Source organism: Sciurus vulgaris, assembly GCF_902686455.1.
Source record: "Sciurus vulgaris genome assembly, chromosome: 17".
Classification (NCBI taxonomy): Eukaryota; Metazoa; Chordata; class Mammalia; order Rodentia; family Sciuridae; genus Sciurus; species Sciurus vulgaris.
This window is the reverse complement of record NC_136478.1, coordinates 151,051-288,678: the sequence shown is the minus strand read 5'-3', so window position 1 is coordinate 288,678 and position 137,628 is coordinate 151,051. Positions and strand designations below refer to the sequence as shown.

The 137,628-nt window shown below is 49.7% G+C and overlaps 7 protein-coding genes, 2 long non-coding RNA genes and 2 pseudogenes across 29 annotated transcripts in view; 6 read left to right on the top strand and 5 right to left on the bottom strand.

Moving 5' to 3' along the window:
- MC1R (melanocortin 1 receptor) overlaps window positions 1-4,679 on the top strand; it is a 6,975-nt gene extending 2,296 nt beyond the window's left edge. Inside the window, exons 1-2 of the mRNA XM_079119169.1 lie at window positions 1-1,715; window positions 3,354-4,679. The exon at window positions 1-1,715 is cut by the window's left edge and continues 2,296 nt beyond it. Of these exons, the coding sequence (XP_078975295.1) occupies window positions 775-1,715; window position 3,354 (942 nt within the window). The 5' untranslated portion in view covers window positions 1-774 and the 3' untranslated portion in view covers window positions 3,355-4,679. The remainder of the gene's footprint in view (window positions 1,716-3,353) is intronic.
- A 227-nt stretch (window positions 4,680-4,906) lies between these two features.
- On the top strand, window positions 4,907-13,762 carry TUBB3 (tubulin beta 3 class III). The gene is made up of 4 exons (XM_079118473.1): window positions 4,907-5,061; window positions 11,267-11,375; window positions 11,817-11,927; window positions 12,668-13,762. Exons 1-4 carry the CDS (start codon window positions 5,005-5,007, stop codon window positions 13,741-13,743), a joined length of 1,353 nt encoding a protein of 450 aa, XP_078974599.1. The 5' UTR covers window positions 4,907-5,004; the 3' UTR covers window positions 13,744-13,762.
- Window positions 13,763-21,884: 8,122 nt separating this feature from the next.
- DEF8 (differentially expressed in FDCP 8 homolog) lies at window positions 21,885-42,256 on the top strand. 7 transcript variants are annotated; one of them, XR_013760546.1, is made up of 14 exons: window positions 21,885-22,159; window positions 26,216-26,349; window positions 27,149-27,246; window positions 28,912-29,061; window positions 30,368-30,509; window positions 31,690-31,854; window positions 32,311-32,438; window positions 32,569-32,682; window positions 32,831-32,914; window positions 33,818-33,898; window positions 34,842-34,982; window positions 35,167-35,276; window positions 36,147-36,375; window positions 36,540-38,762. XR_013760546.1 is itself a non-coding variant. In XM_079119572.1 (13 exons), exons 1-13 carry the CDS (start codon window positions 21,945-21,947, stop codon window positions 36,640-36,642), a joined length of 1,665 nt encoding a protein of 554 aa, XP_078975698.1. In that variant the 5' UTR covers window positions 21,893-21,944; the 3' UTR covers window positions 36,643-38,762. The 7 variants fall into 7 exon arrangements, 6 of the variants coding, with proteins under 6 accessions (XP_078975698.1, XP_078975700.1, XP_078975699.1 ...); XM_079119572.1 differs by lacking the exon at window positions 36,147-36,375 and having other exon boundaries at window positions 21,893-22,159; XM_079119575.1 differs by lacking the exons at window positions 21,885-22,159; window positions 36,147-36,375 and adding an exon at window positions 22,404-22,797.
- On the bottom strand, window positions 30,072-32,304 carry LOC306649006. The gene is made up of 3 exons (XR_013760547.1): window positions 32,139-32,304; window positions 30,337-30,417; window positions 30,072-30,193 (listed from the first exon to the last, which is right to left on the bottom strand). It is a non-coding gene; the product is annotated as an uncharacterized lncRNA (long non-coding RNA).
- A 1,718-nt stretch (window positions 42,257-43,974) lies between the features above and the next one.
- LOC306648808 (mitochondrial inner membrane m-AAA protease component AFG3L1-like) lies at window positions 43,975-78,281 on the top strand. 4 transcript variants are annotated; one of them, XM_079119160.1, is made up of 17 exons: window positions 43,975-44,536; window positions 45,933-46,023; window positions 46,622-46,690; window positions 47,767-47,861; window positions 48,976-49,125; window positions 50,483-50,551; window positions 51,117-51,241; window positions 53,083-53,353; window positions 65,585-65,722; window positions 65,924-66,077; window positions 68,036-68,143; window positions 68,792-68,917; window positions 73,395-73,505; window positions 74,601-74,716; window positions 75,220-75,420; window positions 75,501-75,695; window positions 75,772-78,281. In XM_079119160.1, the coding sequence occupies exons 1-17, from the start codon at window positions 44,231-44,233 to the stop codon at window positions 75,988-75,990; spliced, it is 2,544 nt and encodes an 847-aa protein (XP_078975286.1). In that variant the 5' UTR covers window positions 43,975-44,230; the 3' UTR covers window positions 75,991-78,281. The 4 variants fall into 4 exon arrangements, with proteins under 4 accessions (XP_078975286.1, XP_078975287.1, XP_078975289.1 ...); XM_079119161.1 differs by lacking the exon at window positions 46,622-46,690; XM_079119163.1 differs by lacking the exon at window positions 65,585-65,722.
- Window positions 60,626-63,305, bottom strand: LOC306648819. Its single transcript, XR_013760502.1, has 3 exons — window positions 62,624-63,305; window positions 60,858-61,014; window positions 60,626-60,749 (listed from the first exon to the last, which is right to left on the bottom strand). It is a non-coding gene; the product is annotated as an uncharacterized lncRNA (long non-coding RNA).
- On the bottom strand, window positions 61,653-62,554 carry LOC306649146 (dnaJ homolog subfamily B member 6-like; annotated as a pseudogene). Its single transcript, XR_013766936.1, has 2 exons — window positions 62,536-62,554; window positions 61,653-62,439 (listed from the first exon to the last, which is right to left on the bottom strand). The product of XR_013766936.1 is annotated as a dnaJ homolog subfamily B member 6-like (transcript).
- On the top strand, window positions 71,471-72,573 carry LOC306648816 (peptidyl-prolyl cis-trans isomerase A-like; annotated as a pseudogene). The gene has a single exon. The product of its transcript is annotated as a peptidyl-prolyl cis-trans isomerase A-like (transcript).
- Window positions 78,282-78,760: 479 nt separating the features above from the next.
- Window positions 78,761-89,906, bottom strand: DBNDD1 (dysbindin domain containing 1). Of its 6 annotated transcripts, none has more exons than XM_079119172.1 (4): window positions 89,572-89,906; window positions 82,013-82,159; window positions 81,486-81,641; window positions 78,761-80,022 (listed from the first exon to the last, which is right to left on the bottom strand). In XM_079119172.1, the coding sequence occupies exons 1-4, from the start codon at window positions 89,600-89,602 to the stop codon at window positions 79,865-79,867; spliced, it is 492 nt and encodes a 163-aa protein (XP_078975298.1). In that variant the 5' UTR covers window positions 89,603-89,906; the 3' UTR covers window positions 78,761-79,864. The 6 variants fall into 6 exon arrangements, with proteins under 6 accessions (XP_078975298.1, XP_078975300.1, XP_078975296.1 ...); XM_079119174.1 differs by having other exon boundaries at window positions 81,501-81,641; window positions 89,572-89,898; XM_079119170.1 differs by lacking the exon at window positions 89,572-89,906 and adding an exon at window positions 83,105-83,254.
- A 320-nt stretch (window positions 89,907-90,226) lies between these two features.
- DRC4 (dynein regulatory complex subunit 4) lies at window positions 90,227-110,706 on the top strand. Of its 4 annotated transcripts, XM_079119166.1 has the most exons (12): window positions 90,228-90,420; window positions 93,857-93,933; window positions 96,117-96,203; window positions 98,485-98,682; window positions 99,080-99,286; window positions 101,620-101,674; window positions 102,343-102,548; window positions 103,301-103,468; window positions 103,791-103,877; window positions 106,687-106,896; window positions 108,802-108,867; window positions 110,434-110,706. In XM_079119166.1, exons 1-12 carry the CDS (start codon window positions 90,324-90,326, stop codon window positions 110,581-110,583), a joined length of 1,608 nt encoding a protein of 535 aa, XP_078975292.1. In that variant the 5' UTR covers window positions 90,228-90,323; the 3' UTR covers window positions 110,584-110,706. The 4 variants fall into 4 exon arrangements, 3 of the variants coding, with proteins under 3 accessions (XP_078975292.1, XP_078975293.1, XP_078975294.1); XR_013760500.1 differs by lacking the exon at window positions 110,434-110,706 and having other exon boundaries at window positions 90,227-90,420; window positions 106,673-106,896; XM_079119167.1 differs by lacking the exons at window positions 90,228-90,420; window positions 93,857-93,933; window positions 96,117-96,203; window positions 98,485-98,682; window positions 101,620-101,674 and having other exon boundaries at window positions 99,148-99,286.
- Window positions 110,707-110,986: 280 nt separating this feature from the next.
- On the bottom strand, window positions 110,987-114,101 carry LOC306648817 (5-hydroxyisourate hydrolase-like). Of its 2 annotated transcripts, none has more exons than XM_079119177.1 (4): window positions 113,944-114,101; window positions 113,277-113,416; window positions 111,740-111,875; window positions 110,987-111,211 (listed from the first exon to the last, which is right to left on the bottom strand). In XM_079119177.1, exons 2-4 carry the CDS (start codon window positions 113,405-113,407, stop codon window positions 111,122-111,124), a joined length of 357 nt encoding a protein of 118 aa, XP_078975303.1. In that variant the 5' UTR covers window positions 113,408-113,416; window positions 113,944-114,101; the 3' UTR covers window positions 110,987-111,121. The 2 variants fall into 2 exon arrangements, with proteins under 2 accessions (XP_078975303.1, XP_078975304.1); XM_079119178.1 differs by lacking the exon at window positions 113,944-114,101 and adding an exon at window positions 113,753-113,885.
- Between the last annotated feature and the right edge of the window lie 23,527 nt (window positions 114,102-137,628).

The following is a 137,628-nucleotide window of genomic DNA, read 5'->3' as shown; positions in this document are numbered from 1 at the left end:
AAAAGAAAAAAAAAAATTCCCAGAGGTGTTGGTGCCACTTGGCACACACCATGGAGCAGAGCCAAGCAGCACAGGGAGTGCAGAGGAAGCCGAGATGAAGCTGCAGGAGAATCAGAAGTTTCGCAGAAGGGGGTGCAGAGGCAGGACTGTGGCGAGGGGCAGGAGCACGGGAAGGTCAGCAGGGTTTTGACGTGGCACTGTGCGCAGGAGTCTTCGGGCTCTGGCGCCTGCTGGGTGCCACTCGCGCCCCTGGCGGTTGGTTCCTGGGGCGCTCACGCATCCCAGGCGCACGCCCATCATGTGCCACCCTCTGGAGGAGGGGCTCCGCAGACAACTTAAAAGATGCAGAGAAAGGCTCCATTCTTCCTCAGCCCGCCTCTGGCCCAGGGAGGCAGGCGGCCAGGCAGAGTTATCAGAGGCAGGTGACCTAGAGTATGGGAGAAGACGAGAAGCATAGAAATGTCCCAACCCGAGCAGCCTCCAGAAAAGAGGCAGGGAGGCCAGTGGAGGACTAGGTTTGCTGGCACTGTGAACTGAGGCTCCATTAGCAGAGGGTCCACACCGCAGAACTCAGGATCGGATCCTGGCCAGGAAGTGTCTGGACTCTGCCCAGGCCATGCCTATGCCAACTTTGTCCAGCCAGTGAGTATGAGCAGGACGTGTGTGAGTGACACCTGAACCCTCCTGATGCACAGTGAGTGGAGCAGGATGCCTGGAAACTGACAGCTGGAGCAAGCTCCCCCATCCACCCACCACTGCTCTGAGGACAGGACTATGCCTGTACAGAGGAGGCTCCTGGGCTGTCTCAACTCCACCCCCATGGCCACCCCTCAGTTCCGGCTGGCTACCAACCAGACAGGCCCCCAGTGCCTGCTGGTGTCCATTCCTGATGGGCTCTTCCTTGGCCTGGGGCTGGTGAGCTTGGTGGAGAACATGCTGGTGGTGGTTGCCATCGCCAAGAACCGCAACCTGCACTCTCCCATGTACTGCTTCATTTGCTGCCTGGCCCTGTCTGACTTGCTGGTGAGCACCAGCAACGCACTGGAGACTACCATCTTCCTGCTGCTGGAGGTGGGTGCCCTGGCAATGCCAGCCGCCGTGGTGCAGCAGCTGAACAATGTCATCGACGTGCTCACCTGTGGCTCCATGGTGTCCAGTCTCTGCTTTTTGGGTGCCATTGCTGTGGACCGCTACATCTCTATCTTCTACGCACTACGCTATCACAGCATTGTGACGCTGCCCCGAGTGCGGTGGGCCATCGTGGTAATCTGGATGGCCAGCATCCTCTCCAGCACCCTCTTCATCACCTACTACAACCACGTGGCCGTCCTGCTCTGTCTCGTCACCTTCTTTCTGGCCATGCTGGCACTCATGGCAGCTCTCTACATCCACATGCTTGCCCGGGCATGCCAGCATGCCCGGGGCATCGCCCGGCTCCACAAGAGGCAGCGCCCAGTGCACCAGGGCTTCTGCCTGAAGGGCGCTGTGACCCTCACTACTCTCCTGGGTGTTTTCTTCCTGTGCTGGGGCCCCTTCTTCCTGCACCTCACCCTCATCATCCTCTGCCCCCAGCACCCTGCCTGCAGCTGCGTCTTTAAGAACTTCAACCTCTTCCTGGCCCTCATCATCTGCAACTCCATCGTCGACCCTCTCATCTACGCCTTTCGTAGCCGTGAGCTCCGCCTGACACTCAAGGAGGTGCTGCTGTGCTCCTGGTGAGCAGGGAGGGTGGATTCTGGTCTAAAGCGCAGGGTGCTGGGCAGAGTAAGATAGTGGTATCCAGCGGCCCGAGTGCTGTGTGCCCTTGGATAGGCTCTTCCTTTCCAGGTCCTATTTATCAAGGGACAGACTAGACGATCTCTAAAGGTGCGGAACCACAGACCTGGCCCAGGGAGAGGGGAAGTCTGACCTCCAGGACCATCCCTCTAAAGCAGTTGTGGGGAGTGGAGGAAGCTGGGGAGAGGACAGCCTCGGGCCCTGGGCAGCAGGGGCAGACAAGGCTCCTGAGGAGACAGCCTCTGTCCTAGGGTGGTCCGCCTCCACCCGTGAATAGGCAACTCCACCATCACTTGGCTTTCACCGCCAGCTCCTGGGGCCTGCGCCCTCAGCAGCTGGCACAGGAAGTCTCTGGGTTAGAAGAGCAATGGGAGCCATGGAGAAGGGACACTGCTCCTGTCCAGAGTCTGAAGAAAAAGGGCTTTGTGACCAGAAAGATCCAGCCGCAGTCGTGCAGCAGGCTGCTCTAAAAAGTGAGCTGTGGGGACTGGATTTGCAGGATGGGCCTAATTGCATGGGGGAGGGAAAGTCCACAGAGTGGGGCTGACCATCTGAAGGCCAGTTTGCAGGCTCAGTGGAGACCCGAAAGTGTGAGTCTGGCACCACACTCACCCCAGGCATGGGGCTCCAGCGAAAGCATGCTCTGGCTGCAGAAGAGACTGCTGGCCTGAATCAGCAGCCAGTGCCTGGCCTCAGGACCAGGAAAGAGTCTGGTAATAATGTTGTGCTCAGGTTCAGCCTGACCACTATCTGTCTGGCTTCTTCCAGAAGTTGCTTGAAATCTGGGTCAGGGGAAGGCAGGGACAGGAGTTATGATGGGGAAAAGGGAATCCCAGAAACCATGCTGCCTACCCAGGGGAAGAGACCACAGTCCCAGCGGCCTCCAGTGTCCAGGGAAGAGCGTGTGGACCTCAGACCCTCAACTCCTTCTTGGCTGTCTGTCTCTCTGTGGCTGCAAACCCCGATACAGAGCCAAGGACACATGCTCAGCAGCCCCCTCCCCCAGTCACCCCCATGGTGATACGACTCATACCACACAGGCTGCCTCTGACCCAACTACACACTGGTAGTATCAGGATCACCAGTCCCAGCCCCCGAGGTGCACATACTTGACCCCAACCAGAGCATGCCCCTTTCCTGTCCCCATCCCTGCAACCCCCAGCTATGGCACACAGTGAATAGGATCATCTCATCTACTATGAGATGCCCAGAGGGGCCTGTGGTCCAGGGTGGAACAGGGGCTAGGATCTGTTCTCTGCTAGGCACTGCCCTCCTGGGAGCTGGGTCAGTGCTCGGCCAGCCCTGGGAAATATTTAGACAAGGCCTCTGATGATGGGATGAGTCTGCCTGGGGACTCAGGATGTCCAAGAGCAAGCTCAGGGCTGTAGGCGAATTGGGGTGAATTATACTGCTTGGTGTTAGGGAGTGGTCGACCCCCTGGGCCCCTCCTCTGAGGCGACCTAGGCTTCTCACTGAGACAGCAACCTCATTTTCCTGCATAGACGGTGGACGTCAGTAGACCTACTCCCTGGGGCAGGATCTGTGGGAGCTATTGTGTACTGCTAACCTTCTCTCAGACAGGTCTAGTAAGCAGCCCCCACCATGCCATCAGCTCCAGCGCTGACTGCTTGTTCCCGGCAAGGCCCATCTCTGCTGGGAGACAGAACAGTGAGTCAGCCTTCAGCCTGGCATCAGAACCCTCTGGGGACAGAGGGGGAGCTGGCTTGGTCTGATGCCATCCCAGCAGAGAGGTAGTCCAGGCCTATGGATGGTTCCAAGCTTCTTCCCTTGTTCAGACAAGGAGGCACAGCCAAATGCTCACCCAGGACTCCTTGAATGGGGACAGCTGGAATCCAACCACAGAAAGCCACATCATGGACACACCATGGGGGAGGGGCACATCTTGAGAACAAAAGACCCATTTCTATGCTTGCCAAAGTGCAGAGCTTCTCCTGAGAGGGCAGAGAAACGCGACCTCACCACAGAGCACTCCTGCAAGACTGGAGGGCTTGTTCTCAGCTGCTGGCTTGTGAAGTGGATGCTGCTTGGGGCACTACCCACTGTGGTGCTGCCGGAGACCCTTCCTAAGGGATTTCTGTCATCAAAATGTCAGGAGGACCTCATTATAAGATGCCACTGTAATGTCTGGCCCTAGATGAGTACTAAACCAGTGCAGTAAGTATGTATAGGGTGGGGCACGGCCACTCACCCTCTCCCTCCTCTTCTGACCATTGGACTTCTCTACCAGATGTTCCCGACTCCATGCACACAGCTTCCCTAGGTAGGCAGTTCCCGATGGCTCCAGGCCTGCTCCTTGCCCTCACTTGTAGCAAAAGTCCAAGGATATAGGTGACATCAGGGAACAAGTCAGTCAGAAACTGCTGCCCACTACCTTCTGCCCTGGGGGGGGGGTGGTCCACTGTCTGGCTTATGTACCTTTAGGACGATTCCTGAGGTGGATATTCATAGAGCAGGGGCCGTGTGCCAGGCACTGGGGATGCCCAGGAGTACAATGCCTCCTCACAGCATCCCACTGGGGAAGGAGGACAGGTGGCGCCCTCCATTGCCACGACATTGACTCTGAGCTGCACACATAACTGCCGCCCTCTGTTCCATAGCTCTCCTGACTTGGATGTTTCTGGGCCCCGTCTGAAGCTTGCTTTCTTCTTAGTGGGTTCAGGGTCTGCTCCAGCACTTCCTGCCTCGCCCACCCCTACGGACCGACCCGGCAGAGAACAGAGTACCTTGTCTGCCACAAGACAGGGACCCGGGAAGATGGGGGTTGGTTCCTAAGCGGATGAGGAGAAGAAAGACCCTCCTCACAAAGCCTTAGGGTGGGGCTGCAGCAGCGGTGGAACCCAATAGGGCAGCTGCCGCGGGAAGGGATGTCCAGGGCCACGGGGAGCTCTATTGTCCTCCCCGGAGCCCCTACCCGCACAACCGGCCCCTCTGGGGGCCAGCCCCTCCTTTCAGAGGCACCGGCCCGGCCCAGTCCCGGCGGCGGGAGTAGCGCCGCATTGCGCGGGCGGAGCCGGGATGCGCGGTGCTGATGCTGCAGAGCCGGTGCCGCATTCTGCGGCGGCGCCCCGGGATTGGCCGCGCCCGCTGATGTCAAGCCGGCGGGGGCGGGGCCGGCGCTATAAGAGCGGGCGGCGGGGGCCGCCGACCCTCCGCAGCCCGCCCGACTGTCCGCTCGCGCTCCGCCGCCGCCCGCCCGACGCAGCCAGCATGAGGGAGATCGTGCACATCCAGGCCGGCCAGTGCGGCAACCAGATCGGGGCCAAGGTGAGGACACGCGCCGCCCCCGCCCGCCCTGCGTCCCGGCGCGGGCCGGGCGACCCCCGGGCGGCGGCCCGGGGCAGCGAGGCGTGGTGCACCGCGGGCTGCACCCCGCGCCGCTCCCAGCCCGGAACAAAGGGATGAGCGTCGTCCCCCGCCCTCGCCCTGCGTCCCCACCCCGCCTTTCCTCAGTCCTTCCCCAGGTGACCTCGGCCTGTTGGGGGTCAGCACACTTCAACCTCTAAACCTCAGCTCCATCTATGCCTTCTCCTTCCCCCGGGGGCCTCAGCAGGCCAGCTGGGGGACTGCCTGGGCGTGGCGCTCTTTGGGGCCGCACCTTAGCCTTGAGTGAGGGATAGGGTGAGCAGCTTTGGGTGGGGCTCTCCCCCAAAGCCATAATCATTCCCTCTGCCCAAACCTTCACTGGAGGAACAGGATGTCCTCCAAGGGACACAGCCACCCTCCTGTCCCCAGCCTTGTTCTGACAACCCTAGCTTCCCAGCCCCACCCTATTCCTTTGTTGGAGTAATTGGGCCTGTTCTGGGGTGACCTTGGTCCAAAACTGGACTCTGCTTTCCACCCTGCTCTTTCTGGGCAGAAGCCCCCCTGCCTCCCTGGACCGCGCCCACCCAGGGCATACCACTCCAGCTTGGACACCGGAACAAAGGGTGGTCCAGGGATGGAGGCTGCATCCCCCTCCACTTTCCCTCATTGTTAGTTCGCCTCACAGATGTCAGACTGAGCCCAGGAAAGGTGTTGGTGTGTGACTGCATGGAATTTCAGGTGTCCTCATCCCCTCCCAAACTGTGTGGTAGCTGTCCTGTCCCCAAGTCCTGGAAGGGTGTTCCCTGCCCAAGGTCACACAGCAGGTGGAAGACAGCTGGCTGTCCCCTTGGCTCTATCCCTTGCAGACCCGGGGTTGGGCTGGGTGGATGGAAGCGTCCGTCCGCAGAACAATGTGGAGGGACAGGGCTTTGTCAGGACTGAAGCCAGGGACCCAGCTCAGGGATGCTGTGGAGCTAGTTCCCAGGAGGACCTTGGGGGAGACAGGTCCTGGAGGGGAAGGGGCTGGGCAAGGACTTCCTCGGGAGACTGTTACCATGGAAACCAGGCAGGAACAAAAAAGCTAATTACAATGGGCTGGGGCAGCCACGTGGCTGACATGTTAATTGCAAGTTCAGCTCTAGGGTGGAGATGCCTCTGATGGGGGGTGGGGGGGCCAGTACCTGGGAGACTCCCTAATCACTAGAAGAGACAGCTGTGTCCCTCTAGGAGGGATCCTGGGGGAGGGGAGGCCTGAGGGCCAGGGTTCTCAGATCTAATCAGGACTCCTGGGGCAGTCTGTGACAGCTGCCCTGACCTGATGGGAGGGGCTGAAGACTCCTCACTGTGGTCACAGGGCCAGGCCTGCTCTGAACATCTGCTCCTGAAAGAGTCAGAGGTTAGTTTGGGGGAGGGAGGTTTGGCAACCCTGAGGCCTGCCTGGTGACCCTGCTCCTATTGCTAGGACTGGCCCAGCACTTAAATCCCACAGGCAGACATCAGGCAAAAGCTCAGGGCTAGAAGTCAAGTCTATACCCAGTTCCTCATGCAGCCTACAGAGTGCTGGACAGTGTCTTAAGAACTAGACTATGGACCTTAGGTTTGCCTGTTTTTATTCCTTTCGAGTTGTTCTTCTTAATTTGTTTAAAAATTTAATTTCTGTCTTGGGCGTGGTGGGTGCATGCCTGTGATCCCAGCCACTGGGGAGGCTGAGCAGGAGGATCACAAGTTCAAAGCTAGCCTCAGCAATTTAGCAACACCCTAAAATAAATAATAATAATAATAATAATAATAATAGAGCTGGGGTTGTGGCTCCGTGGTTAAGTGTCCCTGAGATCAATCCCCAGTACCAAAACAAAACCAACCACAACAATAAAACAATTTCTGGCCAGGTATGGTGGTGCACGCCTGTAATCCCAGTGGTTCAGGAGGCTAAGGCAGGAGGATCAAGAGTTCAAAGCCAGCCTCAGCAACTTAGCGAGACCCTAAGCAATTCAGTGAGACCTTGTCTCTAAATAAAATACAAAATAGGTCTGGGGATGTGGCTCAGTGGTTGAGTTCAATCCCTGGTACACACACACACACACACACACAAATTCTGATTGGGTGTGGTGGTGCAGCCTCTAACCCCAGCTATTCCATAATCCCTGCTGAGGCAGAAGGACCCCACGTTGGAGGCCAGCCTGAGCAAGTTAGTGAGACTGTCCCAAAATATAAAGGGCTGGGCATGTTTATCAAAGGTAGAGCACTTGCCTGGTGTGTGGCGGCCCGGGTTCAATCCCTAGGACTAAAAGGAAACAAACAAACAAAAACAAGCAAACAGGCAAATTTTCTTGGGGGGGAGGGAGATACTTTCCTTTTCCATTCCCCCCTTTGTGGTGATCAGTGATCAGTGTGAAGCAACTTAGCAGTTCCCTTCTGCAGCCCCCCAACCCTGCCCTGGAGGGTCCAAAGAGACCAAGCTGGAAGCCCCTGGGCTGGTCCTGTGTGAAGGATTCATCTGCTCGGCCTCTACCCCAGACCACAGGACATTTCTTGGCCATTGTTGCTTGCCAATGGTACAGCTGGTGGCAGGGTCCCTGTCATGGGCTGCATTTCACCTGTCTACTCGCAGCAGGTGGGCAAGGGGCCGCTTCCCTGCTCCTGGGTTCCTGGGTGGGCCCGGCTCAAAACAAAGGGCCAAGGGCTCCAGGGGGTGCCTGGCTGGGTGCGTGGGTGGAGGCAGGGCAGGGTGGGCGGCCAGGAGCCGACGCTCGGCAGACGCAGCTGAGCAGAGCATTGGCTGCTCGTGAGAGCCACCGCCAGCGCGAGCTGCTGAAGCGCCGTCCTAGGGGCCGTGTTCCGTCATCCCAAAGGCAGTGGCGAGATGGACCCCCGCCCCCAAGGACAGGACAGCGGAGCTCCGGGAAGCTGAGTCACTCGCCCGGATCACGCCACAGGTTGGGCAGAGCAGGGTTTTAGGTCCAGGTCTGTCGCAGAAACGGCGTGGTCACCACGGGGTGGGCGAGGACCAACGTCTCCCCCAAGCAGACGAGACCAGACGGCGCCCTGGTTCCCTGCCGGGTCTGGGCCCGACCCCGTCCTCCTCCCGGGCAGGGCAGTCCAGGCTGGCCTCGAGGCGCCTTTGTCTGGCGGCGGGACGGGCCGGGAGGACTGGGCGCCCGCCCTCCGCCGTGGGCGGGGCCTGCGGGCGGGGCCCTGCCAGCCCTGGGCGGGAGCTTCGCCGCCCGGCGCTCGGGGCCCAGCCCGCGTCCTCCGTCCTCCGAGGCTGCGGCGCGGCTGCTGTGGACGACCTGGGGTCCCAAAGCAAGACTGAACCCGGAACCAGGGATCCGTGCTACGCCTTTTCTGCAATCATGCTATTTAATTTTCAAAATCATATTGCTTTGTTTATTAAACATGTTACATAATGTATTTTACTGATAAGATTTTTAGATTTGTTTAATCTGAGTGATGAACTTGGGGAAGTTGTACCACTGAGTTGCATCCCCAGTCCCTTTTTCTTGATTTTTCACTTTGCGTCAGGGTCTCATGAATTGCCATCCTTCTGCCCCAGCCTCCCAAGTCTCTAGAATTACAGGTGTGCACCACTGTGCCCACCGATTTTTTTTTTTTTTTTTAACTACAAATGCAATGATCAATATGTTTTTCCTGTAAAAAGTTGAAACACTGCAGAGTCTGATGGCTTTAGTCTTTGGTCCCAGCTGCTAGGGAAGACAGGGGGATCAAGAAGGTCACTTAACCTAGGAGTTCAAGGCCCACCTGGGCAACGTACTGAGACTTGGAAGGAAAAAAAAAAAAAAAAAAAGGAAGAAGCACCGCAAATGGGAAACACCTTTCCCCTCTGGGTCCTACTCCCCAAGCCTGGACACAATTTCCTATTCTTCTGGTCCATATCATTTAATTACCTGTGCATGTGGTTTTAAAACTTTAAATAGCACTGAAGGTCTTGCTAGCAGTGAAAGCCTGTGGAAGGCTTTCTTGTCAAGCCTGGGCCAGTCACTTGTGAGTGTCATTGTCTCACCCACCCTGTCAGGGTTGAGACTGGTCCCCTCTCTGGGGAGGTTTGCTTCTCATTGGATGCATGGCTACCACGTGTGACTGAGTGTTTCACACACACTCTGTTGAGCCCCTCTCACCCCTGGCTCTGGATTGTCAGCAACCAAACAGTTCTTTGAGACGGCCTCCAGGGTCAGAGCAGAACAGCTCCAAATGCCTCTGACCTTTCCGTGTTTTTATTTCCCTGACTAAAAATTACCACACACTTACTGCAGAGAGAACAATAAAACTTAGTAATGACAAAAGTACACAAGAGGGAAAGAAATCCAGTCCCATCATTGCTGAGAGGTGACCTCTGAAAATAGTCCCTTGGGATAAGCTGCCAGGTTCCTGTTTTATTAATAACTGCTCTGTTCAAACTCTTTATTTTTAACTAATCTTACTTTAGAAGCCAACATGTGCACATGACAATTCCAACAGTACCAAAGAAGAGTGGTCAGTGAAAAGCAGTCCCTCTCCCAGCCCAGAGCCCAGGCACCCCTGTTTCTGTCAGACATCTAAATATAGACAAGCACATGCAAAGGGTTTTCTCCCACCAGCACACGACTCCTGTGTAGAGGCCCTTTGTTTCTGGAGGCCTTCCCACCATTAACTCTTCTGAAAGTCACAGCTGCCCTGAGGAGCAAAGAGGAGGTGATGGGAGGGGCCTCAGTCCTACAAACCTGGGAGTCTTAGGCATGTGACTGAGGAGGCCTGCTTCCTGTCAGGAGACCCTGTGCCCCAAGGAAGTGTCCCTGGGATGAGAGCAGACCTTCTCTGCAGCTCCCTCTCACCTGGGGTGTGTTGTTGTGTGCTGGCATGTGTGCTAATGGTTCTGCATGGCACTAACTATCTGCTATGAGTTATTAATTTGCTTTGCACAGATTAGCTCACTGTATTCCTACAAAGACCTGTTATCATCTGGCTCACTGTATAGACTGCACCAGGGCACAGAAAATCCTGGTGACCTGCCTGAGGTGATGCAGCTGGGAAGAGGTGGGGCCAGGCTGTGAGTCCTCACTCACCATGCTTCTGCATGTGCCCCATGCTACCCTACTCTGCTGCAGGTGTGGGACCAGAGTTTGAGAAGCACTGTGTGTTCTTGTCTAAGGTGGGACAGGTGAGAGCAGCAGGAGGCAGAACATGAACCTCAGGCTACATGTGGACAGGCTGGCTCAGGGAAGTTGTTCCCAGGTGGGACCCTAGTGGCCCAGCTGCAGACCCAGTTGGGGGTGCTTGCTGAGACTGGCTCTCAGGGTCCCTGGAGTCTACCTGGTTGAGGCAGTGTTTTGGTCAGTTTTGTTTTGTTTTGTTTGTTTGTTTTGTTTTGTTTTTTGCTGCTGTGACTAAAAGACCTGACAAGAACAATTAGAGAAGGAAATGTTTATTTGGGGCTCACAGTTTCAGAGGTCTCAGTCCATTGAAGGCCAACTCCATTCCTTGGGGTTCAAGGTGAGGTTGAACATCATGGTGGAAGAGTGTGGTGGAGGGAATCAGCTCACATGATCATCAGAGAGCAGAGAGAGAGACTGCACATGCCAGATAACAAGTATATACCCCAAAGGCACAACCCCCCCGCCCCCCCGGCCAGGGACCCACCTCCTCCAGCTAACGCTACCTGCTGCCTTCAGTACCACTCAGTTAATCCTGTCAGTGGATCAGTTCACTGATTGGGCTAGGTCATTTTTAACCCAGTCATTTCTCCTCTAAGCCTTCTTGCATCGTCTCACATGTGAGCTTTTGGGGGACACTACACATCTAAATCATGACAGGCAGTGCTGAGCCCCAGCACTGGACCCTGCTTACTCTGATGCCAAGGGCTACACATAATGGCTAAGAACATGCCAGATCTGGGCCTGCATTTCCTTGTCTGGAAAGAAGGAACAGTAAAACTATCCTAGGAGGTGTTATCTCTTTGCCCATGAATGCAAAGCTGGGTCTGGGAACCTGGTCTGTGTGGGCAGAGCCCTGGTCCACCCCTGGGCCCTGGACAGCCTGGTCATGCAAGCAGTGGGTCAACTGACAGTTGACAGCCAGGGTTTTTCTAGTCATGGGCTGTGAGACTCCAGGTGGGACGGGGCCTAGTCTGGGGCATGGCTGCTTGCTGACCCTCCTTGTGCCTCTGTTGCAGTTCTGGGAAGTCATCAGTGATGAGCATGGCATCGACCCTAGTGGCAACTATGTGGGAGACTCAGACCTGCAACTGGAGCGCATCAGCGTCTACTACAATGAAGCCTCCTGTGAGCACCTCCCCCTGGGGACGGGGCGCCTGGGCAGGCGGAGTTCTAACATCTCTGCCTCCACCAGGTGGCCTAGAGGCCAACAGGTGTACTGGAGATGGGGCATCCAAACTCACAGAATGAAAATGACAAATCAGTTGACAACCAGCGCAGAGTGAGCTGCAAACATCTACTGGCCATCGGGGCATGTGTGCAGTCCAGAGGAGCAGGCAGTGGGAGGGCCTACAGCCAGGTCACCTGGAGGGCTTGGTTAGGGGCTGTTTGGTAACCAACACAGTGATTTCCATAGGAAACTGGTGAAATATTAACCTGCCCACAGGGATGTGTGACTAGATTCTGCCCATCTAGGGTATCGACCATTTTATACATGGCAGGATTTAGAAGGAAGAGGGGAGTCCTGACTCACTGTAACCACATTACTGAGCCCCCTTCTCCCCTCAGCTCACAAGTATGTGCCTCGGGCCATCCTGGTGGATCTGGAGCCTGGAACCATGGACAGTGTCCGGTCTGGGGCCTTCGGGCACCTTTTCAGGCCTGATAACTTCATCTTTGGTAAGTTTCCCCTGCTATATATGCTCTGAGGGTCCAGCAGCCTGGGCAGGTGAACCCAGGTTGTAGAGGGGCGAGTCAGAAATAGGACAAAGCCTCTTGCAGGTTGGAAATAATCTTTCCAGTTTACACATGGGCACTGGAGGTGCAGAGAAAGGATTCTGTGTGGGAAACACCACTCTTGCATTTCCAGAAGAATGAGGAGTAAAATACAAGTAAGATTTTGGAATCATTACGGAACTGGTGGGACAGAAGCTGGGGACACCATTTATGAGAATGCGGGGAGAGGCCAACACCTCTGCGCCTGTGCCCCGGGCAGGCACCTGTTCACACAGGTGCGGAAAGAGGCCTCACCTCACTTCCTCCTTCCTGACCTGGCACGCCCAGCTGCTGGGTGCTAGTATTCCTCCAGTCCTGAGTTACCAAGTATTCTGAGGTTGGAGGGAAGGTGGGCTGGACATCCAGGTTGCCCTTGGGAGACAGCAAGGCACTGGACTGACCCCAGGGTCTCAGTTTCCTGTCCAGAGTTCTCGATGCTGGGCATCATGCAGCTGGGGCCACCAGCACCCAGTTGCCATGGCCAGGGCCCCTCTGCAGGTGGAGAAGGTGCACGGGGCAGGTTATGTACTTACAGAAAGCAGGCACCAGCTCTTCCACAGTCGCCCTCTGCCGTGCTCAGGCAGGTGCTGATCTGGGCAGCAGGCCCCTGGCCCGGCCTGTCACCTCCTCCTCTTCCCTGACAGGTCAGAGTGGGGCGGGAAACAACTGGGCCAAGGGCCACTACACGGAAGGCGCGGAGTTGGTGGACTCTGTCCTGGACGTGGTGCGCAAGGAGTGTGAGAACTGCGACTGCCTGCAGGGCTTCCAGCTGACGCACTCGCTGGGCGGCGGCACCGGCTCGGGCATGGGCACGCTGCTCATCAGCAAGGTGCGCGAGGAGTACCCCGACCGCATCATGAACACCTTCAGCGTGGTGCCCTCGCCCAAGGTGTCGGACACGGTGGTGGAGCCCTACAACGCCACGCTGTCCATCCACCAGCTGGTGGAGAACACGGACGAGACCTACTGCATCGACAACGAGGCGCTCTACGACATCTGCTTCCGCACCCTCAAGCTGGCCACGCCCACCTACGGCGACCTCAACCACCTGGTGTCGGCCACCATGAGTGGGGTCACCACCTCGCTGCGCTTCCCGGGCCAGCTCAACGCCGACCTGCGCAAGCTGGCCGTGAACATGGTGCCCTTCCCGCGCCTGCACTTCTTCATGCCGGGCTTCGCGCCGCTGACCGCCCGGGGCAGCCAGCAGTACCGCGCACTGACGGTGCCCGAGCTCACCCAGCAGATGTTCGATGCCAAGAACATGATGGCCGCCTGCGACCCGCGCCACGGCCGCTACCTCACCGTGGCCACCGTCTTCCGTGGGCGCATGTCCATGAAGGAGGTGGACGAGCAGATGCTGGCCATCCAGAGTAAGAACAGCAGCTACTTCGTGGAGTGGATCCCCAACAACGTCAAGGTGGCCGTGTGCGACATCCCTCCCCGTGGGCTCAAGATGTCCTCCACCTTCATCGGCAACAGCACGGCCATCCAGGAGCTGTTCAAGCGCATCTCGGAGCAGTTCACCGCCATGTTCCGCCGCAAGGCCTTCCTGCACTGGTACACGGGCGAGGGCATGGACGAGATGGAGTTCACCGAGGCGGAGAGCAACATGAACGACCTGGTGTCGGAGTACCAGCAGTACCAGGACGCCACAGCGGAGGAGGAGGGCGAGATGTACGAGGACGACGAGGAGGAGTCGGAGGCCCAGGGCCCCAAGTGAGGCGGCTCACAGCCGGTGCGGGCTGCAGCCAGCGCCAGACAGCGGCCTGGCCCAGCGCCGCGGAGCTGCTTCCCAGCGCCATCGCAGCACCTGAGGGCTCCCGTGCAGTCCTTCAGTATTTATGGCCAACCCCGCCCCACAGGAGTCCACTGGGCTGTCCTCCCACTTAGGCCACTTCTGTGTTCGTGTTGCTCATTTTGTCTCCTTAATTGTGGCTCCAGGCCTGATGTTTTATGGTTTGTTTTGTTTTTTTACTGGTTTGTGTTTATATTTTGGGGGGATACTTAATAAATCTATTGCTGTCAGATACCCCTGCCTGGTGCTGGAGATTTTTTTTTTTCCTGGAAAGTGGCTCAGAAGGGTGAGGAGAGGTAGCAGGATGGCCCAGTAGGGACAGGCCATGGTTTCCTAGGCTGGTGACTGAGACAAGCCTATGCTGGAAGCCAGGTATCTCAAGAGCAAAGCCCTGGGGAGCTCCTGGAAGTGAGGAAGGGGAGCTGGAGAAGACTAGCCATGTCTGGATAAAGCCCTGTCCCAGAACCTCAGTGCATCTCCTATGACTCAGGAGGAATCCTACTCTCAGGTTTCTCTCTAATCATCTCCTGCTCAGTGCAGTAACTAGCCTCAGACCTAAACTTCCTGAGCTGGGAAGGCAGGGAGGGGAGCCCTCTGGGGAGTCCTGGTGGGGTCAGTGAGGTGTGGCAACAGAACCAGGTGATGTGCTGGCCCCCCACACCCCCTGGTGGACACTTCTTATAGCAGAACTTTGCAGAAGAGATGCTCACCTACATCCCACCACCTCCTACAGGAAAAGAAGCTGAGACCCAAGGAAGCCAACTGCCTAGGGCCCCACGGTGTGTGTGCATTGCTGGCCTGGGGCCCAGACTCCACTTTGCCTCTTTGTGGCCCCTTCCCTTGTAAGCCAAGGCATGTCATCAAACCCAAATGCCCTGTACTCTGCTTGGCGGACCCTGAAAATGGTCTCCAGGTAGTCAGCACCTTCTCAGGTCACCCTTCATGCAGCTTTGTGTGCAGAACAGAGGTCAAGGGGGCTGCTATCCCTGTCTTCAGACCAGGCAACTGAAGCCAAGGGTCACATGTCTGGTTCTGGCCCTGATGTAGGCTGGGCTCTACATCCACCATGGATGGGGACACAGGTGTGCATGCAGTGTCTCAGCTGTAACTGTGTAACAAACCACTCCAAACTTAACCACTCTGAAATAACCATTTACCCTGTTAACTAGGTGATTTTTGATACCCCTTGGTGTTGGCTGGGATAACTCAGAGCCCAAGATCTCACTCTTGAGACCAGCATCCACTATCTACCAGCTGTGCACAGCCGGGATTGTCTGCCTGTTCTGCATGAGTCTCTTCCCATCCACGGTGCTCTTGGGTGGGTCAGCTTGCATGCAGCTGCTTCCAAGGGCACCAGGCCTTCCTAAGGCCAGGCCAGAAACAGCCCAGTGTCACTGTGCTGTGTCCAGTGGGCCAGGTCAGATGCCAGGGAAGGAACTGCACAAAGGTCCAGGAGGTGTGGTCATGTGGGTCTCCCAGTCTGGCATACAGTCTGGATGTCCCAATCCCCTCCTCAGGCCTGCATCCCCTCTTTGGTGATGCCAACTCTGTCTTCCAGGTGCTTGGGCCAAACCCTTGCTGGAGGAAAGCTGTTCACCCCATGGTGGCTGTGAAGCCAAAGATAGTCTCACCCCAGAATCCCCAGTGCATTTCACACCTGCTCTGCCTACAAATTGGGCTGGTGCCATGTTAGAGTGTGGATTTTAAATGTCCCCAAAAGGTCATGTGCTAAAGGTCGGGTTGCCGGCCTGTGGTACTTACTGTTGGGAGGTGGTAGAACTTTCAGGAGGTGGAGCCTTGTGGAAGAAAGTCAGGTCACTGGGGTGTAGCTTTGAAAGGGACTTTGGGACTGGCTCCTTCCTTCTCTTTGCTTCTGCTTTCCAGTCAACATGATGGACAGATTCTTCTCCACTACAAGCTTCCACCATGATGCTGTGCCTTAGCACAGATCCAAAGTGACAGGGCCAAGTCTCAAACCCTGAGCTAAAACAAACCTCTCCTCCTTCTAAGTTGTTTTTCTCAGCTATTTTATCACAGTGACAGCTGACTAGCACACTTGACCTTCAGAATTCCCCCAGAACTCCAATCCCCACATCTGCTGCTATGTCTGCCATTTTGTCTGGTCCTTACTCAGCTCCTGCTCTTGCTGGGCCCCTTCAGACCCTTCTCATATGGCAGCTAGATGTTCCTGGGAGGGCGGTCAGTGCTCACTGTTCCCTGCTCGTACCCTGTAGCACCCACTCCTCAAGTGTTGCAGAGTCGCTCAGCAGCCTCACACATGCCTCTCCTTCCTATTACATCTGTTCTGTTCATACCGCTTTCCTTGATGTTCTTCCAGGGTGGCAGATCACTGATGGCAGGTCACCAGACTGGGCATGCACAGGCAGAGGCTGGGTGGTCATGGGACACAATGATGCAGAGACAGAGGGTGGCATTCTACCTAGGGGTCACTTGCTGCAGCTCTGGGACCCACAATCTCTGTCCTCCTCTGCCCCTCTGGCTTCTCTTCTTGGCCTCTCCCTGCTGCCTCCTCTCCTGCATCACCTCCTAGCACTGGAATGCAGGAAGCTCTGTCTGAAGGTGAAGATGTTCTGCCCCTGACAGGTTGCATCTTCCAAAGAAGGCCACAGAATGTCTTCCACACCACAGGCTCTGTGGCACAGTGGCCTTGCCACTCTCACCTAGAGTCAGAGTCTAGACCCCTCCTCTAGAACTCAGAATGGCCTTTTGTAAGAATAGCTGCAAAAACAACACAACAAAACCCCCAAAGAGAACGTGCATGGAGCTCCATACTTGGGGTCCCCACCTGGGCAATTTGTATGTCATGGTGACCATAATAAAAGGGCTTTTATTTGATGCCACTAGTTTTGGGGTGGGCTGCTCTGTTAGTCAACTTTCCTCCCTGTGACCAAAATGCCCAAGAAGAACAACTCAGAGGAGGAAAAGTTTATTTTAGCTCATGGTTTCAGGGGTTCAATCCATGATGGATCAACTCCATAGCTCTGGACCTGAAATGAGACAGGACATCATGGTGGAAAGACTTAGCAGAGGAAAGATGGTCATCACATGGCAGCCAGGCAGCAGAAGCAGAGCAGGAGGCAGTGACAAGGCATTCAATCCTCCAGTCATGCCCCACCTATCACCCAGGAGTCCACTCAAATTGCTAATCCATCAATTGGATTAAGGTCACTGATCAGGTTACTGGTTTGTGATCTAATCATATCACCTCCTGCATTAGCATAGGAGCTTTTGGGAAACCCCTCATATGCAGACCATAACAGCTGCTATACAGCGATGGACCAGGGCGAGGGGTGGGGGCGGCGCTTTGTGCCGAAAGGAGCAAGAGAATTCCTGCTGGCTTTTCAGAGTCAAAGCAGAAGGGACTTCCTTGTCACATGCATGACCACTATGGTGATGCTCCAGAAAGCTGGCCTGTTTTTAGGTTCAGTTGGATTATGTGGCTCTGTTTAGGGCAGGCCTGTTGAGACTATGCAGGAGTTTAGCCTCTCCACAATCACCTCCTGTAATTTTCGTCCCTTTTCTTTTTTGAGATGAACTAAGTTGAGCACCCTCCTGCACAACTCTGCCCTGACACAGATCTGTCCTGCTACACAGTCTGCCCCCAGCACAGCGGGCCATGCCCCGCTGAGTGGAGCACAGTGGCACTTGGGACAGTCTAGCACACAGCTCATTCCTGGTCACTGTGAGTGAAGGGTGTGGACAATAGGCCCAGGGTACTTCTCTTACTATTCCTCCTGCTGCACCCTAAACGAGGTGGCCACCAAAACTCCTCCCATGACCTGACCCTGCTAAACCCTGTAAAACCCAGACCCTCGTGGTGGCCCGCTGCCATTTTCCCCTCGAAAGTATGCCCCTGCGTGGTTTATTACAGCATCGCTGGTCCGTTAAGTTGTGCCTCCATTTTCTTTTTTCTTTTTGTATTCTCTTTCCTGTGCTTTCAGCAAGAGAGCTGGCAAAGAGGGGGTGGGGGGTGGTGAGCACTGTAGTGTTGCTTTTCTTCAGTCCCCACCCACCACAGTTCAGATAGGTGACTGAAAGGGACTCACAGAGTTGCCACATTGCACAACTCCAGGGTTGTCATAATTGGATGAGTGAATAGTGCCCCTGGAGTTGCACATCCTTGCCATCTGGGAGAACAGCTACCTCAAAGATGCTGGAGAGGCAGGCAGGCATCTTTCTCCTGCACCCACAACTGAAATACCTTTGACCAGTTCCATTTTGCTAAACCTCCTTCTAAGATAAAGAATAACCACCTTTCCACAGAGCTTTCTCCTTGCCAGCCACTCCTCCAGGGCTCTATGCATACATCTCCCTGAACCTTCCCAACCTGTCCACCATCACCCTGAGCAACCCTGGTCTGTCCCCAGAGTTCCTAACACAGTGTAAATAGACAAGCCCTCAGAGTGGTAGGTGGAGCTTTATCCTACTGCCATCCAACAGGACCACCCAGAACCATGGCTTCTGTGAGTAAACCCCCCAGTAAATTGTGCGCTGTACTTTCCTAGACCTAGCTGCCTCTTTTTGACCTCCTGACACCTCCTAGCCAGTTCTCCCACCCCAGGACTCGGTTTTATCTTTATAGGAATTTCAGAGAGAAGACCCTGAGTCCTGCGGAAGGCTGTGTGCCTGCCCTCTGTGCTTACAGTGACCTAGCATCAAGTTTCCCTCCAGAGCACCTGTACCAATAAGAACTACTCTTGGAAAGAAGATGCCAGGACTTCGTGAAATATCTCTTTCTGCCTGTGCTGAGCCATCCTCCACCGACCAGCATCAGAGGGATTTTTTAAAAAAAATTTGTCCTGAGAATTGAGCCCAGGGGTGCTTTACTATTGAACCACATCCCCAGACCTTTCTTCATTTTGATACAGGGAAGTTGCTAGGGCTTTGCTAAAGTTGCTGAGGCTGACCTCAAACTTGTGATCCTTGTGATCCACAGCCAACTGAGTATCTGGGATTATAGGCGTGGCCACACTGGGCTTCACAGTGATTTTTTGAAAATGAAATTGTAGTGAGGTGATGTGGTGTGAGCTATACTCACAGCTACTTGGGAAGTTAAAGCAGAAGAATCCCATTAGAAGCCAGCCTGGGCAAATTCATGAGACTCTGTCTCAAAATGAAAAATAAAATTAAAAGGATTGGGGGTTTAGCTCAGTGGTAGTGTGAACCTGGATTCAGTCCAAAGCACTGAAATCAATCATGCCACTTTATCAGAATCCACCAGGAGAGACAATGACCACAAGTGATGTTAAGGACTCTGAGGGGTCACAGGATGCTCAAACCCTGCCAGTAAGAATGTGAAATGGCACAAACACCATGAGAGAAATTTTAAGTTTCTTAGAATATTGAACACACACCATGTGATCCACTCATTCTGCTGCTGAGTATTTTGCCTAGGAGAAATAAAGGCATATAAAGTCCACAAAAGGACTTGCACACAATGTTTATAAGCCATTTTGTTTGTAATATCGAACACTGGAAACAGCCCAGATGTTCATCAATAGCAATAGAAAGAGTTAACAACTGCTACCTGCACAAAATGAATGAATCTCAAAGTAACTGCTGAGTGAAAGACGTCACACAAAAAAGAGTACATACTATATGAATAGTATTTCTAGGAGATTCTAGAAAATGCAATATAGTGACAAAAAGCAGACCAGTGGTTGTCTGGTGATGGGCAGAAAAGGGACTAAGAAAGGGGACAAGGAACACTTAAAGACAATAGGCAGGTTTGCTATCTTAATTATGGTCATTATTTCTCAGTGTACAATTATGTCAAAATGTATCCAATTGCACACTTACAATGTGCAGTTTATTATGTCAATTGTATCTCAATAAAGAAGAGATAATGAATTTTCAGAGGCTTCCATCCCACAAGTCAGAGCCAACATGTCTATAGCTGACTCACAGTCCCTCCATCTCAAGCCTGTCCTCTTGCCTGCTCTTGGCCCAAACTCTAGCTGCAGGACCTGCTTTTGGTTCCACAGGCTCGCAAGGCTGTCAGTTCCTCAAGGGCTCTGCACTTGAAGTTTCCCTTCTGGATGCTTCTCTCCTGCTTACCCCTGGGGCCCCTGAGCCCAGGTGCCACCTCATCAGCCTTCTTGGTGCTCATCACAGCTCTGATTAGTTTGCTTCTTTGCTTATTGTCTGTCTGACATCCTGAGCACTGGGATCTTGTCTGTCTTCTCAGCACTGTATCTTGGTGCTGTCAGAACATGGCATATAGTTGGTACTCAATAAATGTGCTGTTGAATGAGTGGAGACATGGTCATGACATACTCTACTTAGAGAGAAGCAGACCTTAAACTACGAGTCAGTTATGGGGTCACCTTGTCTCTTCTTGAAGCTGGACCAGCAGCCACTACTTGCACAAACACTGACTCAGGTCACTAGCTGATACCAACACATGGTCGTACAATGGGCTGCCCCCAGAGTGCACCATCTTCCTCTCAGCACTGGCCTTGCCTGGGCATTCAACCCTTCTTTAGTCCATGTAACTAGCACACTGTCCCGGCACTGGTTTAGGACTAGGAGCAGTGAAGGAAGACAACAGAATACTTGCCTGCAGCTCCTAGCTTCTGGTGGTCGTGGAAGGGACAAACAATAGAAGAAAACATACATTTGAGAGGCATCAGACAGTGATGAGTGCGAGGGAAGGATCACCACTGCTAATCTAGTGGGGGAGCAGTGGAGGAGTCCGGCAAGGAAGAGCTGAGGGCGAAGCCTGGCCTGTTGGGAAGAGAGGAGGGAGACTGGCGAGGGAGCCCTGAGTTGGAGCCTGGGGCCGACTTCATTCTCCCCAGACGGCTGTGGCTGATGGGCTGATGGTAGGAAAGGTGTTGGGGCAGGTGCAGCTGACATCAAGGGTAGCACAAGTTTGAAGAGAATGAGTGCCCGCTGAGACATGCTGAGTTTGAATGGCTCATCAGACATTTCAGTGGTGATGTCAAGAAGAGTATCGGATGTCAACATCCGAGTTTCGGGGAAGTGAGTGAGGGATCGTCACTGTGGAGCTGTTGGCAGAGTTGTTTCCTGGGGTCATCTGCCGGAAGGTGTTCAGAAAGGGAGGGAGCAAACACAGAAGGGGTAAAAGCACCAGGGCAGAGTCAGAGCACTCCAGTGTCCAGAAGCAGGAGACCTGAAGGAGCATCTGGTGGGGGTGGTGAGCAGGAAAAGGGGTATCCTGAAGGTCTCTCTGTTCATTCCCCTTTGCTGTTGCCCAGGCTGGAGCTGCCAGAAGGGCCATAAGGGCTGGCAGGAGAGAAGCAGGAAGAAAGACCAGGTAGAAAAAAATCTTTAGGACAGGAACCATGGAGGGACAATCAGACCAGCAGCCTTGGAATCCCAGCTCAGTGAATTCACCCTCCAGTCTGAACAGATCTGGAGGGGAGCAGCACAATGTCCAAAGTCACCCGGGGCTGGGTTGGAATCTTGCTCCATTCCTTATTGACGATTCGTAAAGTTGGTGGAACCCCCTCACCTGTAGACCACCTGCCTCTAGGCTTGAATAGGGTTAAATGAGATAGTCTGTGGTTCCTGCAGTTATGGGCTCTGCCATTATGGTGCCATCTTTGAGCAAGGTGGCCATGTCCAGAAGCTTTCCACAGGGAAACTGAGGGGCACCACAACCCACAGCTACCCTGAATCTGTCTTCATCTGTCTCAGTTCCTCCCTTGGGGGGTAAGGAGCATCAAATAAAGAAGCTTATCCCTGAGCTGGGGGCAGAACTGTGGGACAGAGCAGCCCTGCTTCTGCCTACAAACAACCAGAAAGCAGTAATAACTCCAGCCCCTGCGACGCAGGCTGCCTCCCCCTGCTGCTCTGAACAGCGCCAGGCTCACTGGGTCAAGCATGGCCTTGGGAGGATGGGTGGATGAGTGCAGTTATCTGCCTGACCGGCAGTGAAGACCAGGGCCCAGCACACCGTCGGCCTGCACGGCGGTTCCTGCTTTTCCTCAACCACTAGGGGTCCCAGGCCTCAGACCGGGTCTTGCAATGTGGTCTGCCAGTTCCTAATCCTCCCAGGGTGACTGGGACTACTCTTCTTTTTTAAAGCGACGTGGCTCGGACTTTAACCAGGGCTTTTGCGATTAAAGGGAATATAGGAAATGCAGCGTTACCACGGTGAACAGAAGACTGACGTGTCGCCCACTTCCCGGGGCGGGACGTGGAGGCCGCCGGGCGCCTGGGCAGGGCGCGCGCCCTGGGGACCCGCTGTCATGAGCCTCCGGGCCGCAGGCGGCAGCAGCGCACGACCCGGCCGGACACAATGTAGCGGCGGCGGAGCGACGGGTTACAATGTAGCGGCGGCGGCGGCGGTCGGGTGAGCGCGGGGCGGCGGGCCCGGGCGGCGGGGAGGGAGCGGGAGCGCTCGGGCCGCGGGCGCACACGGCCCGCCTGGCAGGGCCGCCCGGAGCCCGGCTTCAGACGCGGACGCCAGAGCGCAGGGCCGGCGGGAGGCCCCCGCGCGCCCGCGGCAGCGATCGGCCCCTCGGCCCCGACTGCCCTCCCCTCTGGCCGGGTGCGCCTGACACTTCCCTGCCGCAGAGTTTAGGACCTAGATGGAGGGTCCCTTACAGCCAGTTGACCATCACAGGCAGTGTGGGACCCGTGAGGCCCAGGAACCCGCATCACGGTGCCTCCATTGGGGACACTGGCCTGCTCTGAGCCTCGGGTTTCTTATCTACGAAATGGGTGGGCGTGGTGGCAGACTGGTCCTTATGAGAACCTGAGCATCCCCAGGGTGCATTCGGGTGGTGGATGAAGGTGATGGCCAGGGCTCCGGGGAGGTTTGTCGCTGTAGCCAGCTTCACTGGTAGATAGTCCTCAAAGGAATGATAACCCTGTTCTTGGGCACACCTGGGTCCTGGCAGGCCTTGTTCCAGGTACAGATGGGATGCGCCTTGTCCCCCTCTGGGTGAACTCTCAAGGCCTCCAGATGGCAGTTGGAATGGTAGCCAGGTGAGCAGGACCTGGGGGGCCTGATGCATGTGTCATGAAGACATCCTGAGCTCAGTGTCCCTCTGCCCCCAGAACTCCTCTGGCTACACTCTGAGGTTTCCTTCATTGCTGAGTTGGCAGTCAGCTCCCACCATGAGAGGGGAGGTCTCTAGAGGGCAGAGGATGAGCAGTAGGTTTCTTTCCTCTCTGTCTCCCCTTTCTTGCCTGTCCCTTTCTAAACCCAAGCCAAAATAATGGGCGCAGAGCTCTGTGGGGTGATCATGAGGGGGATGGTTTGATGGCTGTCTTCTCAAAGTCAGCAGTTGCACTCTGCAACTATGTGCTGGAACATCATTTATCTGCCCTCAGCAGACAGGGAAACATGATTCCCTGACCAGTCAGGAGAGAAACTAGCACTGAGAGGTCAAATGACTCCACTGCTTCCTTCATCCACTGCCTCTGTGCCAGGCCTGGGGGTGATACTGCTACTTGGGAGTTGAATAAAAGATGCTATTTCCTATGGAGATTGCTGCCCCAGGACAGTTGTTGGGAACTGCAAGGGTGTTCCTGCCAGAGTTTACCTAAAGTCTCAGGCCAAGCTTTGCAGGGAGAGTTCCTTGGGGTGGCTCCTGTACCCTCCACTCCAACTCCTTTCTATTGGGCTGATTATCATGTTATGATAGCGATGGTTTGCTTAGCAGCAACTCTGGGCTACTGGTTTTAATGTCTATACATGTATTTAATCTCTCATCCACTTAAGGAGGAAGGTGTTCCCCTTGACTATAGGCAAGAAAATGGAGTCCTGTAGCTCATCACTGGGAGAGACAGAATTTAAGTCAGAGATGTCATTCTCAACAATAATGGTAATGATGATAGTAACAAGTTGTAGCTGATGTATATCACATGCTTACTATGTGCTGGCCAGCACTCTCAGAAGTTTGTATTAATCAATATTTACAATAGCCTTCATGGTATTATTGTGACCCCCATTTGAGACATGACAAGTTGGAAATTGAGAAACATGTAGGCATTTACCCAAATCATGCAGTGAGGGTACTGGCAGAGCTGGGGTTTAAATTGGGCTTCCTCATCTTAAAACTAAGCGGTAACTACAGTGATCAGTCAGGATCTGTTTTGTCTGCAAGAGACAGAACCCTACCTCCCAATAGCAGTGGTATGAGCAGAAGTTTAATTCTGTCTCACTTGAAAGAAATTTAGCAGTGAGTGCTCAGGGCTCAGATGGAGTCTCCTGAAATCTTGTTATTTGGTCATCTGCATTGTGGCTTCTATGTCCCTGCCCAAGGTAGTTGCTCCAGCTCCTCCCAGTACGTCTGCATCCCAGACAGAAAGAGGAAGGAAGGACTCTGAAGAAGGGCAAGCCCTCCCTTTAAGAACAGTTTCCAGAAGTCTTGTGTGATCCTTCTACTTATATCCTATTGGTCAGAACATAGTCACATTACCATGTCTAGCTACAGGGGAGACTGGGAAATCATGTGACAAGCCAAAAATGAGGACTCAACCACTCAGAAGGAAGGGGTCAGTGAATACTGGGAGTACATAACCTCTCCTGCTCTGTGGCTGTTCTCTGAGCATCAGATGGCTGCCTCTGACTCTGGTGCCCAGTATGAGCCATCCATAGTCATCAGGTAATATAGTGAAAGGCCGGGTTGGAGCCACAGCACCTGCATCCTCTTCTGTTCCTCCTGTTTTGACCCAGGAGCAGCCTGTGAGCAGATGCTGACTCCTATCGGACTGAAATTCTAGCTGCCCAACCCACACTCCACACCAGAGGCATAACAGGCAGGACAGGTCCCACAGGTGGTGTGGAGCTTCTGACTCTGCTATAGGGCCCAGCATGGGACAGGGGTGGGCCTATTTAGCTTCCAGTGAGGTGACACTGTGACCCAGGGCAGGGCCTTTCCTTCTAGACTCAGTTCCTTCCACTTCTTTTGGGCGAAGGAGCAGGGGAGGAGTCACAGGATTGTCTTACATACTCGAGACTGTAACAAGTATGGAAGAAGCATAACCAGCATCCATGCACCTACCACATGGCTTAAAAAAAATATCTTTCTGACTTCCTATAATACTAAATCTTTCTTTCTTTCTTTCTTTCTTTCTTTCTTTCTTTCTTTCTTTCTTTCTTTCTCTCTCTCTCTCTCTCTCTCTCTCTCTCTCTCTCTCTCTCTCTCTCTCTCTCTCTCTCTCTCTCTCTCTCTCTCTCTTTCTTTCTACCATGGATTTAATCCCGGGGTGCTTTACCACGGAGCCACATCCCCAGCCCTTTTTTGTTTCTTGAGACAGGGTCTCATTAAGTTGCTTAGGACCTTGCTAAGTTGCTCAGACTGGCCTTGAACTTGGAATCCTCCTGCCTCAGCCTTCTAAACTGTGTGTGTCACTGTACCTGGTCTACAATAGTAAATCTTACCAAGAGCTTATTTTATGTTCAGTATCTATGAACCAATTTCACCTGGACAGGGACTGACTTGTGGTTGATGGAATCGAGGCAGAGGGAGACTGTGGAGGGAACAGAGGCAGAGGGGCTGTGGAGTGCAACCCAGCTAATTAAATGGGCAGCTACATTTGACTGCCTGTGTTCCTGCCCAACCAAAGCCCTTCCTTCCTACCTTGAGCCATCAGCCCTGTGTGTCCTTAGTTTGCTGAGCCCTGAGAGGGGATCCTTGACTTCTACCAGGTAATAGTCTAGGCACTTCCTGCCCGTTGCCTTGGAGGCCAAGGCACAGAGTTGTGGGAATGTCACAGGTCATGCATTCGTCAGTAGGATTGGAACCAGGCCTGACAGGTGCCAGCAGAGCCTAGAACCTAGAGGCAATCATGGAGGCTTAGCACTCTTAGAACCTGCATCCTGGAGCTGGGGGAAGGTGAGTCCTGCCAGTCACCAGAAAAGTGTGATGGGCCCTGGCACTGGCTGCGGGGTGTCCCACACTGAGCACTCTGACAGAGGCTGCAGTCCTGGGGTTGTGGTGGGAACGGAGCACCTTAGGTCGGGGTGGAGGATCCAGTTCCAGGAGACGTGTCTCATGGAAATAGGCCAACAGCAAGGGCATGGCTGGACTGGGGCTAAGTGAGGCCAGCTAGGCCTCCTGGGTAATCCTAGGGCTGGAGCCCTATAGCATCTGGGGCTGAAGGACCCCCTGTGCTATGAAGGAAGACCTTGGGTTCCAGATCATCTGGCTGGGCACCCTGGATAAGTCATGTACATGATGGACATGGGAGAGGCCTTGTCACTGTGGACTTCCCACAGGGGACACTGCCAATGGGGCCTGGATGGGGGCGGCTAATGTGGTCTGGGGAGAGGCTGAGGATGGAGGCTGTGGTGTGGGGATGGCTCCTGAAAGAGGTGGGGGCTTGGGGAATGGGGACGGTGCACGGTGAGGCTGGGGCCTGCGTACTCACCCCAGCCCTGCCTGGGCCACCACAGGGGGGATGCTATGGACTATGATGAGAAGCTGGCCCGGTTCCGGCAGGCCCACCTCAACCCCTTCAACAAGCAGCTTGGGCCAAGGCAGCATGAACGGCAACCTAGTGAGGAGGCCCCAGATGCTGTATCTGAAGGTGGGTGCTGGGGGACTCTGGGTCTTCCGATGCTGTCCTCCCACTGCCCTCTCCAGCATGCGGGCCTTCTCCTACAGCAGGTTCCCAGGGCACAGTCTTTCTACCGCTCTGTGGTTCACTTCTGCCTCCCTGCCAGAATGAGCACTTGAGGGCAGGGATTTGTGTCTGGCATGCCACTGTTGAATCCCAGACCAAGCACACAGTGCAGCTCAGAGAACACTATGGAGCAAACTCAGAGCCAAGATCTGGTGGGGGGCAATTAGCAGGTGGAGCATCCATTCAGAGGTCCCTGCTCATCAGGGGCTCAGGATGGTCTGAATCCAGCAACTGCAGAGGTGTCCTGGAGTCCATGCCAGGGTCATAGATTTTGTGGTGTAACTGTCCAGTGGATACAACACACGCACACACACACACACACACACACACACACACACACACATACACTTCCTTTTTTTTCAGAAATTTCAGTTGCCTTTTTGGCTGTGCTGAGCCAGTGCCAGGGTTCACATACTTATACATGAGGTATCTGTTGTAAAAACTGAGATGTTTCTATAATGCTATCTTGTGGGTCTCTTTTTAGCACTCTAAAGTACCATTCCACCTCATCTTTTTTAATTAGACCATACAGATGTGCAGAACTGAGCAGGGCCCAGCTCCCCAATGCCTCCTTCCTGGGTCTTCCTGAGTCCCCTTTCCCTGTTCCAGCAGTCCCAGCTTCCTCCCTGCAGGTGGGGAGCATGAGAGAGCAGACTGACTTTTCTTTCCTACCACCCTCCACACCGATCCTCTCTTCTTCCAGAGATCCTGCCTGAGCTGCTCCCTGGGGAGCCCGAGTTCCGCTGCTCTGAACGAGTGATGGATCTTGGCCTGTCTGAGGACCACTTCTCTCGCCCTGTGGTGAGGTTTGGGTCTGAAGGGGAGAGGGGCTGGACCACGAGGTGTGAGGGGTGTGGTCTTCTCTCCCCAGGAAACCACCTGGTAGCTCCCACCTCAGCCAAGTCCCCTGGAGCTCAGATCTGAGCCTGTTTGAGAGCAGGTGGAGACAGCCTGGGTTTGGAGCCTTGGGAACCTGGGGCTTCCACACTCCTCTAAGCTCCCACCCCAGGTTCTTATGCAGCAAGTGTGAGGGTTGATTCCCTTTGGGGGTCCTCAGGGGTCTTGTAGATATGTAGCAAAGTGAGGATAGATGAGGGAAAGAAGGAAGCCGTCCCTGCCTCCCCTGCCACTCAATGCTGCAGGATCCCTTTTGCTTGTTCTACACTAGGTTCTACAAAAGGGTTATTTTGAAGGAAAATTGTATGTGGGAGAGCTGGAATGATTTTAAAATTTGAAAGCCTTTAGTTTTATGCAAGCCATCTCCAACTTTTATTTGAGAGAAACACAGTAAAATAGAATATAACTTAAATAAAAAGATTTAGCCAGAAGTCCCCCAATTCTAATTCATATTTCATTTTGTATGTGGCCTTAAAATGTTGCCAGTGCAGACATATATCTCTCATATGTTTTTGTCTTTATCGTAACATTTCTGAATACTTCCTTTTGGCCATAGACTCTCCAAGGAGAAGGGGAGGGTACCATCTTCTCTTTGCCTGGTTTTCTTAGATCCCAGCATACTGGTAGATGAGGAAGGCTCCTGAGCATCAGCCCAAACTTCTCAGCTCCAGGACTTGCCTCCCTGTGGTGTGTTCTGGGTCTGGGGCTTGGCGAGTCCCTGAGTCCCTGAGTCTGTGTGTGGAGAAAGCAGTGGAAGTGCTGCCCTGGGGTGGTGGGTACCTCCCATTCCCTTGTTGGTATCAGTCTGGGCTTGGGAATTGAGCCAAGTGGCCATTTCCTCTCCTTCATGACAGCAAGTGTCGTTTCCCCAGCTTTCCTCTAAGGGGAAACTCTTTTAAAGTAAGTGAAACAGCTGGGCACAGTGGTGCATGCTTGTAATTCTAGCAAATTGGGAGTCTGAGGCAGGAGAATTGCAAGTTTGAGACCAACTGTCTCAGCAACTTAGTGAGACCCTATATCAAGAAAACACAACAACAACAACAAACCAGGACTGGGGATGTGACTCAGTGGTAAAGCACCCCTGGGTTCAACCCACAGTCCAAAAAAAGAAAAAAAAAAAACCCAAACCGAACCAAAACAAAACAAAACCCCAAATACACACACACACACACACACACACACACACACACACACACACACACACAATTCTGAAAAAAGGAAGTGTGTGTGGGGGTGGGGGTGTGGGGATGGGCTGGGAACCAAATTCTGCTTCCAGCATGTTGAACATGTCCTGTACCACTGAGCGGCCATTCCAGCTCTTAGAAGTTGTCATTTGAAAAGCACCCTGAATTGCTAGGTCTTCAGAGGTCTATGGTAGACTAGTCCAGTGGGGGCAGGCAATGTGGGGTGCATCCTGATTGTGCTGCTGATTCTCTTGGGCCTTGAGCAAGTGCTCATCTGGGGGAGGGGCTTGAGGTTTGCTCTGTGCCTAACTGTCCATGAGGACCAGTCTGGCCTCAATAGGGAGAGTCTGAGGTGTGGCCATCTGACTGCTCCCCAACCTGGCAGGGTCTGTTCCTGGCCTCCGATGTTCAGCAACTGCAGCAGGCAATAGAGGAATGCAAGCAGGTGATTCTGGAGCTGCCTGAGCAGTCAGAGAAGCAGAAGGATGCGGTGGTGAGGCTCATCCACCTCCGGCTGAAACTCCAGGAGCTAAAGGTTGGTGCTCACCTGCTGAACACAGAGGGAGCCTAGAGCCATGGCCAGAACTGTGGGAAGCAGGAGGATCAGGGCAGCCTCCAGCTCCCTCCCAGGTGGTGGGTCTTTTTGGTCTCTGAGGGTCTGAGATGTAAAGGCCCTTATCCTGTGTGCAGGCTATTTTCCTCTTAGTCTAAATGCTCTTGGTTGCATGGGACAGAAACCTGACCTTAAGCAGCTTAAACCAAAAAGAAGAAAGTATTTTCTTGTTAACTAAAAGGTCCTCAGGAATCCTGTCCTCTCTTGTTCTGCTTTACATGTTTGATCCCTCCTCAGGTAGTCAGAGGAGATGGCAGAGATGAGCCCAGCAACAGCAGCCCGTCTTTGCACCAGCTCAGCAACCCTGTGCAGATGAAAGCTTCCCTTTCTTTTCTTTTTGGCAGTTCTGGGGGTGGAACCAGTGCCTCCTGCATGTTAGGCAAGTGCTCTACCACTGAGACAAACCCCCAGTCTAAAAGCTTCCCTTTGCTAGTGGTTAAGGCAAAAGTCAGTCTTGGGCCCTCCTGTCACTCCTGATTACTGGTTGGCTAGTCCTGCTACATGCCCACCCTCGAGACAATCACCACAGTGTACCAGCTCTGATCATGTGTCCCATTGAAGCAAATGAGTGGGGCCAATACTGCTTTGAGTCACATTATCTAGTCTAAGAGGAGTGCTTTCCTGGCAGGAGAACAGAAGGAGGCAATGGATCTGAGTCCAAAAACCACAGGTGTCCACCTGCAGTGCAACTGTGTTGTTTGGCTTGGTTGCCATTGTGTGCCCTGTGATGATTTAGGATCCCCTGGGGATCTGAAGTGGTATTCATTAGGAAACCAGTAAGGCTGTGGCAACACATACATCCCAAAATTCAGTGGTTTAAAGGAGATCGATATATAATTTTCTTCATGAAAAATCCCACAGGTGGCCTGGGGCCCATGTGACAGGTAATGGTGTTGAAGACCCTGATTATTCTTTTTCATGGCTCTGCCAGTCCCCCGGGGAGTCCAAAATGTCTCCACACCACATCGTTTTGGTTTGCACCCAGACATCAAAAGGAGAGTACATCATTCCTGCTCATAGGGCAGAGCCAGGTGGCAAATGGCTGCAAGGGATGCTGGGAAAGGGAGTGGTGATCAGTGGTCTGCCCCTGACTGACAATCTTTCTATTGCTAAGGGAAACTCACACTGCTATAAGCAGTACCTGGAAGAAATAAGTGGAGGGGCTAGAGTGAAGGAAAGGAACTGAAACCAGCTCACCAGTGATCCTTCCCGGGCTCTTTCTCTGCAGGACCCCAACGAGGATGAGCCCAACATTCGGGTCCTTCTTGAGCACCGCTTCTACAAGGAGAAGAGCAAGAGTGTCAAGCAAACCTGTGACAAATGCAACACCATCATCTGGGGGCTCATTCAGACCTGGTACACCTGCACAGGTGGGCCAAGACTGAGACCCACTCCTGGTGGATAAGCAGTCTAGGTCCCCAGGGTAGGGCAGAGAAGTCCAAAGCTCTGCTCCCAGATGTGGGTCACGTTCAGGTAAATTCTGTATAGTGTATATAGTGGACTAAGACCTACTGTGTACTGGAGATGCAAGGAATGGTAGAGACAAAGCCCTGCCTTCACTGGCCTTGTATCCAGATCCATGCTGTCCAGTATGGTGGTCACTAACTATACATGGCCATCAAATTTAAATATGAACGAATCAGCTATACTGTCTACATTGCAAGTGCTCAATAGTTACCTGAGGCTGGTGGCTACCACACTGGATAGTCCAGAGAGAACATTTCCATCCTTGCAGATTTCCTTGGTTGAGAAATCAGACTAGTAAATGTCATGGTAGTAAATAAAAAAGGGAAAGGGAATAGGATGTGTTGTGGGTAGAGTGGGTACCACTTTAGGGTGCCCACATGACATTTAAGCCAATGCTTGGAGCTCAGGGAGCAAGCCACAGGTATAACCAGGGAGGACTGTTCTGGTTAAGAAAGCCATTTGTGCAAAGGCTCCATTGTTGAAATGTCTTCAAGGAGGAGCAGAGAGCAATGACTGGAGCATCTTATCTGTGGCGAGGTGTGGTGGAAGTAGGCTTTTCTGCAGAGCCATCTGGGTGCTGGATTGCCTTGGACTCTGGCTGCTGAGTTGAGCATGGGTGGAAGGAGGGGGGCAGAGCTGGAAGGGGAGGTGGGTGGAAGGGGGAGGATATCGGCGGCGCTCTGATGGGTGTGATGGAATGAGAAGTGGCTGAGACCACTGCTAGTTAAGGGCCTGGAAGTGCCAAGGAGAAGATAAGGGGAGTGAGTCAGCGTGACTCAAGGGGGATGGGTGGAGTTGCTGAAATCTGAGAGAGGGAAGCCGAGGATGGTGGGACACAAGAGTAAAAATTCCATTTACACAGCTTGGGATTGATGGGTGGGAGTGGCAGCTTGGCCCCAGAATATGTGCATCTGGAGTTGAGAAACGAGGCTCAGAGGCCTGCAGCAGTACCACAGGAAGCTCTTGGCTTAATCTGGACCCTGGAGTGGAACCGTGCTGGATGCAGAGTGGTCATGCTGAAGGTCAGCCTGGGCTACAGGACTTTCCTCTCCACTTCTAAGAGGCCTGGTTGTCCCCACCCAGGGTGTTACTACCGTTGCCACAGCAAGTGCTTGAGCCTCATCTCCAAGCCCTGCGTGAGCTCCAAAGTTAGCCACCAGGCTGAGTACGAGCTGAACATCTGCCCCGAGACAGGGCTGGACAGCCAGGATTACCGCTGCGCTGAGTGCCGGGTGCCCATCTCATTACGTGAGTGGCGGCAGGGAGAACAGGAGCTGTTCCAGGATGGGCAGTGGGAAGGGTTAAGTAAAGGTCTGGGGATCAGTCCCTGATCCCCATCTTTGGGAAGTGCCTGGCATTTTTGCATTTCCGACTAAAACAAGCTGAGGTTCTAGCTATTTCCTGACGTGCCCAGATCTCTGCAGGGCTGGGACCAAAACTCAGCTCTGTGACCCTCTGTCACAGGAAGCCCATGCAGGCAGGGACTAGGAGAACCGCAGGAGAGCCACACTGCAGATTGTCTTGAGACTTACCTCCATTCATTCCTGGGGTCCCACGGGCAGTCCCGTAGATCCTCCTGCCCTGTCCTACTGGTGAACAACTGAGGGCATGAGCCCCTCAGCCTCACAGCTCTTTCCTATGGGCTGTGTGCTGGTGAGGCCAGGCCCTGGCTGCCACAGTGACCTTGAACGGCTGACCTCACAGGGGGCGTGCCCAACGAGGCCCGGCAGTGCGACTACACAGGCCAGTACTACTGCGGCCACTGCCACTGGAATGACCTGGCTGTCATCCCCGCGCGAGTGGTGCACAACTGGGACTTCGAGCCCCGCAAGGTGGGGGTTGAGGGCAGGGGCCATGGGGTGGGGGGCTGCCAATGGGCAGGCAAGGGGGTGGGCATATTCCACGTCCAGCAGGCAGATGTGGGCAGGGCCTGGCTGGCGTGGTCACTCCACCACCCCGCAGGTGTCTCGGTGCAGCATGCGCTACCTGGCGCTGATGGTGTCCCGGCCAGTGCTCCGACTCCGGGAGATCAACCCTCTGCTGTTCAACTACGTGGAGGAGCTGGTGGAGATCCGGGTGAGGCTGGGGGCGGGTAGGACGCTGTGTCTAATGGATCCTGTTTTCTGGTCCCCTGGGGTCGGGGGCGGGGGCGACCACAGAAGGTGTGTGCAGAGGAGAGGTAATGCTGGCTTAGGTTCAGCAGGCCCTCTTGACTGTCCTGAAGATTGATGGTGATGAAACTGTCCTGAAGCAATCTGATGCCAGGCATGGAAGCAATTTAAACATTTCTAGTAGCCTTATTAAAAAGGTAAAAAGAAACAGGTGGAGATAAGATTACTAATATGTTTTATTTAACCTAGTGCATCTAAAAGGTGATTTAAATGTGCAATTTTTTTTTTTTTTTTTTTTTTTTTTTGTGGTGCTGGGGATCGAACCCAGGGCCTTGTGCTTGCGAGGCGAGCACTCTACCAACTGAGCTATCTCCCCAGCCCAATATGCAAGATTATTGAGCTATTGTACCCTTGGTGTGTGCCACATCTTAGAATGCTCGTGTGTGTTGTACACTTAGTAGAGACTAGCTGCTTTCGAGTGTTCTGCAGCTATAAGTGGCTGGTAGCCTCTTTCAGCCAGGAGGGAGAGCCAGGGCTGAGGGCAGACTGAGGCTGTGTCCAGGTGGGAGGTGACAGTGTTGTCTCAGGCAAGGTGTGGGAAAGGGTCAGTTTCCATGTCTCAGGGAAGAGGACCAAGCAGAGTGGGTTGAGTTGCTGAGGCCACAGAGGCTGTTGAGGGACGTGGGACCTAACTGGAATCTTGGTTCAGCGTGGGATGTGGGCCAGTGCTGCCCTGTAGGCACACTGCACGCCTGCGGAGCTGGGATAAGCGGAGCAAGCAGAGGATTCTGTGGGTGATGGTAAATGAACCCCAGGATCCTGACGTGAGTGTGGCTGGAACTCTCAGATATGGGACCATCCTGGGGGACCCGAGGGTACCTCCCCATTCCCTGATCATCTTGCTGCCACCCAGAGAATAAGTTGAGGCCACCTGAGGGGCATGACCCCATAAAACCAGCATAGGGCCAGTCCCTCTGCCTTGCAGACAAGGCCATGGTGAGGAACCATGACCACCTTTCTGGATCTTTGCACCCATACTGTGCCTTATATGCCTCCCCCTGTGTCTTGGCTGAGGAGCTCACCTGCTCCCTTGTTCACAGAAGCTGCGCCAGGACATTCTGCTCATGAAGCCATACTTCATCACTTGCAAGGAGGCCATGGAAGCTCGTCTGCTACTGCAGGTCAGACTATCAGAGAGACTGGCTCCAAAGAACCAGGATGGTGGGTCCACTTCATGCTCAGAACTTCTCAGATAACTTGGTAGTTGTGTATGTTTAGCTTTTAGCAGTTTGGGTCTCCCAGACTGTACCAGGAACACCAAGTCTATAATAAGCCATCAGGTGTCTACTCACAAAGATGTTCTCCTGGAAACTCAGATGAGTAAGACTGCCTGCAGCCTTCATGTGAGTCTCCATGGAGGTGGACCTGGCCCCTTCTGCTGGAGGAACACAAGTTTGTCTTTTTTTTTTTTTTTTTTTTTTTTTTAAATATTTTTAGATGTTGATTGACCCTTATTTTATTCATTTATTTATACGTGGTGCTGAGAATTGAACCCAGTACCTCTACACATGCTAGGCAAGTGCTCCACCATTGAGCCACAACCCCAGCCCTGAGGAACACAAGTTTTAAACTCAACTGTTTATTGTTCAATAAACATTCACAGACCCTGGTCTAGATTCTGAGAATAGTGAACAAAGCAGGCAGATGATTTTTGCACCCTTGGAGAGTGTGAGGAATGTAAGAAAAATAAATTGAGTGTCAGAGATAAGCACAGTGGACAAGAGAAAGCAGGGAAGGGAACAGGGAGTGTGGGGCCAGGCGTCAAGAAGGGAGACCAGGAAGAGGTGTAGCTGAAGTGGGAAGGCCCGGAGAGAGGGGAGCAGTGGGCAGTCATTGTGGCTGAAGGAAGCATCACAGGGGTGAGAAGAGTAGGGGCATACAGATCTAGAAATGTGGCCTTGGCCCCGTGTCCCTCTTAGGTGTGCCCAGGGTCCTGGACTCTGCTCTTGGGCCCATACACAGATAACTTCCTCAAGCACCCTGAGCCCTGACAATGGGAGTGGTCCTGGGTGGAGTGGAAGGGCCCTTGCTCTGTGCTTGGGGGTCACAGCTTCTGGCTCACAGCTCCAGGACCGGCAGCACTTTGTGGAGAACGACGAGATGTACTCCATCCAGGATCTGCTGGATGTGCACATGGGCCGCCTGGGCTGCTCGCTCACCGAGATCCACACACTCTTCGCCAAGCACATCAAGCTGGACTGTGAGGTGGGCCTCCCTAACCCCTCCACGGTTGGGGTCTGGTCCAGAGGGACCATGGAGCTGCTCTTTGACCCTCCAGCCTCAAAAGCTGGGATTGGCAGGAGAAGCAGCTGGGTCCAATGTATGCATGGCTGAAGCTGGCACCTACCTGCCTACCCCCAGTTCCCACATTGTTTCCCCTTCCCACCAGAGGTGCCAGGCCAAGGGCTTCGTGTGTGAGCTCTGCAGAGAGGGCGATGTGCTGTTCCCATTTGACAGTCACACATCTGTGTGTGCCGACTGCTCAGCCGTCTTCCACAGGTGGGTGTGGCTGGGACCCTACCCTCAGACTGGGTGCTGAGGCTCAGCTGCAGCTGGTCTATGCGAGCTGGCACTGCTGTCCCTGAGAGAGAGGGAAATGGACCTTTGGGCCTTGGCTGAACCTGAGATATGTAGTTAGATCCTAATGTCTGACTACATTAGAAATCCGGTCAGGGATGAATTCCTGTAGTGCTGAGAAGGGACTGCTGTGCAGCCCAGAGGGACCTGCCCTGCTCACAGCATCCACACTGCTTCCCTGCTGCACCAGTGGTGATCACTCTCCCAGGGTCAGTACCCATCAGAGGTTCCCAGGCTTTAGTTCCTGGAATCCTTAGTGCCTCAGCTACTTAAGAACAAAAAACAACCTGACACTTGTCTACCAAATACCTGTGTCCAAACAGTGTTATAAGGATTTATGTCCTGAAGGTTTAGTGGCTGTTTGGAAACATAATACACATAAATTAGAAGAGAAGCATTCTGAATTTTGTTCTTCAACAAGTATCATTTCTTATTAGTGATGTGCTGGGCCCTGGAGTCAGGTGGGACAACACTCTCCATGTTCTGCCCACACTTTTAAAAAAATTTTTTTTTTTTTTTAAGTGTAGATGGATGCAATATCTTTATCTTATTTATTTTTATGTGGTGCTGAGGATCAAACCCAGTGCCTCAGGCATGCTAGCAAGTGCTCTAAAACTGAGCCACAACCCCAGCCCCCACACTGATTTTTGCTGGACATGTGCTGTTTATCATAGCAACTGATGACATCCCAGTTCTGAAAAGCTAGGTTGTCACAATAGGGGTTGTAGCAAAAGCTAATGTTGACAGATGTTGGTGTCTGACAGATGTCAAATAATGTATTCTTTTCAAAAGTTTAAATGAGCCTGCAGAGCCCCACACTCTCTGCAGAGCCCTGGCATACCTTGATGCACAGTTTGGGAACCATGGGTAGAGGCTCCACAGTGGCAGAACAGGTGGAGACAGTCAGGAAGCTAAGAGCATGAAGCCTGAGTGTAACTGTCTGGCTGAGCCCCTCCAACTGGAACCTGCGGTGTTGGGTGATGTGAGGACTCTCAGCAGAGGCACATGCATGGGCCTCAAGGTCAGTCACACTTGGATGCAGGCCTTGCTTCTGCCCTGTGGTACTGACATCTGGAAGCCTGTTTCTGTGTTTGTAGAGGGTTAATGGAAGCTAATTTAGGAAGCTGTGAGGGTTCCATGGAATGATTTTACATGCAGAGTCCCAGCCTGTCTTTCTGTCCCCAGGGACTGCTACTATGACAACTCAACCACATGCCCCAAGTGTGCCCGGCTCAACTTGAGGAAGCAGTCACTCTTCCAGGACCCTGATCCAGACGTGGATGCCTAGAGCACCAGGCACCCCACCTCCTCATCTGGCACCCACCCCACTGGCATTGCCAAAGTCAGGGTGCTGTTTCTGCCCTGAAGACCCTTTGGGTGCATCCTCTGGATGTCTTCACTCCTGCTGGGCCAGAAGCGGGTGAGCAGTGCCCACCAGGACTGATGATCTCCAGGTGCTTGCTGGGACTTGGGGCATCTGCACCTGGCTGTTAACTTGGTGTGCTGCTGTGAGGGGTCACAATGTAGCCCCTACCCTCCACCTCCACTATAGGACTCCTTGGACAGGGTATGACTTCCCAGGGGAATAGGGAAGAACCTCTTACTTCCCCCATGGCATAGCATTCCCAATCCCCTAGGGTCAAGGCTTTTGGGTCCTGGAGATGCCCCTCCCTGCTTCCATCCAGGCCACTCTGCAACTGGTCAGGCAAAGATCCCCAGAGGGATCCAGAGGAGTGACCAGTGAGACCTGAGCATGCTGACTGTGTACACCCAGCATCAGGCCTGTTTCATCTGCTCTGGCAGATGCTAGAAGACCAATCCTTCTGGTCCCTTGCCTCTTTGGGAACTTCTGATCATCCCTGGCTGGGGCTCTTCACAGTTGTGTCCATGGGCTGCCCCACCTCCTGAGGTTCTTCTAAGTCATCCATAGGCAGTTCAGTCCAGTGGGTCCCTGCTCTCCTTGCTATGGAAAGGGAGACTTTCTGCCATGGGGTTTTTCCCTATTGGGTAAACTTGCTGCTGCTCTTGCTCTGGCCCAGCCCACCTTATCCTGGTGCTCTGAGATGAATAGTGGTGGGTCCAGCCCAAAGAGGGTGTCCTGGCCTCCAGGTGTGTAGCAGGAACTGGATCTCTGGGGGAGGTTCCAGGTCAGTCAATAGAGTTGGTTACAGTAGGACTGTGTGGCATTTCTTGGGACCACATTTTTCCCTGGAGCTGTGTTCTGCTGCCAATCTGGAGAGCTCCAGACAGATCAGAGATGACTAACTGGCAAGTTTTTGTTTGGGGGCCTGCAACCTGAAAAATGGGAATATTTGCTAAAGGAAGTGCCAAGCATGTCTAGAGTCCATGCATGAATGCCCAGACCTGGAAGGTGGACAGGACCCAGGGCTCTTTGTGGGAAGGCCACACCCAGCCTTGGCGTTTGCACTTTACAGGTCCTAGGATGGAAGGTTGCAGGATGGGATGTCAGGACATGGCATCCTAGTCATCTGTCTCTGGACAGCAGAGATTGCTTTTGTCTGTCCCTTTCTTCCCCACCCTAGACTGTGCTTGGCTGTGGATATACACAGGTGGGTGGGCAGAGTACAGGTGATGACCATCCATCAACTATGACTAAGCCCAAGAGACACTTCAGCCAGCAGGATGTAGCCCAGCTTGCTGGTCCATTCTGGGGGGATGAACACAGCATCCTCCCTATCCCTCTGTGCTGCCAGGTGGCTTTAGGCAGATGCTTTCTGTGTTTTGCCTCAGTTTCCCCATCTGGAAAATGGGGAGAGTGGTATAGACCTACCTCAGGGTGGAACAGTGACAAGGGGACATGTTGAAATCCTTTAAGGACTGTGACATGAGGTCGGGTCAGTGGTGGTTCCCTATCCTGCTTCCCCTTTCTCTTTGGGATTGAACAGGGGGGTCAAAGGCCAAGTGCCCTTTTCCTATACCCCTAAATCTGCACGTCTCTCACCACTGCATCACATTGCTGTCATATAGATGTTGGTCATTCCTGAATCTCCTGTGTAGTTAACATCATGATATTCTAGTTACAAATCATTGTGTTCGTAGAAAACACTCGTAGACTGGCATTTGTTGGACAAAGCATTTGATCCCCTTTTTAGGTATTCCTCATTCCTCCCACAACTAGCATCCTTTAACTCACCTCTATACCTTGTCCCCCAACACCTCTTCTCTACCTGCCCTTTCTGGATGACAGTCTTTAAGTAGAATCACGTGTGGGACCTTCTACCAGTCACAGCATGGTAGGAAGAACCACAGCCAGAAGCTGATTTGCATGGCCAGCATCTTACAGAAGACCACACCCAAAGGGACCCACAGCATGGGGCCAGGGTGGCCTGAGGAAGGCCCAGTCACAGCAATGCCACCATCTCTGTCTCATTAAATGTGTTGTCTAGACTCTGGTGTTTGTGGTGAATCTGGGACAGAGCAGAGTTAGTTGACATAAAAGCCAACAGCAGGGGTAGGAAACCTCATGGCCTTCCCCATCTAGTAGGCTAACTGTATCTGCTTTGGGATGAAGTAATTGATAGGTTGGAAGAAGTGCTTAAGTTGGTGTCAGACAGCTCAAGGTCTAAGCCTGCTCTGGTGGTGTGTGCAGAGCTTGCATGATTTATCTCAGCCTCCATTTTGATGAGCTGAGATGACCACACAAATCTCCAGGAAGCATTCAGCACTGTGCCTTCCATGTAGAAAATGCTTGGTAAAAAAGAAGCGTCTCTCTGAAGTCCTTAGAAGGACTGGCTCAACAAGTTGTGCAATACTGGCCCATCATATAATCATGACAGGTTCAGCCAGAGTCCCATCTGGCTCCTGGAACATCATCCATCTTCACAAACCAGACCCAATACAAGGACCCTCACTGCAGCTCAAGGCATTCCCCTTGTCCCTGAATAGGGATTATTAATGGATGGTGTTCATGGGGTCCACAAATCCCCTTCTAAATTAGATTCAATATTCTAGGTGTGCATTCTTCTGCAGAGATGTGATCTACAGTTTTGACTAGGAGCTCAAAGGGGCTATGATCCATAATATATCAGGACTCTGCTTTAGAAGGTGTCTTTATACATTGTTCATATGCAACTGCATCCAGATGGACTACTATGCTGCAACTCTGTGCCCCAGAGAAGCCCAAGAGCATATCTGCTTCTCTCCTTCTATTGGAACATCCCCAGAAGGGTGAGAGGAAGGGCCTTCCAAGGCAATTGTGGACTGGGGTGCTGACTGTGCCTCAAACAACTAAGTAGTTAAAGTTGGGACAGGAGATGGAGGGTGAAATTTCCCCCCTTTCAGGTTATGCCTTTTTTCTTTTAATGTTTTCATTTTGGTAAATTGAGATTTATAGGAAAGTTATAAAGTTATAAAAATTTCCCCATTTCTCCATCTCCTGGATTCTCTAAATGTTAACATCTGGCCCCATGTGCTTTATCCTCTTCTTTCACACATTCTGCTCTGAACCACTGGACATCAAACTGCAAACAGCTTGCTTCTAGACTCTTCCTTTTCTGTGCATATGTCTGTGTGCCCTCTCCCACGGAGACACTGCCTTTCATGGCCACTGTGCAACTATCCAAGGAAATTAACACTGGCACAGTACTATAAAACCTATAGCAAATCTTACTCAGATTTTGCAAGTTTTCTAAATGTTTTATAGTCAACCTCCTTTCCTCCCAACTCTCACATTACATTCAGTTGCCAAGTCTCTTTAGTCTTCTTTAATCTGACCAAACACTGACATTTTTGAAAAGTGCATGCAGACATTTTTTGGTAGTGGTTGTTGGTAATCACACCTAGGGACCTCACACATGCTAGGCAAAAATGTCCTATTAATCTACATTCCCCAGCCTCCAGACTGACTATTTTGAAGAAGATTCCCTTACCCCAGTTTGGGTTAGTCTCACATTATGTTTGAGTTTTGTATTCCACAGCAGTGATGCTGTGTCCTTGTTGTGACCTGGAGGCACACAATGTACGTTTGTCCCATTGCTGGAGACCTGGCTAAAGAAGTGTCTGCCAGGTTTTTACATTATGAGGTCACTATTTATCCTTTGTCATAAGTATCCTTTTGTAAGTATTCTGTGGGGACATACTTTGAGTTTATATAGATATCCAAACTTCCACCGATTTTAGCATCTACTGATGATTCCTGCCTAACTCAATTCTGATGATGCCACTGCCAATCGATGACGGAATATTTGTCATCCTGTCTACACTTATTAGTTGACTATTATATGGAAGAGCTCTATCTCCCCTTCTATTTACGTACTCAAGTTTCTACTTTACTCATTGGGTTACGATCCTTTACTGCAGTCTTTTGATGCTTAAGTGTCCCAGATTAGGCCAGTGGGAGCCTTTCAACCTGTTTCCTGTGTCCTCATGTGCCTTTTTTTTTTTTTTTTTAAATAAGAGATAAGGTCTTACTAAGCTGCCATGGGTGGCCTTGAACTCACAATCTTCCTGCATCAGTCTCCTGAATAGATGGGACTATGGGCCCATGCTCATGCCTGGCTCAAACTTTCTGATATGTGCAAGAAGGTAATGAGAAACAATGTGTAGTTTTAATTTGCATTTCTCTAATTACAAGTGTGATTGAACTTCTTTTCCTATTTCAGGATCTAATTTGTTTATGAATTATGTCTTTTGTCCAATTTTCTATTGGATTTTTGGTATTTTTCCTCCCAATCTTTATGAATTCTTTGCATGTTAGGGATATTAGACCATTATTTGTAAAAATATTTTGCAGCCATTTTCTTTCAGTTTCTCAGTACCATTTGACCTTGTTTGCTTTCCCATGGAAATATTTTATTTGCTTATACTTTTATATAGCCAAATTGATTAATGTTTTCTTTCATTTAATCTGGACTTCAAGTCATGGAAAATCTTTCCCTACACCCAGGTTAAAAGGCATCCACTGCTGGGAGTGGTGGTGTGCACCTAGAGTTCCAGGCTCAGCAGACTTGAGGCAGAAGGGTCATTTGAGCCCAGAAGTTCAGGATCAGCCGGGTAATAGCTAGACCCTGTTTCTAAAAAAGAAGAGGAATTCACTCATGCATGCTTGCATGGTTTCACATTTCCCTTCAGATTCCTTGTCTATTTTGAGCTTATTTTGTGAGGTATGGCTCTGATTTTATCTTTCTCCAAATGGCCATCTGGTTGTATTGAATGATCTTTTGCAAAATCTATCTGCATCCATGTCTGAACCCTCCATTCCTCTCCATAAGTCTGAATGCCACACTGCTTTAATTATGGAGCCTTGGTCTTCTGCTCTAATGTCTGAAAAGGCTTGCAAGTTTTCTCTTTAAAAAAGAAGTTTTCCTGATGTAAATAAAAAAATGTTTTCACAGATGTAAATAAATTTAATGATAAAATCTAATATTTTCAAGTGTCAAAAAGGAAATACCTACCTGGTCTGGGGTTGTAGGTCAGTGGTAGATCATTTGCCTAGCATGTGTGAAGGCTTGGGTTTGATCCTCAGCACCTTATAAAAATAAATAAAGGTATTGTGTCCATCTAGAAGGAAAAGGAAATACCAGCAACATGGTTTCCAGGGATATTAAACATCTGGAAGCAGAGAGGTCTATCTGTACCTCATCATTGAAATATTTTTGTGCTTCTGGCTTTATTTCGATAAAGAACCTGCTGGTTCTCATACAATTCCTGGTAGCAGGTTATTGTGTCATTGATTGTTCTTGACATTTTCAGTTTTCACTTATAATTAGAGTTGTTATTGGTAAGAACCTGCAGGCCAGCTTCAAAATGTGAAAAGGTTGCAGAGGCTGGAGTTGTGGCTCAGTGGTAGAGTACTTGCCTGGCATGTGTGAGCGCCACGTATAAATAAATAAAATACAAGATCCGTTGACAACTTAAAAAAAAAAAAAAAAGAACAGGGAAAATGTGAAAAGGCTGCCGACAATTCTGTGGCCAATTGATGCAGGGAGGGTGGAGCTTCTCCATCCACTTTCTGCCCTGCTGCCTCCTCCTGTTCCAGCTTCATCAGTTCCTCATTTAAGTGATCTTCATGGACCACAGCGTCAGTCTCTACCACCTCTTCCAAGGCTACATCCTTGGCAAGGGTCACAATATTTTATGGAAGGTGTGCAACTGTATCTGTTCGAGAAAAACTCTGGGAATGAACACACTCTGGTCAAATCTTCCACATACTGTTCATTATTGCTGGCTTGATCTCCTCCCAAGCTACTGCAATGCTACAGCATCCATGATGTCATTTCTCCAAAACTCGCTGATCATAGCTGTATCCTCACCATCTGTTGCTTCTAGAAAGTACTCAAAAGTCCTTCTCAGGTAATGAGCTTTGAAGGCTGAGTCAGCTATACTGTCATGAAGATACGCTACTCTTACATTATCAGAAAGATCACTCAAATTTACTGGGTGGTATGGCACATTGTCTAGAATGAGCAATGCTTTGTTGGTGAGAATATTCTGGGCACAACAGTTTTCAATGGCAGGGCAAAAAAAGTATGTAAACCATTCAAGATGCTCCTGGTGACCCAAGTCTTTTCGTTTGAGTTCCAGATCACAGGCAAATTGGGCTTTGAGTACCCCTTCAGAGCCTTGGGGGTTTTTGAGTGGTACACCAGCAAGGGCTTCAACTGTCCCCAGCTGCGTTTCCACCAAGCAGTGGCATCCATTTTAACCCAGGGTCGGCTTTCTCTTCCATTGAAATAAACATTCTTTCAGACATTTTCTTCCAATATAGCCCTATCTCATCTACATCATAAACTTGCTAGGGCACAGTGGCCCATGGCTGTAATCCCAGCAACTCAGGAGGTTGAGGCAGGAGGATTGCAAGTTCAAAGCCAGCCTCAACAAAAGTGAGGTGCTAAGCAACTCAGTGAGACCCTGTCTCTAAACTTAAAAACAAACAAACAAAAAATAGGACTGGGGTTGTGGTTCAGTGGTTAAACACCCCTGGGTTCAATCCCCAGTACTGAAAAACAAAACTTGTTGGAGGCTGTATTCACTTTGACAGTGTTTTCCAGCACATGTGGACAGACAGTGGTACTCTTTTGACTCTCATAAGCCATGCGTCACTAGTTTTCTGTTAGAGAGTTCCCCCCTTGTTGATGCTTTAAGACATCAAACAAATTCTTAGCCTTCTTCTCAATGATGATGACACTTAGAGGGCACATTTCGTGGGCCCAGATCTTCGAGCCGATCAATAACCGCTCCATGTTCTCCATTATGTCACTTCCCATGGCGAGCGAGAGGCTGTCGAGGGAATAGTTATTTGTGAACTTGCCTTGACTTTTTATTATCTCACCATTGCAGAGGCAGCAACGACTTGACTGAGCTTTTCACCCACAGCGAATCGTTTTAACACTTCTGATTTGATGTCAAAGGTACCTGCTTTCTGCTCCTTTTGGCATTAGGCCTTTTCCTAGACATTTCTGCTTCCCACATATAATGAAACCACAGCAGTTTCAGGTGCTTTATAAGGAGGCTCTGGTTACCCTGCACTCCCTTGCAGAACCTGGGAAAGAGAAAACATGGTTGCGAAGAGGTCCAGGCCCGCCCACACCCACCGCCCAGAAAGTGTGGTTCATTCCCTCGTGCCAAGCGCCCACATGGGCCTCTCTAGGTCAGTCGGATTCCTGGTCAGCACGGCGGCAGGCACATAGAAAGGGCGTGGCTTCTGCAGTTCCACAGAACCGCCACCTAACCGACCAACCCAAGTCCACGAAGGGACCACGCGGCGAGACAGGCACCCGGTCCTCCGCTGGTAGGCGCGTCGTAGCCCTGCAGCAGCCGTGCGCGGGTGGGGCCGGCGTCCGCTCCTGTGCGCCGATTCCCGCGGAGGACCCGGGAAACGGGGGTCTTGGTTGGTGCCGGGTCTGCCCTTGGCTCGGATGCGGCGCAACGCGGGGCGGCGGGGCGGACGCCCGGCGGAGAAGCCAGCACCCTCGCCGCGCCCCGCTGCGCACGCGCCAGCCCGCCTGCGCTCTGGAGCCTCGGGCGGCGGCGCGCCACGACCCGTCTGCGTCTGCGCGGCGTCTGCGCGCGCTCCGGCGGCGCGAGGTCGCAGGTGGGCGATGTCTCACCGGCTGGCGGCGGCCCGCAGTCTGGCAGCGGCCGGGCGGCTCTCGGCGCTGTGGCGATGCGGCGGCGGCGGGAGGGCTGGGCTTGGCGCGAGGGCCCTCGGCACCACTCGGCAGGTGAGCAGGCAGGCGCTGCCGCCGGTGCCAGGCGGCGGGGCGGGGGCCGCGCTGGCGCGCGCCGCCGTGACGCCATCATGCTGCGCCGGCCGCGGGCGCCCGGGTTCCCACGTCGCCGCCGCGTGCTGCGGAGCGGGCCGGGACGCACTGCGCGGGCCTGGCCCGCACCGCCAGCCTGGCGTCCTTCGCGGCCCGGCGCGGTGCCACCCCCGCTGCGTCCGCAGAGTCGCCCTGCTAGCCAGACGCGGTGGGGCACTGAGGGTGTCGTAAAGGGCCGCGGGGTTCTCCATCCAGCTGACCTTCGTGGGGCCTCGGGACGGCCCGGGCAGCCGAGGGCTTGCGCTGAGCTTCGTACCCCTGTCCGTCGTACTGGTGTGACCGCACCGTACAGCAGAGGACGCGTAAGCAGCATTCCATGTGTTAAAGTTGTTTTGTTGCGGGAAACCGACTGGTGGAAAAGCAACAAGCAGCATTCGGAGAGGAGCAGAACTGTATTTTACACTGGCTTCCCAGAGGAAAGCAAAAACTCCAAACTCTGAGTCCTGAGCCTCAGTTTCTCACAGTATTTTTAAGCTATTTGACGTCATCTTAGACCCATTCTATCACTGGGGTTTTTCCTCTTAAAAAAAAAATTTCCTGATCTATGCGACTGAACGCCTTGTGCAGGGTCTTTAACATAAAGCATGCTCACAGAACAGATGAGAAGAAAATCTCTCCACAGGAATGTGTTGCTTTTCAGGAGGAGGTAGTCAGACTCTTAGGGCAGTTACTGACAATGCATAAGGCAGGGACCCATGGTAAATTAGGCTTCCTGGAGAAAGAATGAGAGAGGGGAGCGGAACTGATCTCTTCCCCAGGTTGGTCTTATGCCATAACGTTTTTTGTAATTTCATCTCACAACCAGGTCTGGTTCTGCCATCACAGTTTGCCCCAGTGGACAGCAACCACACTGAATTCTGTTCTAATACACTAATACAGTTTTTGATTTTTAATCCTGGAAAATTATGGTTTTCAGACCACAGTAAAAGAAGGATTCCACGGGATGGTTTTCTGTTCTGTCTTCAGAATGAAGTTTTTGCTGGGTGCGGTAGTGCAGGCCTATAATCCCAGTGGCTTAGGAAGCTGAGACAGGAGGATCTCGAGTATCAAGCCAGCCTCAGCAACAGCAAGGCACTAAGCAACCCAGTGAGACCCTATATCTAAATAAAATACAAAACAGGACTAGGGGTGTGGATCAGTGGCCAAGAGCCCCTGAGTTCAGTCCCTGGTACCAAAAAAAGAGAGAAGAAGGGCAGCAAATTATCTGAACCCACTCCTGTCTCTTGGAACCACTGTGAGAAAATGCTGCACTGTGTTGCAGAGGCAGGTCATCTGCTAATTCTTTCTCCTTTTTCAGTGCCTCCAAGGGGTCGGCTTTCAGCAGCCAGCTGTGCAGGGGAGAATACTGGCACCATTTTCCTGGTGGCTGTGTTCAAAACCACCCAAAGGTATCTGCCAGTCTTGGCTGTATTAGCAGTGTGAGGTTTACAGGAACCAGTGAAGCTTCTTCAGAGTGTCTCCTCCCTCAGTGATGAGCCAGGGGGCAGGGGGCATGACAACTAGAGATCCCCATTGCCACCTTTTCTAGTTTGTATATTGAGCCACACTACATTGTCTTCATGCCTTAACTGTTCTGATATCAGCGAGACTGGAAAAAAAACTCTTTCAGAAGGAAGGTGCTTGGTGAATCTTTTAGAAGGCGTAGGAGCAAACCTTTGTTTCTACAGGACCAGCCAAGCCTCATATTTGAAAAGTAAAATGGATGATATGCAGGCTGTAGTCATCTTGGAGCACATTCATCCGTTAGAGACTCACTCTGAAGAGCAGGCTGTGGTCCTGGGCTTAGTGCTCTCAAAAGCACCTAGAGATCTGGCAGGGGCTCTCCAGTTCTTATCCCAGGGTCAGGACCCGGGGCTGTGTGTTGAGTGGGTTAAGTGAGAAGCAAGGTTGAAGATAACTGGCTCATCTCTTACTTTCTCTGTCCCAATTTGACTGTAGTGTTGCTTTTCTGAGTGTGACTATTTTCTTTTTCATTTTGTCTCTAAGTGTTTGAGAAATTCTTTAAGAGGAGTGGAAGAAACACAGACTCAGAAAAATCAACAGTGCCAAAAAAAGGTAAAAAGGGTCATTTTGATAAATCAAAATGTTGAGTTTTACATCTGAGTATTTTTGAAGCTTCACTGATGATCGGGTTTACCTTGGGACATGACAAGTAGGTGAGCCTGCTTTCCTGGAGGTAAAACAGAGGCTGTGCAGATGAGCATGCTTGGAGCGCATTTGTCCACAGCCTGTGCGGGTGAGGTTGACATTTTCACCTGTTCCTTGTTCTTGTCTTCATTGCTCAGCACCCTGAAATCATCTTTTAAATTACATCATGGTTTGGTGATGTGGATTGAGTTTTGGGATCAGTGTAGTCAGTATTTGTCAAATGTGTTTCTCCTGCAAAGTGTCCTGCTTAGGTACCAGTGAGCATTAAGTAGGAAGAAATAGGTAGAAGCATCCTGGGAGGTGTGTCAACATGCTTTGCTATGAACAGAACTTTTCTTTGAAAACTTGTGTTTTGTCCTTAAAATTTGTGTGAGTTTTTACTCCCTCATAATTCTTTGTCCTTCCTGGGGTCATCCTGGCCTTCTCTAGACTTCATGGAATTGTTTTGGATTGTTGGTGTGGCAGTGTATATGGAAGGGGGCCTGCCTGTGTCCTGGCTTGTTTTGTCCTGAAACTTGTATGATTGTTGTAGGAGGGGCTCATAGAACTCTACTTCCTAATGTTGTCTGCAGTCACAGGTGCACCTGTGGGACCAGGTTTTTCTGAGCAGAGGTGAACTCTGCCTGAGAGATGGTGGCATGTGTTCTGATTCTCTTGAACAGGGATTGCCTATGCCAGCCTGCCTCTTGCTTGTCTTTCTTCCGTTCTCTCCCTTAATTACAGCCATGGTGTTATTAGCTAAAAAAGATTTGTCATTGAAGCTCAACTCTGAAGCCAGCAAGGGGAAACTGGAGGGATTTTAGATGTATCTGAAGCTACTTCTCAGCAGTAACTCCTGGCATCTTCCTTTTCCTGTTTGTTTCTGAAAGGCACCAGGGTAATTAAAATTTTGTGTTGGAAAATGTTTTTCTGTTCTCTGAGTTCTCTTTCTATGAAAAAGTATATAAAATTTTTTTCTGAAGTCAGACTTTGTTTTTTCCTAGAAACTGATGAACCAAAGAATGCTGGGCCTGGAGGAGAGGGAAGCAAGAGAGGAGGGAAGCAGGATGACTTTTCCTGGTGGAAACGGATGCAGAAGGTTTGTGCATCTGAGTGTGCCAGAACCAGACACCTGTCACTTCTTCAGGGGGTGCTGTTGCTGCACAGCTGAGGCTGCATCACACTTGTCTCAGTCTTTTCCTGCCATAACAAAATACCTTAGACTGGATAGTTTTTAAGTGGTTTGAAAATTATTCTTCACAATTATGGAAGCTGGGAAGTGCAAGGTCAAGGTGCTGGCAGGTCCATTGTCTGGTGAGGCCTTGCTCTCAGCTTCCAGATGGAAGTACCTTGAATGTGACTGCCTTTAGTGGGGCCAGTACTGTGTCTTCACATGGAAGAAGGGACAGGCTTCTCTCTGGCCCTTTAATAAGAGCACTAATCCCATCCATGAGGGTAGACCCCTTGTGGTGTTGTCACCAAGTGCCTGCCTCTTACTGTCGTCACCTTGGGGGTTGAGTTCCCACTTGAGTTTTGGAGGGACTCACGCAGAGATTTAAATTTTTAAAATGTGCCGATTTCTGGGCTGGAGTTGTGGCTCGGTGGTAGCGTGTTTACCTAGCACGTGGGTTCGATCCTCAGCACTACGTAAAAATAAGAAAATAAAGGTATTATGTCCACCTACAACTATATATATATAAATTTATAAAAAGTAAATTGTATAATTTTATAAATTTAAATTTATATAAATTTTATAATTTTATACACACACACACACACACACACACACACACACACACACACACACACACAGTGCCAATTTCTGTCTGCACCTTCAGAGTTGCAGGTAAGAGACCCTGCTGTGTGATGCTGCAGAGGCAGAGCTCTTGGTGGGTTTGCTGCTTTTCCTGGGGCCTCTGGTGAGCCGCAGGTTTTATGTGCTGTGCACTGTGTGCAGGTCTTTCCTGCTGAGAGCAGCAACTGGGCTTCTCCACATACCTGGGCTCCCTTGGGTACTGTAGGGGGGCAGGATTGGATGACTTCAACATGTGAAGAGAGAAGTTGCCTTTTTTGTGACAGCTCAGGGGTAGAGCTCTGGCTTAGCTAAGCTAGGTCCTAGGTCTGACTTCTGGCACTGTGAAAAACGAACATACAATCAAAGGAAAGAAACCATGTGTTTAATTGTAAAATGTGTTATTTTTTTTCTTCTACAGGGCGAGTTCCCCTGGGATGACAAGGATTTCCAAAACCTGGCTGTTTTGGGTGCAGGTGTATCTGTGGGATTTTTCTACTTCTATTTTCGAGATCCTGGAAAAGAGATCACCTGGAAGCACTTTGTACAGTATTACCTGGCCAGAGGTCTGGTGAGGGAACTTATGTCTATCTGGGAAGGTGGTATGTCTATCTGTGGTGGTTTGCTCTTGCAGGAGATGGGTGGTGCCTGAGGAGGCCACATTGAAAGTCATTCCTGCTGGTGGATGTCCTGCATGACTCAGTTTTGTTTTTCCAGGAGCTAACCCAGCAGAACAGTGTCAGGCCCACTTTATGGCTGTGTGGATACTGCTGTACATCATGACCTAACTTTGTCTTTTTTTTAGCTTTGTCTTCTAAACTTAGTTCTGTTTTTCCACTGATCTTTGACATTTGTTCTCATCCCTGATTCCGGTTTTTTCCTTTCCCCTTACTTTCTGCTGCCTGCTAGCTAGCTGTTGACAGTGGGCTTTGGCTTGTTATCTGCAGAGGAGCATGTGGCACCAGCAGAGCCTCTCTTGTGTGTTTGTCTCCTGAAATGCTGAGGTTGGATGCAGTATTGCTCAGGCTTCAGTGTAAGAACAAGTGCCTTCCCTCAGTTGCCCTCAAAAGAATGTTGACTGAATGATGCATTATTAAGAGCTAAACTTTTGTGTGATGATGTCTCTAGGAAATGCCTGTTTCCCCTCAAGGTCTGTGGCCACAGCCTTTGTGTCTGACCACAGGGCCCATGCCTATCTTCAGAGGGACCCTTGGGAACTGTCCCTACAGTAGTAAGGGACAGAGCTGCTGTAGCCCTTCCTTGCCTGCGGATCTGCTACCTGTAGGTGTGGCTGTGAGGGGGTGAGACAGGTGTGGTGAGCCCAGGAAGCCTTCCTGTGCATGGGCTAGACAGCTTTCAGCACTTCCGTGAGGTCTTTTCCAAGTGTCTGATGTGACAGTGATGCGTTGTGTTATTGTGGTGGGAAGAGGACGCGGCCCTACGTCCTCGCTTCTGGAGCAGTGCTGATGCTGTCCTTGCTTGTAAGGAGACACATTGCACCTCAAGTTGCTCTTCTGAGTTGCTTCTCTGAGGGGCAGGCTAGCCTGTGGTGTGGTTGTGTGGTGGTGGCAGCAGCTGGGGGCCTGCAGGACTGCACTTTCACCCTCCTTGGCACTGTATCCCTGTGCTGCCTGCAGCTGGCTGGCAGGGTTTGTCTGAATCAGCTGTGTGTTTAAGATTTTGCTGTACTCTCAGTGTAAGGCCTATTCGTATTTCTTTTGGTTTTTAAGCCAGTCTGGCATGAGAGTGCTCAGGTATACCAGATTGTAGGAATTGTTTCCTGTTGATTAAAATGGAAATGAATTCAGGAAAACAAAACTTGAATTGAGCTGTGAGTGTGTGTGTGGGTGCAGATGGGCCTGGGCTGCACTGCCCAGGGTCTGCCTGAATGTCCTGCTTGGCCTTAGTCATCTGGTTCTTTTTCCCAGGTGGACCGGCTGGAGGTTGTGAACAAACAGTTCGTGCGTGTCATCCCTGCCCCTGGAATGTCTTCTGAGGTGAGGGTTGGTTTCAGGCCAGGTGCCCCTCACATGGCTCCCCCTCCCCCCCGTGACATAAAGTATGGTTTTTAATTTTTTTAGTAAGATGCCTCCCCTGTCGACCAGCAATCCCCGTTGATGTAATGGCTTATCTCATTGACCTGTACTCATAGTCGTGTCTTCAGGCAGGATAAGAGCTCTTAGGAGACTGTAACCAGGGTTCAATTTTGCCTAGTAACGTGAGAACCTCTTGCCAATGTTTGGGAGGAGAGAAGAATAAAAAGACAAAGACAGTAAGACAAAGGCAAACTCGGGCAGCCATCATGGCATTTCGTCTAGAACTTAAAGCCTGTGATTTTTGTGGGGCCAGAACTGAGGGAGTGCCTGCTGCTTGTGTAGTTATAATTGGAGCTCACCACAGGGTGGGGTTCGTCCATTTGTGGAGATGGGGGCTAGGAGAAGAGGCTTGGTTGGAAGAGAAGTTGGTAAATGAGAGTGCAGGCCATGGACAGGTGTGTGTGTGACAAGGTGAGTCTCAGTGGGACCCAGGGGTGCAACCTGAACTTGCTCTTGGACTCTGCAGAAGTACGTATGGTTTAACATCGGCAGTGTTGACACCTTTGAGCGAAACCTGGAATCTGCTCAGTGGGAGCTGGGGATTGAGCCAGCCAACCAGGCTGCTGTGATCTACACCACTGAGAGTGACGGGTGAGTGGCAGGGGTGAGGTGGGCATGAGGCACTCCACTCTCGGGCCTCTGATTCTAAACACAAATTGTGTTTAATCCATTTGGAATTTTTTCCCCCCACGTATGTCATAGTGTCTGCTGATCCTTACAATGTTTGTAGTAAAAGCATATATATTTATTAGGTCTGTTTTAATTTTTTAAATTTTTATTTACTTGTTTGAGATGGAGTCTCGCTGTGTTATCCAGGCAGGTCTCAAACTCCTGGGCTCAGGAGATCTTCCTGCCTTAGCCTCCTAATTAGCTGGGGCTACAGGCATATGCCATGGTTCCAGCTTAGGTCTTAGTGAGAAGAGAATTGAAGCAAATAAATATTTAGCTAGGCAACCTTAAAAAAGTGTTGGATCGGAAGCATAAGACAAAGTTGCTAGGTATTGTCACATATCACTGTGGCACAGATTCCCTGAAGCCCTGGGGAGGCCTTTGAAGATCTAGCTGTGCAACAGAACCCTGCAAGAGCTCTTTGAGGCTGCTGCCATCCCTGCACCCTGACTCCTGTTGACTCGTCAGGAGGAGTCGGAAGTCCAGGTGAGAGGTCTCTGCTCACCGGCACTTGGATAGGCTTGCTTCCCACAGCTCTTGCATCAATCAGCTTGTGCTCTGAATCTGCATTCCACTGCACAGTGTGTTCATGATGTGCTTGTGGACTTGAGGGCAGACCCACCTCAGATCCTCCTGTGTGTGTCCTGGGACAGAACCGAAGTATTGTCCTGCTGTCATATTTACTGCATAGGAACATCATTGTCCTGTCTTTGTGGCCCTTCCTCCAACTTGAAAACTGAGTGGGGGAGTTCGAGCTCAGGACCAGGAGGGCGTAAAGAGTCAGTGTGGTGGTGGCTTAGTTGATTTCTTTACTTCTAGACAGGGCAGCGTCGGGATTGCAGTGGGAATGAGGAAGGTCTTACCATTTTCTGCTGCTGTGACAGAAGACCAGAGAATGGGTAATTTGTAAAGAAAAGAAATGTGTCTTGTAGTCTGGAGTCTGATAGTTCAAGGCTGAAGAGCCATGTCTGGTGAGGGTCTTTTTGCTGTAATTAATGTACCAGGGAGAGAGGATGAGAGGGTGGGAGGCCAGTAAGGGGCAGGACTGAACTTTGCCTTTTTTATGACTGACCCATCCCCTAGAACTGACCTACTTCTCTTGTGGTGACCATAATCCCTTGATGAGGGCCCTGCCCTCAACATCAGTCACCTCTCAAAGGCCTTCTTGCTTAGTACTATGACAGTGGCAGTAAAGTTTCGACGTGAGTTTGGGAGAGGACATTTGCACCCTGGCAGCAAGGCACATAGGTCTGTGGAGGTGATTTGCAAGTTCTGGTGGCGAGGCCTACAGTGCCTCAGTCTCCTGCTGGAGCTCCTAAGTGTCACTTGGGGTGCTGCTGTGGCTGACTGGGTTTTCGTTTTCACTTCCTGAGTTGCCAGGACTATTGGTTGTATGTGGGCCTATCTTCTTGGAGTTGAGGGTGTATTCTAGTGATCGAAAGTGACAAGAGCCACTTGGGTGGGGGGTGGCTTCAGGCTTCTAGAGACTATGGGAGCTCTCCCTCTTTAGCTGAAAAGATAAAACAGAGGAGCAGGTATCATGTGGGCCTCACCTGTGAGGAGCTGCATGGGGCTGCAGCTTCTCCTGAGGGAGACGTGGGTCAGGGCAGGCAGCGCCATCAGGACTGCAAAGGCCACTTCTGTACCCAGAGCTTGACACTCTGCAGGAAGAAACTGCCCTTTGTACAGCAAGTTCAGGAGTGTGTTCCTCTTCCTGCCGAAGGCGATGCTGCTGACTGATAAGTGGTCTCCTTGGTTCCCAGCTCTGTCCTGCGAAGCCTGATGTCCACTCTTCTCCTGATTGGCATCCTGCTCTGTGCTGTGAGAAGGGGACCAGTGGGGGCCAGGCGCAGTGATCAAGGAGGGGGCCTCTTCAGTGTTGGTGCGACGACAGCCAAGATCCTGAAGCACAGGGTCAATGTGCGGTTTGCAGATGTGGCTGGTTGTGAGGAGGCCAAACTGGAAGTCATGGAGTTCGTGAATTTCCTGAAGAACCCCAAGCAGTATCAGGACTTAGGAGCCAAAATTCCAAAGGTATTGATTTCAGAAAACAGTCATGCTGAGTTCCACATCAAAGCCAGAGATTGCTGCGGTTCAGAGAACGAATATCAAATGATTTTTTTCCCTGAGTTTATATTTTATTAATTACAATAGAGAATGAAAATAATTTGTAGAATAGAACAGTAAAAATCCTCTTCTATGCCAGACTTGAGACCACAAATCCTAAAATTCTATAACATTAGGTATATGAAATGAACACAGGAATAATACCTATTTAAAGTATGTGTGTGTTTTTTTTATTAATTTAAAACACAAGTGTACATTCCTTTACTGATCTTTATTAGATTCTAGTCACTGCTTTGAGTTTAGCTCCAATGATCAAAATCCTTTGTTAAGCTGGTTGTGGTGGCACATGCTTATAATCCCAGTAGCTCAGGAAACTGAGGCATGAGAATTCTGAGTTCAAAGCCAGCCACAGCGAGATAAGCCAATCTCAAAAAAACAAAGGACAAATGATCTCGCTGATAAGTGGATGATTGTACATAATGGGGGGTGGGAGGGAGGCAAGAATGGAGGAAGGAGGGACTGCATAGAGGGAAAAGGGGTGGGAGGGGTAGGGGTGGAGGAAAAAATAACAGAATGAATCAAACACCATTACCCTATGTAAGTGTATGATTACACAAATGGTGTGCCTCTACTTCATGTACAAACAGAAACAAGATGTACCCCATTTTTTTATGATAAAAAAAAAAAAGCCAGCCATAGCAACTTACTGAGGCCCTAAGCAACTTAGACCCAGTCTCTAAATATAATATAAAATATAAAATGGGTTGGGAATGTGGCTCAGCGGTTAAGTGCCTGAGTTCGGTCCTCTGCAGTACCCCCAAATTCTTTGTAGAATTGTCCTGCATGAACCACATATTTTCTTTCTTTCTTTTTGTTACCAGGGATTGAACTCAGGGGTGCTTACTCATTGAGCCACATTCTCAGCCCTTTTTATAAATTTTTAAAAATTTTTTTATTTTAATTTATTTTTATTGTAAACAAATGGGACACATGTTGTTTCTGTTTGTACATGGAGTAACAGCATATCATTTGCGTAATCATACATTTACATAGGGTAATGTTTGATTCATTCTGTTATTTTTTCCTTCCTCCCACACCTCTTTTCCCTCTATACAGTCCCTCCTTCCTCCATTCTTGCGCCCCTCCCACCCCCCATTATGTGTCATCACCCACTTATCAGCGAGATCATTTGTCCTTTGGTTTTTTGAGATTGCCTTATCTCACTTGGCATGATATTCTTCTCCAATTTCATCCATTTGCCTGCAGATGTCATAGTTTTATTATTCTTTATAGCTGAGTAATATTCCATTATATATATATACCACAGTTTGTTTATCCATTCATCAGTTGAAGGGACATCAAGGTTGGTTCCATAATCTGCCTATTGTGAATTGAGCAGCTATGAACATTGATGTGGCTGTATCTCTGTAGTATGCTGATTTTAAGTCCTTTGGGTATAGGCCGAGGAGTGGGATAGCTGGGTCAAATGGTGGGTCCATTCCAAGTTTTCTAAGGAATCTCCACACTGCTTTCCAGAGTGGCTGCACTAATTTGCAGCCCCACCAGCAATGTATGAGTGTAACTTTTTTCCCCACATCCTCTCCAACACCTATTGTTGCTTGTATTCTTGATAATCACCATTCTAATTGGGGTGAGATGGAATCGTAGTGTAGTTTTGATTTGCATTTCTCTTATTACTAAAGATGGTAAACATTTTTTCATGTTTGTTGATTGCTTGTAGATCTTCTGTGAAGTGTCTGTTCATTTCCTTAGCCCATTTGTTGACTGGATTATTTGTATTCTTGGTGTAGAGTTTTTTGAGTTCTTTATGTATTCTGGAAATTAGTGCTCTATCTGAAGTATGAGTGGCAAAGATTTTCTCCCACTCTGTAGGCTCTCTCTTCACATTGCTGATAGTTTCCTTTGCTGAGAGAAAGCTATTTAGTTTGAATCTATCCCAGTTATTGATTCTTGCTTTTATTTCTTGTACTGTGGGAGTCCTATTAAGGAAGTCTGATCCTAAGCCAACAAGGTGAAGATTTGGACCTACTTTTTCTTCTATAATCTGCAGGGTCTCTGGTCTGATTTCAAGGTCCTTGATCCATTGTGAGTTGATTTTTGTGCAGGGAGAGAGATATGGGTTTAGTTTCATTCTGCTGCATATGGATTTCCAGTTTTCCCAGCACCATTTGTTGAAGAGGCTGTCTTTTCTCCATTGTATATTTTTGGCACCTTTGTCTAGTATGAGAAAATAGTATTTATTTGGGTTTGTGTCTGTGTCCTCTATTCTGTACCATTGATCTACCTGTCTATTTTTGTGCCAATACCATGCCGTTTTTGTTACTATTGCTTTGTAATATAGTTGAAGTTCTGGTATTGCGATACCCCCTGTTTCATTCTTCCTGGTAAGGATTGCTTTAGCTATTCTGGGTTTCTTATTCTTCCAGATGAATTTCATGATTGCTTGCTCTATTTCTGTAAGGTACATCATTGGGATTTTAATTGGAATTGCATTGAATCTGTATAGCACATTTGGTAGTATGGCCATTTTGACAATATTAATTCTGCCTATCCAAGAACATGGGAGATCTTTCCATCTTCTAAGGTCTTCCTCAATTTCTTTCTTCAATGTTTTGTAGTTTTCACTGTAGAGATCTTTTACCTCTTTGGTTAGATTGATTCCCAAGTATTTTATTGTATTTTTTTTTTGAGGCTATTGCAAATGGAGTTGTTTTCCTCATTTCCCTTTCAGCTGTTTTGTTGCTTGAGTATAAAAATGCTTTAGATTTATGCGTGTTGATTTTATAGCCTGCTATTTTGCTGAATTCATTGATGAGGTCTAGAAGTTTTCTGGGGGAGGTTTTTGGATCCTCTAAATATAGAATCATGTCATCAGCAAATAGTGACAGCTTAAGTTCCTCTTTCCCTATTGGTATCCCTTTAATTTCTTTAGTCTGCCTAATTGCTCTGGCTAGAGTTTCGAGGACAGTGTTGAATAGAAGTGGTGAAAGAGAACATCCCTGTCTTGTTCCTGTTTTTAAAGGGAATGGTTTCAGTTTTTCTCCATTAAGAATGATGATGGCCATGGGCTTAGCATAAATAGCCTTTACAATGTTCAGGTATGTTCCTACTATCCCTGTTTTTTCTAGCGTTTTGAGCATGAAAGGGGTGTTGTATTTTGTCTAACGCTTTTTCTGCGTCAATTGAAATAACCATATAGTTCTTATCCTTAAGTCTATTGATATGGATTACGTTTATTGATTTACAGATGTTAAACCTTCCTTGCATTCTAGGGATGAACCCCACTTGATCGTGGTGCACGATTTTATTAATATGTTTTTGGATTCGGTTTGCCAATATTTTGTTAAGGATCTTTGCATCTATATTCATCAAGGATATTGGTCTAAGATTTTCTTTCCTTGATGTGTCTTTTCCTGGTTTGGGTATGAGGGTGATATTAGCTTCATAGAATGAGTTTGGTAGGGTTCCCTCCTTTTCTATTTCCTGGAATACTTTGAGAAGTATTGGAATGAGTTCTTCTTTGAAGGTCTTGTAGAACTCAGCTGAGAATCTGTCTGGTCCTGGGCTTTTCTTGTATGGTAGATTTTTAATGACTTCTTCTATTTCATTGCTTGATATTGATCTGTTTAAATTGTGTATGTCCTCCTGGTTCAGTTTGGGAGGAGCATACGTCTCTAGAAATTTGTCAATGTCTTCAGTAGTTTCTATTTTGTTGGAATACAGATTTTCGAAGTAGCTTCCCATTGTGTTATGTATCTCAGTGGTGTCTGTCGTGATATTTCCTTTCTCATTACGAATTTTAGTAATTCGAGTTTTCTCTCTCCTTCTCTTTGTTAGTGTGGCTAAGGGTTTGTCTATTTTGTTTACTTTTTCAAAGAACCAACTTTTTGTTTTTGTCAATTTTTTGAATTGTTTCTTTTGTTTCAATTTCATTGATTTCAGCTCTGATTTTAGTTATTTCCTGTCTTCTACTACTTTTGCTGTTATTCTGTTCTTCTTTTTCTAGGGCTTTGAGCTGAAATGTTAGGTCATTTAGTTGTTGACTTTTCATTCTTTTCTGGAATGTGCTCCATGCAATGAATTTTCCTCTTAGAACTGCTTTCATAGTGTCCCAGAGATTTTGATGTGTTGTATCGTCATTCTCATTGACCTCTAAGAATTTTATCTCCTCCCTGATGTTTTCTGTTTTCCATGTTTCATTCAATAGCATATTATTTAGTCTCCAGGTGTTGGAGTAATTTCTGTTTTTTATTTTGTCATTGATTTTTACTCTCATTCCATTACGATCTGATAGAACACAAGGCAGTATCTCTATTTTTTTGCATTTCCTAAGGGCTGCTTTGTGGCATAACATGGTCTATTTTCGAGAAGGTTCCATGTGCTGCTGAGAAGAAAGTGAATCTGCTCGTTGATGGATGGAATATTCTATATATGTCTATTAAGTCTAGGTTATTGGTTGTGTTATTGAGTTCTATGGTTTCTTTGTTCGGTTTTTGTTTGGAAGATCTATCTAGTGGTAACAGTGGTGCGTTAAAGTCACCCAGAATTATTGTGCTGTGGTCTATGTAATTCCTGAAATTGAGAAGGATTTGTTTGATGTACAAGGATGCACCATTGTTTGGGGCATAAATATTTACTATCGTTATGTCTTCCTGATTTATGGTTCCCTTAAGCAGTATGAAATGTCCTCCTTTATCCCTTCTGAGTAACTTTGGCTTGAAGTCCACTTTATCTGATATAAGGATGGAAACCCCCGCTTTTTTACTGAGTCCATGTGCATGGTAGGTTTTTTCCCATCCCTTCACCTTTAGTCTGTGGATGTCTTTTTCTATGAGGTGAGTCTCTTTCAGGCAACATATTGGTTCTTTTTAATCCATTCTGACAGTCTATGTCTTTTGGTTGTTGAGTTTAGGCCATTAACATTCAGGGTTATTATTGAGATATGCTTCGTATTCCCAGTCATTTGGGCTTATTTTTGGTTTTTAACTTGGCTTGGTTTCTCCTTTGAGTGGTTTTTCTGTAAGGTAGTTTCTCCCTTTGCTGACCTACATTGTTGTTTTTCATTTCCTCCTCATGGAATATTTTGTTGAGAACATTCTGTAGCGCAGGCTTTCTATTTGTAAATTGTTTTAACTTTTGTTTATCATGGAAGGATTTTATTTCTTCTTCACATCTGAAGGTTAGTTTTGCTGGGTATAGGATTCTTGGTTGGCAACCATGTTCTTCAGAGCTTGAAATATGTTGTTCCAGGCCCTTCTAGCTTTTAGAGTCTGGGTTGAGAAGTCGGCTGCTATTCATATTGGTCTCCCCCTATTTGTAATCTGATGCTTTTCTCTCGCGGCCTTCAAAATCCTATCTTTATTTTGAATGTTAGGCATTTTCATTATAATGTGTCTTGGTGTGGACCTGTTGTGATTTTGTGCATTTGGTGTTCTGTAAGCCTCTTGTATTTGATTTTCCATTTCATTCTTCAGGTTTGGGAAATTTTCTGATATTATTTCATTGAATAGGTTGTTCATCCCTTTGGTTTGTATCTCTGTGCCTTCCTCAATCCCAATAATTCTTAAATTTGGTCTTTTCATGATGTCCCATAGTTCTTGGAGATTCTGTTCATGATTTCTTACCATCTTCTCTGGGCAACTTTATTTTCAAGATTAAATATTTTGTCTTCATTGTCTGAGGTTCTGTCTTCCAAGTGGTCTAGTCTTTTGGTGATGCTTTCCATCGAGTTTTTTATTTGGTTTATTGCTTCCTTCATTTCAAGGATTTCTGTTTGGTTTTTTTTTGAGAATCTCTATCTCTTTGTTGAAATGATCTTTTGCTTCCTGCGGTTGCTCTTTCAGCTTATTGGTATTATCATTCATTGCCTGCGTTTGCTCTCTTATCGCATCCTTTGTTTCGCGAATGATGTATAATCTGAAGTCTTTTTCTGACGTTTCTTCTAACATACTGTCATTGGATTCTGTTAATATAGAATCTAGATTTGTTTGGATCATTTTCTTCCCTTGTTTTTTCATGTTGTTCATGTATCTTCCCCTCTAGCAATACAGATCTGGGGTATTGCAGATTTCCCCCTATAGGCTTATAGTGGCCCTATAGGTTTCCAAAACCTTTTCTTTAAGGGGAGATCAATATTAGCAGTGCCCGATTCAGACACTATGGAATCCTAGACCAAATAGCCCCTATGAGGACAATAACAATATTGTCATAATAAACAGAATGAGTTCAAATATTATCTTCAGTAAAACAAACAGATTTGCAATAAGGTCTGCAGTTTCTACTGGAGGACAAAGAGGATGCAGAGGGATGTAGAATGTGGCGGTTAATGGGATACGAAAAGAATATACAGAAGTTCTAGATAATAGAAAGGGTGAGAGTATAATCAAAAGAAATTGGATGTTAGCATGCAAAAAAGGGAGAAAGAGACTCTGAGGGAACAGGTAAACAAAAGGAAAAGAGAGCAAGAAAAGTAAAGAAATAAAAACTTAAAATTGTTCAATAAGGAGAAAAAAGAAAATCTACAGTATAACAGTCATATAGTAATGAAACCTCCCAGTCTTCAGTAGCCTGATGCATGAGAGGTACCTGACAATGAACTTCAAGCCTCCAGCAGGCGTCTCAGGATGGGATTTGCCCCACTTAAAGATCGGAGCTGTGGCTTCCAGGTTTATCCAAAATGGCCGCTCTGGCTTCCAAATGTGTTGGCAAATGGGGAGCTGCAGCTTAAGGTGTGGACGTGGCCAGCTGGAGGTCCTGGAGGTGGGGTGTGGTCCGTCAGGCAGGGGTCCTGGAGGTCCGGTGTGTTTGGTGTGGTTGTGGAATCCTGGAGGCTGGGTGCAGTCAGTCAGTCTGGGGTCCCGGTGATAGGGCACAGTCGGTTGGTCTGGGGGTCCTGGCGGCAGGGAGCAGTCAGTCTATGTGAGGGCCCCAGAGGCAGGGAGTGATCGGTTGGGCTGAGGGATCCTGGAGACGGGGCTCAGTCTGGCCAGGGGTCCTATGGGGCCTGGCTGTTCTCAAAATGGCTATAATTTTTTTTTTTTTTTTTTTTTTAATAGGGTCTTGATAAGTTGCTTAGGGCCTCGCTAAGTTGTTGAGGCTGACCTTGAATTTCTGATTCTCCTGCCTCATCCTCCCAAGTAGCTGGGATCACAGGTGTGTGCCACTGTGCCTGCATGAACCACATATTTTCTGAAAGTGCCTTTTTTCTCAGTTAAAGCAAGGATTTAGGAGTAGTGTGAGACAGAGTCTGTATGTTTTCATGACATTCTGTCATAGTTCTCTTATCTGTGCAACTTGACAACATTTTATAAGACAATTTTATTTAATTATTCAGAGCTTTCACCTTACTTTTTTTTTTTTTTTTTTTTTTTGGGTGCTGGGGATCGAACCCAGGGCCTTGTGCTTGCAAGGCAAGCACTCTACCGAGTGAGCTATCTCCCTAGCCCCTCACCTTAGCTTTTTAAAAAATATTTATATATATATATTTTTAGTAGTTGATAGACCTTTGTTCTATTCATTTATTTATATGTGGTGCTGAAAATTGAACCCAGTGCCTCACACATGCTACACATGTGCTCCACTACTGAGCCACAACCCCAGCCCCTCACCTTAGTTTTTTTTTTTTTGCACCAAACACATTCACATTTCTTTTCTTTTCTTTCTTTTTTTTTTTTAAAGCAAATGACAAAGACTCAGTTTTCCAGGTTTTTTAAACCTAAGCTTAACATTACATATTTAAACAATTGTCAAAACTTTACTAAGTTGCCAGCATTCATGCACAACTAGAAAACATCCTTAAGTTTATATTAAACCAGAAATGTATTACCATTAATGCATTAATATCTTTCATTACTAAATACTGGGGGGGGGGGGGCAAATTATTCTACAGGAAATTCATCCTGGCAATGTTAGCTCACAGCAGGCTGACACTACTTGGCTCACATGTCAAACACAATGGAAAGCATTAGAATACAATCTTGTCCTAGCACTACTCAAAGTCAGGGCTCACCTTGGATTACGTTTAATAAAAAGGCAAAGTGCATACAGAGATTACAACAATTTTAAAGACAAAAAAAAAAAAAATGGTCCTATTGTGTGGTCCCAAAAATAAACTCAAAAGTCTATGACAAATAGGGGCTCTGATGAGCTGTTTATAAATACTTTAGATTAGGCACAATTATACTGAAAGTCGAGTTCGTCTGAAATCTTCAAAAAAATGTTCCTGTTAATCCTCAAATGGTGCTTGTTATAGTTTAACATTTCTGTTAAATGCGTGCGTTGAATTACTTGTATCCAAGCGTAGCAGCTGCTCCTTACCATTTATCTTAAGGACTTTAACTGGCCGTCTTCTTCAATTTCTACTCTTTCTTGACCATTCTCGACAATTCTTTTTGTAGTGACTTTTCTGCCATTTACTATTTTGGTAGAAGTTGATATAGATTTGAAGTTAACCATCCCGCTGCCGCCAAATGATGTAGAAGAGAATGAAGTAAGGCCACCCATGACCTAGTGACCCAAATGAAGTAATCCTGTATCAAATGAAGAAAATCCACCTCCAAATGATGGAAATCCACTGAAAGCAGAGAAAAATGAGCCTGCACCTCGGTTTCTGCTTCCTCGGGGACCCCTTTGGTTCCCAAAAAAGTCTTCAAATGGGTCTTCAAAGAAGTCGAACGAAACTGGGTCCCTTCCACCAAAAAATTCCCTGAAGACATCATCTGGGTTCCGGAACGTGAAGCCAAACTCAAAAGGACTGTCAAAATGACTTCCACCGCCACCTCCACCATTTAAGCCTTCTTTGCCATACTTGTCATAGATGTCCCGTTTTTTAGCATCTGATAACACCTCGTACGCCTCAGCTACTTGTTTGAATTTTCTCCCTGCTTCTTCTTTATTCTCAGGATTTTTGTCTGGATGCCACTTTAGTGCCAGTTTCCGATATGCCTTTTTGATATCCTCGGGAGAGGCATGTCTCTGCACGCCTAGAACTTCATAGTAACCCACCATGTTTTAACAGATTGTTGGAACAAGTCCTGGTCCCTCCCCTCTGAGCATGCCCGCCCCAATGTTGTAGTCTCTCGGCCTGAATCCAACAATGATGCTCAGAGACAGTCTAGGCAGACTGCCACCGAGGACGCGGCGGACGGGGCGGGGAGGACGGGGTGGGGCGGGCGGCTGGGTGCTCGCGGTCCAGGACCGCTGCGCTGGTGGCCTCACCTTAGTTTTTGAAGAAACTTTTTTACTCCTATTTTGTTAGTTTATGTAGTATCAAGTTACAAAGTTAAAACAAGTACAGCCCCTGTAGACAAATTTGGGGTCAGATACAGCTGCCTCTTGGAAGGCCTGTGGCATAGCACAGTGTGTGGGTGTGCAGCCAGAGAGTGGTGCATCCGGGGGGCTGGTGTTGGCCTGGGTGTCTTAAGAGGAAGTAGCCCTGCAAGGTTGACTGTTGGGTGTATAGAGGGCCAGTCTGTCTGCTGGTGCCTTTGTGTGGTCATGGACCCTTTTAGGACCTGACAGAAGACTTGAATTCTTTTTCCAGGAAGATTTGTATCCTGTATAGTCACAGGAGCTTCAAGTCATCTCTGCTTTCTGAACCAGGCTAGAAATTCCTGGTAGAGGTGGTGCTTAGATGACACTCAGACCCTTGCAGTAGCTTTTTGTTCCTCCAGCTCCTCCCTACAAATTGGGCACCACTGGACGGTTTGTTGTGATTAACATACAAAAAGGTCAGCAACCATTGTGAACCAGGGGTTCCACCCAGGGCACTGGATGTGTCTGTTTCACAGTTGGTGCGTGTCCAGCCAGGGCGCTGGACGTGTCTGTTTCACAGTTGGTGCGTGTCCAGCCAGGGCGCTGGACGTGTCTGTTTCACAGTTGGTGCGTGTCCAGCCAGGGCGCTGGACGTGTCTGTTTCACAGTTGGTGCGTGTCCAGCCAGGGCGCTGGACGTGTCTGTTTCACAGTTGGTGCGTGTCCAACCAGGGCGCTGGATGTGTCTGTTTTACAGTTGGTGCGTGTCCAACCAGGGCGCTGGACGTGTCTGTTTTACAGTTGGTGTGTGTCCAACCAGGGCGCTGGACGCGTGTCCAACCAGGGCACTGGACGTGTCTGTTTTACAGTTGGTGCGTGTCCAACCAGGACGCTGGACGTGTCTGTTTCACAGTTGGTGCGTGTCCAGCCAGGGCGCTGGACGTGTCTGTTTTACAGTTGGTGTGTGTCCAACCAGGGCACTGGACGTGTCTGTTTTACAGTTGGTGTGTGTCCAACCAGGGCACTGGACGTGTCTGTTTTACAGTTGGTGTGTGTCCAACCAGGGCACTGGACGTGTCTGTTTTACAGTTGGTGTGTGTCAAGGCTGGAAAGCATGTTGGTATGGCAGGTGCGGAATGGTTGCCTCTGCTTTCTGGTGGAGCTTTATCAAGCAGCCACCCAGTTGTCATGCCTCTGGAGTGGATGTGTCTCACAATTACTTTATATAGTTTGTTTCAGGTGTTTGGATTTACTGGGGAAAATATGTCTAATGAAAGGAGTGGGTAAAGGAGTCAGGTGCCAAGAGAGGCCTTTCACTCCAAGTATTAGTCCGCCTTCCTCAGCCGGGCTGGGCTCCTGTGAGAGGAACCCTCTGTCAGCCTGTGAGCTACGTTGTGGGCTGTTTCCCCAAATTATCACTGCCTCCTGCTGGGAGTCTGTCATGAAGAGTTGACTACCCTTCCAATAGGTGTATATACTGAGCACATGAATAGAACACGGCATGCTGTGGATGTGTCCTGCCACTAGAATGTTCTTACACTAGCAGAATGTTCTTACACTAGCTCCTGAGACTGTGTCATGTTCCATGGAGGGTAAAGACCATCCACATGTGTGCCATGGAAAAGGAGTGCCATGTGACCACATTTGGTGGGCCCGGGTCTCCACATCTTGTAGTGAAGTTTAACAGCTGGATGTGGTGACACACCTGTAATCCAGTGACTCAGGCGGCTAAGGCAGGAGGATCACAAGTTCAAGAGCACCCGGGACAACTTAGTAAGACCTTGTCTCAAAATAAAAATGGGCTAGGGTTGTGGTAGAGTATCCCTGGGTTCAGTCCCCAGTACCACAAAACAAAAACAAAAAAAAGTGAAACAGTAAAGATCTAGTAGCAACCCAGCATTCTTGTTTCTGCTAATAGGGGTTGAACCCAGGGGCAGTTTACCACTGAGCCACATACCCAGCCCTTTTTATTTTTTATTTTGAAACAGGGTCTCCCTAAGTTGCTTAGGATCTTGTTAAGTTGCTGAGGCTGGCTTTGGACTTGTGATCCTCCTGCCTTAGCTTCAAAATTCTGCTGCACCCTGCTGCAGCCCAGCATTTTTGACTAGAAATGGAGCAATTTATCCCCAGTCTGTAAATCTCCTTTCAGTTTTCAGACATAACTATAATCCATAAAATGGAAGTGGAGTTGTGCTACAGGACTGTGAATTGTTGTTTCTTTTTTTTTTTTTTTTTTTTTTTTTTTTTCAGTCCTGGGGGTCGAACCCAGGGCCTTGTGCATGCAAGGCAAGCAAGCACTCTACCGAGTAAGCTATCTCCCCAGCCCGCTGGTGTTTTGTTTTGATTCCAGTACTGGGGATCAAACCCAGGGTACTCTACCACTGAGCCATATCATTGTGATGTTGAGATAAGCTCTTCTTAAGTTGTTGAGGTTGGCCTTGAACTTGTGATTCCCCCTGCCTCAGCTGAGTTGTTGGGATTACAGGTGTGCCACTGCACCTGGTGTGAATTAATTTTAAAGTTTAAGCTAGTGTAGAAAAGGGCAAGTCATAGCAAGCAAGCACATTGAACACAAAGATGTTCAGCCTGAACACCTGGAGAAGTATTTTTAAAGGTGTCTGTGCCCTTGAGACCATCAAGGCTGCACGGCTAGATAGGACTCTCTGTAGGAACAATTTCAACCTGCTTTTGGCTGTGGTTCATTCCTGGTGGGCATGAGAGCAGTTTGACCACACAGTGAGCATTCTGGCCTTTGACCCAGCAGGACTGCACCTAGAGCTCTTCCTGCTGAAGGAACCCACTCTTCTGAGTTGAGTTGTGCAAGCTTTCATGTTCCATGTTACAAATTTCTCCTCAGACTATGTGGGAAATGGGGCTCATATGCCATCTGTTCACTTTGAGAGCCACGTGTCCCTTTTTGTTGCAGGGAGCCATTCTCACAGGTCCACCCGGTACTGGCAAAACACTTCTTGCCAAAGCGACTGCAGGGGAAGCCAGTGTGCACTTTATCACCGTGAACGGGTCTGAGTTCCTGGAAGTGTTTGTCGGCGTTGGACCAGCAAGGGTAGGCAGAAGGGTGGTTAGCTTCAGAAGGTGCCCGTGCACTTCTTGACGAGGACTGGTCACTTTGTATAGCAATAGAGCGTGTGCAACCTTGGCAACGAACTGAATACACCCCACCTGTGAGGCGCATCAAGGACAGGGTCGAGAATGTACTTTCTTCCCAAGTAACAATATAGACTCTGAATTCCTGTTCCCATTCCAGGTTCGTGACATGTTTGCAATGGCCCGAAAAAACGCCCCTTGTATTTTATTTATTGATGAGATCGATGCAATTGGCAGGAAGCGAGGCTGTGGGCACCTTGGAGGTCAGAACGAGCAGGAGAACACGCTGAACCAGATGCTCGTGGAGATGGATGGTGAGTGGACCCTGCAGCAGGAGGCCAGGCGGCCCTCCTCCAGCCTCTTTTTTCTGTAAGGGCCCTCTGTGGAAGAGAATCCCTGATACATCTGTTTTAAGGAAGGCTGCTCTCAGGCACAGATGGTGGAGAAATCCATGTTTGATCCATGCAGCGTCCCCACTGTGCAGGGGTAGAGTGAGGCAGATGCATTCCTCCGGAAGAAGAGAAATTAGCTAGGGAGGACCAAGCAGATGAATGTCGGTCACACCCAGGATGGAGCAGAAATGGCCATGCTCCTCCTCCTCTGAGTCTTGTTTCCCTGGCTAGCTGGATGTGCCTTCACGGGAGGGTGTGTCTACGCCTAGGCATGTATGCCAGGTTTTTCTTTCTTGTGGTGCTGGGGATTGAACCCAGGGCCTTATGCTTGCTAGGCAAGCACTTTACCTACTAAGCTACATCCCCAGTGGATTTTTCTATCTCTTCTGTTTTGTTTTGTTGCAGAACTGGGGTACTCTACTACTGAGCTACATCCTCAGCCCTTTTTATTTTTTATTTTGAGCCAGGGTCTCAGTAAGTTGCCCAGGCTGGCCTCAAATTTGTGATTCTCGTGCCTCAGCAGTTTGGGTTACAGGGTGGTCACTGCTCAGGTTATGTCTTTTTTTTCTTTTTTGGAAACGCTTTCATTGGATCTTTGGCTTCAGAGGGTTGAAGGGTCATGTTGGGTCTGTAAGACCGCCCCTTACCTGATTTTTTTCAGTCACAAACTGAGTCTGCAGTTAAAGTCAAAACTGTTTCATCACAGTGAAAATACGCATAGCAAAACCAACCAAAAGGACCAGGTGTGTTGGCCAGCCCTGTAATCCCAGCAGCTTGGGAGGCTGAAGCAGGAGGATTGTGAGTTCAAAGCCAACCTCAGCAATTTAGAGAGATTCTGTCTCAGATTTAAAAAGGACTGGAGATGTGACTCAGTGGTTAAGTACATTTGAGTCCAATCCCTAGTACCAAAAAAGGAAAAAAAAAAAACAAAAAAACACAACCCAGTGCCAACCAAGGGGGATGATGCGTAGGGCAGGTCTAAAGGAGGCCAGACACAGCTTCCAGAGCCCTCCAGAATGACAGCATGTTGAAGTGCTGTTGACCAGGGAGCCCATGAGGGACTCAGCTCTAGGATTTCACTGGGTGCTGGTCATGTCACCCTCTGCCTGGCACAGGTTGCTGTGGAGGAGGGTGGGTGTTCTGCATAGACCACATTGTTGTAGTTTGGGCATAGGGAACTGTTTGCATGTGTGGGGGGGTGGGGGCGTGTTCCCAGAGTTGCATTCCCCCCTGGGGACTAGCTGTTGGCCGAGGTGGCCCTCTCTGAGAACATCAGTCAGGCCTGGGTGCCTGCTTTTCTTTGTAGGCCGGAATTGCTTCTGAGGTCTTCAGTGTCCAGCAGCAAATGTGACCTCTTCTGGAGGGCTGGTCTGGAGAGGACCATGGGGAGGAAAGGGTAGACGACTCCCCATCATCAGTGCCCTTTTCTTTGGTTGACATCCCCGTTCTCTGCATCCCCTTGTCCCTGTGGTCCTGTGCTATCCTGCTGAGCATCATGTGGGGTTGGGCGTGGGGAACCAGGAATGAGTCCCAAGGGGAGTCCAGGTGGGGGACTTCCCGCAGTCCCGAGTTGGGCTGTGGGGTCTCATATAGCTGAGGCATGTCTGGCTTCCTGCTGGCAGAGAGGCACAGCTGACACAGGAGCAGGCAGAGTGCCAGGAGTCAGGGTGAGAAGCCTTTGCAAGTGATGCTACCCAGGAAATAGCTAAGGCCCTCACTCAGGTGGGGCCCTCACTCAGGTCAGGCCAGCCAACTGGGCAGGGTCTCCTGCCTGCCTGACGGCCCTCACAGTGGGGTGTGGAGTGTGCGGAGGGAAGTAGCATGGGCTTGGAGACATACTGGCCTGGGCCTTCCTCTGGCTCACCTGGTTCTCTGTCCAGGGTTCAACTCTACCACCAACGTGGTGGTACTGGCTGGCACCAACCGCCCTGACATCCTTGATCCAGCCCTGACGCGACCTGGCCGATTTGACCGCCAGATTTACCTTGGTGAGTTGCTTAGGTACTTGGGATTGGTCCTCAGCCCCTGGGGTTAAAAGTTGGGGTAGATCTTTCACTGCATATTTGGAAACAATTTCGATGGGGATCCTTAAGTAATACAACATCTTGAAAACATGGAAATGCTCTAGTACCATGTGTTGCTGCTGGGTCCTAATTCTGTCAGAAAGTCACTGCAGTGCTTGTAGGTGGGCATCATGTAGCAGATCTGTATTCTCCAGCTTTTGTTTTTGTGCCATATTATGAAAAAAGATTGTTTAGAAGACAAGAGTCACCCCTCCCCCTTCACCCTGACAGCCCACCATCTTCGTCTTCCCTGACACTTTCCCGCTGGGACACTAGTTCTGTGTGGGTGCCCTGCTGCCCAGGCAGTGCTTATTTTCCTTGCTGTTGGTTGGTTACATGGCTCTGGAACTGGATTTAATATTGGTCAAAGCAGTTATGGTGTTTCACCGACGTGCAGAGCACAGTGACCTCAGTGACTTTGACCTGTCCTACCATTGCACCCTGGCTCTGTCAGATGACAGTGGCAGAAAGCTCTCCTGGCTGGCCTTGCAGTTGTGGGAGGTAACTGTTGGGGACCCTACTCTAAAGGCCCAGCGACCACAGAGCTTGTGTGTCTCCCTTTTTCTTCACTAGGCCCCCCTGATATCAAAGGCAGGTCCTCTATCTTCAAGGTCCACTTGCGTCCTCTCAAACTGGACAAGAGCCTCAGGAAGGATGCCTTGGCAAGGAAACTGGCAGCACTCACTCCAGGATTCACTGGTGAGTGTTGCTGGTCTGAACTGTGCACCCTGGCAGGGACCAAGTATGCTCAACTGTTGGCAGGTATTTTCTGTGCCTTCATATTTGGTTCTGGCAAGTACCCACTCTTGTCTGTAATTTTGAACCTGTTGAGACATTCCAAAAGCCTTAGAGATCTTCTTATCCCCAAATTGTTGGTGCTCACTTGAATTTCTTTTTAATTCTATTTAGACTTAGTAAGAAACAAAAACAAAATCTGAGGAAGACTCACTGGTGTGAAGACACATCCCACTTTGGTCTTGGGCTAGAATTCCTGGACGGGGTGGTTACTTTGTGTTTCTTTAGCAAAAACCCAGTCTTTTGTGCTAGCATACTTGTTTCCCTTCCAGAGTGGTGTGAACCCCAGGCACGGGTGGAGACTTTCCAAGGGCTTTCCTGCCCTGGTCACCCCTGTGAGCAGCCCTTTGCAAACTTTGGTGCCCCATCATATTTGAGCAGACAGAGGAGAACCAGAGAAGTTAGAGCTAGGTCGAAGGAAGTTATCTGCTCCGTAGAGCAGAGAGGAAAAAGAGTGAAAAGTGGAGCCTAAGGGCCTGTGGTGGCCACTGCAGGGACCAGCACGCATGCGGGAGTTCCAGGACAGGCTGGGGCGTGAGGCAGGGAGTGTTCAGAGGAATAATGGTTCAGAACTTCCTAAACTGGATGAGGCATGAATCTGCACATCCGAGAAACTCTGAACTCAGAAGCATGAATAGATTGAAAAGAGATCCAGAAAGACACATTGTAATCCACCCATCCAAAAAGATCCAAGGGAGGGCTGGGGTTGTGGCTCTGTGGTGGAGCGCTTGCCTAGCACATGTAAGGCACTGGGTTCAGTCCTCAGCACCACATAAAAATAAATAAATAAAATTAATGTTTTGTGTCCATCTACAACTTAAAATAAAAATCCATCAGCTGAGAATTCTATATCTGCTGAAACTGTCAAGAATGAGAGACCTTAAACTCTACTATAGAGCAATAGTAAGAAAAACAGCATGGCATTGGCAACCAAAATAGACAGGTAGACCAGTGGTACAGGATAGAAGACACAGAGACATACCCACATAAGTACAGTTATCCTCATACTAGACAAGGGTGCCAAAAACTTAAAATGGAGAAAAAATAGCCTCTTAACAAATGGTGCTGGCAAAACTGGAAATCCATATGCAGTAAAATGAAATTAAACCCTTATCTCTCACCCTGTACAAAACTCAGCTCAAAACGGATCAGGGATTTAGGAATTAGGCCCGAGACCCTTCACGAAATAGAAGAGAGAGTAGGGCCGAATCTCCATCACAGCTTAGGACCAGACTTCCTTAACAAGACCCCCATAGCGCAAGAAATAAAAGCAAGAATCAATAAATGGGATAGATTCAAACTAAAAAGTTTTTTCTCTGCACAGGAAACAATCAATAATGTGAAAAGAGAGCCTACAGAGTGAGAGAAAATCTTTTGCACACACACTTCAGACAGAGCACTCATCTCCAGAGTTTATAAAGAACTTAGAAAACTTTACACCCAAAATACAAAGAACCTAGTCAATAAATGGGCTAAGGAACTGGGCAGACACTTCACAGAAGAAGATGTACAAGTGATCAACAACTATATGAAAAAGTGCTCATCATCCCCAGTATTAGAGAAATGCAAATTAAAACCACCCTAAGATTTCATCTAGCTCCAATTAGAATGGCTATTTTCAAGAACACAAGCAATAATAAGTGTTGGCTTGGATGTGGGGAAAAAGGCACACTCATACATTGCTAGTGGAGTTGCACATTGGTACAGTCACTTTGGAAAGCAGTATGGAGACTCCTCAGAAAGCTTGGAATGAACCCACCATTTGACCCAGCTGTCCCACTCTTTGGCCTATACCCAAAGGACTTAAAATCAGCATACTACAGTGATGCAGCCACATCAATGTTCATAGCAGCTCAATTCACAATAGCTAGATTATGGAACCAACCTAGATACCCTTCAGTTGACAAATGGATAAAGAAACTGTGGTATATATACACAATGGAATATTACTCAGCTATAAAGAAGAATAAAATTATAGCATTTGCTGGTAAATGAATGAAGTTGGAAAATATCGTGCTAAGTGAAATAGGCCAAGCCCTCAAAACCAAAGGCCAAATGTTTTCTCTGACGAGTGCATGACAGTATTTAACAAGGGGGGTTCCCGGGGTGGGGGAGAGAAGAATGAAGGAACTTTGGATGCTATAAAGGAAAATGGGGTGGGAGGGGGTGGGGGACAGAAAGATAGTAGAATGGAACAGTATTACCCTATATATATGTATAGATTACATGAATGGTGTGAATCTATATTGTGTACAACCATAGAAATGAAAAGTTGTAACTCATTTGTGTATAGTGAATCAAAATGCAGTGTGTAAAAATAAAAAAGATTTTAATAATTAAAAAAATGGGGGCTGGGGAGATAGCTCAGTCGGTAGAGTGCTTGCCTTATAAGCACAAGGCCCTGGGTTCAATCCCCAGCACCCAAAAAAAAAAAAAGAATGAAGGAGAAACTTTTGTTATAGATTTTAAAAACAGTGAGGGAATTTTTTACTAGTAGACCTGCCCTATGAGAAGTGCTGGGGGAGGCTTCAGGTCAACACCAACAGTAACTTGAAGTCATGTGAAGAAATGGCACTAGCAAAGGAAATGACGTAGGTGAATAATTATGGCCAGTACATTATGATTTGTGTTTATAACTTTTCTAAAGCATTTAAAAAACAAGTGCGTGAAACTTGTTATAGGTGTATACTAATGAGCACACAGTGTATGAAGATGTAATCTGTGACTTTCAAGAGCCATGGTCAACTCTACCGTGTTCTTCGACATCGCCATTGACTGCAAGCCCTTGGGCTGTGTCTCCTTTGAGCTGTTGGCAGGAAAAGTTCTAAAGACAGCAGAAAATTTTCATGCTCTTAGTACTGGCAAGAAAGGATTTGGTTATCAGGCTTCTTGCTTTCACAGAATTATGTGCCAGGGTGGTGACTTCACACAGCATAGTGGTGCTGGTGGCATGTCCATCTGTGGGGAGAAGTTTGATGATGAGTACTTCATCCTGAAGCATATAGGCCCTGGCGTCTTGTGTATGGCAAGTGCTGGGCCAAACACAGATGGTTCCCAAGTTTTCTTCTGCGCTCCAAGACTGAGTGGTTGGATGGCAAGCATGTGGTCTTTGGGAAGGGGAAAGTGCGTGAATAGTGTGGAAGCCGTGCAGCGCTTTGGGTCCAGCAGTCGCAAGACCAGCAAGAAGACCACCATTGCCAAGTATTGACAACTCTGATACTTGAGTCTGTCTTAGCACCAGACCATTCCTTCCGCAGCTCGGAGAGCACCCCTCCACCCCATCTGCTTGAAATATCCCATAATCTTTGTGCTCTCGCTGCAGTTCTTTGTGTTCTGTATTTTCCTTATTTCCTTTCCAAGTCTTGCTAGATTGCAGAATTAAGTTTATGATTATGAATAAAAACTGACCAAAAAAAAAAAAAAAAAAAAGATATCATCTGTGACAATAATGCCTAGCGTTGGGGGAGAAGGTATAGAGGACAGAAGTTGAAATTCAAGTGGAATTTTCGGGGGCCCCAAGTAGCCAAACCATCTTGTAAAAGGACAAAGTGGGATTCTCACTGCCCAGGAACAACAGTGTGTTCCTGGCACAGGATAGACAAAGACCACTGGAATGGAGTTCAAAGTCCAGATGGAAACCCACCTGCACATCTGTGGTCAGCTGCTTTTTGACAGGTGCCGAGAGCGTTCTGTGGGGGCAAGACTAGTCCCTTCAACCGAAGTGCTGGGATGATTGGATCTCCACATGCAAAAGGATGTTTTGGACCCCTGCCTCACATTGAATTGAAAAACAAAATGGATAAAACATACATTTAAGAGCCACGAGCATCATTGTTTGTGACAGCCAAAAAGCAGAGCCACTGTGGTATCCAGGCATGGATGAGCATAGGAAAGGTCGCTTTCGCCTGTAAAGAAGTGAAGTGCCCGTATGTGCTACAGCATAGACAGATCGATACAGTGTGCTCAGTGAAAGATGCCAGACCCAGAAGAGCCGCATCTGATATGACCCCAGTGATAGAAAGTGCCTCAAATGCCTGATCTGCAGAGATGAAAACCCGTCAGTGGGTGGCTGGGTGGAAGTAGGATCAAGTGTGAACAGGCACGGGGTGTCTCTGGTGATGGGCGGTGCCCTAGTTGCACAATTTGATGAGTTTACTAAAACCCAGTGACATGTATGCTTAAAATACATACTTCTATGGTGTGAATTATTTCTCAACGAAGTTGGGTAACGAGGAAATTTGGCTAAAAATAATGGTGAATGGTGAATCCCATTTCCTTTAAGTTTTTTGCTAAAGTTTAATGCTAGCCTCTACCTTTAACAGCCTGACCTGGGTAGAACTATAGCAGTCAGGAGCATTAACCGTCTCTTCTTCCTGGTCAGGTGCTGATATCTCTAATGTGTGCAATGAAGCAGCCCTGATTGCCGCCCGCCACCTGAGTGCTTTTGTCCAGGAGAAGCACTTTGAGCAGGCCCTTGAGAGGGTCGTTGGAGGTGAGCCCAGCAGCTCATGGGGAGGAGAGGCATTTCCAACTGTGCTCCTGGCAGGCCCTCCCCCAGCCCAACCTCACTTTTGTTTATGGGGACATAGGTAGTTTTCTAAGCCAAAATTTGGGACTGTGGATCTCCCAGTAACTTTCCTGCTTTTGTGGGGGCCAGTCTTGGATGTGGAAGGCAGAGCAAGCCCTTCCTGAAGGGAGGGAGGGCATCAGAGCAAAGGGCATGTCTTGGGAAAGCCTGTGGGCACTCTCCTGGGACAGCACTGCTGAGGAGAGAGTGTCAGCGTCTCTTTTTCAGTGTGGGTGAGACGGCCTCCTGCAGTGCGGGGCAGCTCAGGGCTCAGCTGGGCCAGGCAGGTGGCAACTAGAGTCAACAGTGGGTCAGGGTCTCGTCGGTCCATCAGACCAGGAGTTGCCAGATGCTGCATGGGCTGGTCTGGCTCTTGCTGGTGCCATTCCTAGAAACAGATTCCGGAGGTAACAGTAGCCCATCCTTATGATCCTGTTCCATGCTGAGAGCCAGGTCAGCCAGCTGGGGCCGTCCTTGAGCTGTCTTCACTCGATCTTTTCTTTTTTTTTTTTTTTTTTTGGTGGGGGAGGGATGGGTAATATATACTAAGTAGTGCAAAGCAAAGCCGAAAACTTCTCAAGGACCGTTCTGGGGGCTGATGACTCATGCAGCTCAGCACGCACTGCTCTTGTCTGCTTATCTGTCCTGTCGCTGCAGAGCTGGGCTGTGAGGTCTTTGGGAACTACCTTCCTTGTCGCGCCATGCTTGGTGTTGCCTCTGCCATGCCCCAGAAGTGACATGGTGCCTTTGACTCACATTGGCTCACAGCTGCTATCTGGAGCAGTGTGTGCCTGAGGAGTGGGAAGTAGGACAGGACTTGGAGGTTGGGTGGGAATGCCCCCCAGAGCTAGGACACAGCATGAGCTGGGGCTCAAGCCTTTCTGCCTTCTGCCCTAAAGGGAGGGACTCCCAGGTGGGCCCTGAGAATTGAGTGGCAGCAGACCCAGGCCCTCAGTCTGGTGGGGTGTGTGTTGGGCATTTCTCCCCTGCCTCTCACTCACATGGGGATGTGATTTGTAGGCTTCGAGAAGACGACTCAGGTCTTGCAACCCAGTGAAAAGACAACTGTGGCCTACCACGAGGCAGGGCATGCAGTGGTAGGCTGGTTCTTGGAGCACACAGACCCCTTGCTGAAGGTGGGTCTCTTGTGCTGAGTGTGTCTGCCTGTGGAGCCTGGGTGTTACCTGCTCATGTGGCTGTCTGGGTGCCAGTTCACATGGGCACAGCACTCCTGGGGGTGGTGCTTTTACTTTTCAGGGAATGTGCTGGTCTAGTGTCTGTCAGATTCCTTGTGGGGACAGGGGGAGAGAAGGGTTAAGAAGGCAGAGCAGGACGTGTTGGCTCTAGGTTAGGCCTTAACCACTGACTCCACAGAGAAGCTTCTACCTGGGAGCTTGCTTCTGAGCTTTGGATCTGATTCCTATCAGAGGAGGTTTCCTTAGCAACCTCTTGAGCTGAGTCCCTAGGCAGGACGAGTGCACTTTTCAGGGTGACCCTGCTGGTCAGTGGTGGGGCGCAGGTCCAGGACACTCTTCTCCAACCCGCAAGGGGCCCTGTGGCCACAGCTGCGGCAGGGTGTGTCTGGGCTGCACTGGGGTGCTGCTGGGAACTGACGAGATTGTGGCCCCATCTCTTGCAGGTATCCATCATTCCCCGGGGCAAGGGGCTCGGATATGCCCAGTACCTTCCCCGCGAGCAGTACCTCTACACGCAGGAGCAGCTCTTTGACCGCATGTGCATGATGCTGGGAGGCAGGGTGGCTGAGCAGCTGTTCTTTGGGCAGGTCACCATGGGGGCTCAGGATGACCTGAGGAAGGTCACCCAGAGCGCCTATGCCCAGGTAAAGAGCAGCTGTCCTGATGAGTGGTTCTCAGTGGCTGTGTTGGGGCAGCTCACCCTCTGCTCCCTTTGTACTTGCAGATTGTGCAGTTTGGGATGAGTGAGACGCTGGGCCAGGTGTCCTTTGACTTCCCTCAGCAAGGTGAGGCCCTGGTGGAGAAGCCCTACAGTGAGGCCACCGCCCAGCTCATTGATGAGGAGGTCCGGCATTTAATCGGCTCTGCCTATGACCGTACCCTGAAGCTGCTAACTCAGTGCCGGGAGCAGGTGGAGAAGGTGAGAGGGGCCTGTGACCAGGGCACAAAGGAGGAAGTCCCCTTGTGGCAGCCTGACGGTGGACTGTTATCTCCAGGTAGGCAAGCGGCTCCTGGAGAAAGAAGTGCTGGAGAAGGCCGACATGGTGGAGCTGTTGGGCCCTCGGCCCTTCACAGAGAAGTGCACCTATGAGGAGTTCGTGGAGGGCACTGGTAGCCTAGAGGAGGACACAGCCCTTCCTGAGGGCCTGAAGGGCTGGAACCAGGAACCAGAGGAGCAGGGTGCAGAGCAGCACTTGCAGGAGAGCCCTGCGTAGCCTGTGTGCAGCCACCTGCACCCACACTGGCTGGGCCTTCAGGCAGCTGCTGCTACCCAGAGCCTTTGCAGAGTAGCTGCCAGAGTAACTGGAAGACAGATGAGGTGACAACCCCACACAGGCACCTTTGATCAGGTGCTCGTAGCCCAGAGAGGAGAGGGAGGGGAGTTGGCAGATGGGAGGTGGCTGAGGGGCAGAGGAGGTTCTCCAGTCCTTGGACCTCATTCCTAGGGTCACTTGCGTCAGAGGGAGAGACATCTGGGCTCTGCCCCATGTGGAGTCAAGGAAGGGCAGGAGTCTTTCCCGGGGAGCCTTGGGTGTGGTGGCCTCCAGGAATCGGGACCCTTGGAACTGGATGCCAGGCCTTGTGGAGACAGACCATCAGTGTCCTAATGAGCCTGGTGCATGGGGCAGTGTGAATGTGGGTTGTCTCAGAGTGGTTTGGAGAAAGAGTCTGGTCCAGCACAGATGCCCCACGGGTTTGGTGAGGTAGAGTGAAGAAAAGGAGGTAGTGAAGCAGTTACCAAAGGACATCTGGGTCTGTGGTGGCCATGGTATCAGGGAGGTAGGTCGTTTGGTAGCAAAGAAGGAAACATCACCCCATGTGTGTGCCTGAGTTGAAGTCAGGGGTCACAGGGCCATGCCTGGGGGTCTGGGCCCCTGTGGCATTACCACTTGAGCTTAAGGGAGACTTGGATTCTCGCCAGAGCTTGGCACCTGGCCCTAGGGTTGGTGTGCCTTACTGACCAGGCTGTGTAGATTCTCCTTTCCCCAAAATCCCTTGTGTTGATGTTTTGGGGAGGATCGGGACTAAGCCCCCATGGCCTCCACACAGCCCTGAGGGAGGGTCTGTAAGGTCCTGAAAACTCTGCAGGTGCTGCCTCTATTAACCCTCTTCTATCTTTTTCAATTAAAAAAAAAGACTGATCATAAGCTCCAGGCTTTCATGATGCCTTGATCCTGGGGTGTGAGGACCCCCTGCCATTAGAGCTGGGCCTGACTGAGTGGGTCTTAGTGGAAGTGGGCTTCCTCCTGTATCGCAGGTGTGGGTGTGAGCCGTCATGGCTGGCAGGCGCACCTGGCTTAGCCTGTTTGCAGGCATCCTAGGTGCCCATCTGGGAGAAGGCTGGGTCCACTTGCTGCCTCACACTCTGGAGCCTGACCAAACCGACTTTCTAGTATTTTTTCCAAATCATTTGTTACGTTTGCCTCAGCTCAAAAATAGAAATTCCTATTGGGACAGGAACTTTCAACTTTTGTAGGTTGTAAGGTGCAATTTGTTGAATTTTTTAAATCTTGGGCTTCACCTATATCACAGCCTTCACCAAACCCGGATGGGCTGAGGCACTTGGGGTTCCCTCTGATGGAGACAAGGGGTGCTCCCTTAACCCCGGAGGCCCCTGTGATGTCACAACCTCTTGTGGCTGGGCCTCCAGGGCCATAGTCCTTCCTTGTGCATTCAGGTCCTCAGGCCTCAGCACCCCTGTCTGACCACACCTGAGCCGCTCCTGACAGAACACAGTTGGGCTGGCTCCTTGGTGCCTTCCTCTACCCTCCTTACCTGTTTGGTGCAGTCCCACTCCCCTGTGTGTCTTTGACACGATGCTCAATGATTAGCCAACAGTCTTACGTGGGGTGATGCCTTACCAATAGAATAGATACTGCTTTCTCATCCACCCTACATTGGTGGGGTCATCCCATAGTCCTGTGGGTGCTGCCACAGAAACCTTGTGCTGTTACTAGCAGGTGAATGAGCCTATAGGAGATGGGAGCCAGCAACCCTTTTCCCTGGTTAGAACTGGGAGCAGCTAGAGCTGGCAGGGCCTGTGCTTGACCTGGGTCTGCTTCCAGGTCCATGTCCTCAGCCTGCCTGTCTTCGTCCGCCTGAGGGAGGGGAGGATAGAATGGGATGTGTCAGAAAGTGCTAGAAGCCTCACCCTTCCTAGAAAGGGCACACCATGCTCACTCTGAGTCTGTTTCTGGGTCCACAACATAGAAGTTTTCTGCTAGGGAGGGTCCAGGCCTCCCTCTGGGAGCCCCAAGGGCAACTCTGTGCTGAGGAAGGACGCAAATGCATGGGCCAGATGGGAAGCAGGTCACACCTGGCTTGGCCACATCCCTGGCCTTCTAGTGGCCTCCCTGTAACTCTCAGGACATGGCTCTGCTGGGAAGACTGATCACCAGGGAGTGCCTGCCTGTTCTGGCTTGGGCCTCCTTTGTGGGCTTGGGTGGGCAGAACTTTTATTCCTAAAGGATTCCTTTTGCTGTCTTACTTAGGGGATAGGAACCAGGGCACTGTCCTTAAAATGCAATCCAGGAAGCATCCTGGAGCACAGTGTAGCTCGTGCAGCTGGAGAATGGCCAGCACCCTCACCCACAGCAGGCCTGGTATGCCCTGTAGCATTAGGAAGGAAGAGCCTGGCTCAGGCCTTCAGAGGGTGACAAAGCTTTAATCCCACTCAGCATGCCCCCCAGAGGCTGCAGCAGGAAGGGTGGGAAGTGGGGAGGAGGCCCCTGGGGTGGGGTTGGCCAGGGGCACATGGCCACCTTTATGGGATGGAAAGAGATGGCTGCTCAGTTCTTTCCCAGAGACCTGGAAATCAGAGACCTGGTCAGGCAGGAACTGGACTTGCCTTCAGGGAGGTGAGGTGAAGAATCAGAAGTGGGAGCCTCCTGGATGTCCCCAGCACACGGCAGAAGCCCAGTGCATCTCTCTAGTAGAGACCTATGAAAATGAAGATCAAGGGCCTGTCTTCCTTCCCAGAAACACTTCAGTGTGGAGCACAGCAGGGCAGGTTGGCTGGGGGACAAAAAGTACGCTTAAACTTTTTTTTTTTTCCAAAACCAGTCTTTGATTCACATTCAGACCAGAAGCCTATTCTGTGTCCCTTAGCACATAAAAAGGAATTTTGGGAGCAGCTGAGCTGGGTGCCTCTGACATCCCCACAGCAGAGAGGGTAGACCTGTTGGCCCTGCCTCCCTGCCCCTCCTTGGACTGTTCCCAGGATACAGGCCCCAGGGTCACAGAGTCCTAGAGTGTGTTGGATAGGCTGTGGTGGGGCCGGGCAGTGGGTTGTGGAAAACAGAACAAGTAGGTGCCCTTGTAATAGATGTGGGATGGGAGAGGGTGAACCCATCCCTCAAGCAGTCTGGGAGGTGTTGCTGAGTTCTGAGGCAGTCTGGCAATATTTGGTGTTCTGAGCTAGGGAGGAGATGGGCCAGGCCCTCAGCCTTGGGCTTTCACACCCAGGGACCAAGAGAAGCAGGCACAAGTCGTAGAGGGGGGCCTGGGGAAGGGGACCTGGTACCAGCAGTGCCTCCCTTGGGCAGATGGAGGGAACAAGGTTGAAATCAGGGTGAAAGTTTTCTGGACTGAGCCCCCCATGCTTGGCCTGTGGGGGCATAGTGCCCCAGGAGCCACTGCCAAACCACCTGTGGCTTCCAAGCTTGGTGGCATGAAGAGAGGCTGAGATCGGAGACCCCAGGGGGTCTTGGAGTGGCTCTCATAGACTTGGGTCCCTCTCACCCAAGCCTACTGGGGAATCTTGTTATAGACAAGAGCATTGCTCCTACAGACGTAAGTTTTCAGAAGGCCTAAGCCGTCATTGTTCCTTGCTTCATCCTTAAGCAGTGACTCCAGGTTGTATGGCCCGTTCCAGGGCCCGGAAACCAGCTGGATATAAGGCCACTGGGCTGTGCTTGTGCTGGGGTGACCTGAGGCCTGCCCTGGCAACCCTACCCTGACCTGATGTCAGAAGGCTTATGGGGCGGGTGGAGGGGCGGAGAGTGTCCTGGGTCTGGAGTATCTTGCTTTGCCATCCCGGTGGTGGTCCAGCTTCAGGCCTGTGGTATCTCTGGAGCTGATGGAGATGGCCTAGTCCTCCTTGGGTCCCTCCACGGTGAGAAACGTGTCCACAATGGCAGCCTGTCGCTCTGGGTCGCTGAGGGGCTGCTTCTCACGGTTCTGCTCAGCCCTTGTCTTCGTCCAAGAGGGGGAACGCAGGCAGCCAGCCCTAGGCAGTGGGTGCAGACCTGATGAAAACAGACCCGAGGCTCAGGTGGGCACATGTGGCTGGAGTGACTGGCAGCCCAGAGTCACTGTGACTGCAGCTGCTGCCCTGGGCCCCTGGGGCCTAACACATGGAAGCCACAGGTTTGCCACTGTGCATGGGGTCCCACGTGCACAGAATAGAGAGATGTGGACAGATGGGCAGGACTCCTCTGATGTCCTCAGGAATCACTGCAGCCTTGACCATACCTTACCCTGCTTATGTGAACCTACCTCTGGTCCCTCCTGTGTGATTATCTAGTGACCCTGATGGGGCTCCTCCAAAGCTCCCACAGGGGCCCAGTGCAGCCCGGGGCCCTGTAGGCAGGCTGGAGGTTCAGGTGAGCTGGGGTATGAGTCCCCCACTCCTGCCTGTCTAGCCACAGCAGCCACAGGTCAGTCTTGACCCCGCACACAGCTTTGGGCTTACGGGTTGGAAGGGCCACTGCCTGGGACACACTGAGCCTGGTGGGAATTGGCTGGGGTCAGGCAGGAGGCTTGTCCTGGAAGTAAGCTGGAACAAAGTGTTCACAAAGACAGTACCCTGCCCCCTACGTGGTGCCATTGTCATGCCTGGGAGCCTGCAGCTCCCCAGGGAGACGTGGGCCACCCCTCCTGACACACGTCCCTCCAGGGAGCATGTGTGTGGCTGGTTGCCGACAGGATCCTCAGTGGGTTTGTTTTAACGAGGCCCTCAGGGTATGTGCGCACATGTGCAGGTTTAGCCTGGGCTGTGTGCAAATGTATGGCCTGGGACTGGGAGTGCAGAGGCTGGGCCTGTCTGGGAGCAGGACTGTGCTCAGCTCCTTTGCTGCTCCCACCTTACGGCTGAGGAAGGCAAGTGCAGATCATGTCAACCTCCTTCACTGTTGGGGACAGACTGAAGGACACTTGTGTCCCCAGGAAGGTGTGGGTCCTGAACTCTGGTGACAGGGCTTGGGAAGAGACAGGAGAACGGCATGCCCAGGAGTGCTGCTCATGAGGAGCAGAGGGAATGACCTCTGGTCTCCTGCCAGTGAGCTGAGGAGCCCAGGCTAGCAAATGTACCCCACCCCACCTTTGTTCTTGGCCCATCATTAAAATTTACATTTAATAAATACTTTTAATGACAGGCTTTGGCCTCTTGTTGCTCATTTGAAAGGTAAAGCAGAGGCAGTTGTAACAGGAGGGAGGGAAATTCCTTCATTCCCGAAGGGGAGTGAGACTGTGTGTTGCCCACCTGCTGTTTTCTTGAATGCAGGGTCTTGCCCATGCTGGGCAAGTACTCTACCACTGAGCCACACCCCCAGCTCTTTCTAGGTTACCCAGGCTAGCCTTAAACTTGGGGTTTTCCTGCTTCAGTCTCCCAAACTCTAGGATTACAGGTGTGGCCACTGCACCCAGCTGGATTGGGGAGAAGTTACCCCACCCTACCCTGAGTGGCTTTCCCCCACCCTGCAGGCCTCACCTGCCATAGCCTCACCTGCTGGGGATTCACTGGTCAGGTTCTCGTCGTCAGAGTCGGCAAAGACCTCGGCCAGCTCCTGGTCTGACATGTCTGTTAGTTCAGTGAGGTCCAAGAGGTCAAAATGGACCTCCAGAGAGGAGACGCTGCTCAGGGGCTCTGGGGTACAAGAAGATGGTCACCCCACAGTCTCTCCAACAAGGCTGTTTAGAGCCCAGGGGGCCTGGGAAAGTGTACTGCCTCTTTCCACAGGCCCATGAACGAACCAGAGCTCTCTGTAATGCCACAGAGGACAGGACTGCGGCAAACCCAGGCCCAGGTGGTCTGCTCTGCAGTCAAGACTGGAGAGCTCTCTGGGGTCTTCCCTTATAGACTGTATGACAGGCTGGAGAGCCAGAGCCATGAGAGCTCTGTAGGGCTCAGCACGCCAGACCTGTGCTCACGGTTTCTTTGCCCTCCACAGCCAGGCTGCTTTGATCCCTGGGGAGCTGGGGTCCCCAGAGGATACTGGGCTGCTCAGTGATACTTACGCCTCCTCTCCGTGACCTGCAGGAGCCCTGGTGCTGGTATTGGGATGCCCACCTCCTCCTCGGCCACAGGTGTATGGCAGCTGTCCTCTGTCCCATGAGCTGGGACACCCAGGGCAGCCTGTGGCACCTCCACCTCCTTAATGATCTCTGTAACCAAGCAACCAAAAGAGTTTTGCCATCAAGACTTGCAGGGTCTTCCATGCCCCTGGGACCAGGCCTGGAGATGGGGCATGAGGACCTGGTGTACCACATCCTACTTTGAGGCTCTGGCAGTGCCATGGGTACCAGGAGATGCTTCAAACAAGAGGGCAGGGAGGTTGCTCCTTCCTCTTAGACCCAGGCCTCATCCCTGGGGATGAGGAGGGGACATTTGAAAGCAGGTGTCCAGACCACCCCCAGGGCCCAGCACCAAGCAGCTCCTGCAGTGGGAATTCACATCCCGTCAGCTTAGACCCACAGGTCTGGTGAAGGGCCACTCACAGTTCCTGAGTCAGCTCTTTCTCTATGGACTTACTTTTCCTATTAAAAACCCAGATTATATCTGAATTCAAAATGGAAAGGTGGTTACAGGATGAGGTAGGAAGTGCAGTCTGTCATCCTAGCATTCCTGGACCAGCAACCTCACTGCACAATTGGGTATATATTCTTCCAAGTTATTTCTGCAGTTTTTTCCAAAAATGTAATACGTGCAATTTTTTTTTTTTTTTTCCTGTCAGATGGGAACAGGAGCCCCCAGGGACCTGCTTGGGTGGAGACTGTGCCCCTTGGTCCCATGCAACCACCAGCTGCACCTTCTGGTCACTGGACTCATTGCTCCACCCACACATCCCCTCAGCTCCTCTTTCAGAATATACCAGAACCCTCTGCTGTCCCTAGCTCCTCCTTGGCCACATCCCTTTGCCCTCTTCCATCACTCCCCTCACCAGAATTAGGCCTGGCCTCACAGCCCCATCTCCCCAAGAGCAGAGCAGAGTGCCCCCCCTCATCCTCTCAGTGTGTCCCCTGGGGCCCTAGCCCCTTCATGAGGGGCTTGACTGACCTCTGACACCTACCCAAGCAGGTGTTTGATGTGTACTTGGGTGAAGGAATTACCTGCTCTGAGGGCCTGGTGCTGGGTGAAGAAGTGGAAGTATTCCTTCAGCCCGGACTGTGGACACTGGACCAGCTGGGGAGCAGCTGCTTCCATGAGGCTGCCCTGAGGGGGCCTAGCGGGGGCTCCCAGCACTGACAGGTGCCTGTGAGGGGCTGCACGGGCTGGCAGTGTGAATGCCACTAGGTGGGACACATGCACCTGATCACCTCACACTCATCTCCAGCCGAGCCAAGGACATGGAGGCACAGATGTAAGGTGAGGACCACCTGCACAGGCTGGTGGGGGTTCCCACCTTCCTCCAGGCCATTGCCAGTGGCATTGAGAGCTGGGCAGAGTGGAGGAGGCAAGGAGACGTAGCAGTAGCTAATGGTAGATGATGGGCTGCCTCTCAAGTTTTGCCTGCAATGCAGCCCCCTGGCCCGACCACTATCCCCTTGACTGGTTGACTAGGAACTCCATGTATTGGGCAACTGAACTGCTGTCCCTGGTGCCCTTGGGCTGTATCACTGCATGGCCCATCCCAGGCCTGGGGGCTGGTCAAGCTGGAAGGGCACAAGCTATCCTGTGTCTGCATGCATTGACATCTGGAATGTGGTATGTGGTTTCCAAGTGTCCTTGGAGGGTAAAGTTATACCTGCTGGTGTCCTGGCCCCCAACCCAGCAAGGACACCTTCCACTTCCAGGAGCACACAAGGGGTGTGATTTAGAACTTGCTCTGATCAGGGGAGCTGACACCTTCCCTCACCAGTCAGCAAGGGGACGGTGGCCCAAATCACTGTCCATAGAGTTGAAACCAAGGGAGGGGACACATCACAGGAGACCCCTGCCTTAGGATACAAGTGTGATTCCTGTACCACAGGCCTGTACTGTGGTCACAATTCATCAATGCTTCATAGAGCTCAGAGCTGCACCCCCTGGTGTGGCAGGCAAGACTCTGCTGTTGCTAGAGGGTCAGGAAGGGACTGCCATCTGTCTGGAGAGACATGTGACTAGAGCTGAGAGGTACAGGTGGGGAGACTGAGGCCTGGGAGGTATGGATGACTTGCCAGGAGGCTTTGCTCTAGGGAGCCCCTAACTGAGAAAGCCACAGGACACTCTTACTTCCCCAGGCTTAAGGGCCAGGCATGTGACCCCAGGGGTATCCTTACGCTGTTGCAGGTGGCCTTCAGTTCCACCTCTGCCCCCTTTTGTCACAAGGGCCTCCTCTTTTCTGATGGCTTCCCTGAAATCAAGGAAAAGCAGCTCTGTAGAAAGCTGCCTTGGAGACAGCCGCCACCTGGGCTCGGGGATTTCTAGTGCTTCGTGCCAGACAGTACCCTCCCTCCCATGGTACTAACTGCCTGCATCCTCACAGCCAACTAGGAGGAGCCAAAAGGAAACAGGCACAGGGTGACATCTGTCACAAGCACAGTATGAGGGCCAACCTCTGATCCTGGAGTAATGGTGCAAGCTGAGAGCAGGGGACCCCTGTTCAGGGCCAGCAGAGTGGAAAGAACCCTCCCAACTCAGGTGGGAAGTAGAGTTCTGAAAGGAAGAGAGAAGTGGGGTCTTCACTCACAGCTGACCTCTTGCTGTGTGGGACCCTCACCTGGACAAGAAGACATGCATGCCTACATCTGTCCATTCATCCATCCATCCAACAAAGACTGCCTATGCTCCCATGCTGTTCTGGAGACAGGCATGAATAGGAGAAGCAAGCTGTACACAGGAGCAAAGGGAACTTTCTTTCATTTTGGGGAAGGGTCAGAGAGAGCTGTCCAGAGACACAGAGGAGGGGTCTGAAGGTGGGAGGAAGACATACTGTACTTGGCACTGGACTGCACAGGTCCTGAAGGGCATGTCACTTTCATCTGAAGCACAGCCAGGGGGCACTGAAGTGGGATCAGGAGAGCAGGGTGAGGGTGGGCAAGGGTAGGAGGAGATGGTGGGCTGTGTGGAGGTCATGTAGACAGCTACCTAAGGGTTCTGAAAGGAGGAGAAAAGTGAGGTCTCTACTCACAGCTGGCCTCTTGCTGAGGGACAGCATCTGCCTGCATTTTTATGGTGGTGCAGTGAGGACACAGTCCAGGCAAAAGGGAAAAAGTCTGCTGGCACTGTCCCCACCAGCCCCCACATGCTCATTCTCCTTCGTTTGTGCTGAGATAGGGTACCCCAAGCAGGACCTCAGCCAAAGAGCAAACTCCATCCCCATGTCTTGCACTGGGGAGGTTTTTGAGGGATACCATCATATCTCATTACATATTCTGGGGATCACATGGGGCCTTGGGCAGCCCCTGAACAAACTCAGTTCCCCAGGCACAGTGACTGGCAGAGCCTGTTCAAATGACTCCTAAGATCTTTTCAAATTTTAACAGTTGATGCTATCTTAGCGTTGACTGGGTGTGGGGCAGGCAGTACCCATTTCTTTTTATTTCTTTGTGATGCTGGAGATGAATCCAGGGCCTCACACAGCTAGGCAAAGGCACCAACCACTGAGCTACACCCCGCCCCCCTGGACTTTTGAAGTTGCAATCTATCTAGTTTTGAACCTTTGGTCATGATCTGCTCTTTATTCTGTAAATCTTGACCCCCTGGCCTGTGCCATTTTCCTCCTGTGGGGAAGAAAATGTAGAAAGATGCAACTTTTGCCATCAAGTGCACAAATCTTTTGGTTGGAAGAACATGATGAAAACAGAAAACTAGTCAAAATGCCCCGGATGGATGAAACCTGAGCCTCCAGGAAGGGGCAAGATGATCTTGGCGTGTGGCAGCTATGGTAATAGTCTCCCCGCTTCTCGGATCAAGCCAAGAGTCACCATCAAAACCAGCGTCTTCACTCCTAGGTACTACCTAAGAGAAATGAGAACTTACATCCACACAAAGACTTGGATGTGAATGCTCACAGCAGCATGGTCCTCAGAGTGGAAACCTAATGTCCACTGATGGAAGAATGGTAAACTAAATGTTTTATCAAGTGGGCTATTCATAAATGGAACACTACCCAAGAACATAAGGAATGATACATACCACACATGAGTGGACTTCTACATTACAGGGAGTGCAAGACCAGTCACAAAAGGTCGCTTATTAAATGGTTCCATCGTATGAAATGTCCAGAATAGGAAAATCCATAGAAAGTAGATTAATGATTGCCAGGGGTTGTGGGATGAGAGTGGGGAATGAACACAGTTGTTTTGGGGAGGTGATGAAAATATTTTAATATTTAGTGGTGATGACTGCACAACTTTATAGATATAACAAAAACACTGAATTGCATGTCTCAAAGGGTAAATTTTAAGACATTTGATTATATCTCAACTAAAAAACAATCCTCAGTAGTAACAAACAAGGTTTGATCTTGGCTGGAGTTGATGAGCTAACCCAGGGTGAGAAGTGACACACACCAGTGTGCTGTGGTTGTATGATGGCAGGCAGCATGCCCAGCCCAGGGGAGGCCAGGACAGGTGAGAGGTGTGAGGCAAAGCAGCTCCTGTTTAGTCCACTGTGATTCCCCAAGACCTGTGCTTGACCTAGAGCACAGTAGGTGCACAACAAATGTGAATGAATGATCCCAAGGCCACTCAGGTCAGCAAGAAGGAATAGAACTCTTTTGGGGAAAGTTCTTGGTTCTTCCCAAGGTAGGAAGCAGAGTCAAGGGCAGGCAGGCACCCGGTGGAATGCTGGAAGCCTGGCTAAGCCATGACTAGATGGGCTGGAAGCCCCTAGAATCACCCTGGCCAGGGCGAGTGGGTATTTTCTTGTTGCTGTTATAATAGTTGCAGTGCTGAGGATTGAATCCAGATCCTTCACATGCTAGACAGGCACTCCAATACTGAGCTGTACTCCCAGTCCTTTTTATTTTGAGACAGGGTATTACTAATTTGCTGAGGCTGGCCTGGAACTTGCAATCTTCTTGCCTCAGCCTCCCAAGTATCTGGGATTACAGGTGTGTGCCACCTATGGTGCCTGGCCATGCGGGTGTTTACCATGCTCCAGGAAGGACCCCATGTGTGGGGTCATAGCAATGTCCTTGGCCCAGCAGACCCATGTCAGTGTGTGGGGGGAGCTCTCAGCCCCCTGCAGAGATTGCTGCTGCCCCGATCTATGGGTGGGAACTTGAGTTTGGGGGTCACAGTAATGCCCACCAGTTTTCCCTAAGGGCTGACTGCTGACACCTGTGCTTTGCTACTGACCTATTTTCCAGCACATTCTGTTACTGGAAAACTTGGCCCAAATCTCACGTCCCCTGCCGTACTCCCAGGGCCTTGCCACCCTACATACCACTGAATGAATGAACAAGTCAATTAATGAAGTGAATGAATAAATGCAAAGAGCAAAAGTGGCTTTAGAGAGGAAGAGATGGTCAGCAGTAGGGGCCACCTCTGTCCCGTTTCCCCAGCACCTTCATCCCTGCCTGAATCAAGTATCTTAAGGAGGCTGAGCTGCCCCAACTATACTCATAGCCTCCTAAGGGCAGGGCTAAATTGCCCAGGCTGGCCTTGAACTTGCAATCCTCTACCTCAGCCTCCTGAGTCACTGGGATTACAGGTGTGTGCCACCATGCCTGGCAGGTGCAAAATATTTTGATGATACTTTATAAAAATCTTACGTTTTAGAGATAATTTCTTAAATGGGTATGGATGAAATAATAGGCCTAGGTTTGCTTCCAAATACTACTGAAGGTAGGCTGGCAGTGGTCTGGATAAGTCAGACTGACTGTGTGGGCTGAGAGATGGCACATGGAGCTTTATCTTACCTGGGCTCATTACTTTTGTGTGTGCTCCACATGCTCCAAAATAATGTTTCAAAAGCAAGAACTCAGATATAGGAGTCATAATCACCAACATGAGGACTCACGAGGTCTCAAGAAGTAGAGCTCACCAGCCCAGGTGAGACAAGGAAACGGGGCTAATGGTATCAATGACATGAGCCCTGTCTGTTCCCTGGCCATGGCCCTTCCTGTGGGCACACTGCCTGCACAGAACAGGCACCTGGAAGGAAGTGTCTGTGTGCAGAATGAGCTAGGACCTGGGGCCCCAGTCGTAAGTGATGCATTTAAAGAATCAGCCTGCTCTCTGCCTTTAAACCACTGGGAAGTTCTTCCTTTCCCCAGGGGAGGAGAGGAAAAATGCTCCCCTCCTCTCCCAGATGCTTCACCTCTTACCTCACCTAGGCCTCCCACAGCCCTACAGGGTAAAGTGGCCGAGTCCACTGACAACATGAAAATGGAGGCTCAGGGGCACTAGCAGCTTGCCACATGTCAGCTCAGAACTAGCTCTGAGTCCCCCAAACCATTGCATTCCAGACCTCACCACTTTCAGTGGCTAGGATGCTGCTACTGGGAAGACTGATCGTCCTGGGACTGTCAATAGCAAGAGAGCAATGATACCCTTCCACAAATGACAAAACAAAACCCAAACCCACTAGCTTCTGGGTGTGTCTCCTGCTTAGAGAAAGTGACGGGGACTCAGGACCCCCCCATCCCCACCCTTGACACAGTGGCAGGAGGATGGATCCACCGTTTGTGAACAGCTCCTAGACACAGCCCTCCAAATGCCAGAGGAAGGCGCTGTATGTGGCTGCGGGCTGGTGGTGGGGCGGGCGGGGGGCGGGGTGGCAGCTGGCTTCTCCCCCAGACACTTCCTGGCTCCCTGGGATGGGACCTCCAGGACATCCAGGAGGTGTTAGGCCTGGGCAGGCAGCCGAGGGATCTGAAAACCCTTCCGGAAAGGATGTGAAACGGAAGGTTCTGAGAGTGCTCTCAGATCTTCAGCCACGACCCTGCTTGGGGTTTGACTCCAGGGAGGAAGACCTTTCTAGGATCTCAGCCCTCAAGGGTTCCTAAGAACTGACAGGGACTGCGAAGACAGGGCATCCCAGGCAGCCTACCCCCCCGCTCCCCGCAACTGTGTGGCCTCTGGGCTGTGCGGACCCGACAGCCCTGCAGCTCCGGAGCCCCGGCGCAACCCCCACGGCCTCACCGAGACCCCGCCTTGCTCCGGCGCCCCTCGCAGCCTCCAGTCCCTCGACCCCCTGAAGAGCGGCTGAGGCGAACAAAGCCGAGACGCCGACCAGCCCGCAGCGGCGCGCCCACGCCTCATCGACCCCGACCCCAAACTCCGGCCCCGCACGCCCTACCTCCACCCCAGGATTCCAGCTCGGCTGGGAGGGGGCTCAGGAGGAAACTCTGGGCCACCCACCGAGGAGCACGTCCCGCAGGGCTTCCCGAGTCTGGAGTGCAGAGGACAAGGGGGCGGGGACGCAGTCTGTGCGCCCCCAGCCCCGCGCGGGGACCGTTTCCGGAGGAGCCCCCGGCCAGCCGGCCGGGCTCCCCCAGCCGCCTGCAGCTCGGGGCTGGGCGCGTCGGGGACCCGGAGCTGACCGCAGGTCTTCGGCCCGGGCGCGGCGGATGGGTGGGCCGGGGGAGGGGCTGCGGCTGGCTGCGGGAAAAGAGTCGCTGGGGCTCCGGGGCTGGATCCGCACTTACCTCCGGGACCAGCGCCCTCCGGGGGATCCATGCGGGCAGCGGGGTCTGGAAGGGGCGCGGGCGGCGGTGGCGTCACCCGGCCCGGGCGCCCCAACAGCTGCAGCGGCGACTCGGCCCGGGCTCCGGGCGCAGCGCATCGGGGCAGCAGCCTGGGGGCCGCGGCGGCGGGGAGGAGCCCGCGGGGCGGGGCGCGCAGCTGCTGCGGGTCCCGGGTCCCCTCCCCATCTCCCCCAGCCGGGCTGGACAGGTGCGGCCCCGCCCTTTTCCGCGCGCGCCCTCTGTCGGCCAAGGGTCCTGCAGTCCCCCCCGCCCCCGCCCCTGGCCCGCAGACCTCACCCCTTTCGGACCCCGCCCGGACCTGACTGCGGCCTCCCACCCACCGCCTGGTGTCTGGGACTCCTGTGCACTCACTCGGCTGCCCCACTGGCTTCCGACCATTTGTTCACCACCAGGTATTTATGAGGCGCCAACTATGTGCGGCGTCCGATGGTGCTGGGGTGGTAGGGGCTTATGGAGGGGTCAAAGCAGCACGGGTACCCTGGAGCCGGGTAAACCAGGAATTGCAGACCGTGGTTAATGCAATGAATCCACACTGGGAATGGGAGGGGGCGAGAGGGTTTAGTGGCGAAGCTAAGGGGGAGGGCAGGACCTGGACGAGCTGAGAGCACTGAGATGGCTCAGTCCAGGCTCATCTCCAAACGCTGGTTCTGTACCGGGCCTGTCCGCAGTGGGCAGACCTTTGAGCACTCATAATGTACCAACCTCTTTTTGCACAGTATCTCATTCCTTCCCCAGTGATTCCAAGAAGACGGTATCCTGAGTTTTCAGGTGAAGAAACAGCACACAATGGTAGGTAATGTACCCAAGGTTGCACAACCAGGGCTAGAAGTGAGAAGGACCCAGCGTGAGCCCTTGCTCGGCAGTTTACAAAACAAAAATAAAATAAACTATCAGGAAAGAGGAGGAATTTGTCCCCAGTGGAAATGACTGCGGAGGAAGGAATATGAAGTGACAGGGCTCCAGGGAGGGTTGTCCAAACAGCTTCAGCCAACCAGAGTCAGACTCCAGGCCCTGGCTTCCCAGCCCAGTTACACCGGGTAGCCAGCCCTTCGCCCTAGATGAAGGTCAGTCCTACAGGCTAATAATTACTTGTTTTCTTTAGTTAACCAAACAAACTAAACTATCTGCTATTTAAAACCCTCTAAAGTGATAGCAGGCCCACTAGAACATGAACTGCTGACCTCCCTGATGCCCCTAGAGGCAGAGCTTCTCCCCTAGGGACAAAGCTGAGCTACAGGATAAAGGGTGGGGACATAAACAGACCAGTGACAGCCCTGGAAAGTGGGGGCAGTGGGTGGGCATGGTCCACTCCCAGGCAGTTGGCTTCTTTTTACCAAAATAATTTTCTTTTTTTTTTTGTGCTAGCGATTGAACCCAGAGGGGTTAAACCACTGAGCCACATCCCCAGCCCTTTTTATTTTTTAAGACAGGGTCTCACTAAGTTGCTTAGGGCCTCACTAAATTGCTGAGGCTGGATTTGAACTCATGATCCTCCTGCCTCAGCCTCACAAGCTGCTAGGATTATAGGCATGCAGCACCGTGCCTGGCATCCAAAATGTCTTTAAGAAAGGCAAGGCAGGGATTGGGTTTGTGGCTCAGTGTTAGAGCACTTGCCTAGTACATGTGAGGCACTGGGTTCGATCTTCAGCACCACGTAAAAATAAATAAGTAAATAAAATAAAGATATTGTCTATCTACAACTAAAAATAAGGCAAGGCAGTATTTCTTCCAGAATTTTCTACTTCCATTGAGATAACTTCTGCTTGAACATTGTCAGGACCTGTAACTTCTCCTACCAATAGTGTGTGGCAGATGTGATGTCAGGTGACTTCTGAGCCTGGGTCATAAGAAGGTTCAGCTCTCCTGGAAGTCTCCCATTAGAACCAGGCCTAATGGGATGCTACCTCTTGGGTTCTGGCTGGCTGTTCCTATGAGGTCCCAGCCGATAGCAACCTCAATTACCTTTACATGGGTCCCAACTCTGCCTTTGAACTGGCCTCAAGTGGGGGCTGAGTGAATTGTTCCACTAAGTCATGGTCTGGTTGCAGATTCATGAGCAAAACAAATGAGGTCACTATATTAGCCACTGCATTTTATGAAGTCACCTGTATTGATGTCAAATTGTTATTTGATAGTGAATCCCATTTGAGGGACGAATAAATGATACAGAGGGGTTCTTGTCAAAGACTTCCTAGCTGGTCATTGACACGCAGTTTGGCTCTAGAGGCCAGTGTTTATTTTCTCTAACTTTTCATTAAGGACATTCTCAAATGCACAAGTGGGGAGAGCGGCACAACTGACCTGCTCACCAATCTGATATGTCAACTTTTAGCTCATAACCCGTTTTCTCTGTTCTCAGTCACCTCCCTCTGCTGCTGGGTTGTTTTGAAGAAAATTCTATACATTATATGATTTTCTTTCTAACTACTTCAATATTTACCTCTAAGATATAGATTCATGTTATCCCAACATCTAGGCCTGCAGTGAGATATGCACTGGGTGGCCTGAGATAGTTTTTCTGGATCACTAAGTGGTTGTTTTAGGAAGATCCAGATGTTAGAAAAGGGTCAGTTAGTTTGCATGTATTAACATTTGCTATTGGATTTTTCAGGAAACTCAAATGCCATTTGCTGGGCTTCTAAGCTACACAGCTTGATACTGAATCAAAGTTTTGAAGCCATACATATGAAGAAAAGACTCTTCTAAAAATCAGAATTCAGAATTCAATATGAAAAACCCAGATCACAGTGAGCCTTGTTAGGCGCACAGGGGGGTGCGGCCAGGACTCCCTGAACTATTCATCTTTGCCATCCACAATGAAAATCAAACTGTGCTGTCAATTTGTGACAAATGAACACTCATCTCAACCTTCCTGATGGAACCATCCTATTCTTACCTTTTTTTTTTTTTTTTTTTTTTGCAGTGCTGGGGATTGAACCCAGGGCCTTGTGCTTGCACTATTCTTACCCTTTTTAAAAAATATATTTTTTAGTTGTAGGTGAACATAATACCTTTATTTTATTTTTATGTGATGCTGAGGATCGAACCCAGGGCCTCATGCATGCCAGGCAAGTACACTACCACTGAGTCACACAACTCCAGCCCCTATCCTTACCCTTTTTGTTGAAAGGAGTTACGCTAATCCACTTATTTAATTCAGGGCTCCATGCCAGACTTCTAAAGCAAAAAGCCAAGAATGGAGCACCTAGTGTGTTGGGTCTGTTAAGAAAGTGTTAAATAATGGTAATTACCCTGCCAAACCTCCTTTTGGGAAACCCCTACCCCCACCTCAGTGTTGGGAAGAAGGTCCCTGTCAGGCATACAGATTGGCACAGTGGTGCTGGTTCCAGGTTTGCTATGAATACAGCATGGCTGAGGCGCTGAGCTCAGTGAATCAATCCATGTGGCTTCCAAGTGGCTGCTCCTTTCCAAGAACATTCACGTGTTTGGGTGGGCAGACAGGAGCAACTCATTGCTGTGGCTCTCAGAGGCCCACCAATGAGCATCTGCTCTTCTGGCTGTCTGGGAATACCTGAGCCCCCCTGCACCTTCTTTCATTACTCATACACTGCTCCCAACACAACTTTCTAGGGGGAATAGATTCTGGAATCTTCATTTCAAAAACAGATGTGAAGCAAAACCTGCTGCAAGATCTAACACCCTCCCTTCATTCAGTCCTGGAGATTGAATGCAGGGGTGCTTTTACCATTGAGCTAGATTCCCAGCCCTTTTTATTTTGTTTTGTTTTCGAAACAGCTTTCTTTAAGTTGCTGAGGCTGTCCTTAAACTTGGGATCCTCCTGGGATGACAGACATGTGCCACCACGCCAGGCTGCAACATCATTTTTTAAGAAGACAACGTTGAGTGCTTAGGCAAAAACAAAACAACCACTGACGAATGAAGACAGACACCTGCTTATGACAAAGTCAGCCTTCTGGTTGACACAGGTCATCATGTATATGTAATAGGTGGTTGCAAGGACTGGAAATTCGCTTTGGAAATTCTAAAACGCTTAGCAGTATTCAGAGCAAACAGAAAAGGAAACCGACTGCTCTCTTTTCTGCAGCGCTTGTCTGGGAGACGGCATCCAAAGGGCTGGGGCCACCCAGGCTGCCTCTTTAGGCAGGGGAGGTTTAATAATAATGAGAGGGAGGGGTCACTTGTTTTAAAACTTTGGAGCTAAACGGGAACTTAGTTCTCTTTGTCATTTCTGCTTCCCGCTGAGGGTTTCTGGAAACCTGCCGCGTGTTCAAGCCTCTCCAGAGTAGCAGGTGGGGAGGAGTCTTCCAAGCCGCGCGAGATGTGAGTCCCTGGAGCAGACTTTCTAGTTTGGGTGCTGTCTCAAAGCCATGGGAGGTCGACTGATCCTTCAGCCATTCGCCCATTCCCCAGCTCATCTTCACGGAGCACCTGCCATGTAGGCGCTGTAGGACGGAAGGAAACTACAGTTCTCCCTCTTCCTGGAGCTCGAGTTCTAGTGGCCAGGACCAGCGATAAATGAAAGGTGCCAGTTTAGGGAAGTCGAGGGGTCAGGTGTCTCGCGGACGCACGGAGGCCAGCCCACTGCCGCGTCCCTGGCAACCCGGGACCTGTCCCAGCGAGTTGCTGGGAACGCGCTCCCACCAGGGCGGCAGGAGGAGTCTCGCGAGGATCTCCGAGATTTCGCGCGGGATCTCGCTCGGTTGCCGGGAGACGGCGCAGCCTCCGCGGAGCTGGCGCGCTCCGCTGGTCCGCCCGCACCATGGTGAGGCGGCTGGGGGGGCTGGGGATGGGGATGGGGCTGGGCGGGCGATCCTGCGCTCAGGAGCGCCGGCACGGCGGGTCTGGAGCTCTCGGTTCCTGGAGTCGAGGGCGGGATGCCCTCTTGGGGTCCCGGTGGAGAGAGCCCGGGGTGCCGGGGTCTGCACGCACTCGGAGCTGAGAGACTTGGTGCTTCGCGTTTCTGTGCTCCCTGGGGTGGGCTCAGAACTTGCCGAGACCTAGGGCCTGGTGCGCGGGGTGTCCAGAAGGGAGAACCTGGGTCTCTCCGATCCTCGGACCCTAGGGTTTCACTTCTTATGGGTGCTGGGGACACAGGGCCGCATGGAGGAGAGTCGGGTACGGGGCTACCTTAGGACCTCCCACCTCTGGACTCACCACGGTGCCTGGAGGCTCCGCTCCACAGGGGCTCTGACAGAGGGCCCGGTGCCCATGGAGTGCCAGGGGCATCAGCTCGGGGTTCCCTTGGAGAGCCTACTAGGAGAAGGTAGGCGGGACCTCACTGCTTCATCAGGTGTCCGTACCCGACTTTCCCGTGAAATGAGACCTTCTGCTTTGTGATACAAGAGATGTCAGTAACCTAGTTTTTAGGCAGCAGCATGGGTATCAGCTGGTGGGGAGGAAACCTCACTGTGGGAGAACTTTAGGAGCCCCACCAAGCTCCTGCTACTGACTGCGAACGTCCCAAATGGTAACTGGTGCTGAATCTGCCTCCAAGGCTTATGACCTTCCAAGGCGCTTCCATTCTTAGAGAGGAGTACATTAGGAGTTATGGTTTCTGTGCGTATCATTTGAAAACCAACTGTGGGGAAAACGACAAAATACTCATCACAAGGTTGTGGGAATGTGTTGAGTGTTCTGCCTGCCTTAACCTCCGCTTCAGCTGGCTCCTTTTTCCTACTGTTTTTCTAAGACTTCCCTGTAAAATTGGTTAATGTTACAGAGACTTGTAGAACATGAAAGCACAGACAGGAGAGAGCTGGTAGGAGAATAGGGCTTGGAAGATTGTATCTGCTTGAATGGCCTGCAGGAAGTGAATGAGTGTAGTAGAAGTTACCTTTCTCAACCTTGTCAAAGCTGTTGAAATGAATCATGACCTCATGACCAGTTCTTCTGGTGACCCATTTACAGAGCACCCATAGTAGGTACCTTTTGATCAATAGTTCTTGGTCAGTCTCCCTGAAGAAGTTTTATATTTGGAAGAAAGAAAGCCTTATAGTGTCAGAATTAGTTATTGCTATGGAGTCATTTCTCCCTACATTTATTTAACAGTTTCTTTCAGTGGTGGTTACCAAGCATTATAGGCAACATGGTAACATTTTGGCAGAGTGGTATTGGGGGCTGTCCTTTCTGAGTCTAAGTAAATTTTCCATTCACATCTGTGAAGTCTACCATATATGAAGGAGTGAAGGATTTGGAATAGCTTCCTCCATTCCTTTTAGAGGGAGAAAATGTACTTTTCTGGAAAGGGAGATGTCTCCTTTGTGCTTCTCCAGATGTGTTGACAGGGTTGTGTGTGGTTAATGGTGGGAAAACCCAGTGCACAGAGATGTGTTCCAGTTAAATGCTCCTATGGGGGAGGACATGAGAGTGAACTGTAGGGGTAGAGGTTCCAAACAGGTATTCACTTCCCCCCCGAAATGCCTCATGGGAGCAACTCAGAGCCAGCCAATAAGGGGAAGTCATCAGAGTGTCCTTTACTTACCCAGTTCTCTCTTCAACCAAAGGCGCCCAAAAAGAAAGGGAAGAAAGGCAAAGCCAAAGGCACCCCAATTGTCGATGGGCTGGCTCCAGAGGACATGAGCAAGGAGCAGGTGAGCAGGCCTGTGTTGCCCAGTCCTGGCTGGGGTGGGTGCCACTCCAGGCACCTTGGTGTGCATCTCATCACTGCCCGATTCAATCCTCTCCCCTCAGTCTGGATCTTCCATTTCTGTCCATAATTACCATCATCTTTACAGTTTGCAGGTGCATTACATATTTTTAAAAAGTGGAATACAGCCACATTAAGGAACTTTCTAATAGAGTGGTTGGAATTTGGAAGAAAATATTTTTCTGAAATAATAACTTTTTAATTCTGTTATCTTTCAGTCTTGCCCTCTTATGTATCTGATGTTTACAGGGCTGTTAGTATACACATGTATGCCATTCTCCTTTATTTACCATTAAACATTATAGCAAAAAGAAACTTTTTGAAAGGGACATGATTTACCTAAAATCACATTTCCTCAATCTTACTACTCATTCATTGTTTTTGACAAAAATTCCAACAAGGAGTAAGAGTGTCAGGGCTGCCTCTTGTTGCCTGTGTTTAGTTTGGAGAGGGAGTGGAGTCTTTATAGTTTATTTGAAGTAATTATCATTTCTTCTTTTATTGGTACATTGTAGTTGTACATAATAGTTGGGTTCATTTTGAGCTAATCGTACATGTAGTAATTATTTTAAGCCACCTGTTTATTTTGATGTAAAGGGTTAGTGAACTTGATTGTGTGATGACAATTTCACAGAAAAGACTCCTGACAGCTATAGCATGTGGCAAGCACAGTGGACCTGTGTCCTGTGTGTTGATGACCCTGTGAACCTCTGACAGGGGACCTAAGGGCTCTGTGTGGACCTGTGTGATAGTATTAATAAACCTAACTTTCTTTTGATAGTTTTAAGATTGAAAAATAAATATGAAGGAGATTCAACGAGTCATGTGAGCTGAGGTGGTGATGACTGCTGTATTTTAAGTGCAGGAAAATCACTGGCAGTTTAAGCAGAGTGTGGTGGGATCGAGTTGTGTTTTTGGAAGGGTCACTGGGGTGATGGGTGGAGAGTGGATTGAACATTGCATTGCCCCAGCACGTGAGCTGTTTCGTGTACCTGTTTATACCTCATCCTTGTAGAGCTGGAACTTTGATGCAGCGGTGGTCCTAACCATGGGTGGTCTGCAGAGAAGAGGCTGGCCATGGATACTGAACACTTGAGGCACAGACTAGGAAGCCAGCAGGGTTCAGCAGTAGGGTAGGGACTGGGGTGATCTGGAGAGTCGTGCCCTCCCCTTTGCAGAGGACCGCTGTAGCCACTTCACTTGGTGGTTGCCATGAGGGCGTTGGACTTCATTGCTCTTTGTTTTCTGATTTTTCCAGAAAAGGTAGGAATCTGGATATTTACAAGAAATCTAAATATTGAGTGATGGCAAAATCTAACACCATATGAGCCCAACAGAGCAGGTTGGAACCCTGGTTTCAGCTGTTTGTTGGAGTGACACTAATGGCCTGTGATGTGAAGACATTTGTTCTTTTGCTGAGGCAGTAGTCAGAATCTGTAATGCCATACTTCCTTGTGGGGACCCAAACCCCTGCCCAGTGTCTTCACCTCACAGCCCACTGGTTGGTTCTCTTGAAGTAAGAAACATGGTTTCCCTGTGGGGAATGTGGTTTTGGGAGAGAGAAAAATTGACCATAAGTGGCTTGGGGTTGTGCCCAAAGATAACCAGTTCTCAAGGGAAATGAGATCCTAAGAAAGCTGTAAGTCTGACCTACTTTTCTCCTTAACCTATTTGCTCATTTGCATTTGGCTCTGGGCCAAAACCTGTTGTTAGACCTACTGGTTTTGTGTATTTCTGCTTAATACTGTATCTTTAAAAGTGAGTTATTTTCATTTAACATTGTTTTCTGAACATGTTTACATGCTGCTACATTATTTTCATATATATTTTTTGCCATATAATATTTCTTCTAGTTGATTTACTCTAATTTTCCAATTATTTTTGTTTAAAATTGTCCTGTCTCATTTTCTTTTATATATTTGTAGTTCTAATAATGTTCTAATAATGGTGAGGCTAATATCTTTGAGCAAAAAGCTCTTGTGTTTCATTTTAGAAATTTCTTTAGTATAAATTCCCAGGAACTGCTGAAAGGATAGAGTTGTTTTGTATTGGCTGAATTTGAGAGAATTTTGCCATTTACCTGATGTACCCTGTCCCTAGAGCCCCTTAGCATCATGTTTTAACTTTTACTGTTAGTTCTTATTATTTTGGTAAGTGGCCCCTCCCTCTTGCTTCCTTGCTGTTCTTCATCTACCTGCCTCTACTGTGGGTGTGCGCCTGGTCAGGTGGAAGAGCATGTCAACCGCATCCGAGAGGAGCTGGACCGGGAGCGGGAGGAGCGTAACTACTTCCAGCTGGAGCGAGATAAGATCCATACCTTCTGGGAGATCACACGGAGGCAGCTGGAGGAGAAGAAGGCTGAGCTTCGAAACAAAGACCGGGAGATGGAGGAGGCTGAAGAGAGGCACCAAGTGGAAATCAAGGTGAGTAGGACTGGCCTGCTTGTGCCCATTAGATTCACCTGCAGCAGCATAGTAGCTGGACTGGGTGGTGGGGTGGGAACTTTTATCCCCTGGCTTTGGGATCATAACTCTTGGTGCCCTTTATATTGGGAACCTGAAGATGATTTTTTCTTAGAAGAGCTCCTACTCCTTCAGCTTCACTTGAAAGGAAAGAAGCTTCATCCCTCCAGTGTCAGGAGAGCCCTGCAGATCCTGTGTTTGAATCCCAGCCTTCATGATGTGGAAGGTTGACCTCCTTGCAGCCTGGCGTTCCCTCTCAGCACTGTGTGAGCTGGGCGTGCACCTCACCCACCAGCTGCGGTGTCCTGTTTTGTTCTTCAGGGTACGAGTGAGCAGGTGGTGCCTTCCTGTCCCACAGGTGTACAAGCAGAAGGTGAAGCACCTGCTGTATGAGCACCAGAACAACCTGACGGAGATGAAGACTGAGGGCACAGTGGTCATGAAGCTGGCTCAGAAGGAGCACCGTGCACAGGAGGGTGCTCTGCGCAAGGACATGAGGACACTGAAGGTGGAGTTGAAGGAGCAGGAACTGGCCAATGAAGTGGTGGTGAAGAACCTGCGACTGGTAGGCATGAGGAGGGGACACCAGGGTGATAGACTGTGGGGTCGGTAAGCCTAGGGCTGCCTGAACTCCTGATCTTTCAACAACTGGAGTTTAGGTTTTGTGTAAAAATTCCCACATTTTTTTCAATTCTTTGAAATACTTAAAAAAAAAAAAAAAATGCAGTCCACCAAACCATATTTCAGGGTCAAGTGCAGATTGCTGTCTTAGACCCATTCAATGGATTGTCTCCTCCAAAGGAAAATCCAGCTCAGGATCTTTTTTCATGTACTGCTGACCTCTGACACCCAGATACTCTTCTTAGGGAAGAGCATTGGATGTTTTTAGAGAATCAATCCTTATATGCCTGTGATCCCAGTGACTGGAGAGACTGAGGTTGGAGGATCGCAAGTTCAAGGCCAACCTGTGCAACTTTGAGACCCTCAAAATATAAATAAATAAATAAATAAATAAATAAATAGGACTGAGGATGTAGCTCAGTGGTAGAGCATTTCTGGGTGCACTCTCCAATCCACAAAAAGAAAAGAAAAAAAAGAAAAAGATGTCCTGTGTAGCAGTCCTTCAGTAGCTGCAGGCATTTGATTCTAGGGGTTTCCAGGTGGAGACTGAAATTCATTTGCTGAGTGTCCATTAGGTGTCCAGCCCTAATCTGATCTCTGTCAGAATGCATTCCGAAGTGGGGCTAAAGGGTCAGGAAAGAGAGAGACAATACACGGGAGAGAAGACAAAATAAATGTGTCAAGTGCACATAGCAAAGCTGATAGGGATGAGTATTATAGGAAGAGCAAAGTGAGGTGAGTTGGGGGAGCTGGAGTTGTGGGGAAGCTGCAGTTTTTACAAGAATTCCAGCATTGCCTCATTGAGAAGGTAATATCTGGGCAAAGGCTGGAAGGAGATGACTGGGCTGGAAGAGACCAGCCCAGAGAAGGGATGGGTCAGTGGGAAGGCCTAGAGGCTGAAGAGATGGCTAGAACTTGTTAACTCAGAAAGCCCTGGTGAGGATGGGGGCTTTGGTACACTGAGTAGGGAGCCCTCTGAGGACTGGGGAGAGGAAGCAGGTGTCTGACTTTAGTTTCAGAGGTACTTCCTGGATTCTGGGTAGAGCAGCCTTCCTTAACACATTTGCCTCATGCTGGGAGCAGCCCAGCTTCAACTGCCAGGAGCTAGTCAGTGGCATTGCGGACAGCAGTAAAGCCTGAGGGCGAGGGCCTCCAGAATTGCATGGTCTTTCCTGAGAACCACAGAATGGTTGGTTGCAGATTAATTCAGTGATATGAGACTGTGTGCTTAACCTGAGGTGCAGGTCCTTCAGAGTGGTCCTTCATGTAAAATACTGCCCTAAAAATAGTTTAAGTTCAGGGGCTGGAGTTATGGCTCAGTGGTAGAGTGCTTGCCTGTCATGTGTGAGGGCCTGGGTTCAATACTCAGCACCACATAAAAATAAATAAAATAAAAGATCCATTGACAACTAAAAACTTTTTTTTAAAAGTTTGTGATTAAAAATTGTAGTATCTAGGGGCTGGGGAGATAGCTCAGTTGGTAGAGTGCTTGCCTTGTAAGTACAAGGCCCTGGGTTCAATCCCCAGCACCCCCCCCAAAAAATTGTAATATTTAATACATTGTTCCTAAAGAAATTTATTTATTTCAGTAGTAGGAATTGAACCTAGGGATGTTGTACCATTGAGCTCCATCTCTGGACCTTTTTTTTTTTTTTTTTTTTGGCGGTACTGGGGATCGAACTCAGGGCCTTGTGCTGAGCTATCTCCCTAGCCCTCATCCCTAGACCTTTTTAAAAAATTTTTCTTTGAGACAAGGTCTCACTAAGTTGCCCAGGCTGGCCTTGAATTTGTGATCCTCCTGCCTTAGCCTCCTGGGTCACTGGGATTACAGGTGTGTGCCACTATACCTGGCATAATAATTGTTTATGAAAATAATTTTTAAATGTTGCCCTGAGCAACAGTGAGATAGGTTAGCAGGAACCACCTGAGGCTCCTGGAGAGAGCTGTAGCTCTGTGCAGAAGTGACTGTTCTCCACTTGTGGAAAGATACCATGAGGAAACCAAGCTGTCCAGTACTCAGATCTGTCACATCATCCAGGCTCAGAGGTGATCTTGTTCAGGGAGATGACTTATGAAATGTGGAGATTACCAAAACTATGTTATTCTGGGCAGGTTCCATGGACTTGGAGGGGAGGGGAACCCAGCAACCAGCAGCATTAGCAGCACAGGGTTTACTGAGCTGTACTTTTCTTAGGGGTGAGGAACAGGGTTGACCTGAAGGGAGTGGACCTCTCTCTGCCTCATTGTCTAGTTATTTGCCATTCTTCATTTGTGCAGAAACATACCGAGGAGATCACCAAGATGCGGAATGACTTTGAGAGGCAAGTTCGAGGTCAGTTTCTCATATGCACATTGTATTGGATGGTGTCAGAGACGTGCCTTCATCAGAAAGTGATTTGCCTCCAGAACTTGTTAATTCAGAGCATGCTAAGCAGATTAAAACAACCCACATACAGAGAGAGAGAATGGACCCACTCAGAATCCCAGAACAACTTATTTCCGTGTGTTTGAGAGGCTGTGAGTACCACACACTTCCCCACTCCTGTCTAAAATCAGTAGTTAACAGCAGGCAGGAGTTATTCAGTCTTGTGGGAAGCATTCTTAGAATAGTCTTCTGACCTGAGAAGCCTCAAATTTCAGAAGTCCATGTGGCTTACTGATTAAATCCTGTAGTCTGTTGCTGGATGGCTGCATAGGCCATGGTGAATGCCCGTTGGGGTCAGCTGACAGTGTTGGTACCCCATGCAGGCATTGATTAACTGTGCCTGTCACTGGCAAAGGAGGGTCAACAGTGGCCCTTGCGCTGAGTGTGTCCCCTTGAACCTCAGCAGGAAAAGCTCACCTAGGCCTTTCCTGTTCTTTGGCAGAGCTTGTTTCCACAGCCTTTGTTCTGACCATCATGGGGTTCTTTGGCCCTATTTTCAGGTTTCATCTCTTCTTGTAACTACAGGGCACTTGTTCTTCCTTTGTTAAGCTGCTGTATGTGCTGCTACCTTTCAGAAATTGAGGCCAAGTATGATAAGAAGATGAAGGTGCTGAGAGACGAGCTTGACCTGCGGAGAAAGACTGAGATCCACGAAGTGGAAGAGAGGAAGAACGGCCAGATCAATACACTGATGCAGCGTCATGAGGAGGCCTTCACTGACATCAAGAACTACTACAACGATATCACGCTCAACAACCTGGCCCTCATCAACTCCCTCAAGGTGCTGACCTGGGTGGGCCGGTAGACCCTCTCTGCCTGTCCTCAATGTGGGGCTGCAGACCCCAGTTCTCACTGTCCCTTGGACCACTTTCTATAAACACACTGGACACAGCCCCTCTGCTACCCTTAATTGAAATACATAAGTAATATAACCCGTCTCCATCTGTAATTGGAAATAAGCAGGCCAGGTGTGGTGACGCATGCCTGTAATCCTAGCCACTTGGGAGGCTGAGGCAGAAAGATCACAAGTTTGAGGCCAGCCTGGACTACTTAGTGAGAACCTGTTTCAAAATAAAAAATAAAAAGGGCTGGGGATGTAGTGCAGTGGTGGAGCACCCCTCGGTCCAATTCCTAGTACCACATACAAACAAACAAAATTCCAATCAGGACATTTCCCTACTGGCTGTGAAGCAGTAATAGGGTATCCTGACATATCAACACCCAGGCACCATGCCATGGCTGCATTGTGGCCAGAGTGGGCAGTTGTCATCATCCTTCAGATGCTGGCAGTCACAGGGTTTCCATGGTGGAGAGTAGCCCTTGTGGAGTCCTGAGTAGAGTGCATTTTTGCGTGGAAGCTGCATTCCTAGAAAATCCAGAATAAGTTAAGACTTTGCAAAACACAGTTTATACATAAAGCAAGCCTAGGTCCCCAGCGTGTATGAGGCTGGAAGGACACGTGTGTGGTCAGGAGTGCACCCAGCCCATGTCCCACAGTCTGAATCCCTCCTACACCTGCACCTGAGCCCATAGGAGCAGATGGAGGACATGCGGAAGAAGGAAGAACACCTGGAGAGGGAGATGGCAGAGGTGTCTATGCAGAACAGGCGTCTGACAGACCCTCTGCAGAAGGCACGGGAGGAGATGAACGAGATGCAGAGGAAGCTTGGAAAGTATGAGAGGGACAAGCAGATCCTGGTGGTGAGTTCCCTGCTGAGTTCCTCCTTGGCATGTGCGTTCCTGGGCTCAGGAGAGAGGGCACATCTGGGGATATCTCCTGAGGGCAGAAAAGGAAGGGTGGGGAGGCTGCACTCTCCTTCAAGAGTGAGGGTGCTAAAGGAGATGAGGCCCTAGTCTTCCATGTATCCCACTGACCAGCGTAGGTGGGGTCTGGTTGTTGGGATTTTCCCAGCCAGTTGTTCCTGGAGTTTATTTCTGGCCTTGCTGTCTTCCAGGAGCTTGTGGTACATGGATGCCTCTGAGTCTGAACGCTTTCTGTCCCCACTTCCTGTTTTCTGTCTAGAGCACAACAGCACGCTTGAAGGTTACTGAGAAAGAGCTGAAAGACCTGCAGTGGGAGCATGAGGTGCTGGAGCAGCGGTTCATCAAGGTGAGCGAGGTGGACCAGCAAGGCTGGTCTCTGGGTTTCGGAGCTGTTTCTCAGTTCGCTCAGCGTTTTTGAGTTAAAAGACCATGGTGTTGCTGGGTGAGTGGCACTTGTCTGTAATCCCTACAACTCTGGAGGTGGCTGAAACAGGTTCAGGCCAGCCTGGGCAGCTTACCAATATCCTGTGTAAAAATAAAAAGGGCTGGGGATGTAGCTCAATCTCCAGCACCATGAAACACAAAAAGAGAAACAAAAACCTATGGTGTCTGTTACAAGGCCTGGGACCTTGTGGGGAGTGCCTCTCTGTCCCCTCAGAAGCTGGCCTTTGCAGCATGAGGAAGAGGTCCAACCCAGGCAGCAGCTCTTTCCACCTGCATATGTGTGTTGTTGAGCCCTAGCCTGTTACACACTTGTGCAGAAATACTGAGATCCCAAGGGTAAGTGAACTTGAGTGTTGTACTGCTGCTCAATGCTGGTCCCCATGAGAGATGATGGTTTTGTGAGCCGCTTTCCAGGCTTCTTCCTGCATGTATTAGCATAGATGTGGCTCCATGGTTTACAAAATGGGAGCATGTCAACAGCAACCTGCATTTTAATCTCAAAGTATGTCTAGCTTGTACACACAGAGCAGCCTCATTCTTTTTGACATCTGCATCTGCTTGTTTGTCTAGCTAATTCCCCTAGGAGCTGTTCTTTGTTTTCACTCCTTTGCTGTTACAAGCATTGTTGGTACAATTACCCTTTCCAGTTCATCTCTGCAGCTCCGTGATTAGTCCGTGCAGTGGAGTGCTGGGTCAGAGGGGTCTGTGTTAGAATCCTGATGAGTCACCAAGAGGGCTGCTCTGGGTGGTGTTCCTGACAGCTGCCTGAGGGCCACTTCCTGCTCTTTCCTGTCTACTCTGGAGCTGATGAACTTCAACCTTTGCTGATGTGATTGGGCAAACACTTCTCATGTAATGTGCTGGTCTGAGATTCCTGTGAGTGAGAGAAATGCTTGGTCCTCTGTCCCTTGCAGATATTCCCTCCCTGCTTCTGTGGGTTTGATGAAGGTCTGGCCAAGGCCAACTCTGCATCACAGGGCCCTCAGGCTCTGACTGTGGCTCACACAGTTGAGCATTTCATCTATAGCCATAGTCACTAGAGAGTTCATGGATGCAGACCAATAATGGATTGGTCCCATCTCTCCAGAGCAGGCCCCTTAGGAGCCTTGCATCTTGTGTCAGGTCTTAATTCACCTTCAGAGGTGCTGAATGTCTCACACTGCCACTGGCAGCCAGTGACTTGCATAGACAGCCCCAGGGCAGGGACCCCTGGCCTTGCCAGTGAGACTCTGATTCCTACTGTTAAACAGGGTGCTCTTCTTCCTTCCTGTGGAAATATGTCTGGGTTTCAGCTTGTTCTCTGCCACATCTTACACATGAATATGATATGTGCCAAAGACAGTGTCTCAGAGAACCAAGAACTCAGATTTGCTAGCAAAATATAGAGACTTATGATCCACAAGTTTGCTGACAGGGAATTGGATATAGGCAAATCTATGGGATTGTACAATAGTTGGGGAGGGCATGGCACTCTGCATGGAAGCCTCTAGGCTATGCTGCTGCATGGAAAGCTGCGGTGTTGTAGCATGATCCTCTTTCTTTCCTAATGGTGATGAGAACATTCTAGAAGGAGTCACACCAAATGATCACAGTAGTGGCCTCTGGGAATAGGAGTTAAAGGGGTGTTTATCTTTTACTATAAAGTCTTAATGTTTTACAATTCACAGTAAGAAGTAGAAGGGTAGCCAGGTGCAAAGGCTCATTACTGTAATCCCAATGGATTGGGAGGCTGAGGCAAGAGGATCACAAGTTCAAGGCCAGCCTCAGCAACTTAGCAACTTAGACCCTGTCTCAAAATAAAAAATAAAAACGGCTAGGGATGTTGCTCAGTGGTTAAGCACACCTGGGTTCAATCCCTGGTATTAATAAAAAAAAAAATAATAGAGTAGAAGATGAGAAGGAACAGTCTTACCTATTGGTTGACAGACTGCTGCTGCAAGGCTTTCTTTAGACCTGCCCTGTAAGACATTGATGGCAGTAGGAAACTCCGAGGGCTCTCCTACAAATATTGCCTGCTGGCAGTATGATGAAGTGGCTCTCACATGGGGGCAGGGTACATCTCCCCTGAGCCCACAGCCTTAACTCACGCAAAGCTGCCCCTGACCCACCTGTGGAGCAGATTTCAGGGTGGGGCTATTCCAGCTCTTCCTGGCACACCCCATTGCCACCACGGCTGCCACCTCCTCCTCCTCCTCTTCCTTCTTTCTTCCTTCCTTTTGTCCTTCGTCTCCTCCTTCTCCTCCTCCTCCCCCCTCCTACCCTTTCTTTGTCTCCTTCTTTTGAAGTCCTAGGGATTGAACTCAGGGTGCTCTACCACTGAGCTACATCCCCAAAACTTTTTATTTTTAAATTTTGAGACAGGGTCATGTTAAGCTGCTGAGGCTGGCACTATGATCTTCCTTTCTCAGCCTTTGGTTATAGGCAAACACCACCCATCCAGCCCCATTGCTTTTTGAAGAGATTCATGCTACTATTTCCCTCCTTCAGTCCATTGTGTAGACAGCTGCACACTTTTAACTCTGTGCACAGAGGGTGGGGTTTCGGGCAGTGTGGATGGCACATAGACCATATGCTGTGGGTGTTGGCACTAGTGAAAGTGACCTTTTGTAGTAGCAATGTGCTCCATGTAGAGTCAGGGTGGGAGGTGACTTCTCCTCAGTGGGATGTCCCAGCGAGGGACCTTGTTGCCCACCCCAGCCTCCTCCTTGCAGGTACAGCAAGAGCGGGATGAACTCTACCAGAAGTTCACTGCAGCCATCCAGGAAGTGCAGCAGAAGACAGGCTTTAAGAACCTTTTGCTGGAGCGCAAGCTGCAAGCACTAAATGCTGCCATGGAAAAGAGGGAGGTGCAGTTCAATGAGGTGCTGGCGGCCTCCAACCTGGACCCTGCAGCACTAACACTTGTGTCCCGCAAGCTGGAGGTAGGTGCAAGGACTCCTGGGGCAGGGCTGGTGGGTGGCCTTGTCTCCTGTGGTGGTCCTACATTGTGCCTCCTGAGCCGGACACAGAGGTGACACCGTAGTTACCCACGGGGGAGGGTTTCCTGCAGCCTGAGAGTGGGGCAGGGGTTCTGCAGGCATCTGTGCCTCAGGCCTTTGTGTACCAGCAGTTCCCTCTCAGGGGCTTTGCTCGTGGGTCTCGCTGGCCCCTCCTTAACCTCACGGCACTTCTTGCCCTCTGAGCCTTGCCATTCTCGTTCTCCAGTGACTCCTCATCGCATGCCAGGCTCTAGTCGCCAACTAGAGCCAAGGATGTTTTGGGAGCAGAAAAGCTGCTCTTGGACTCTACAGGCCTGAGTCCCCTAGTCACTTGATGATGGACCCAGAGACAGACCTGGGAACAGCCTGGGAATGAAAAAGCCTGTGGGCCTGTACCACAGTCAGCTCTTCTAAGATGGCTCATCACAGTTTAAAACTCTAGGCCCAGAAGATCAGCCTTTTGTAAAGGCACCTCCTCTCTATTTAAAACACTCCAGCCTGGTTTGCTTCACTGCCCATCTGCCCTCCCACCATCCTGACCTGAGGCTGTGTGCAGCACTCGGCCTCACATTGAACACCCCAAGCTGCCTGGGGAGCAGCCAGCTGTTGGGGTTTTAAGGACTGATGGCAATTGCAGGCCTGTCAAATGTACCTTGGAGTAGGACTGGTCAGGAACCACAAGGTTCTGGGCACAGAGGCCCAGATCACAGAGATCCCCCTCTGCCTCAGATGGGGAATGCATGGCATTCAGCAGGTAAAGTCAGTGCAGAATGAGGAGCAGAGATCCAAGCGCTACCAAAGGCTGGCTCTGCAGCACTTATCCCTGACTGAGGAGGGACTGGGAGGGTCCAGGTGTTCACGGGGGAGTAGCAGGGCCCTGGATGCTTAGTGAGTGGTGGTACCTGTGCGACTAGGTTACTGGAATAGATAGGCCCAAGCCCAAGGAGAGGCCATGTTCAGACTGGCAACAATCTGACTCTGGATTGGCGGCTTACTTGCAACATGGGTAGGTCCAGGAAGTGAGGTCCTGCTGCTCGAAAGTGGAAGGGATATTTTCACCTCTCTGGATGGGTGAGCCAGAGATGGGGATGATAAGAATCAGTCCTGGTCACCACAATCAGGTGAGTAGTAACTGTGGGTTACAGTTGGTACTAAATGTGGGTTAGCCCTTGCCTTTCCTGGTTGTTGTTATCCTCTCTAAAGAGGCAAGTAACCTTCCAGAGAAGTGACAGCAGTGCCCACAGGGATCTCTCTCAGGCTTGGCAAGTGAGGGTTTGGGGAGCTTCTCTGGAGCCAGACTGGGTTCAACTTTCAGTCTGGCACCTTGCAGCACCCCTCAGGTGGGAGCCCTAGCAAACTTGCTGCATGTGGGAACATCCCAAGGGGCTTGGGCCCTGCAGATCTGGGCCCATGATATCTGGTTCAACACTAAAGTTTTAAAAGTTACACAGGCTACTCTTTCTATTTAAAAATGGGATAATAATGCCACAAGATTGAAGAAGTTTAAAAGTGTGTAAGTTCTTATGTTTAGTGCCAGACTGCTGCTTGGCAAGATCCTTGCTGTCCCTGGTAGCCCCTCTTCATTCCTTGCCATCTAGATAGTTTCTCCATGAGGTGTGGATGCACAGGGGCATCCCTCTGTTCTCCCCTTCCTCCCTTTCTGTTTTTTCTTGACCCTTGGGGACCTTCTCCTGCTGACATACCCTTGTGTGGATGCATACATGTATCCAGTCAGGACTTTATTCCCTGAGCTTCTTGAGAGCTTCAAGGGAGCTCCCAGACCACCATCCATCTCCTTCATCTTGGCCAAAAGACCTGTTTCAAATTCACCTCTGCCTCTGTCCTCAGGATGTTCTGGAGTCAAAGAACAGTACCATCAAAGACCTGCAGTATGAGCTGGCCCGAGTCTGCAAGGTATGTACCTGTCTCCCAGCCTCCTCCCTTGACCCTGACCTGGCACCTGGCTTCAGCCTGAAGACAGTTTGACTGCTGACCATCTCTGAGGACCCACCCGTTTCCCATTCACACCTCATATGGTGAGGCTGGTGGGTCATCCCCATGAGAGGGATAGACATGGCATGAGGAGTCTGCACTTGTTTAGAGCTACTGGGCTTGACATGTGGTCTGGGGCACAGTCCTGGCTACTGCCCTAGTGTCCCCTATGGGCTGCCCAGTGCAGGCTTGGGCCTCTGCCTCTGATGGTTTGCATTCTGTCCATTGCTCTCATCCCATGGTGCTGACCTGGCCTCTCAGGCAGTTGGAGGGGCCTCCTCTCCTCTCCGATTAATGGCCACTGTCCTCAGCACAGGACATAAGGTGCCTAATCTTTTCTAACTTCTTTGAGCATTTGATGAAAGCTACACATTCCATGCTGAATGTCACATCAGCAAATTCCTGACACTAATACCTGCACCCTGGATATGCCAGAGCAATCTGGGCTCTGTCCCCAGCGTCCCCAGACAGCAAGACTGAGCTGGCTGCTCTGTCTGCACTTTGTGTGCTATCTGTGGAGGAATTCACCAAGAGCAACTGCCCCACCAGTGTGACTCAGCTACACCCTTAATTCTGTGGGGTAGACATGGCTTCCTGGTTCTGTTGTTTGGGGACATGTCCAGATATTTCTCTCATCCTGTTTCTCTAAGATCCCTGGATGCAGGTAATGTCCCCTAGGGTTCCATGTTGCCCACATGACCCTGATCTCCCAACCCTCCTACCTCTTGTATGACATCTCACTTTTTCTGCAGATGCTGGTGCTCATCTGTGCAGAGTGAGGGCCATTTGCTGTGAGCCTCAGGGGTCCACATCCCAATTCTCTCTGGAGCCTGCCCTTGTCCACCCTTCAAGTCCCAGAGTCTTTTCTGAGCCATAGTGAGGATAGCTGCCCTTTTGAGCATTTGCTGAGTCAGGCAGGCCCGAAGCATTTCACACACATCAATTCATTGAGCTTTTACAACTACCCAGTGAAATAACCCTTCTAAAAATTTATTTTTAAATTTCTAGAGTGGGAAACAGAGACCCCTGGCATGGTTGCTAGGAAGGCACTTGTCTGTGTTGGCCCCACCAGCTCTGTCTCCCAGGCCTTGTCTCTTGGGACAGATCAGGGGTGACCAGGACCCTTCTCCAGGCAGGCCCTGCCCCTGGTGAAGATGCAGAGTTCCTGGAAGACGCAGGGTGCTCTACCCATTGGGAGCAGGGAATAGATGCTATTGGCAAGGGGATGACCCTCACCAAGACGTGCTGGCTGAGGAGCTGGGAGCCCACTCAAGCCACAGTTCTGCTGAGCTCCTCCCTCTGCCTCAATGTGCTCTCATGCGTTAAACCCGTCAATGCATGCAGCGGTGTCAGCACAGGGACTGGCACACAGTGATCACTGGCAAATGCTCGCTCTATTCCTCATACTACACTGGCCTCCACAGAGTAGGGCTCAGCTCTGGATGGGTCAGCTTCTTGTTCCTTTCTGACACTGCCTTGTCCCCACAGGCTCACAATGACCTCCTGCGCACATATGAGGCGAAGCTGCTGGCCTTTGGGATTCCCCTGGACAATGTGGGCTTCAAGCCTCTGGAGACAGCCGTGATTGGGCAGACACTGGGCCAGGGCCCTGCAGGACTTGTGGGTACCCCAACCTAGTCACACGCTTGGGGCTGCAGCCCGCAGAGCTGACCAGGCACACTCCCCAGATGACCCCCCTTTCTAGGCAATAAGTTTTTAATTTTTAGATTATCATCAGTGAATGAAAGTTTTTCCACATTTCCTTGTGTTCTCTTGCTGGGCTCTATAGGGGAGAACCACCTGCAGGGCCTCTGCCCAGGGCATCCTAGTCTGACTCCTTCCCTGGGGGCACGTCCAGCTCTGCCACACCACACCTCTGAGTCTTCCGACCTTAGCGGCACCTCCTCTGACAACCCCCTTGTTCGTGTGGGGGCCGAGGTGACAGAGCTCTGTCCCCGTTCCAAAGATGGGAGCAGCTCTGCAGATGCAGCACTGACATTAGGGACCTGAGTAAGTCATGGCTGCCCACCACAAGTAGCTCTGCAGATACAGCACTGACTTTATTGACCCAAGTCACAGCTGCCCACTAAGAAATTCCAGAGGTGGACCAGAACCTCCAAGGAAGCGGGCTACCACTGATGGTGGGTGGTCAGCCCAGCCAGAGCAAGGATGGGCTCTAGCTCCCTCGGTACGTGGTGTAGGACCATGGGCTCAGCAGCAGAGGCACATGGAATTTCTGGGTTTCCTTTGTGATGGTGAAAACAACCTGAGAGATGCAGAGAAGGAACAAGAAGACAGTGAGGGACCACAGCACAGGAGCCACCTGACCCCAGTGCTCCCTGGGAAAGCAGCCCGGATGGTGGGGCAGGGTCAGCTGAAGCCCATTGGTGGACTGGGACCTTCCTGAGGGCTGAGGATGGGGGTGAATCATCCCCTGGGCATGCTGGATGTGAAAAAGGCCAGGTTCTTTGACTGGCTCCAGGTGAAAGGGGAGGCAGTGAGGGAAGGCCCAGTGAGCTGGAGTCAGGGCAGATGAAAACCTGTCTATGAAGAGGGGATGAGTCACCCCCAGCCTGCCTCCCCAAAGCCTGACTTGGGCAGGTCATGGATGGGCATGTTGACATGAAGTCTCATGCCTCAAGTCCCAGGACCCCTTTCTTGTGGGGAGCTCAAAGCAGGCACGCTCTTGTGCCTTCCACCTCCCTCGGAGAGGTGGGACCGGTCTGCTGATGAGTCCTGGTCTGCAGGTCAGTGAGTCAGAGCCTCCACCCTCTCCATCCCCCACAGCACTCACCTCTACATATGGGTAGAAGCTCTCCTGTCCCCTCTCCTTCCAGTAGCTCTCAGTGTCAAAGGACAGCTTATAGGTGCCTGGCTTCATCTGGCCTGGCCTCAGGAGCCCAGGACAGCGGCCATCTGGGTCTGTATAGCTGGGGAGAAGATGGGCTGCCGAGCTCAGATGTGGAGCCAGCCTCCCCAATCCCCTTGGGTCTGATCCCTGTGGCCTCAGACACTCTGCAGCCTGATGCAGACATAGCTGAGCAGAGATGGTGGGGCAGTTTCTAGGGATACTGCTGCACTGCCTATTTAGGAAATCAATAGAGAAGCAAAAAGGGAAAAATTCTCCCATGATCTTTGTATTCAATATATTTTTCTAGATTTTTTTCTATGTTTAAATGTTTATTTACAAGTTTTTTTTTTTTCCAAAATGCATGATAGACTCTACTATTCATAATGTTTTCTAACCTGTGTTTTTCATATAATTTACTGTGCCTGGCTTTCTGGGTCAATAACCATACATTTATGTGGTGGCCTGTTTCCAACTGGATGGAAGGTCCATGTTGAGCAGGCTTATCCCTCATGGAGTGTTTTGAAGGCCTGCAGTTCTGCCTCATTACCTCTAAAGTTCCCATGTTCTTCATACCAGGTGGACCTAAAGTGTCCCACTGCACTTAGGAGGGGAAGTGCATGCATGGTGTGGGGGTGGGAATGGTTCTATCTAACCCTATGGGGGCTCCTGGCCAGAGCAGCACTGAGCTCATTTAGATGGGACTGGGCCCCTCGCTCCTCACCTTCTGTGAAGAGCTGAACAGGGAAGGAACAGCTACACCCTAGACCCTGAACCTTTGGGCCTACCTTCTCGCCTGGCTCCCCACTCCTGCTCCCAGGCTGGAAAGGAGGCCACAGAGGTGCCTGCCCTCCTCAAGATGGAGGGTCATGGGGATGAACCTGCTTACAAGGGCCAGCTGCAGGGCCACAACCCAGCCAGTCTGGGCTTTCAGCACCAGAGACTGGAATCCCCCACCCCCAGCAGAGTGTGTGTGCATATCCAGGCTGAGGAACACAGGCCTAGCTTGGAAGCCTGGCTTTTACCTCACACTGCCTCAGTTTCCCCATCTGTAAAAGGGTAATTTGGTTCCTGTTCACAGGATGTATGGAGAATAAAAAGAGCAGGAATTAGGTGCTATGCCATCTGAGGCCTTAACTCATCAGGCCTCTCAAGTTCATGGGAGAGACATACTGCTCTCACCCCAGCAGGCCTCAGCAAACTGAGTAGGATGTTCACACCTACTTTCACTGTCCCTGTATTCCCACGTGAGGAACCGAGGCTCAGAGTCAGTGGGGAGGGTCCAGGCTGGGAACCTGTGGGCCTCGAGGCTGAGGGGTTGGTGGGTGCAGGTGGGCAGCAGTCAGCTCTGCCCTGCAGCCCTATGTTTGCACTCCTTGGCTGTCTGAGATCTGATCTGTCTGGGTGGGACTCAGCAAGGGCTGGTGCTGGTGGTGGATCAGGTGCTCTGGATTCCCTCCCAGCCCCAGGGTCTGCCTCCTACCTTTTCCTCAGCTCTGTCCACTGCTGGGTGAGGTCCTCCAGCCGGGACAAGTGGAGACAGAGGCCACAGGCTGGGAGCCCCGAAGCAGTGTCTAGCACGTGTGTGGTCAGTGGGCTGCTGTCAGGCTCCATGCCACTGCCCTGGATCACAAGATGGGCAGGGTGAGCTCTTGAGGGCCTGTGCACTCAGTCCCCAGCCCTGCAGTCCACACCTCTGTGAGGAGGGTAAACAGCTCAACTGCCCTGAGGGCAGGCTGAGTGCAAGGGTCACTGGAATTGCTGAATTTCAGGGCAAGGTGTGGACCCCACTTTCGCCTCCCCCCAGCCCTAGTTCCAGCCCATCCATGGCCTAGTTCTCTCAGAACCCAGCTCTCCTTTTGCGTCCGTGGTTCATAGGTCCCTTCAGTGCTTAGCACCCTCCACCCCCGGGCAGATGAGGGAACAGGAACCCTGAGGGTCTAGGGCTGCGCCTTTTACCTCGGAGAGTCCAGGTAAGGAGGGCAGTAGCCACACAGCCGCCCTGGAGAGGGTGCTGCCGCGGCTCGGGAACTCTGGACTGTGGGACGCCCGCAGGCAACTGGGACCGTGGGCGGAGGTCGCCCCGCCCGGCCACGATAGGCCCCTTGGGTCAGTGCGGCCCTGGTCTCGCCCTGGCACCCGGGACCCACCTGTGCGGCCACACCTGGGGGAGCCGCTCCTTGTGCCCTGTCGCCGTCTCTCTGGTTGGCGCGGTCCACCCGCACTGTCCACCAGGAGCCGCCCTACAGCTTTGAGCTCAAGGGCTCAGGGCTGCGGGGTCCGCCAAACGCCTCGCGGGCGGGGCCTGGGGGCGGGGCCTGGGGGCGGGGCGGTGGGTGCCCGGAGCAGAGGATGGGGGTGGGGCCTGGGGAGCGCGGGGAGGGGTGTCGTCGCTGGCACTGTGCCCCCTGGAAGCCCAGAGTCAAGCAAAATTCTGATGGAATTCCCTCAGCAGGCCAGGTAGGGTTTCTGACAGACCACCTGACCTTGCCTCAGTTTTCTCGTCTGTTAAATGGGAGCAGTGAGGACTCCCGAGGTGATTGAGAGGGTACCATTGACCAAGGCGAGGCTCCACGCCCCTCTTCACCTTCCCCTGCTGTCTTACCTTCCGGTGCAAAGGACAGCTTTGTGTATGACTGTGAGTTTGTATTTCAATGTCCCGATTACATAACATGTAGAGGACAAATTGTGGACATAGCATATAATATGTAAAAAGAAAGGGCATTCTATATTTAAAATCTGAATGTTCTATATTAAAACCACCATGCTGGCTGTCTTGTCTTGCTTGCTCTGGCACATAGCAACTTTTTTTCTCCTTGCCAAGTTTCGATTTGAGTTATGCAACTGTGAGCATGGTTGGTTGTAGGTGAGGAATCTGGCCCCTGCAGGGTAAGGCCAGGAACCCTCAGCAAAGGCTGGGGATGTTGGGTGGTAACCACTCTGGGGGTGGTGAGGAAGCATCTATTCCAGGTCTAGACGCACACTTCTGGCTCACCTTCAGCTCACGCCTGTTGTGGCAAATGCCAGTGGGTACCAGAGACCAGAAGCAACCCTCCTGGCCCCACTGGGGACTAATTAAATAAGTGATCCTCTCAGGCACCAGCATGCTCCACATACTTTTAGAGGAAGGAGGCCCCTTTTTAAGACAAGGTGCCATCTCCTGGAAACAGGTAGGGACAAGACTGTACAGTGGGACAGAAGGCTTAAGTTACATCTGCTGTTTGCAAAGATCCGCTCACCTGTCCCTCAACCACCTCATTTTGTGTCATTATCCCCCTGTCTATAGGAAGAACAGGCACAGAGAGACCATTATCTGAATATTGCCTGGATAGGTGCTTGACATTGGTGGATGCCCCTGAGACCAGCGTTTGTGGCCAGGAGACTTGTTTTCCCTCCTTAGTCTTTTGTGCTCTTGGGTTTTTAAAAATATGATCTTGGCTGGGGTTGTGGTTCAGTGGTAAAGCACTTGCCTAGCATATGTGAGGTGCTGAGTTTGATTCTTAGCACCACATATAAACAAAGATCCATCAACTAAAAAAAAAACAACCCAAAACTAAAGAAATATATGGGGTTGTTTTTGCTTTTTCCAAAGTCTCAAATGTTATATTTAAAAACAAGCAAACCTTTTTCCTGGGGGGTGCCCTTTAACTGATACTGTACCCTGGAGTGTGCCCAGCTGGTGGGTCTGCAGAATCAACAGGCAGAAACCACAGGACTGCATCCACACTCCAAAAGGAGCCTGGGAGTCCAGTGTCTGGAAGTCCATCACACTGCTTACCTATAGCCCAGCACACCCCTGGCAGTCCTCAGGCCTGGAAGAAGAGGAAGGCACTTCAGGATCAGGATCCTGATCAGGTCAGGATCATGTTCCAGTTTGAGGTCAAATTCACATTTAAGGTCAAGTTCAGGCCTAAGTTCAAGACCAAAGTCAAAGCTCAAAAGTTCAAAGTCAATACCCAGTTCAAGGTCAAGAGTCAAGGTGAGCTTGATGTCAAGGCCAAGATCAAGTTCAAGGAGAAGGTCAAGTTCAAGGTAGAGTTCAAATTCATATTCAAAATTTGGATTCCTCTATCCAGAGTCATCAGGGTCCCACAGCTCCCGAGGCCTATTGGGGAGGGTCTGGTGAGCATGAAATGGCAATTTGGGGATACAGAAAAAGAAGGATTTGCTGAGTCTCAAAACAGAACACTCATGAGTCTTGAAATGCAGAACAAACAACTGCAGTTTAGCCCAGGGCCTTATTTGTGTCCTTGCCTGCAAAGAGTAACCAGGGCAATGCTGAAGAGCCAGAGAACTGGCATAAAATCAGGTAGCTCTGCTGACTCCACCTCCAGTCCAACCCCCAGCTGCTGCTAACCCCAAGGGGTTGCTTTCTCTTTCTCTATGGAGATGTCCTGAGCTAGCCTGCATTCTCCCTTTAATATGTGTCTGCTTCCCTAAATAAATCTGCATGTCTCTGCTAAAATTCTTTTCCATTGGGTGCACCAAGGACCCCACTTGTCCTGAGTTGAGGTTCCCCCTCTCTGGGAACTCCTCCAGTGATAGGCATAATGCCAAACTACACTAGAATCCTCTGGGGACTGCAGCTCCCAGGATCCTCTGCAACAAGGGTTGTGTAGGATAAACACAGGTCTACATTACCCAGAATCCTTGGGAGGGGGGTTTGTGATAAGGTGATTGTGCAGCTTGCTACTTCCAGCAGCCTCTGTGGTGAGGGCTGAATGGGCAGAGCTCTGACTGCATCAGTCAGGATCTTCAGGGGTGTCTGGGCAGGCGTGTGGTATGCCGCTTCCAAGAGCCTCAGTGGTGAGGGCTGGGTGAGCAGAATGCCAGACTACATATCGATAATCCTTGGGGAACTACAGCTCCCAAAGACCTTGTGATAAGGACTGTGCAGTCAGGGTGCCAGACTACACTGCCCAGAATCTTCAGTGGTGCCTTGCAGTTTCCATGGTCCTCCGCTGCCAGGGCTGTGTGGCAGAAGACTGGACTATATTGCTCAGAATCTGTCGGGGCCAGTAACTCGCAGGAGTCTCTGAAGCAAGGGTTGCATTGGTAGTATGACAGAATAAGGCTGCTCAGAATCCTCAGTGCATTCCCTCCATCCTAGGCCTCAGAACATCACACTGTACTACGCAGGGTGCCCAGGTGAGCTTGCAGACTGCAGTTCCCATGGTCCTTCACTGTGAGGGCTGTGTGGTAGAAGACCAGACTACCTTACCCAGCAGAATCCCCAGTGCATTCCTTACACCCCAAGCCTCAGAACCCATGATTATTGGGGTCCACAGATTCCAGGAGCCCTGAAAGTAAGGAAGGCACTGGTAGAACAGACTGTGTTTCCTGGAATCCCCCCTGTGCAGTGGTGGGAAGGGTGACCTCTAGCCTGCAGGCCCAGAGGCCACTGGGGGGTGTCACTTCTGAGTTGCAGGTTTTCCTCACCTTGATGGTGGCTACTTCAACTTCTTTTCTTCCTTCCCCCCATACTCGGGATTTGAACCCAGGGTGCTTTACCACTGAGATACGTCCCCAACCCTTTTAATTTTTTATTTTGAGACAGGGTTTTGCTAAGTTGCCCAGACTGGCCTTGAACTTGTGATCCTCCTGCCTCCTGAGTAGCCTGGATCACAGGTGTTCAATAGCATGCCCAGTTCTACTTGTTTTCTTAAACAGGGCCAGTCCCTGGCAAAGTTATTCTGTCTCAGAGACTATGCTTCCCAGAGTCTTCCACAGTTGCTTCTCTTTCTGGCCTGTGTCCAAGCCCTTGGGCACATGGGTTACATGTTAGGTGCTATGTGTGGATTGTGGTGGGACACGTGGACACCAGGGACTGGAGTGTTCATGGCTCCTCTATGCCTGGTTCCTGGGCTACAGCAGTGCTTGCTTGGATGAGTGCAGGTGTTGGAGTCTTAGGGAAGTGGTTTCCTTGACTCCTTTTTCTTCTTTCCTGAATTTCCACTTCTTGTGATGTCAAAGCATCTGGACATCAGTTAGAGGGGTGGGGATGGATTTTATTCACTAACTACTAACAGTAAAGAGTAGAGCTCCATTCTGCTTGTGCAGAGATGATTGACACACTAAAAGGGAGAAGGAAGGAAAGGGCGAGTGTGAGGTGAAAAGGTGCAAAGGGTTGGTCAGTGTCATGATGACTTGGTCAGCTGTGCTTGAGGCAGCTGTCCACATAAGGATTCTATTTCCTGCAGAGTCTGGGAGATGTGCCTTATCCTGCTTGACGGTTAATTTCAAAGGAATAGAATCCCATTGGTCTCAGTTTCCAAGAGAGGCCCTGCCAAACTGCATGAGACACATGTGTTCAACCCCTTTAGCAGGTGCTTCAGGGAGGGAGGTCAGGCACCTGCCATCAGGAGTTGGTTTTCCTGGCAGCCTTGAGTTTGCCTCAGGGAGCTGTCTTATTGGAGAGGATGGAGGTGGGGTGTGGCTGGGCCCCCCTAAGGACACAGCCTCACGCTGCTGGAAGTCCTGCTAGATCAGCTTGTGGAGTCTACTAGTGCAAGGGTTTGTTCCGAGTTGACACCTGCTGAGAGTTCTGTAGTCCTCATGGGTCACATCTGTTGAAGTGTCCCCTGATGATTGTGGTGAAGAAGCTCAGTTCCAGGTTTGCTTCACAGGTGTTTTCTCTAGCCGGTTTTCTCTGTTGTGGGGACTTCCAGGTGGACTGAACCAGTCTCAGCCAATTTTTTATTCTTATAGGAAAATCACTAAGAGCATTGAGCTTCAGCTCTTCAGGTTGTCACATTTCAGGAGGAGAAAGGACTTGGGTGTTGTTATGGCTCAGAACATCAGTTCAGCAGGACAGAGAAGGCCAAGCACAATGGTGGCTTATACAGCGCTGATGCTGCCTTACTGGGAAGGTTCCCGACTGGCTGACCACAGAACAGTCCTGTGAATGTGCCATGAATTGTAAAAGAACACAGTCTGCCACCCTGGGACCACTCAAAGTTATTCAGAGCCACTGATGCCATCACTGGACTTTCGAACTGCAGAGCTGGACTTTTATGGTTTGGATGTGAGGGGCCCCTCAAAAGCTCATGTGTGAGACAATGCAAGAAGGTTCCAAGGAGAAATAATTGGGTTGTAAGAGTCTTAACCCAAACAATGAATTAATCCATTGATAGGGATTAACTGAGTTCTAGCTGAAGTGGTGGGGTGTGTGTTAGCACAAAAAAGACTGGGCAGGACGCAAAGCTCATGCATCAACCCAGCTCTTTATTCAGGGGGATGAAATGGTGCCCATGGACCCACTCTCCTGGTGGAAAATGAGTCGCTGAACAAAGAAGGTCTGGGTTTATATAGGTTATTTTGAGGGGTGGTCTAGTGAACATGTATCAGTTTGCTTGACACTCAGGAATGTGAGCCTTTTGGTCAAGGTCTGTGGACAGTGCCTGCAGAGGATTTACCTTGGAGGAGATTAACATCTCCCAGAGACTGTTTCTTTTGAGGAAACACCCCCTCTCTGCCTGCAACCAGCATCTGGAAAACATTTGTCTTGGGAGATGAAAGCTGTCAATGCGTGGTCTTCATTTTTACTCCCTTTTTCTCAGGCCTCTTTATCTTGGGAATTTTTCATTCTCCATATCCATTAGTGTGGATGGGAGAGGTGGGAACTAGGGTGTGGCTTTGGATATATATTTATGTCTGGCCAAGTGGAGACCTCTCAGACACCATGACCTGGGATGCCTGGGGGTCTGTCTAAGGTGAGGACCGGAGCTTCCTTCTCAGCACCTACCCATGGAGACTCCACTGTGGATTCAGGGTGACTGAGGTCCATGGGAGGAAAACATGAGGAAGAGGATTCCTGCGCACTGCCTGCTGTGCTGAGAAAGAAGTTCTGCATGTCCTTTACTTTCCCAGGTAATATCTTGGCAGAACTTGTTTTACAACAGTATTCCTTACTGAGGCTTTGACTGCTCATCATTATGACATGTCAATGTGTGTTTTTTTTTTTTTTTTTTTTTTTCAGTGCTGGGGATTGAACCCAGGGCCTTGTGCTTGCGAGGCAAGCACTCTACCATCTGAGCTATATCCCCAGCCCATCAATGTGTTTTGAGTGTATTTTGGGGGAGAAATATAAGGACACAGAAAGGAAAAACACAGATACTCCCTCACCATGTTGCAGGGAGGGCCCAGGGCTTGGAGTCTCACTTGAGTCCAAGGGGAAAGTCTAATGTGCACCTCATTGCTTCTTCTTATTTATGTTTTATTGACTAATTTTTCTTATAGTTTTTAAGTACTTGAGAAATACTGAGAAGTCTAAGTGTTGAAATTCAAAGTTACTTTAAGTGTAAAGGTCAGGGTAGAGTGGCGCCTAGCATGTGTGAGGACCTGGACTTAATCCCAGACACTACGAGATAAAACAAAGAAGCAAAACACAGACTTGAAGATCTATAGTATAAATCAACTACTTTTATTATCAATAAGTTGGTGACAAAGGAAGACTTAAGACATTAATCAAATGCAATGCATGCTCCTAGTTTGAACCTGATTTGTGTTTAAATATAAAATTTATTTGAGAAAGCTGGAGAAATCTGTGTATTAATTGGGTATTTGATATTAAAGAGTTATGATTATTTTCAACTGTGGCTGTGTTAAAGACTTCTTTCCATTACAAGACTACTACTTTTTAGAAGAAACCTGATGATGACAGGATTTGCTGGGTGAGCCCTCTGGCACATCCCACAGTGGTGATGACTGCATGGATAGTTTCTTGGCTGCACTACCCATAATCACCAGGGTACCAGGGCCAGCATGTGACCTGCAGCTCCTATGGGCCATACACTGAGGGTCATGTGTGCAGAATGCTGGACTGCATTAACTAGAATCCTCAGGGGCCTGCAATTCCCAGGAACTTCTGTGGTAAGAACTGCATGGGCAGAACAACTACTATGCAGAATTCATGGGGGTTCCTGGGCAACTGTGTTCCCAGAGCCCTTTGTGGAGAATTCTTGTTTGGGTAGGCAGTCTCTGGGATAAGCTACCCAGAATCCTCAGTGTACCAGAGGCCTTTGTGGAGAATCCTTGGCTGGACAGGCAGTCTCTGGGACACACTGCCCAGAATCCTTAGTGTGCCAGGGCAAGTACTTGGACCAAAGATTACAGGGGCCTTTATGGTGAGTGCTGAGCAACAGAATGCTGGACTACACTGTTCAGAGTCTTCAGGGTGACTGGCAATAATATGGCAAGCAGCTCCCAGGAGCCACCTGAGTGAGTGCTGCAAAGTTTTGGTACACTGCACTACCCAGAATCCTTCATACCTATAGTGCCCAGAACCTTCTGCAGTGAGTTTGGAGTGAGTATGGCAGATTGTACTATCCATACCTGTTGTGGAACACTGCAACTCACAGAGACCTCCACAGTGAGGGCTGTGTGGGCAGAATTACAAACTATGGTACCTATTACCCTTGGGTACCTGCCATTCCCAGAATTCTCTGGGGTGAGAGCTGCAAGGGCAGAATACCAGAATTCAGTGCTCAGATCCCCTGGGGATGCCTGAACCCTGTAACTCCCAGAGGTTCCTGTGCTGCATGTGCTGCAATGGTAGACCACACTACCTAGAATTTTTAGGGTATCTGCAGCTCCCGTGGTCCTCCCAGCAGGGCTGTGTGGGTAAAACACTAGACTACATTATCCAGAATCCTCCAGGGCTGCAACTCCCAGGATCCTCTGTGTTGATCAGACAAACCATTAGCCTACATTATCCACAGTCCTCAGGGGCTGTAGCTCCCGGGATCCTTTGTGGTAACTGAGCAAGAATGCTGCATCACATTTCCCATGTCCTCAGGGGCTACAGCTCCCAGAACCCTCTGTGGTGAGTGTGCAAATCACTGGACAGTCCTGCCAACATTCCTCAAGGGCTGTAGCTCCCAGAAGCCTATGCAGTGAACAGGCAAAAAACACAGGACTACATTACCCAGAATCCTGAGGGGACTGTAGCTCCCAGGATTCTCTGTGGTGAGGACTGTAGGAAAAAATCTACACAACCCAGCATCCTTGGGTGGGGTGTTTCCCAGGTGAGTGTGCAGCCTGCAACTCCCAGAAGCCTCCACAGTGAGGGCTACACATGCTGAAGATCAGCCTTTACTACCCAGAACCCCCTTGGGTCCTGCAGCCCCCAGACATCTTCCTGTGGAGTGCTTCATAGGCAAGGTTTGTATTGTCCTACCCAGATTCCTTGGGGTGCCCAGGTAGGCTGTAGTATGCAGATCCTGGGAGCCTTGATGCTGAGATCCACTTAGGTAGGATGGACTGCACTACCAGAATAATCACTGGTTCACACCTCTCAGAGATATTTGGGGTCAGGGCTCCCTTAGAATAGACTATAGTACCCAGAATTCCTGGGAGCTCAGAACTCCAAGGAGCCACTAGAGTGTGACTGCACCAACATAGCATCAGACTACAATGACCAGAATCCTGGGTGGCCTGTAGCAAAACACCAGACTACATTTCCCAGAATCCCTAGGGGGTGTCCTGTGTGATGAGATAGCCTGCAGCTCCCAGAAACCTGGCAACAGGACTGCATTGTAGAATACTAGACTGCACTACTCAGAATCCTATAGGTATGTGCTACCCATAGGCTTCTGGGGAGAGGGCTGTGTGAGAACATCAGAATCCATGGGAATTCTGAGTGAATGTACAGCCTGCAGCACCCAGAGACTGCTGGGGACTTGGTCTGAGCTCAGGTTCTCCTAACCTTGATATTGAACACCTTGGGCTGGCGTTTAACTTTTTCTTAAAACCCGAGACCCTGCTGGGTCATCACTCCATCTTAAAGATCACACTTCCCAAAGGCCTCTGTGGTGGCCAGTGTCTGGCCTTCTGCCCTTGGACATGTAAGTGAAGCCAGGGCTCCCTGCAGTTGTGCATGTCCACACCTCTGCCCACCTGGCGCCTGGCTGTAGCAGCACTTGGCCTGGTAGAGTGCAGGGCTGGGGGTTCAGGGAGGTGGTCTCCTGGACTCCCTTTTCTCCTGTCCTGAGATTCCACTCCTGGTGATGCCACAGATAACACAGACAAACCTAGGTAAGGCAGTGAGAACAGATATATGTATTTTTTTTATTGGTACTGGATATTGAACCCAGGGGTGGTTAACCACTGAGCCACATCCCCAACTCTTTTTGTAATTTATTTAGAGACAGGGTCTCACAGAGTTGCTTAGGGCCTCACTAAGATGCTGAAGCTGGCTTTGAACTCACAATCTTCCTGTCCGAGCTTACCGAGTCACTGGGATTACAGGCGCCTGCTACCTACCTGACTGGAAACAGATACCATTCAGAACAGTTGAGGGTGGAAGCAGCAGCTCGGATTCACCAGGAAGCCGGGAGCAGCACCGCCCCCCGGGGGAGGAGCGACTAGCGCTGGGCGTGGCCAGGAGGGGTGTGGCCAACAGGGGCGGGGCCTCGTGGCTCCATCTTTGATTCCCTTCCTGCCTCCTTCAGGGTGAGTACGTAAGACTTTCCCTCAAGACCGACCCAGGAGAGCCCTGGTCAGGGAGGGGCACAGCTCCCTTCTCAGAGGAGCCTGGGGGAGACGCCTGCCTTGGGGACACTGTGGGCCACGTCTCTAGGGTCGCCTGGAGCTCCCTTCTCCTCAGAGCAGCCTGAGGGAGACAACTGGCTTGGGGACACTGTGGGCCACGTCTCTAGGGACGCCTGGAGCTCCCTCCTCAGAGCAGCCTGAGGGAGACAGCTGGCTTGGGGACACTGTGCGTCACGTCTCTAGGGTCGCCTGGAGCTCCCTCCTCAGAGCAGCCTGAGGGAGACAGCTGGCTTGGGGACACTGTGGGCCACGTCTCTAGGGACGCCTGCAGCTCCCTCCTCAGAGCAGCCTGAGGGAGACAACTGGCTTGGGGACACTGTGCGTCACGTCTCTAGGGTCGCCTGGAGCTCCCTCCTCAGAGCAGCCTGAGGGAGACAGCTGGCTTGGGGACACTGTGGGTCACGTCTCTAGGGACGCCTGGAGCTCCCTCCTCAGAACAGCCTGAGGGAGACGCCCGGCTTGGGGACACTGTGGGTCACGTCTCTAGGGTCGCCTGGAGCTCCCTCCTCAGAGCAGCCTGAGGGAGACAGCTGGCTTGGGGACACTGTGGGTCACGTCTCTAGGGTCGCCTGGAGCTCCCTCCTCAGAGCAGCCTGAGGGAGACAGCTGGCTTGGGGACACTGTGGGCCACGTCTCTAGGGTCGCCTGGAGCTCCCTCCTCAGAGCAGCCTGAGGGAGACGCCCGGCTTGGGGACACTGTGGGTCACGTCTCTAGGGTCGCCTGGAGCTCCCTCCTCAGAGCAGCCTGAGGGAGACAGCTGGCTTGGGGACACTGTGGGTCACGTCTCTAGGGACGCCTGGAGCTCCCTCCTCAGAGCAGCCTGAGGGAGACAGCTGGCTTGGGGACACTGTGCGTCACGTCTCTAGGGTCGCCTGGAGCTCCCTCCTCAGAGCAGCCTGAGGGAGACAGCTGGCTTGGGGACACTGTGGGTCACGTCTCTAGGGACGCCTGGAGCTCCCTCCTCAGAACAGCCTGAGGGAGACAGCTGGCTTGGGGACACTGTGGGTCACGTCTCTAGGGTCGCCTGGAGCTCCCTCCTCAGAGCAGCCTGAGGGAGACGCCCGACTTGGGGACACTGTGGGTCACGTCTCTAGGGACGCCTGCAGCTCCCTCCTCAGAGCAGCCTGAGGGAGACAACTGGCTTGGGGACACTGTGGGTCACATCTCTAGGGACACCTGGAGCTCCCTCCTCAAGAGCAGCCTGAGGGAGACGCCCGGCTTGGGGACACTGTGGGTCACGTCTCTAGGGACACCTGGAGCTCCCTCCTCAGAGCAGCCTGAGGGAGACAGCTGGCTTGGGACACAGTGGGTCACGTCTCTAGGGACGCCTGCAGCTCCCTCCTCAGAGCAGCCTAGGGAGGCGCCTGGCGTGGGGACACTGTGGGTCACGTCTCTAGGGACGCCTGGAGCTCCCTCCTCAGAGCAGCGTAGGGAGGCGCCTGGCGTGGGGACACTGTGGGTCACGTCTCTAGGGTCGCCTGCAGCTCCCTCCTCAGAGCAGCCTGAGGGAGACAGCTGGCTTGGGGACACTGTGGGCCACGTCTCTAGGGACGCCTGCAGCTCCCTCCTCAGAACAGCCTGAGGGAGACAACTGGCTTGGGGACACTGTGCGTCACGTCTCTAGGGTCGCCTGGAGCTCCCTCCTCAGAGCAGCCTGAGGGAGACGCCCGGCTTGGGGACACTGTGCGTCACGTCTCTAGGGTCGCCTGGAGCTCCCTCCTCAGAGCAGCCTGAGGGAGACAACTGGCTTGGGGACACTGTGCGTCACGTCTCTAGGGTCGCCTGGAGCTCCCTCCTCAGAGCAGCCTGAGGGAGACAACTGGCTTGGGGATACTGTGCGTCACGTCTCTAGGGTCGCCTGGAGCTCCCTCCTCAGAGCAGCCTGAGGGAGACAACTGGCTTGGGGACACTGTGCGTCACGTCTCTAGGGACGCCTGGAGCTCCCTCCTCAAAGAGCAGCCTGAGGGAGACAACTGGCTTGGGGACACTGTGGGTCACGTCTCTAGGGACGCCTGCAGCTCCCTCCTCAAGAGCAGCCTGAGGGAGACAACTGGCTTGGGGACACTGTGCGTCACGTCTCTAGGGTCGCCTGGAGCTCCCTCCTCAGAGCAGCCTGAGGGAGACGCCCGGCTTGGGGACACTGTGCGTCACGTCTCTAGGGTCGCCTGGAGCTCCCTCCTCAGAACAGCCTGAGGGAGACAGCTGGCTTGGGGACACTGTGGGCCACGTCTCTAGGGACGCCTGGAGCTCCCTCCTCAAGAGCAGCCTGAGGGAGACGCCTGGCTTGGGGACACTGTGGGTCACGTCTCTAGGGACGCCTGGAGCTCCCTCCTCAAGAGCAGCCTGAGGGAGACGCCCGGCTTGGGGACACTGTGCGTCACGTCTCTAGGGACGCCTGGAGCTCCCTCCTCAAGAGCAGCCTGAGGGAGACGCCCGGCTTGGGGACACTGTGCGTCACGTCTCTAGGGTCGCCTGGAGCTCCCTCCTCAGAACAGCCTGAGGGAGACAACTGGCTTGGGGACACTGTGCGTCACGTCTCTAGGGTCGCCTGGAGCTCCCTCCTCAAGAGCAGCCTGAGGGAGACGCCCGACTTGGGGACACTGTGCGTCACGTCTCTAGGGACGCCTGGAGCTCCCTCCTCAAGAGCAGCCTGAGGGAGACGCCCGGCTTGGGGACACTGTGGGTCACGTCTCTAGGGACACCTGGAGCTCCCTCCTCAAGAGCAGCCTGAGGGAGACGCCCGGCTTGGGGACACTGTGGGTCACGTCTCTAGGGACACCTGGAGCTCCCTCCTCAAGAGCAGCCTGAGGGAGACAACTGGCTTGGGGACACTGTGGGTCACGTCTCTAGGGACGCCTGCAGCTCCCTCCTCAAGAGCAGCCTGAGGGAGACAACTGGCTTGGGGACACTGTGGGCCACGTCTCTAGGGACGCCTGGAGTTCCCTTCTCAGAGCAGCCTGAGGGAGACACCCTAGAAGCTTCTGGATGAACAGGCAACAGATGACAAAAAGATGGGGAGGGTAAGGAAAGAGCCCCGTCCTGGGCCTCAGACCTGAGGGGAGCCTGGCTATGAACCCTGCTCTCTTTCACTATTTCTTTTCTTTTTTTCTTTTTCCTTTTGTGGTGCTGGGGATTGAACCCAGGGCCTTGTACATGCAAGGCAGGCACGCTACCAACAGAGCTATATCCCCCGCCCTTTCACTATTTCTTTAAAAAAAATTTTAATTGTGGATAGACACAATTTATTTATTTATTTATTTATTTATTTATTTATTTATTTTTATGTGATGCTGAGGCTCAAACCCAGTGCCTCACACATGACAGGCAAGCGCTCTACCACTGAGCCACAAACCCAGCCCTCCTTCCCAATTTCAGCAGGCTGATTGTGCAGAAGCTCCCCTTCCTCAGGCTGTGGTCCTCGTCGTCTTAACACAGCGACCCTGGGTGGCTTCTAGGGAACCTGGCAGGGAGGAAGAAGGAATGCTGAGGAAAGGTCCTGAGCCTGAGGGGAGGGGCCCCAGTGCACCCCATTACTCATTTCCTTAATATTTTAATGGTTCATTTTCTCTTACAGTGTTAAAATAGTAGAAAAATATTGAATAATTCAAAAGTACATGTGTTAAGCCACTAAGGTATTTAAGTTTAAATTCATTATTTCTAACAAAGTCAGAATTTATTAAAAATTTATTCCATGGAACTAAACTCATTAACTATATTTTTCTTTGGCTGAGAAAGTGGGAGTTTAAGTAGCACTACACGTACATTTTCCTCTTTTAAAAATGTTTTTATTAGTGCATTTTAGTTATACACATCAGTGGGATCCATTTTGACATATGCAGACATGCATGGAATATAATTTTCTCTATTTCATTCCCAGTACTTCTACTTTCTTCTCTTCTTCCCTTCCTCTGTTCCCCCTCCACTACTGGTCTTCCTCTATTTATTTATTGTTTTATTAAATTGGTGCTTTATAGATATACATAAAGGTGGAATCACTGTATTCATATATGTATACACATCATTTAGTCACTTTTGTTCCACAGTTCCTTCCTTTTCCAATTCCTCCTTTCTCCCCCTCTATCCCCTTCTTTTCCACTGACCTCCCTTTTATCTTCATGGGCTCACCCCCTTTATATATTTCCTTATTTCTCGCTAGTTTCTGCATATGAGATAAAACATTTGACCCTTGACTTTCTGAGTCTGGCTTATTTCGCTTAGTATGATGTTTTCTAGTTCCATTCATTTACCAATAAATGTGGTAATTTGATTCTTCTTTATGGCTAAGTTGTGTATCTGTGTCACATTTTCTTTATCCATTCATCTGTTGATAGCCACCTGGGCTGGTTCCATTACTTGGCTGTTATGAATTGTGTTGTAACGTCAATATGGCTGTATCACTACTGTGTGTTAACTTTAGTTCTTTTGGGTAAATACCAAGGAGTGGGACAGCTGAGTATATGGTGGTTCATTCCTAGTGTTGTGATGAATCTCCACACTGCTCTCCAGAGTGGTTGTGTTAGTCTGCAGTCCCACCAGCAACATGTAAGTGAACATTTTCCCACATCTTTGCTAGAGTTTATTATTTGTGTTCTTGATGTTTGCAATTCTGACTGGAGTCAGATGAAATCTCAATGTAGTTTTGATTTGCATTTTCCTGATTGCTAAGGATGTCGAACATTTTTTCACATATTTATTGCTTTTCTTCTTTTGAGAAATTTCTGTTTAGTTCTTTTGTCAATTTTTAATTGAGTTATTGATTTTTCATGTTGTTTTGAGTTCTTTGTACATTCTGGATATTAATCCCCTATTGGAAGAGTAGCTGGCAGAGATTTTATCCCATTCCGAAGGTCTCTCTTCATGCTTCTATTTCCTTTGCTGTGCAGAACCTTTATAATTTGAAGTTGTCCCACTTACTGAGTCTAGGTTTTATTTTTTGAACTTTATGGGTCTTGTTAAGGAAGTCAGTGCCTATGCCAATATGTTGGAGAGTTAGGTTTCTGTGAGCCCGATCTAGATTTTCCAGTAACTTACACCTTCATTTTAGAAATTCTTTATGTTGAATTGATTGATCTGTAACAAATAGCACTTTATATTTTAGTTTTTAAGAGTCTACAACTTCTGTCAAATAAACATTAAAATGCATTAAAATAGGCTGGGGCTGTAGCTCAGTGGCAGAACACTTACCTAGTATGCATGAGGCACTAGGTTCAATCCTTAGCACCACATAAAAATAAGTAAATAAATAAAGTAATTAAAAAACACATTAAAATGACACTGAAGGTAGAATAAAAGGAAATGGGCTTTATAACAACAGTGCATTCTCTCTCTCTCTTGCAGTACGAGGATTGAGCCCAGGACTTCATGCATCTTAGGTAAGTTCTCCACCACTGAACATCCCCAGTTCTTTTTTATTTTGAGACACAATCTTGCTTAGTTGCCCAGGCTGGCTTCAAATTTGCAATCCTCTTTCCTCAGCTTCCCTAGCAGTTGGTATAGGCGTGGGCCACCATGCCTGGCTCCTCTCCTCTTAGCATTATGTAATGAATACCTGCCACTTCTACAGCACTTAGGACAGTTGGTATACAGCAGGTAGTGGTGGTGGGTGGCCCAGGGACTACTGCCTCTGAATTCAGGGTGGCTGCTGGCGACTAGTGTGGTGGTGAGTGACTAGTCAGGCAGGCTGTCACTGCCTCCACCCAGCTCCAACCTGTTTCCCTTGGGTGGGATATGGTGATGGAAGGCTGGAGATTAAGGAGCTCTGAGCTAGGACCTATCAAGGTCACTGCTCCTCACCATCTTTGGTCCCTCTGACCCTCCTCCAGACACCCCTCCTCCTCTAGAAGACCTCCAGACCTGCCCCTCCAGGCCCTGTCCCTCCTCCAGACCCTGCCCTTCTCCTGTAAGACCCCCAAAAAGGAGACCCTAACTCTGTCCCACGAATCGATGGCAACCCCAATCAACCGCAGGAGGTGTCACTTGATGCAAACCGCAAGAGGCTTTTATTCCAGCGTGCTGGGACCCAACTCGTGACTCACACAGGAGTCAAGGAGTTGAGTCCCTAGCAGAAAATCTTACAAGTTTATAAAGGCAGAAACCACACATAGGGAGGGGTCGCACACGGAAGGGGAAAAGGGGAACAAAGCCGCGGGGAAATTCCAAAGGGGGTCTGGGTTTGCTGATAACATACAACATGTTTCACAATGTTTTACAACAGGGTGTAGATTCTGGTCAATAGTTTCTGGTAATCTTATATCCTATATATCTTAACTGTCTGAGCACTATCTTGCTCAATTTACTCTTTTACTCTCTGTTTGGGGCTGTTTCCTGGAACAGCTTTAAGGGCTTTGTTCCCATCATTGGGAGGGAGACCTTAAGGAGTTGAGATAAAACAGACAGCTTAAAAAAATGTCCATTCTTTCACTCCAGGCCTCCCCACCTTGCCCCCCAACTTCTCCAGCCCCCCCCCCCCACTTCTCCAGGTCCCACTCTCTTTCAGGCCCCCCTCCTTTCTTGACCTCACCTCTCCTCTAGACCTGCCCCTCATCTAGACCCCACCTATCCTCTAGACCCTCTCTCTCTCCTGGGCTACCTCAAGGCCACCCCCACTGCTGCCCTCAGTGAGCTAATTGGCAGTATGTATTGTAATGGTACAAAAAACAATGTCTGTTGTACAAACATTGACATCCTACATTGATTGAAATATCTTGATTGTATCAAGCTTTAATATACTATAAACTGATTTAGGAAATACCTCTTTCTCTTTTCTTTTCTCTAGATCATGGACATTTGAAATAAAATCAGAATTTGTTAAAGGTCAGATTACACTTAGCTGTGAGCCCAGTGATCCTGGGGTCTTTTACAGTGGGAGATCTCTAAGCACCAGTCGAAGCTTTTCTATGCTAATTGATTGATTTGTAATTTTCTTATTTTAGCAAGGAAATCCCCACATCTTCCTAGTTTCCAATTCTGTGCAGAAGGTTTCTCCTATTCAGCTTTTAATTTCTAAATTTTCTAGTTTTCTACAAAATTCTTAATCCTGTGAACTTTTGTTATTTTTTCATCAGCAATATTTAAAAAATATACTTTTAGCTTACTTTGTTGACTTACTTTGTTTTTCAATTGAGAGAATTGTTTGAAATTTCTCATGATAATCTTAAATGATTTTAATTAATTTCCACTTTTTAAAAATATTTTGTTCTTTTAGTTGTAGGTAGACACAATACTTTCATTTTTATGTGGTGCTGAGGCTCAAATCCAGGACCTTACACATTCTAGGTAAGTGCTCTACCACTGAGCCACAACCCTAGCCCATTAATTTCTATTTATTTATTTATTTTTTTGGGGGGGTGCTGGGGATTGAACCCAGGGCCTTGTGCTTATAAGGCAAGCAGTCTACCGATTGAGCTATCTCCCCAGCCCCCAATTTCTACTTATTAAGACATCTTTGGGCTCTGGGGAGATAGCTCAGTCAGTAGAGTGCTTGCCTTGTAAGCACAAGGCCCTGGGTTCGATCCCCAGCACCCAAAAAAAAAAAAAAAAAAAAAAAGACATCTTTGGGGGCTGGATGTGTAGCTCAGTGGCAGAGCATTTGCCTAGCATGTGAGAGGCCCTGGGTTGGATCCCACCCCCCCCCATCCCTCCCAGAGGTAGAGAACTGCTCTGTTACCTCATGCCCCCACGTTGAATGTCATGTTAGTACTGACTATGCTCAACTGGCTGAGGTTGTGCCTTTTAGGTTTCTCATTGTGAAGTTACTGTTCTCTGCACATCCACATTGCCTGTTTTCTGGAGGAAGTCATTATGCAGAGTCCCCATAGATGGAGCAGGGAGTTGTTAGCTCTACCTCCTTGATGTTTGTGTCTGCCTCAATTATCTGGAATTCTTCTGCACAAGAGGTTTCTAGGCAGCCCCATTTGTTTATGTGTTCAGTCCAGTGTGGACATCTTGATAGTTATGTTAACCTGTTGTTTTTATCCAATTCTATAGTATTTTGTTGCCCAATTCATTCCTACTTTAGCCATTGGGAGTTCTTTCCATTATTTGCTTGTCCTTTATCATATTTTCTGTTTTTGTTCCAAAATCCTTTCTTTCTGATAGTTGAATATTACCCTGACTCATTACCCTGACTGTTTCAGTCTTCGTATCAGCCACTTCTTCAAAGAGCCCTGGCTCCTCTTATTAGAAAGTGATATTAAAAGCTTTCATCTGGTAGCTGAATGTGCTCATTGCATCTTGACCCCCCTCAGAACTGACGATGCAAAGAAGTTTATGTGTGTTCTAATCTACACCCCCCATTATAATTATGTTTATGTGGAACCATCTGTGTTTGTACTAAGCTAAACATGAGTTTATATTGACCTGCAGTCAGTGGATTCTGATTCATTATGACCTAGATCACTCTGCCTTAACCCCTTGCATATCTGTAACTTCTCACCCCAACAGTGAGAAACCTGGGTCCTAGCTTCTGCCATGTAAATAATTCAGTTTGATTTATGAGAAATTAAATCATTATTGTTCCAGATTACAGGTTGTGACATAATAAGAAACACACATTGGGTTTCTGTCCTCAGTTCCTTGTGCAGGGCTCCTCAAACCCTCATATTCTCCAAGTCATAATGGTATTAGAATCATCTTTTGTCCTAACATTTGTTCTTTGACCTTGGCTCCTTGCACAAAGCTCCTAAATCTCCGGAATCTCCTGGGTGGGAGAAGGATCTTTTGCCCTGATGAGCACTATTGGCAGACTAGGGTAGCTTCAGGTTGGAGGATGGTCATGAGAAAGACCAAGCAATGATTAAAAACTTAGAACTTTCAGTACCCCACCCTATTCTCTGGGGAAAAAAGCTGGAGATTGAGTTAATAATCTATCATACCTACATGATTTTATTCATTTGTCTGCCAAAGTCTCTAAAATAAAGTGACTTAGGGAGTTTCTGAGTTGCTGACCACCTCCATGCACAGGGAGGGTGTCGTGCCCCAACTCCATGTGGACAGAGGCTGCTGCACTAGGGACCCTCCTGGGCTTCATCTGTGCATCTCCTCATCTGACTGTAATTTTATCTTCTTTAGAATGTTATAAAAGGTGGGCCATATCGTGTGTAGCCTCTTTAATCTGGTTTATTTCACTTAGCAACACACAAGGTAGGATTCATCTGTATTTCTGTGTAGGTTGGTGGTTCATTCATTTATACTGGGTATTGATTGTGCATTCAGCTATGGAAGGATATTCTGATTTTTTATCTCATTAGCATCAGCAGAGTTGCTGTGCATAATTACATGCTGGTTTTTTTGGACATGATTTTTCAAAGTACTTGTTTAACTGCAGATAATTTGTAGGCACACTTTTGGGTCATAGATTAGACTTCTTTTGCTTTGGGAAGAATTGGCACACTGTCCTCCAAATTGGCTGTGCCACATGCTCTCCAAGCAATGCCTGAGACTTCTGGTGTTCTGCATCCTGCAGCTGTTGGTACACTGCCACTTCTTAGAGTTTAGCAGTTCTAATAGCTGTGCCATGCTACCTCAGTATTGTTTTAATTTGTGATTCCCTAATGATATGTGATGCTGAGCATCATTTTGTGTAACTATTTACCATCTTTGTATTTTCTTTGGTCATGCGTCTGTTCAGATATTTACCAGTTTTATTTGGGTTTTTGATTATTGGCTTTTAACAATTCTTTGTGTGTTTTGAATAAAAATTTCTTTTCAGAAATGTGTTTTGTAATTAATTTATCTGTTTGTGACTTGTCTTTTTGTTCTCTCTCTCATGGAGTTAAAATTTGATTTTTTGTGTGTGGTGCTGGGGATTGAACCCAGGTCTTCATGCTTGTTCTACCATTGAGCTTCATCCCATTGCTTTTAAAATCTCCCAGTCTGGCCTCCATTTGCAATCCTGTCTCAACCTTTTTTTTTTTTTTTAACTACTTAAATCTTTTTTAAAAAATTATTTGTTCTAATTAGTTATACATGGCAGCAGAATGCATTTTTTTTTTTTTTTTTGGTGCTGGGGATCGAACCCATGGCTTTGGGCTTGCAAGGCAAGCCCTCTACCGACTGAGCTATCTCCCCAGCCCAGCAGAATGCATTTTGACTCATTGTACACAAATGGAGCACAGCTTTTCATTTCTCTACACAATACAGAGTCATACCATTCATATAATCATACATGAACATAGGATAATACTGTCTATCCTCATTCTACCTGCATCAGCCTTTTGAGCAATTAAGATTATAGGCATGCAATACTGCACTTGGTAAAAATTTAATATTATAAAGTCCATGTTACCAGTATTTTTCTTCTGTCCATTGGTTTTTGGTGTTGTGAGTTAAAATGCATCATCAAGGGCTGGGGATATAGCTCAGTATTATAGAACTTTTCTAGCATGCGTGTGGGCCTGCATTTGATCCCCAGTATCGGAACACATACATACACCCTCATAACTAAGGTTACATAGATTTTCTTTTATTTCCTTCTCAAAATTTTTAGTTTTCTCAAAATTTAGTTATGGGCTATTATGAGTCAATTTTTGTGGGAATTTCAGTTTGTGTATACATTAATTTCATTCAACATAGTTTTCAAAAATTTATTCAGTCACAACTATTTGGAAAACCATGGATAATGGGTTTTATTTTAATTTGAGTTTCCAAAATCATAACCTTGAATAAACTAAATACAGTACTGAATATTGTCCGTTTCTCAGGAATGCCAGAAGGGGGTGTATGTGCACCGCTGAACTGCAGCATCCTGTGCTAAGCTCCAGTGGGTACCAGAGGATGCACACCACCTCCCTGGACCTGACTGTGTAATAATGCAGATATGGTGGTGAGATAATACCAATGCATCATCATATGCAGCCTCTTAATGCATTATCTCTAGTGACCTTTGATGCTAATGTGTCCACATGTGGCCTCTGATACTAGTACACTGTCCTTGGAGTGACCTTGAACATTAATACAACAGCTGCTGTATGGTCTTTAATGTTAATATAATGTCCACACTGTGACCTCTAACATTAATATATCCATACTGTGTCCTCTAATATTAATATGATGTCCACACTGTGGCCTCTAGTACTAACAGTACCCATACTGAAGCATCTAACACTAGTGTAATAGCTTCCTTGTGGACTTTGATATTAATATAATATCCACACTTTGGCCACTAATACTAATATAATAACCACATGGTGACCTCTAATACTTATATAATATCCATGCAGTGGCATCTAACAGTAATATAACAGGTACTCTGTGGCTTTTTATATTAATATAATGTGCACATTGTGAGCTCTAACAATAATAAAATAGCTGCTCTGTCCTTTTTTAATGATTTATTTATTTTGATTCATTGTAGACAAATGGGGCAAAACTTGTTGCTGTGTGTCCTTTAATGTTAATGTGATATCAACACTGTGTCCTTGTTTTAGTCAGCTTTTTCACTGTTGTGACTAAATGATCTGACCAGTACAATTATAGAGGATGAAAAGTTTACTTGAGGGCTCAAGGTTTCAGAGATCTTAGTCTATAGAAGGCTGGCTCCATTCTTTGGCTCCATTCCTTGTCTCCAAGGTGAGACAGAACATCATGGCAGAGGGAAGCAGTTCACATCATTAGGAAGCAGAGAGAGAGAGAGAGAGAGAGAGAGAGAGAGAGAGAGAGAGAAAGTGTCTCTACTCTCCAGATACAAACTATATAACTCAAATCCATGCCCTGATTCCAGTCTCCTCCAGCCCACCCTACCATTTTGGTTACCACTCAGTTAATCCCCATCAGAGGATTAAATCACTGATTGGGTTAAGACTCTCACAGCCCAACCATTTCTCTTCTGAACATTCTTGCATTGTCTCACTCATGAGCTTTTGGGGGACACCTCATATCCAAACCATACAGTTCTCTAATAAAAATATAATACATGCCCTGTGTCCTTTGATGTTCATACAACGTCTGCACTTTGGTTTGGAATACTATATAATGGCTATACTGTGGCTTCTTGCCGGGGTCCAGCCCTAGCAGGGGTCGTAGTGGTTTCAGGTGATGGAGTCGGTGTCGGTGCAGTGGAGAACAAAGCAACACAAACTCAAGGAATGGATGCTAATTTCTAAATTTTATTTTTCCTAGCAAGCTTTTTATACATTAAAAGGTAGGCAGTTACACGTTTTTCCAGAACAGGAAAAGGTCACAAGGAGAAAAAAATATTTTTTATGATCGTTACTAGACTAGACAATAAAGTATTCTAATTATTCTAGTAATTGTTTACTTGTGATAACCTATAACTAAACAATAAGACATATTAATATTTAACTAATTATAAAGGTTAAAGCAAGTTCAGCAGGGTTAAATAAACGTCAGTCATGTGACTACTGCTGTAGTTAATCAATGCTAGACATTTTAAGCTAACAAAGATATGATATCATCTTATACTGTGTGAACTTAACATTGAGGAATGCTTTATTTCTTCTGTTCCTGTTAATCCTTCCTGATGGGGTTGGAATTATTTGCCTACGTGTTTCAGGTCATCTGAGAGTAGTCAACAGGCGCAGCTAGAATCTGTTTTTGTATTTTCTCATAGCAATCTTGGTTACTCAGTTTCATAGCAAATGACTAAATCTGAAATCATTGTTCCATTAGAAGTCTGGTGTTTATGTTCTAACCCTGGTTCTGTTAAGACCCCTGTTTTCAGGGGAAAACACATAAAATATTAATAGTAAACCTACACATATTAAGCAGGCAAGGAAGGAAAGCCTGCAACCCAAATTCCCAATGAGATGAGACTTTGCAAACATCTTTATTACTCAGCGGAATCCTTGTCAAGCACTGAGGGGAATTGTAGGTGGCGTAACAGCCTCTAGCACTGATTGAATAGCTGCCTTGTGGCGTTTAATATTACTATATTATCCATACTGTCACTATTAATATAATATTCATTGGTTGCATCTAACACAAATATGAGCCACATTATGGTTTCTAATGTTAATATAGAATCAAGCCCATGACCTCTAACACTAACATAATTTCTGAATTCTGGAGGTTAATACTAATGTAATGTCCATACTGTGGCCTCTAATAATACTAAGATAATATTCACAGTATATCATCTAACATTACACTCTTACCTCTAATAATAAAATAATATCTGTAATGTGGTCTCTAATACTAATATTATAACTGTTTTGTGATTTTAAAGTAAATATTGTGGCCTGAAACACTAATATAATAGCTGCCCTCTGACATTTCATACTAATATATTCATATTCCAGCATCTAAAACTAATATAAGAACTGACCTAAGTTCTTTCATACTAACATAATATCCATATTCTAGCATCTAAAACTAATATAAGAGCTGCCCTGTGAACTTTCATGCCAATATTATATCTATATTGTAGCATCTGAAAGTAATAAAATAGATGTCCTGAGATCTTTCATACTAATATTATATCCATACTATGGCATCTTAAACTAATAAAATAGCTGCCCTGTGGCCTTTAACATTAACATATTATCCATATTCTATCATAAATATAAGATTCTATCATAATATAAGAACTGCCCTGTGGCATTTAACATTAACATAATATCCACACTCTGGTATCTAAAATTATTACAATAGCTGCCCTTTGGTCTTTCACACTAATAATATTCATGGTATAGCATCTAAAACTAATGTAAAGGTGCTCTATTATCTTTAATACTGAAGATGTCCATACTATACCCTCTAAAACTGATATAATGGATGCCCTGGGGCCTATAATACTGATGCAGTATCCTTATTGTGGCTTCTAACATTAATATAATTACTGCCATGTGGCTTCTAATACTAATTTGGTGTCCATACTGTTGAATCTAAATCTAATATAATAGCTGCCCTGTGGTCTTTTTTTTTTTTTTAAATGATATGATATCCATATTATAGCATGGAAAATTGATATAATAACTTCTCTGTGGACCTTAATACTAATATGATACTCATAAAATCTAAAACTGATATAAATTCTACCCTGTGACCTTTAATACTAATATGATATCTACATTGTAGCACCTAAAATTGATGTACCAGATGTCCTGTGGCCTTTAATACTAATGCAATGTCCACACTGTAGCATCCAAAGCTAATATTATGGCATCTCTATAGCCTTTAACATCAATATTATTCTATGTTAAACTTATATAATAGCTGTCCTGTGGCCTTTAATATTGATGTAATATTCACACTATAGCATCTTATATATTAACTGTCTTGTGACCTTTCATCTAAATATGGTATCCATTATATGGCATCTAAACCT

Bases quoted from the DNA above. Each gene is read 5' to 3' on its own strand.
- TUBB3 (XM_079118473.1), top strand. From the start codon at position 5,005: ATGAGGGAGATCGTGCACATCCAGGCCGGCCAGTGCGGCAACCAGATC. The intron at 11,376-11,816 runs GTGAGCACCTCC...TTCTCCCCTCAG, and splicing joins CTACTACAATGAAGCCTCCT to CTCACAAGTATGTGCCTCGG. The intron at 11,928-12,667 runs GTAAGTTTCCCC...CTTCCCTGACAG, and splicing joins GCCTGATAACTTCATCTTTG to GTCAGAGTGGGGCGGGAAAC.
- DEF8 (XM_079119572.1), top strand. From the start codon at position 21,945: ATGCAGCGTTACCACGGTGAACAGAAGACTGACGTGTCGCCCACTTCC. The intron at 26,350-27,148 runs GTGGGTGCTGGG...CTCTTCTTCCAG, and splicing joins CCCAGATGCTGTATCTGAAG to AGATCCTGCCTGAGCTGCTC. The intron at 30,510-31,689 runs GTGGGCCAAGAC...GTCCCCACCCAG, and splicing joins GACCTGGTACACCTGCACAG to GGTGTTACTACCGTTGCCAC.
- LOC306648808 (XM_079119160.1), top strand. From the start codon at position 44,231: ATGCGGCGCAACGCGGGGCGGCGGGGCGGACGCCCGGCGGAGAAGCCA. The intron at 44,537-45,932 runs GTGAGCAGGCAG...CTCCTTTTTCAG, and splicing joins CCCTCGGCACCACTCGGCAG to TGCCTCCAAGGGGTCGGCTT. The intron at 65,723-65,923 runs GTAGGCAGAAGG...TTCCCATTCCAG, and splicing joins TCGGCGTTGGACCAGCAAGG to GTTCGTGACATGTTTGCAAT.
- DBNDD1 (XM_079119170.1), bottom strand. From the start codon at position 83,198: ATGGAAGCAGCTGCTCCCCAGCTGGTCCAGTGTCCACAGTCCGGGCTG. The intron at 82,160-83,104 runs GTAATTCCTTCA...GCTTGGTTACAG, and splicing joins GCACCAGGCCCTCAGAGCAG to AGATCATTAAGGAGGTGGAG. The intron at 80,023-81,485 runs GTGAGGCCTGCA...TGTTTTCATCAG, and splicing joins AGCAGGTGAGGCTATGGCAG to GTCTGCACCCACTGCCTAGG.
- DRC4 (XM_079119166.1), top strand. From the start codon at position 90,324: ATGTACCAACCTCTTTTTGCACAGTATCTCATTCCTTCCCCAGTGATT. The intron at 90,421-93,856 runs GTAGGTAATGTA...CTTCCCGCTGAG, and splicing joins TGAAGAAACAGCACACAATG to GGTTTCTGGAAACCTGCCGC. The intron at 102,549-103,300 runs GTGCTGACCTGG...CTGAGCCCATAG, and splicing joins CCCTCATCAACTCCCTCAAG to GAGCAGATGGAGGACATGCG.
- LOC306648817 (XM_079119177.1), bottom strand. From the start codon at position 113,407: ATGGAGCCTGACAGCAGCCCACTGACCACACACGTGCTAGACACTGCT. The intron at 111,876-113,276 runs GTAGGAGGCAGA...TCTTCTCCCCAG, and splicing joins TGGACAGAGCTGAGGAAAAG to CTATACAGACCCAGATGGCC. The intron at 111,212-111,739 runs GTGAGTGCTGTG...TGCATCTCTCAG, and splicing joins GCTTCTACCCATATGTAGAG to GTTGTTTTCACCATCACAAA.